We start from the raw sequence: 144,179 nt of genomic DNA on the forward strand, positions 1-144,179 counted from the left end.
ACAATGAGGAGAGGGAACTCTGCTCTAAACAATCAAGCTGGTCAAGGGGCACCCCCGTAGCTTAGAGGTTCAGAGTCAGGTTTAAAACGCTGTATTTCTACTACTTACCTGCAGCAAAGACAGATAGAACACATAGCACATACAGTATAACACATAAATTCATGGCTTAACTCCTGCAATGAAGCAATAGCTATATGAAGTGCTTCTGCCTTGTTCCCTGACAACTTTGCAGTGTTTTTCTTTATGTGACACTGATGTTTTTTGACAGTAGGATTTTGTTCATGTCTAAGCATTGGTCCACCCCAAAATACAGTACATAAGCCAGTCAGTGTTGTCAGTGTATAAATCTGCATTTGTTACCAAATATGTTAGAAAATACTGAGGAAAATAATTATGACTTACAGTAAGGCCTTTGACTGGCTTTATTACTCACTACTATAGATGGATTCATAAACATACTGTATATGAAGGATAATGATATGTGATTTTAGCTGATTATTTCTTTAGATTAGTTCTGCCAGATGCAGTCCATCTGAGTTAAGTGCTTCCAGAAGCATGCTCGCTTTGAGATGTATGTTTAAACGCTCGATCCAGAATTAGGAGAATAGTGCCACATTTTATGCCAAGATCACCCAACTAATGATGTTGTTCACATTTATGTGAGTCTGGGTAGTTTCAAAACACATGTTATGTTGTTTTACATCAAAATGTGATCAGGAAATTAAGCTCTGACAGGGAGAGATGCCATGAAAACATTTAAGAGATTGTGAATTGGGGATTTAAGCAGCAGCTCTGTTTAACAAAAAAGAAAGAAGCAATGTTAGTGATTTACCAGTGCTACCAAAGCATACAGGGATCCCAATTTAGCACATGGACAAAGTACAGTAGCCTAACCAACCTCTCCCAGGTCAAAACCATTTAATTGAAGAAAACTTTTCAGTATTGTCTCAGCAATTTGCTGACGATGGCATGTCCGTTTTCATAAAGCTGTTTTTGCAGAGGGAAACCTGGCCAACTTGGATATGTGTCGCTGCAGGGCAAATACAATCAACACAGTTATGATGCTGGGGGCAAAATTAATCACCAAGTTTTCCATACAGGAAGCCTTTTCATTCATACAAGTCATGAGGTAAATGTTGAAAAGATTCTGGCTGGATATTTTGGGAGAGAACACGCTCTTAACCTTTGAGGACTGACGTAGAAGAAAATGATGAGGGTAGCAACTGCTTGCTTTGCAGAGCTGTTATTTTGAAAAACAGTAACATTAGGGAGAAGTGGCTTGAGCAGAGTGCCATAAGTGGTGTTCAGCAAAATTTGCTTGTGTTTGCTCCTAATGTCAATGACAGTTTTGACTGTTGAACACATGCCCTATTCGTCAGTTTCAGCATGGTTAGTGTTGTTTTTCTGCCTCCAGAGTGAAAGCCATGTAGCAGTGCTGAGTCATGGCTTCGAGGTGGCTGAAACTCTGTAAAAAAAATACAATCACTTATTTACCTGTGGTACCCAGGTCCCAAACCCAGCACTTTTACTCAATCACAACCAGCTGTCCACAAAAGTACTGAAATCACACACTAAGCCACAAAAGTTTGTTAAAATAAAGAATAAATCTGTTTTAAAAGCCCCAGATGTATAGCTGCCTGCTGTTTTTGCTGAGGACTGGAGCCACTCCTGAAACACCTGCGGCTTTCAGGAGAGAGTGCTCCTCTGAGGATTTTTAGTGTGCACTTTGAGCTTACTGACTGTAAAGAAAAACTACGACTAGAAGTATTTCTTCTAACCTTACTATATACGTGTTAAATGTATAAACAAATATGTAAAAACATCAGGGTTGAAATGTAGAGTTGTATCAACCTACTAATTCTAGCTCTTTAAAAAAAAAATTGATTGATTGATTAAATTGGCGAGGTTAAAAGCATAGAACAAGAGGCACTAGCTCCTTTATCAGAGCAACCTGCGTTGCCTAATTAGTCTGTCATAGTTACATTTTCATACTTCTCTTTAGTGGAGCTAATGTGGGGAGTATATTAGACAGTCGATCAATCAACATGAAGAATAAATGTCCAAAATGAGTGTGCCATGACAGTCAGCAGCCAACTGCAACCCTGATACGCAGGGATAGAAAATAGATGGTATAATTACCAAACTAGTTAACAGTCAAAATTATTACCTAGTACTGTAGATGTTTAATAGTATGTAAGTAGGAAACATTCATAGTTAATACAAAGATAGACACTGGCCATGTTTCAGATTAACACCAAAAATGTAATTACAGTGTGTTTAACAAAGCAATCTGATTGATGCAGGGACCATCATCCACATGTTGAAATAGCAGTGACATTCAGATTAAGAACAACAGAGTTCTCTACTTCAAGCAAAGAACAATTAGAGCTTCATTAGTTTGAACCCTGTTAGCTGGAATGTTTCTCTTGACCTTTTTCCCAGATGTTTCTCAGTTCCATTTGAGGACTTTCAATAGCCACGTGCACTACATATTAAGGTATGTACAGTAAACCGGGTCTTTAGTTGAGGTCATAGTCATATGCTAGTCATAAATCAATCCTGAAGATACAGCCTGAACACAGCCACTGACAAGCCACACACATGCTTACGCACAAGAAAAACCCGGTCTCACAGAAATCATGCTGTCAGGCAGTCACTCACTCACACACACAATATTCCACACATTAAACTCACTAGCTAACTCAATAATGTCCTTTAAAAAGTATTCTCATTATCCCTGAAGCAACAGGGGAATCTCTGCAAAAAGGGTTAAATTAGATTCTGCAAAGTCAAATATACATGTATTTTACAGCCTGCTATTGGATCCACATGCCAGGGGTAATTTAGGAGAGAGCACACTTCTACATGTGTATCCCTATAACTTTTTGATTGTTTTAATTACATGTGCATGGCTCTTGTTAAGACTCCTGACCGCTTATGGTTTCCGGCTGAGTACACAGGTTCAAATATTTTTTCTCCTCATTGAAAAGGGAACATTAAAGGCTCTGAGGCCTTGCCGCAGATGGTCCGATGATTTGTACGCCGAGGACCCCACACTGGAATATTTGTACCCTTTGCCTTTTTTCTCCCCTCCCCTCTCTTGTTCCTTCTCTGTATTTTGTCATTTCTCCTGCCAACCAGCAAAGCTTCGCTCCCTGAAAGCCATAAAACGAGTGTTTTAACAAAAAACACTGGCATGCCTTTGCAGTCCTTCAAAGGGGACTTTGCTGGCATTGGAGACAGTATAGAGACTCTGCTCATGTCTCATTGGATATTCTCAGCAACATTCCCAATCGACAAACACAGAGGGGAGGGATATTCGCATGGCAATTCCAAGCATCACCGCAAACTTAAGACACATGGTGCACGGAGACAAAAGGCGAGCCATTACAGGAAAAAATAAAACTCTCCAATCTCCATAACGTTATACCTGAGATGGCCTTGAGAGTGAGTGTTCCCAAAACTCTGATGAGTGCTGTGCTCTGGTGCTGTGGTTCCCAGGAGGTTGTGTGCTCCAATCTCTCTAATGAGAGAACCTTCCAGGCTAGACATTGTGGGCTCTGGCTCCAACCTCCAGCCCATGCTGTTCTCACCACAAAGAAACAAGCCAAGTTATTCAATGATTCCTCTCTGACATCCCTGGCCAAAATGTCTCCAATCCCATCCTCCTACTGCCACCACTTTCTCTCTACCACTTACCCTCCTCTTTCTCTTTCTGTTCTTTTTCTTTAAAACTTCTCTTATTTTCTGCGGTTGAAATTGTTGTTGTTATGGCTCAGACAACGCATACTTTTCTATTAACACGGGCATGAGACACGCAAGTAGAAAATGTAAGAGCACAAATCCTACATGGGCAACATTTGGGCAAACTGGCTCACACATTCAAACTCACACAGGAGCGCTGCTGTGCTTGGCATGTTCAGCAAGTGTCAGTGTTTACACAGCATGTGATAGCTCAGGCTAACGGTAGGGAGGAAATAGCACTGGCAAAAAGTGTGGCCAGTTCTGAAGAAGGAGGTCCATCTGTTCAAACAGCAGCTAGTTATGGGAGTTATTAATTACCCCGGGTCACAGGCTAAACTTTTAGCATGACGCTGCATAGAGAGTGAGGTATTTCAATGGTATTAGGAACTATATTTTCAAATACAGAAATGGCAGCTGCAAAAACTTACCTTTAAGATGGATGAAAAGTGGAATGATTAAACATTACTGGGTTATTTTATGCAGAAAGTAAATTGTTTAACGGGTAATTTGGAGCACTTTGTCTTACTCCACAACAACACACACCCAAGCAAGCTTTTTCACATGCCCTCCTCTCTCCTTCACTTTCTGCTTCTCTTAAATTTGAGAGAGGGGTTCAATCGTTGTTTTTTTACCCTTCTTTTCTACTTTCAAGAATGTCTGCAATGCTTCCCAGGAATCCTGCCTTGTTGACTTTGGTTTGGGATAAAAGGTACAGCCTCCTCTGTTCTCCATGCTGATCCGAAAGGTGATTAGGCTGGCCTCAACATGAGCCCATGCATAGCCCAGCACATTGGACAGATTACCCTACGTTCCTGTGTGCTCCTGTTATTCCGGGGACCCAGGTGAAGAGATGGAAGAGAGGGGAGAAATTAAGGAAAGAATGCTGGCAACTTGGTGGTGGTATTTGTTATGAAGGAGAGTGAAAGTTCAGTTGCTTATTGTAATGAAATGGTTTATCTGGAGAGGATGCAAGTCATTCTGTTGGTTTTTGAAATTCCTGTTGTACTAGAGTTGATTCCTGGTCTGATCATTTGCTCTCAGCTACTTGATTTGAACACTGACTAATGATATAGAAAACACAGTTCAGCTTGAGATTTGTTTGTTCACTGAACACCTCTATGATGGTCAACATCATCCAATGTCTGACTGGAATCAAATGACCTTAAAGGAATAATTCGACATTTTGGGGAATACACATTCGTTTTCTTGCCAAGAGTTAGATGCAAGTATGGAGCTAGAGGTGAGAAGCTATTATGGTGCTTTCAATTTTCCTCGGAAGTCAGAGGTCGGAGCTGGGAATGATGTTACACCCGAGTAGGACGCAATTACAGTTCAACAACAGATTTAGGTCGGAAAACCAATATTGATGCACCTTGCCATTGTAAGCCATACCAGTTGATAACAAAGTATTATGCGGTATTTTGCACATACAAACATGGTAGCAACATGTCTACAGATATAAGTTGGACAGGACTATATCTAATGAGACACAAATAAAACAGAATTGCGATAAACAGTAAATTACTATATCTTTTACTACTGTTGATTCTGTTAGCAGCCATCTTGGATTTTGAAATCAGGGTTGGTGAGGATCTCCCGATTTCCCGAGTCGGAAATCTGACTTAAGGAGCCATACCCATTGAAATTTCTGATTTGGAACTTGGAAAATCTGACTTCACATGTAAAATTGTCTACTGTACTTGCTAGTGGGGTTGGAATCTTTGGTCGCCAGGATGACCAGGCACTGGTTATTCTTTGTCTATGACAATATGTCTACTGTTTGTATATTTTATATTCTGCTATTTATGTTTTTAATCGGTTGTAAATGTACATAACTTCTGCCTTTACCGGTAAAGTGTCTTTGAGTGTCCTGAAAAGCGCTATAGAAATAAAATGTAATATTATTATTATTATTATTATTATGAGGCTATGATGTATAAACTCCTCAGCTATCTAACCTCTAAAATAACTGGAAAGTCAGCGGTTATCAGACTCGTTCCAAAGATTGGTTAGTCTTAGAGATTCCCACGGGCTCATTCTAAGCTATAGGGAAAACAGCCTTTGAATGTAATGCCACGCATTCTTGGAACAAATTAGCCAACAGGAAAAGTTTAAGATAGATGTCTTGGTTTCTACAGAACAATTTAAAGCAATGTGAAATGAACATATCACTGAGGAATGTAATTGTTACCTGTAAATTGTTCGTTTTTCGTTATATTATCTATTTATATTTGTTAAATAATATTTATATCTGTTTGTGTGCTGTACACAGGGTCCAGCTGTAAAAGAGACCCTGGTCTCAGTCTGAATCTCTATACAAATAAAGGTTTTTTAAAAAATGGAAGCTTAGCTTACCATACTTTTTGATATCCAAAGTGAAAACAATTGTGCCTACCAACACCTCTTGAGTTCACTAATTGCACAAATAGAAACTCTATTCATGCATATAGAGGGAGTTAAACAGTCTCCACTTATTGCCTGGCAACCTTGTGAACAAGACTCTGGAAAGTCACTGCTTGCTGATGTTGATGTTTGCCGAGAACTAGTTACAGCACATGCCTCTCTTAAATGTTAATTAAGATTTAGAGGTACTTTTATGCAGAATTTGAACTTTGGAAAGTCAGACTAGCTGTTTTCTCATTGCTTTAAGTCATTATGCTAAACTTAGCTAATCGCTTCTTGGCTCTAGCGCCATACTAAAAACACAGACATGAAAATAATCACAAAGTCACTGTTGATGCTGAGCCTTGAAATGCTGACATTGATGCCAGAGTGAAACAACACAAAGGCTTAGCTTTTTTTCTCTCTGCAGTGCAACAGTTGATTGTGGATATGACTTTTTTTTGTTCCCTTGCTGCTTCTGTATCCCTTTCCTCCCTACATTGTGATTACCCTCTCCCTCCTCCCTACACCTCTCCCAAAACTACAGTCAGGAAACTGTAAGTAAAACTGGTATTTTGAAATAAGGACTATTTCCACATACACTACTCTGATGCATGGGTGAGAGAAAATCGTGATTGGCTTGCACGGGCCAACAATAATATTGTGTTTAATCTAGATATCATTACATGCAAAATGAGCAGGGGAAATTCAAGGGCACCATTGTTTCCCTCGGCCAGTTTTTCAGGGGTCCAATGATGGAGTGTTTCCTTTAGAAACCCGACCAGGAGAGATGTGGAGGTGCCACTTATACTGTTTCAGCAAAATGAAGAGGGAGACCTAGAGTCAGAAAGACAGGAGGGCTGAAAAGGTGAACACTTTGGAAGTAAAACATTATCAATTGACATAGCTCTTTCATGTAAGTGGTGACAGCATGTATGTGTGTGTTCTCTGTGACACTGTCCAGTCCAGTGGAGAATAATAGCATCTCAATTGCATTTGCGCCATCACCAAAAAATCTCACATAAGCTGTTAATTACCTACAGCTAATAAAATCCCCCACACTATGACAGTTGTCATTACAGCCAGGACATTCAAAAGCTGTCAGCTAAAAATCAGCCTGGGACAGATTTTTCTGCATTTCATTATTTCAGCTACCAAAGGTCAGCAGAGGGAACGTGAAGTGGAAAACCCACTTCTTCTACTTGGCACTGGTTGGGCCTCATGAGGCACTGGGACAGAGGCAATACTCTGCCGCCCCGTATCTCATCGCCTCTATCCAAGAGGAAGAATCAGGGCCAAGTGCAGCAGTGGAGGAACAGGAGGAGGAAACGGAGGCAGGGACATCTGTAGGCTCTCCAAACTGAGCCAGAAAGACTGACAGATGTGTCAGAGCTTATTCGGGAGGACACCCAGTTCCAGTGGAAAAGCATGTACAGGAGAGCAGGGCAAGGACCCACCGCCCATTCACCCTTTTGGAATGAAATATTGAAACATTTCAAACGCAACACAAAACATGATAAGCAGATTATTTTTAATTGTCTGTGATTCATTTCTAATAATTCTGTACCTGCATATATCCATATGTTAATGCAACAAATCCTTCCATAATTTCCCCATTGTTTTTACTTCATTGCTATTGTGTGTAAAATCAGAAAATATCTGACCTTGGTGTCTCCTAGTGGTATTAACCAAAAAGACACTCAGGCAGACAGCAATGCACAATGTTAACAACACTCACATCAACACGTAGACTGAGATTGTCTTATTTTTCTACAAACAGGAATTTGAATACTATAATCAATCAACAGTAGCCACACTTGAGTACCACTTCAACCTAACTTGTTTTTACACGATAATATTCTGCTTTTAGGAGAGGTATCTAATAATGTAGATGTCACAGCCCAAACAGTATGTTGCTTTGATTGTAAAAGCCAACAAACCTCAAACCATAAAGAAATTACAGAGTAATAACTTGCACAATAATTGTGAGTGGAACCATAGATTGTGAACAGCGGCAAACATGCTAGCTAAAAATTGTCTCTTTAAAAGTCAAGTAACATTAGCATTCATTTGAAGTCACGTTTCTGGCCATCCAACAAATCAAAAGTCCAATATTCACTATCGTTTTAGCTCTGTTTTGATCTCTACCAACTCCTGATGGAAATATCTGGCGCTTTAGCTGCTAAATGCTCCACTATGCTCACCGGCTAGTTGCTAACTTTGTTTGCCTCTAGTCGATGGACAGGTTGTGTAGAGTGTAAAACAGTTGCCTGTTGTGCCTGGATACAAGGATAATAAAAGTAGTAAACTGAATACCAAAACAATATAAGAAGCAAAAACCCAACATGAAGCTGAGGGGAACAAGCAGAATTAGGTGATAATTACCCGTGGGTTTATCACTCGTGACTGCTCTTATATTAAACTTAGTTAATATAAAAATATTGATTAGTGCAGCTAGTGTTGATTTTCTCAGCCATTTCAATCTTAATCTTAATCCTGTGTCAAATGTCCTTGTTAGTTTTTGTCATATTTAGTCCACTGTATACATTTTTTTAATCAAATTTTGGTTTACTAGAAGTCTGGGTATTTCAGTCTGATGTTAGTCAAAAGAAAATCAAAAGTATTTTAGTCTAGTTTTAGTCATTAACCATCATTTTAGTGTTTTCATACCCATTAGTATAATTTTGATTAGATTTGATTTTCTCCCTAGCGTGTGCATCACCAGAGTTCGTATCCTCCACAGTGCAGTAACGTTTTCCTCCCACACCAGGTGTCGCCCTCGGTCACCCAGCATGCAATGCACAGAAAGAAATAAATACTGCTGAATGAACACTGTTTGAGTGAAAATTTAGAGGGAGAAAATATGGCCAGTAATATTTTGTCTCTTCATTACAGTGAAAAAAAGAAAGAGAGATTTTATCAACATTTTTATTTTATGAATTACATTTTAGTGTCGTCATTTTTCGTCAACAATATTGCATGTTAAGATAGTCACAGTCAGTATTTAAGGACATTGTCGTTTCATCGTCTCCTTTTATTCAAGGAAAAAAAGGTAGTTGGCGAACATATTTTGTCTGACGAAAGTAACACCAAGTGCAGCTTTAAAATTTACTAATCTGTGTGAATTAACTATACCATGTACTCAGATTACTGTGAGTGCTTGGTTTAGCATTACCTGTTACCAACATAAAGAATTTTTTTTTAACAAAGTGGTATTTTACAAAGGGACTGGGGCGATGGTGATTATGGTGTTATTGCCATTATTATGGTGATGGCAGCTGGAGTGCTGTGACTTTTAGAGTGTTGGCTGTAGAGAGAGTTCAACGTGGCTGGAGAAGCATGGAGGCACCCGCCACTGGAGTTCTGAGGCACAAGGGAGAAAACACAAGAGATTAGCTACATCCAGAAAGACACTAGTTGTTCCAAAAGGTAGAAGTTTGGCCGATGTACTGTAAAACAATCTGGGAACGGCTGTCAGGAAACCGGGAGCTTTTCAGCAGTGAGGTAACGAGGAGAGGCAGGTGCCAGGAGGAATGCCACGCCCACAAACACAGACATACACACACACAACACAGAGAAGGGGAGAGAAAACCCCAAACAAAAAAATACAAATAAGCTAACCTTGAGTCACGGCCGAACCGTGGCATTACCCCCTGTGAGGTGCAGAAGCTTCTACATTTTATACATAATATTCCTTGAATTCATAAACCTATTGAGAGTTTTCACTGAGGATGATATTTAAATGCTGCTTGACATTGTGATAATAACAAACACACATTCATGGAGATGAGAGTGATATTTCCAACACCTGACTACTGTTAGGAATATGCTCTTGCTCTTGTTTTAAGGGATGCATTTTCTTTTTATATACTACTTACTGTGCAGAAACAGATTTCTCTCCCGTGTGTAATGCATTGCAGACAGTCGGTCCAACCTTGATTAATCAAACTTTAATCATAGCCTGTTGAACATGGCATTACATCCATGTTGTTGAGAGACACTTTGGGTGTGTGTTATAGCAACTGCAAAACAAAACACTACAACAGCCTCTCTATACACCTAATCCATAATGTTTTATCTATTTATTTATTTATTAATGGAAATATATAAAATACTTCTTTTCGTGGGTTGGAGGCAGAGGATCAGATAAGCAAAAATATTTGCCAACCTCCAGAATCTGATCCGCTCAATTTCCACAAGTGATTTACACCCTTACATATACATACATACATACATACATATACAGAAAAGGAAAAGATAGGATCAGCTAATGCTCTCCGTCTCCGCCCCCTTCTTAATAACTCCTCAGAGAGGACGAGAGGAAGAGGAAGGAGGAAGAGGGAGCTCAGAGAGGGTGAGAGTGCCACGGGATGTGATTAGGCTGGACCTCCCGTTTATGATTTCTGTATTACAGGCGCTTGGTGCCAGACATTCCCTCCATGGAAGGAATGTCTTCCTAACCAGTTCCATGTGAATGGTTTAGGAGGGAACCACAGCCCACTGGTTGGGTTGAGGGCTCAGCCTTTAAAACACACACCAAGAGAGAAATATTTTGAGCATGGAGGGCAAGAGGCTGGAGAGGAGGGAGAACAAGAGAAGAGAGGGACTCAAAAGGTCAAAAAAGCATAGAGGGAGCTAACATGCTGTACATATAAACATATCTATATGTACAGGGTTCAGTCCACTTTGTCCTTTTTTCCAGACTATTATCCACTCCAAATGCTATGGACATAAATTAACATGGGATGTGGAGTTACATGATATTAAGTGGTAGTGGGGATTCAAATAAAGTAACTGATGTGGCTTTAAGTTTCATACAAAACACGAGGTAATATCTTTTCCAGAATAGACTGAGAGAATGACTTCAGCTTTATTAGGCAAAAAGCGAAGGAGAAAGCAAGATTAGCCCCAAGCAAAGAATAGAAAGCATATTTATAATAAAATAATAAAAAGTGTTGGCTTTTTATAGATGAAATCATCAGACATTCTGCAGGATGTATTAAAATCGGATCCAAAGGTCATGCAGTACATACACAGATATTTAGTTTGATTTGTCATTATTATGGCCTTCTATCACATCGACATCTAGACACTAAAAAATACTCAGACATTAAATGACATCGTAAAAGCTCAGCACGCTGTCTGTGTTTAAATGTGAGACTTCATAAATTCCACCGGCTCCATTTGTGACAATTTCACGCAAATTGAACTGTAATTGCAACACTAACACATCGTTAATATGTTTTTTCAAAATGTTCTTGCACTGCAATTCACTTTTTGACTCTCTTCCCACGAGAAATTGGCCTGGAGGGAGCACAAGCCCACCTCCGTCTGTCTGCGAGTTATTTGCACTTTACAGCCCAAGAGTAGCACGATGTTGGACGCAAAGTGTGAACATTTGTTTGTCCTGGAATTTTAACAGGACTGGATTAGTCTCCTGGCAATTTTGGCCACGTGTAGCAAAATGATAACAGTTGTTTTGTTAGGACAGGCTGCAGTCTCTGAGCATGCTGTGCAAGAAAAGGCAGTAGTTAGCAGCAGGAAAAAAGTCTTACTGTGTAAGTGTTGTAAAGAACATTTATTTGGCAACTTAAATTAACAATATGTGCTATAAAAACAAATGCACAACCTCAAAAGCAACTTTAGAGGCACTGTTAATTAAGTATGTAATGTGTCTCTTGTATTTCCTATCGCTTATTTTCTCTTTTGTTATTTCATGCATTTATACAGCCCACCCTCTTTCTGTCTTTCCTGAACACACATACACACACACACGAACAACTGACAGAAGTCACGACCTTGCCTTATACAAGCTACTTAGCTCCGACAATAATGTTTATTTGTCTGTCTCAGGAAAGAAAAGACACGCCTTCCGCTAACAACTAGTCAAAGCAGGAAGTCTAAGAGAGAAAATGTAGATGTCCTGCACAAGCCCACGCTTACATCACTGGCAGATAAACACCCTTAGGTGTGCAAATATATAGACACAAACGTGCAGAGAGACCATCTGTCTCATGGCATGTTGGAGACACCAGACAAAACTGACAATTCTGGAATACCCAGGATTACATTCAAGGATAATGTTTTGTAGCATTCACATCCAATGGTGCTGTGGCTAACGTGGGTATGGAAAAAAAATTATGAATAAGGTATTGGTTTAGGCTTGTCTACTAAAACAGTTGCAGCTAGGCAAAGATTGTGGTTATGGTTAATAAAAGCAAACAATAATTCAAGGTCTCTGGATGCAACTCCGGTTTCCCGCAAGAAGATTGGACACTACACAACACCTCCACTCCACTCCACTCCCTCACTTTATGCCTCACTACACAAAGGGCACAGTTCTTCTTGCATGGTGCCGGACATTGGTATTGGATCAATATTTTGAGGTCCAAGGTGAAGTTAATTCCGAGGGATAATGGGCGGCATTCGAACCACATAGCCACATCTCCACTTACACCCTTTTCTCTCCTCCTCATCTCTTGTGTAACATTTTTTTGTGGCACATCTGTCTCTGACTCTTTATCCTTCCATGCATGTCGTGCTCTTTATCTGGTAGCATGCTGATCCAAGAAGCTAGTTTTGTTCTTGGTTGCTCACTTGCCACCTCCATGGGTGGTCCTTGCTGCAGTCTCTCTGCTGTGGTGTTTGTACAGTTCAGAGGTCTTTGTTTTTCTGGCGTGTCTCTCCATGCTAACCAAAGCCGGAGGCCTGCTGCCTGTTTTCTTTCGCATAGCTAGACATCTGCAAGGCTTTCGAGGAGAAACTGGGAAAAAAGCAGAAAAACAGAAGGAGGGCGGAGAAGCAGGAAGGCAGAGAAACACAAATGCTCTGCCTTCAAGAACCGAGCTGCCACTTTCTCCCTGTATGTGTATGGGTTAACCCCGCTCCACTGACATAAACAGTGGTTTGTGGGCAAAGGCCTGGCACACATGTTGACAGCCTCATTATTTACACTCCAGGTTGACAGCTTGTTTTGTCTAACATACACACATGTATTTCCACCCTTGCGCTGCCCTGTCTTCTGAGTTTCACAGGAATAAGTCAACTTAATGAATTTTGTATGAAAAAAAAAACAGTGTTTCCCGGGTGTGTTATGGATCAAACAGTCACTCAGTCACCAGCACTTTATGTCTCATTCTCCCCACTCTGAACAAGGTCACATTGTTCCCTATTTATACTCCCAGAATGATAAAAGGTGAAAAGTGATCCCGTCCAACAGTTAATATTTCTAAATATCTCACTGAGGGCCAATTTTGTGTTATTCAAACTATTTTCCCAGATGCATTTATCGGGACATATTAACCATTCCGAATTTGAAATTCATGATGTGATATCCACAGATTGTGTGTGAAATGAGCTCTGAGACGGTGTCTACATTACAATTTCTCTGTTTCCTTGCGCTTGGAGGACGGAGGGTGGTGGGACACGTGGAAACAGCTGTTTAGGGAGGAGGTTCCTGTGAGCATCAAGGTCAGGACACATTCACAAAGCTAGACAGGAAGCCAGGTGGGACAGGGCACTGATGTACTGTACACAAACGTGAGCATGTGCGCATGTAGCAGGATGCATGTGTGTACGCGCAAGTGCGTTTTAAAGACAGCACCCGCTGACAGCTTCACAGAGGGAAGCCTCGCTGTGGGGATATTTTCCTTGTAACGCAAAACAAACAATACTAGAAAGTTCACCAGGGTCAGCAAGTGGTTAAGTGAGTAAATGAGTTTGTTATAACAGGAATATACAACAGCAGGTTTGAGAGGACCGGCGTGACCTCCTGAAGCATTTGCATTGGGAGCACAGAAGCTACTTAGTGTGAACACAGAGGGTAAAGGTCAGTGTAAGGACTGCTGTCACTCAAGAGGCAAGAGGGCACAACCCAGGTTGTTGAAGCGCCTGGGAGAGCAAGACCTGCAAACATAATATTGCTGGGAAGCTTGATGTCTCAGTAGGGTGCAACCTGGTAGTTTACTTTATCAAATCTGCTTATAAAATCTGAACCTATCTATATTTAAATTTGAGCATTTCTAAGTTAAGATATAAATAACAAAAAGTTATGAATTTAGTATTCCTCCCAGCAACAGCTAACCTAAATGATCCCTACATAATAGTTCAACCGCTAGATTCTGAGCACTGAAAATGGCGGAACTTGATCAGATTGATCGTTTCACTTTGGGAGAATTGCCACTCTGAAGTGCTGCTGGCCAGTGGTGTTTACTTTTTCTAACAAACAATCTTTAGCTGAATACAGAGACTGGCTTAAACAGAGCGTATATATATCAAACAATAGTCGAGTTTCTTATTTTGCAATTTGGTCAAGTACAACTTTTATATTAACTAGATTGAGCTTATACCATCAAACATTTTGTTTGTTTTAACTGATGATAGCAACAGTCAAAAGTGGGTAACAATGAGAAGACTGCTTTCTTACTATTTGCTTTGAGGAGGAATCAACATGTAATAATACATTCTATAGCTTCAGAGTTCAGCACATCTCTGTTCAAAAGGGAACAGGCTATTGTCACACAACCATAAGTTTGTGGCTTAGCAATACGTTAGGACAGAGATATACAATATTGTAATAGATCGAAGCTCAGTTTACTGTAACATCTTCTCACAGAATTGACCCGGCTTTCGTTTTCAGTCAGCCATTGTTTGGCCTGTTATCTGGAAATAACAGCTTAATTTCCTCATCATCTGGACAGAAAGTGCACGAGCTAACTATCTCATTATCTAGAGATAGCAAGTGTGTATAGTGTGCTGCCAGTTACCCTGACAAAACAGTTTTTCTTGGTATCTGGAGATATCGAAAATTGCTTCTTCGTGATTTATGGCTTGAATATCTATCCATCAGACTGACCATGACTGATGAACAGATTTCAATTCTTAACAGAGATCAGTCAAAATGAGATTGTGTCTTTCTCTTTTTCTACAAACACCCATTTTTTGGTGAAAATAGCCAAACGCAGGTGATTATATTTTGTCACGATGATAAAATACTTAAGTCACAATGAATTATGCAAATCATCGCACAAAAACATCTTGTCAACATTTTTGACATCTCATTAACATTATGATTCAAATGATCTATTAGGAAATGGGCTGACAAATGCAACTATTGGCACCACATCCCTGCTATCTCTCTTATCAAGATAATAAGATCATTAAATCATGATTATGAGAAAAGTGTTTGCTGTGTCAGGAATTAATGAGATCATTAAGATGTGATGTTGAGATAATGGTCCTCAACACATTGCGGACCAACCTTGTTGTCTGGGCTTCATTACTTTTGACTCTGAACAAAAGAACCCCATTGCTGTGCTGAGAAAGTTCAAAAGCTTCAGTCAAATCTTTAAAATAAATCTTGAGGGTTACCATGAATGAACTTTGCCTATCCTTGGACTACAGCGCCTGCACCTCATATCTAACTTGGGTGGAGATTTTGGATGTGCTGCTGAGATCTCCAAACTCCGGCAGTTGACTTTGTTTATTCTAACCTGATTGTTTGGGTTTGGAGAATTCTTTTGCTCCTGCTGTGAAGGAAATTGCTCTCTTGCCTGCTGATTCGGAAACGGAAAATGGTTTTAAAACCTGTAACAAAACAGACCTAAATATGTCTCTGTCCGTCTCTGTGTTTGCGAAAGATGGTCGTCATTGCCACTGCCAGGGCCGGCTAGCTGTCAACGAGCAGGAGAAGAAAAATAGAGTTTTAATCGTTGAATAGCTGCTAGAGTGATGGGCTTATCAGTTGAGTACAGATCTCTGGGTGTGTTGTTTTTACTGTTTGCGTGCAAGCGTGTCCGTCTTAACAGAAGGTTGGCAGGATAATGGTTAAGTTGGTGGCCAGGGAAATCACATTTGCAAAGTGTGTTTGTCTTTGTATGCACCTTGGAGATTGTAAATGAAAAACAAATAGGGACTCACTAAAAACTTGTAAACTGGTAGCTTGGCTTTGACCCAACGCATTGGCGTTCTTTTTTTATTCCCATCAATGGGCGTGTTCTCCTGCACATATCCCATATGCTTGACTTGTGGTGCAGTACGTCGATTTGCGCACACACACACACACACACACACACACCGCAATGAAAGTTCTTCTTTTTGAGATATGGCAGCACTGTTGCACTCTGGAAACAATTACCAGGCAATAATCTTCACATTCTTTCATCCCACCACCAGCTCAGCTGATTAGGATATCCACTGGTACGCAAGGCTAACCTCAAACACGCTCACACAGACCTGCACACACTTAGAGTTTCTTACAGTACAGTAGGTGCTCTCGCTCCCTCTTTGGTAACTGACCAACCCTCTTCTCTTTCTCACACACACACACACCTGACATCTGATTCCCGACGGATGATTAATGACCCTAGGAGTCTTTCAGCAGGGACCACCCAGAGTCAAAATAACCTGCCACAAATACAGAAGCAGTAAAATACCATTCAGTCGCCACTCTTCTATTTACACATGCTGCAGCATCTTGCATGTGTGTGTACTATGTGTGCACATAGTTGTGTGTATATGCCAGAGCAGGAAAGGTGGACTAGTTACTGTGGAAACACTTAAATATGTACACCCCCTCCTCCTGTCTTCAATCATTTGTGGTGTGTTATTACTCTGCTAACACCTTTCAAAATACACAACCATCCTCCTGTCATTCTTCCCCACAATTCTTCTTCATTTTCTCCCTTTCTTCCTTTCTCTTCTCCCCAAATCTTCTCTTGCCTGGTCCAACAGACGGAAGAATTACCCCGGCTGTCCTCTAATCTCTCCGGAGAGCTTTTTCCCAGGGTGGAAACACTGCCATCCTTTTTCTCTCTGCTGTCCCCCTCCTTCCCACTTTTATCAGTGTCAAATGATAACCTTTGGGGAAACTGAGCTCGACAACAATATGAGTCAGGTTAGCCAAAAACATCTCCTCCTCTACCTGATCCATCCATCCTAACTCACCTCCGCTCTCATGTCCTCCCATCTCCCCACCCACACTCTCTAACCCCGTGCCAGCCGAGGCCAGTGGCAGAGCCCCAAGCCCATCTCAGAGGAATTTCCCTATTGAAATTTATATCAATTTCAGAGCCTCAAGTTTTATCCACAGCGTGTGAAAAGTCTGAAACTCCCCTCTCCCTCCAGCATTCACTTTCCTTCCTCTTCTCTGCCTGCTGCCTTCTTTAAATGTTTCTTTCTTTCCCTCTCTCTAACTGTCCTCTCCACATCCTCCCCCCTTTCACACTTTGTTTTCTTCACTTCTGTCCTGCTCCGCAACTATTTATCTCTTTAAATTCAGTTTCAGTTTTCCCCTTCTCTTATCTCTTCTTCCCTCACCCTCTCTTTCACTCTCGGCCCTGTGTGGGCACAGCCTGGTGAATGCCAGGCATTCCTTTGTAAGGTTAGAACAGACAAAGGTGGACCACATCACCTGAGAGAAAACGGCCCTTTTGAATAATCGCCCGAGGGAAAGACAGGCTGATAGTGAAGAAAAGAGGGAGTATAAAAGCAGAGGAGAAAAGCGAGGGATGGAAGAGAGGAACACCTGTCCTCTTCAGTCCTCGCGTGAACCTTCAACTCTGACCTTTGTTACTTGATATCCATGCCTTGTTTGAATAAAAGGGGCTTAACTGAAAGAAAGTGCATTAGGTGTAGGTGCAAACCTTCAATTTCAGTATTGAGAAGGGGCTTTTTGTGCGTCAGCGTAATGAGATTAAACACTGTCAAAAACATTAGCTTATCCTTATGACTCACTTACCACCATACAATGCTTTACTCAGACACTGACCACTGACCCAGAAAACAAGGTCATATCACAACCCAAAAGTTGATTCCAATCAAGCTCACAAACACAAAAAACTCCGCCCTTTAACACACTCTGACCATTCACACAATCCACTCAAAGAACACACATGCTCAATGCACCCCCAAAAACAAGCCCACCCCACCCTAAACACGCCACCTTAGAGTAGAACAGACCCCCATACGTTGACACATAATTGGGTCTATGTTTGGTAACGCTGGGTGTGATGTAGGGTGGAGTGTATCGGTGACGCCAACCTGCCCTTCGCGGCTTATTTTTGGGTTTTTGACGAACATCAAGAGCAAAGCGTGTCTGTGTGATGCAATACAACGGTTTTCCACTCAGTAGACGGCCGCTGTTTGTTTTTGCTCTTACTAATGGAATGGAGCGAAGGGGAAAAGTGAAGTGAAAAAAAGAGAAACTTATGACGACCAGGTGTTTTTTCCCTCTTCTCGGGAATGTTTCACCTTGTAAAAGCAAGCGAGTGGGAGGGGACTTGTGTACCGTGCTGAAGTGAATGGTTTGGGGATTTTTCAAAGGGTGTGTGCTGACCAAAGGGTACGAGTGAGTGAATGGATGTGTGTTGTGTTAGAGTATTAGAGGGTGAGCTGAGATTTTGAGGAGCCCGAGGCAGAGTTCTTCAGTGGAACTGTAGCATAGCCATGACTGGAAGAGGCGGCGGCTTTCTCCTGTTTGTGTGTGAGCCTCCGCTGGCCAATTTTTTGCCTCATTGAGCTAAAGAAAGCTTTTGCTTTTGTAGTAGGGTGTGATCAACAACACACAGCTCATGCAGAAACGCACACCTGGGGGATGAATGAATGGCAGGCCTGACTACCACACAGGGCTCCTATTGATGACATCATTGCTGGGCATCTGGTCACTCCACCCTTTCCATGTTTCAGAGAGCTATTGAGTCTGCTTCAACGGCACTATGGGTCTTTCACAGACATGACGCCTATTGCTTATTTTTCAGTGATTATTCAATTTCCATCCATGAACAAAATACTTTTCTTTTGACTCTGATGGCACAATCAACAATTGGCCAGTTCATGGCCTTCCATCAGTACAGTACAGCCGTCTCCAACTAGAAAGAATTTAAATCAATTCCTCCAATGCATGTTTAATAGCTTTGCTAGCTTGATATTGATGTGAATTGCCAAAAGAGAGCAAATGAATCACATAAAACCCCATCTGCATCGTAAATTTTGCTTTAATGACACTCTTCAAACAGCGGCTCCCATTTAATATAATAAACATTATCCAAATATACCCTTATTGAGACTGCCTGTAGTTCCCATGCAAGAAAAGGCTCAGTTCAGCCTGACTTTGAGTCTAATGGTTGGTAGATTACACAGTCTGGGGACATTTATTAAAACATGAATGAGAGAAGTGCAGCAGGACTGCCAGCTTTTGATAACAAGCTGAAATTTTAACAGCGATTGAAGTAATCAATCAGTGGATGCTGCTGAAATGACAGGCCTTTCAATAAATCAGTCCCAACTGGCAAAACGTGACGATGAAAAAAAACTAAAAAAAAAAAAAAAACTTGGACAAATGTTGGACACAGCTTTTTCTTAATTCTTGGAATCACAGTCTCTATCTGATCTCTAACTCAGCCAATGGCTTAGTCCCAGAAGATCTTTCAGGAAAAGGCTAGGCCAGCTTTTCTCTGGCTCGTCCAATCACAAGCACAGAGCGGCTTTCTCTTCAAGGTCCACTACCATAGCACAGGGCCAGCTAATACTGTGCCAATTAAACAATGAATGCTAAGCCTGTCCTGGTTTAGTAAACCTCTGCTCTGCTGGACGTCACCTGGTGAACGATAAGGAACGTCTGTAGTTCATCCAGGTTGCTAACATCCAAAGTGTGATTTGCAATTACCCATGTTGATTTGAATTTATGCTTTCTCTCAGCTAATACTTGGCACGTTTTAAATGTAAGGTCTATTTGATACATCTTGTAGCAATGAATAGCCCAGCTGTAGTAGCGAAATGTGAACCAATGTCATTTACTGCTGTGCTTTGGTGATTAACCCCAAGAGAGTGCTATCATGTAACAATTATACACAAACGGCAGCAGGTTTTAGGCGACAACACAATGCCCCTTTATGTATTACACTTATCCAGTGTTATGTCATGCATCGAGATTATTAATTGGCCATTGGAGCTACAAGGCAAGTAAAGAGGGAAGTGTTTGTGGGAGACTTTTAAGAGAGAGATTGAAATCTCTGGGGTGTCTAATGCCAACACCCACAAGTTGACTTTGATTTGATGATTTGATTTGTGTGTTTGTGAGCATGTTTGAGCAAAAGGATAAAGGGGTGACTTCTTGGAAGGTAAGTTGGGAAGGAGAGGAGAGTGGGGGGAGGCAGAACATGAACAAGAGACGCCTCCGAATTCCCCTCTTCTCGTCTCTTTTCGTGCCCTTCCCTCCTCTTCATCCTACCCAACCCCTCTCTGCGCGGCTGCTACCCCACCCCATCCTGCTCACTCCCCTCCTTCCTCAATGCAGCCTGCCACAGACACTTGCTTTTTGTATGAAGGGGTTTAACCCAATGAACAATCCTGTCTGTCTTTCCCAAAATAAGCCAGTGGGAGAGGGATTGCCGAGTGAGCCAGGGAGATTGGAGCAGCGAGGTGCACAGCCCCTGGTTATAAGTCGTGGGAGTGGGAGCTCAGCCTGCTTGGACCCACAGCCTTTAGCCCAGTATACACTGCCTTGCTGCCTGCCTGACTGCCTGACTGACTTGACTGACTGACTGAGTCTCACCCCACTCTTACTCACTCCCTCTCTGTCCTGCTCCCTCGCTCCTTCCCTCCTACTTTCCACCCTGGAGAGCGAGAGCGCACAGATTGGGAAGGTGCTCCTCAGACCTGCGTCTGGACAGCTTGAAGACGGCACAGAGAGGATTTTTCACTCTTCTCTCGCTTGCTCTTTCCTCCTCTCTCTCTCTCTCTCTCTCTTACTTTAGCCATTTCTGCCAAAAAGCACATGGATGGACTTTTTTGTTTTTTGCTGGAGGCAGAAAAATAAAAGTTAAACAGACTCTTTGCTCCACCTGCAGTTGAAAATATCAATTTTTTTTAAACTTTGGTTGTGTTTTTTTCCTGAACTGGACCAATTCAGGGTGCCTGCTCTTTGCCCAGGAGGATCCCACTCCTCTTTTTTGGCTGCATGTTCATTGAATATCTGATGCCATCGCATCCCATGGGAGACACGCGTGGCTGAAGCAAGGAGGGAGGTAGAAGAGAGATCCACCTGAAGCTCACACCTACCGCTGCCCTTACCCAGTGCATCCCCCTTCCCCTCAACGCTGTGAGGAGAGAAAGGTAAGCTGTACCTGCCCTCATGCTTCTCTGGCTCTGTTAGCATCCTCGTGCCCTATCATCTCTTGTCTTTTCACTTTTAAGCACATTTGGCTGCAGAGGCTGAGGCCAAAAGAAACACTGAACAGGAAAGGACAAAAAATAAAAAACAGACGGTGCAATATCTTAGTCATGGGACCTGCATAATTCTCTTCAGTCCCAAGCTAGTGCACAAAGTAATGGCTTGCAGATTAAAAAGAACCGGCACAGTTTGTTCACCAAGCTCCAGCCCATGACATACACACAGCATGGACACTTAAAATATTAAAGTTGTAGCTGTAGTGCACCCTCTATTGATCTACTTTGAGGGTCCTGACTTTCTCTGTAGTCACAGTAGGAATTTTCTGTGTATAAGATGATATTGATTATTGATTCAGCCTAGTGTATGTGAATTTTGAGGTGTAGGGCTACGACACTGCTGATGCAACCATACCTGCATACATCTGGGACTTTTGCTGATGATGTTGAAGTGGGCGTGGTCTGTATTCGATGTGTGTATAGGGGTGGGGTAGTGTGGTAGTGAGATATGTACAATGGATTTGGCTGAATAACAGATTCTGATTATTATTATTATTAAGAGAAGTGTCCGCCATATGGATAGATCCTGTGTCACGTTCTGTTGGCATGGACTGCAGCTTGTTTGATAGATTTGTTAATCTGAGAGTTTATTAGTTCATATTGTGAGTGGAATGGACCAAGGTCAACTGCAGATGGACGCATGGTCTTACCATTTTTACTCTTCTGTTCTCTTCTCTCCTTCTCGTCCCCCCGTTGCTTCACTCTGTCCATCCACTGTGACGCCTCTGGCAAACGATGCTGCATTCCATTGTAACGACATCCCTCCATTGCAAAGAGAAAGAGGTGAAATAGCTATGACTCTGAGTCAGGTACCCTGCATGAAGAAAGAGTTGTGTGAAAATGTAAAGGGGAAAAGACCAACACATAAGTGAAGGTTAGGAAAATGTGCAAAAATAAAGACAAGATTCCAAAATGCACTCTTTGCCGAGGCGATACATTTTTCGAGGCGATACATTTTTTGGATCACATGTGTTTCAGTGCAAAGAACGGAGAAAGACAGAGAGAGAGAGAGAGAGAGAGAGAGAGAGAGAGAGAGAGAGGGAGCGGGGGGAGTCTGGAAAAGACAGTGGGCTGAAGTTCTGAAATCCAAAAACATTTGGCAGCATCCCTCTATTTCACTGGCTTATGGCGAGAAAAGCCAACTGGATATGTACCTGTGTGTGTGTGTGTGTGTGTGTTGGTGTACGTGCATCCACACATGCATGCTCCTAGGTGACTGAATCTGTTTGAGTATCAAAGTGTGTTACACAATCTTCAATGGATACACATTGTAAAGTGTGAACTCTCTCCCTGGCAGTGAGGTAGGAGAACAGGAGGTCTCAGGTCTGCAAAACTGCTGGAGCGCAGCAGTGTCTGCTTTACTGTTCAGAATAGTATTTGCTCATAAAGTTCAGGGACTCATATAGATTTAGGGGTTTCCAATCACCTTCCCACCCTCTCTTCGTTTCTATCGACCTAAGTACCTATAGGTCAAGAGATTTATGGCCCGCTCTGCTTTCGCTGGCATCACTGGCCTTGTTCTTGGCATGTCTTTCCATGCTTGGCACATGCACTGTGGCAACATTGTGCTGTCAGCATGGCAACCCCATGCCACTGACTGGGATTCTCTGTTCTCCGGTGGGTGGCAACTGGTCACTTACGTTGTCACTGGTGGTTACAAGCAGCTCAAGTGTGTTTGTGTGTTTGCGGGACATTATTTAACCACAACTGACAGCCTTCAACCAGTTGCCAGTTCAGGCTTTTGATACAAAGTGACGAAGCGTGACCAACGGTACACAAACACCAGTCATGCCCAATGCACAGCGGCACACACGCAGCATACTTTATGCGCTGTGCAATACAAACACCTACACTGATTTAACATTCCTCGCATTTCAAACAGATGAACACACTCTTTCATGATAACTCCTGTTCTGATGTTAAGGTGAAAGAACAAGGTCTTCTCTTTAGATATGTAATCTTATTGGTGAGATTTTATCCTTATTAAAGCGGCCCCTTTTATCGTGCAGGCTCCTTACTGTACTGTCTTTGCATAAAAAGTAAAGGATTTTAAGTTAAGTCATAGGCCCTGTCTCTGCCTTGATGCCGTTTCTGTGTTTCACCCCTCTTTGGCTTGTAGTATAGCCTACAACTTGTGGCCACAAGGGGGCAGTACACCAGGCAGTTCACTGTTGCGCACACAGACATAAACAAACACATGGCATCTTGTAGTGAAGAGAAAACCTGTTGCTGTCTTTCTGAATAATTTTGAGTCATATTTAATCTCACAAATCTAAATCTATATTGCATGTACTTTATATGCATTTGCATGTGGGTGTGTGTTTGTGTATGTGTGCACTGGAGTGAACATGTGCTTCCATTACTTTCTGTTACTATTACAGTCTTATGTTGTGCTAGCTGGAAATGAAGCAGAATGCCACTCATTCTCACCCACTTATTCCTTTACTTTCCTGGAACCCAAACACCTTCAGAACACATACCCACATGCACACATGCACACGCATGCGCGCGTGCGCACACACACACACACACACACACACACACACACACACACACACACACACACACACACACACACACACTTCCCTCATCCATGCCTTTTGCCTCTTAGGTCCCTTAGCATAAGAGTTTGAAAACAGGCTACAAAAAAGATAAACAAAGAGTGTGTTTCCTTAAAGTGCTCTTTTCAGCTGGAAGACCAAGTCTGTAATTGCAGCCATACACACACACATACATACTCTACATGCACACACTCTTCAGCATGTATTATAAGTCATGCTAACTGGGGCCACTGATATACTGAATGAAGAATTGCAGCAAAGGGCGGTGGAAACAGAATACAGGCCCTGGACTTAATCAGAGCCTGGACCCTAATATTCAAGATTAATAGGCTAGATTTGTTTTTCAGCGAAAACCCGGAGAATAAAAAGACAGTAAAAGACAGAAACATATTTTTGCGCACAGATGCATAAAGATTTGCATCTCGTCTCCCTTTACTTCCTTCCGCCTCTTGTGTTTATACTCTCTAAGCTTGTTTGCACATCAACAGTAGCCATCTTGGCCTGGACACGCAGCTGATATATGTGGCAGTCAGTTAGGCATATGGCAGATAGTGAATCTGCACAAACATACGGCCCTCCAGAGTGGACAGAGCAGCACGTTATTAATCAGGCCCTTGTATTGAAGGACATTGTTTTGGCTTCCAGCTCTGTATGACTCCTGAAAAAACAGAGCAGAGTAGGGAAGAAGAGCGAGGAACAGTGGAGTTTTCTATTACTCTAATTCTGTTTTTGTGTATTCGAATTTTGGCAACTTGACTTATTTCTTTTTCTCTCTCTGTCACTCTCTAATTCATTTATCTGTCTCCCTTTATTTGTGTTTATCCGTCTCCCACTTGCTCTTTCGTTCTCTCATAACTGTGTCTGGACTGGAGGAAGTTTTTCCACTGGGCTGGCAGCAACAGGGGGACAGAGAAGGAGAGACAGGGAGAGCAAGCAGTGGGGAGGCTTGGCAGACGCCCCTTGTTATTTTTCCTCCGCCTCCCATTGACTCTGTCAGCACTGACTCAGTCTTAGCAGGGCCTCTGAGCTCAGAGGGGCTTGACAACATGCCCTCTTCAGTTATCGGAGGGAACTTATCACAGGCACGCTTAGGGGACAGAAGCAGGGGGAAGTGGGAGCTTTCATCATTGCTTTGCCACTGTTTCCTCTTTTTTTTGTTGAGTTTGTTCCATTTGCCCCAGCTTCTTCCCTTTCCATGTTTTTTTTTTTTTTTTACTGGTGCTACAAATCCTCTTGAATCAAACCCCAACTCTTTACTTGACTCAAACTAAAGCCCCCTGCGGTAAAGCAACCTTGTTCTTCAAAGTCACACTTTGCTTTTAAGCAGTGAGGCCTGAACAAGGCCCAGCACCCAAGCCACGGACAAAACATGTATTGAGCAATGCTTCCTGGAGTCAAATCTATATTTTTCCAATGTTTGGATGGGAGCTCATGTTTTCAAAGAGAATCCAACAGGAACAAACAGGAATGAGAGCCTCTGTGCTCATCCAGCAACAATGCAGTACCTCGTTAATAGGATGTAACATCTCGTGTTCTGCTGCTGAGGCTGAGTTTTCCCTGGTTCAACACTTGATACAAGGAAGCACGAGTTTCCCTGTGTCTACTGAGGATGTGCGTGAACTCTCCACTCACCAGTCTCATTTTTTGGGGAAAAAAGTCTAAGGTTTCTTTGCCTTTGGTTTTTGACTCTGCTACCCCTCATTCATTGCCCCCCAGTTCATCGTCTGACAAGAATTTGGTTTGGGGCTTCCAAAAGCAGGACACTGGGCCAACTCTTAACAGGGGTCAACTCTTCAGTATAAAACTTACATTATCCCTCTTTTCATCTTGTTACAGACATACTTTCCAAGCCAACTGTTTATTTTTATTATTTCACTTCAGATGCACGATGGACATATCTCTCTGATGGGTCAATGTTGAGTAAGGGATTGGAAACAGCTCTTCTGAGACCATTTGAAAAGCTCCAGACATTGTTATTGTTCAGTCTGAGCTTGATTTAGACGTGTGCGTAGGTGTTCATAAAAAGAGAAAAGAAACTGGGGTATTGTGGCGTTCCCTCAGAGCAGGATAATAAAAAGCATTTTATTTCACAGAGCCAGATTTGGAGTCTGGATATCTGGAGTAGGAAATGCATGCTTACTAAGTGACATATGTATTGTAGTGTACGCTCACACACAGTGGAGTTTTTTCCCCAATATTCAGCAGCAGACAGCAACCAATATCCACCATCTATCAACAAGTTTTGTTCCACCAATTACCTCACAGTAAAACCTGCTGTTAACGGGATAGTTCAACATCTTGAGAAATACGCTTATTCGCTGTCTTGACGCTAGTTAGATCAGAAGATCTATACCTCTATAGCACCTCTAAATCTCATTAATAAATAAGAAGTAGTCCAGCAAGTCCCATAAAACCACAATGTAGTTTGTACTCACTGAAAAAACCTCTAGATATAACGTGTTCATTGGCAAGGTTTAGAGGTGCTTTTTACCTTTGGACAGAGCTCGGCTAGCTGTTTCCTCCTGTCTCCAGTCTTTGCTAAGCTAATCATAATAGGTGGCTTTATATTTAGCAGAATGGTGTCAGTTGTCTCATCTAAGCAGATCAGTGTACTTTCCAAAATGTCAGACTTACCAAAGAAATCCGTCTAAAATTCTTTAAACATGTTTGAGTTTTGATGCTAATTATATTGTTACAGAAATTTAAAATTGCTCAAGGCATGCAGAGCTGCAAATATTTATTTAATTAAACATCAAACATTTACTGCATATTTAAAGCAACATTAATTGATTTTGACCAGGGGGCAGCAGAACAAGCTGTGAATGTAACATTGAAATAATAGGTGCGTTTGAGAAGACGGCCGACATATTGGTCTAACGTGAGCTGCAGGTGACTGCAGGGGCGGGGAATAAAAACGGCGCGGTCAAGTCGGACACATTCTACCTGCAGCATTTTACTGTGAGCTGAGATGAATGACTAATCTCGCGGCATTTGCAAAGAAAAATACCGCGAGACCAAGCAACAGCAACAACAACTAGGTGCAGCCGCCGGACACGCTGCCTGCAGCCGCCTTGCTCCCGCAAAGTTTTAATGTCATGTGACATTGTGACGTTTTGCAGTGCCGGCGAATGTCAGACACAATTTCTAACCAGCATGCCTTGTTTTAAGTCCAGCATGCATCACGTTAAGTCAGCGCCGCATGAAGTCAAATGCACCTATTATCACTTGATAAAGTTCATGTGGTGCCCATGTTAGCAAATGGTTGCATTCTTTTGTGTTTCTGGCCACCTGGTGGACATATGTCCAATATTCACTTTCCCTTTAACTTGCCTAGTGACTTTATCAGAGATTTTTTGCTTCCTGCTGGAGCTGGAAAAGATATTGATGAGATGAGTGTTAAACCAAAGCCGTGAACTGAAAGATGCTAAAAGCTCTGTGGAGCTGAGTGTACAGAGTTGGGTGACAATTCTCTGCGGGTTCAACACTACCATCTGATCTCATTTCATTTATCACTTTGCAGTCTTTTAGTAGCAGGTGACTACAGGTGCCCACCACATGGCCACTAACATCTGTGAGCCCTCGTTCTTCCAGCCTTAAACAAACTTACACCTCCTGTGGTTCATACAAAAAATCTAAAAGACGAATTAGACAAAACACACAAAAATAGCCTGAGCCATTACAGGATCCCATGATTATTCGATGCAGGGTGCTGGTTCTCTCAGACTTTATGTTTAAATGGCCTTGGCTTTGAGACTTAATCCTTTCTGTACAGACTTTGAGCCCATTGAGCAACATGTGTTTCATAATGCAGTGCTCAGAGGCATTAAGCAGCGCACAACACAACCAGGCCTTCAAGGCTTTTGTCCTAATCATTTCCTGTAATCAGCAGTAAAGTAGTCAAACGATAAAATGAAAAAGCGACTTTGTGCTCATTCCAGCTCGTTTGAGGTGAATGCTTTGTAAGCATTGCTCTACTGAGTGCAGTCTACATTGGGTGTGCGTGTGTGTGTATGTGTACGTGGTCTTAACTACAGTTCTCTTGTTTCTGTTTATCCCTACAATATATGTAATGCTTCCTAGAGTTTGACAGGAAAGGCAATGCAGTTTGGCAGCATTCCTAAGTGCTTAAAGAAGCTGTTGAAGAAGAATTATTTTGTTTCATGCTCACAAGACAGGAAGGGTTTATTGCTTTGCCTAACAATTTAGGAGGGATATATGTGGGCTAGAGTTTCATGGAAAACATTTGCGATGCTGTACAGTGAAGACTAACATAAACAAACACAATGCTTATTCAATGACAGCCTCACTGTTTGCCTCTCCATCACATATTTGCTCGGTTTTGTCATTGTAAATTTAAGTATAGGTAACACAAGTAAGCATGCAAGACAGTATGGAAAGATTATCTTTAAAAAAACTGGAATTTCACAAGACCGTAAAACAACCATATTCATGCACAGTGATGCATGAAGTACATTTCTGCATATCAAATACAATATTCAGCTGTTGTCACCCATGTATGAGAACAAGATTAGAGAGATTAGGAAGCTGCTGTTGGCTGCTGCATAAAGCAACAAAGGAGTGACAGTTATTAAACACTGAAGAAGGTCAAATATTGACTGGAGTTAAAATCTGCATGTTCCAAAGATGATAGGTTGCAGAATAAGCTGATATTGAATTAAACATCTTCTACCTGACGTTAACCATGCAAGTCTGCGATTGTTTGGACAGCGAACACTACAGAAGTACAACCACTTCTTGGAGGATGTTCTTTGGCCAACCAACAAAACACTTAATTAGGAAGGGCTTTGAATCAATTACCACTCACTTTCATGTGGTTTGCAGATGGCTGCGTACTCTCTCTCTCCCCCCAGTCTTTCCTCTGCGAGCCGCCAGCAAAAAGGCCTGTTGTGTTGCCTCATTGCTAATTTGAACCAGAGAAGTGGTCATTTCCTAACAGTGGGCCCCGGTCCGCTCCGCAAGCTAAACCGACAAGCAGCCCAATGGAGCCTGCACTGGACTGCTCCCAAAGCTGGGCAGAAACCACACAAACCCAAGTCTTCCTGACATGTGGTGAAGGTGTGATAGGGATATGGGAAACATCAGGAAGGTTTAGGAAAGAGGGATGACTATGGATCTATTTGAAAAAGAAAGAAAGATCGAAGTAGGACGATGATGATGAAAATGGGAATAGAAGAACGTGGAAAGGGAGGTATTTGCGGTAAAGAGGCAAGGAGAGGTGAAAGAGCAGGAAAAGATGTGAAGGTAGAAGAAGCAGAACAGAAAAAATAAGTTTGGTCTGAGGAGCACTCAGTTTGTAGCAACCATGTGGCGTCTTTGATCTGGCCGAGGATTTGAACCAGTGTCAACAGAAACATGCAGGGGCCGTCTGTTTGCTCCCAGACACAGATCATTCCTCCATGAATTACTCTGCTTCAGTTCGCCACAACCTCTTTACTACTCCAATGTTTGTTTACCCTGTCAGGAACACCCGGACCATTCCTCAAGTTGAGCAACAAGCTCAGTAATACCCCAGAACTCCTGCAATCAGCTAAACTTTCTATGCTGTTAATCTCTAGAGGAGAGCAGAAATCTGGGTAGTTTTGAAGATTTAAAAGATACATTTAAAACAGTGCTGCCTTTATATTCTGTAGTTTACTCAGTAACTGAGTAATTTCTTATTCAGTCCTATAACGGGATCCATTCATTCTATTCCAGTCACTGTCTTCCATCATAGTGACGCAGCATGTTCTGTATCCCTCGTAGTCTGGAAGAAAGAGGGCGGGATAACAAGGAGGCGGAGGAGGAAGACGAGGATTCAGAGATGTCCGCCAGATCGTTACAGTGAGAGGATGTGTCCTGAATGTTGCGTCCTTGCCATATGACAGCTAGTTGATTCAAACCTTATGTTGGGAGCAGACAGTGATGAGGCAGTGAAGTTAGAGGCTTGTTCATGGCTAGACTGCAAAAAATATCCATCTACAACAGGGCTTTAGTAGCATCAAAAAATCTTGTTTTTCTTAAATCAGCACTTATCAGTGTTTAAACAAGTGAATGACTATGTGTTATGTGAAAGCTGTCACTCCTAGTAACAAAGCCACAGAGAATTATTTAAATTTTTAGCGTCTTTCAGCTCATTGTGACCAGCAACTGTTTTGAGTTTACTCTCACTGTTTCCATCATCGTCATTTCCAGGTAAAGATTACGGCAAAAAAGCTTAAATAATTCCACAGCTGACAGTGTTTTAAACTTACTTTTTAAACTTAGTGGAGCACTAAGCAGCTGAAGGAGTTGGTGGAGACGCCATCACGGAACCCACTGGCTATCATCAATCACCAATTTAGCCTGTGGGGGCAATGGCCAGAGTTTTGGGGAAAAGGCTAATTTCTAGGGCTTCGAGATTGATAAAAAGCTAAATCATCGTCAGATGATAGCCGAAAGGTTGCGAGACTGCATTTCAGCCAGTGCGTTCTGCCTCTTTTGCTCTCCGTATTGAAACTAAAAGTCAGAATGCCTTGGTCTCTGCTGCATTGATTTCAATTGGTGTTTTGTAGGTCCCCAAATTCAATGGAAGTTTACTCCTGAATCACAGGAGAACCTCTTTAATATTGTATATTTTTACAATATTAGAATGAAATGCTATAGATAAACACAGAGTCGGACTCTCCGAAGTTAGACCTTCTTATGGTGGGCACTATTCTGTGAAACCAGCTAGCAGGAAGGCAAATTCAAATTCAGAAATTCAATTTCAAAGTCTGTCTTTGGTTATACAATGGCTTTCATTTCCATTATAAAAACAGACACCTGTATTGCGTGGATGGTTAAAATAACAGAAACATAAGGAGAACCACGGATCTGTGTGCTTAATCCCTCTCTGGGAGTGGATCAGTCAGGGCATCTTGTCTTGAGGGATACTGTGGAAGGCCGGCTGAGACAAGCCAGGCATAGCAAACAGCCATCCACTCTTAGGTGGAGACAATGACAAATCCAGAACCCATCAACACTTGTGGGGAATGTACAGAGACCCCCTCCAAGTCAGCACAGTACACACAAACAGTGCCCTAATGAATTGAGGGCCTTTCCCTGGTGGGCTGTATATATATGTGATCCGAAAACCAGGTTTGCTGACAGTTCTCTCCTTCTTGTGTCTCTTACTGATCCTTTGCATAATTCTGTTGATCACAAATGTCTTTCTGTTTCCTCTGGAGTTTTGCTTGTCGAAAGGCATCTCCCAGTGAGCAGAAAGTGATGATAGTCAGATAGTCTTAATGCAGAGCTCCTACCACAGACGCATAATGCTCCTGTTGTACAACTTGACGCTCCTGTGGTCCAATTGCTCCTGATAGTCCGGGAGAAAAACCACTGACCTTAGGACATTTGATTTTCACCATTCACTTGTGTTTCTGGCAATTGTTATGTTGGCATCTAAATGTATTTACTTTAGATCCAGACCTCACATTAGATAAGCCACTTTAGACTGACATTTTGCAACAACAAGGGGTTACATTAGGTTTTGTCACCGACTTGGACACTTTGAAGCAGTTTGAAACTCTAAAGCTGCAACTGCTGGAAACATATTTCTTTTCCAGAATGCTTTTCAATATGGACGTGGTTTCATACTGAGATTTGTTTTGTTTGTAGGACACAGCAATCCTGTTGAGAAAAAAAGAGAAAGGCTATTCCTAGGAATTATGTCTATGCTAGACAATTCCACACCTCGCAGTTTACATTCTTTGCTAACATTCAGTGCCAAAACAAGAAGTTCTGTGCCCTTTATGTAGCAAAATGGAGAGTGATGCGTGGAGGTCAAGGTGGTGGACTACCATGTAGACCGGAATTTGCATCATGTCACAGACCTGCAATAAACATTTGCCTTTGTACTGTCCCTAGCCTTAACCAAATGTCTTAATTGCCTAACCCTAACCATATCTTAACCATAATTACAGTCTTCCCATAACTTTAATCACAGGTGTAAGTAAATATTGAAATGTAAATGTGGAAAATGTAGAAAGGAACAATTTAAAAAACAATAACAGAACAACACTGAGGAATGCACCACATGGAGTCTGCATCAATAAATCTGCAAACCTCCTCCACGTGACACTCCTCCTGCCTTCGTCCCTACCCATTACACTGCTCTCAGAGCCATTATTCAGAGAGGAGGGGGATAAGAAAAGCATTAGTTGTAATGCTGCCAGAGTCCAAAATTGCCCAAATACTTCTCAGCCCTGCCAGACACAACAGCATAGTCACAGTCTCGGCCTGTCTTTGGATTCAATTCAGTCTGGGACATTTTGATTCTGTTGTGTCTTTTAGCAATTTTGGCATTTTGCTAAGACGCTGCCTGCATGTCTTTTCAGTCTATTGTCAAGAGATGGCATGACAGCGCAGTTGTCTCTGTCCATCGTCTGCAAAACACACATAAGCCCTGTTCTCTGTGCAGAAGCTTAACCTTTATGTCTCCTCTGTCCTCTCCTCTAAGCTCCATGGCGGACCGAGTGTCATGCCTCATCTGTAACCTCATATGCACTTCATCCTATGTCGTCCCTGCATATTCTCTCTCTCACTGTTTCTCCACTAGCCCTTCATTGACTCTGTAGAGGGCGTCTGGAATGTGTCTGTAATCACTTTCAGTGCATTCTTCTGCAACAAGAGGGGAGCTCAGACAGTAACGCAAAGTGTCTATGGTGGGTGGGTGCATATGCAGAGATACACACAGGCAGACAAAGTAACGGATGGTAACGTTTGTTAGCTGAGAAAATCATCTGATCTACAGATATAGAAATTAGGACTGGCCAGGACTGGAACATTTTCTAAAAAGTGTCTTAGAACAAAAAACATCTTTGTTCTGTTGACTTATGAAGCTTTTGGAAACCCACTGTTAAACCCAGATGGAAGGGTTTTGTCTCCACTATCAGTCTAGACTCTATTTGTTTTCACATCTGCACTTTTGCGATAAGGAAATTGTAGCTATTACCTTATGAGTGTGAGAGGGCAATTGTGTTTTTCCCCACGGTGTGCATAAAGAAGCAGAGGCAGAAGGGGGGTGATGTGCTGAACTTCAAGAAATGGGGGTGTGGGTGGAGGGCTAGGAGGGAGGAGTGGGTGGATGGGTGAAAGAAATTTGGCATTGCTGATGGAAACGGGCCTGGAGCCAGCACACACTCAAGCAGGAACACATACTGTACACACACACACACTCAGAGGACAGACACCAGCACCCATGATTCAAACATAATTTTAAGGGCCATTTAAGTCATTCCAATAAAAACTGCAGCCGTTATAATACGTTGTCCAGGGGAAACAGAGGTAGAGAGAGTCATGGCATGGGTAGGCTAAGGGTAAGGGGTAGTAGAAAGAAAATACAGGAAAGTAAATAAGACAGTGTTTGTTTTAAAGTCTGCGCTTTGAATATTTTTCATGTCACTCTCCTTCCCTTCTTTCTCTGTGAGAGGGAGGCGAGTTCTGCATTCTGGGAAAATGATTTAGAAAATGATTTAGTGATAGCAGGGAGGTGCGAACGGTTCATATTGCTGCCAGTCTTATCAGTAATCAGTTTAGTTCTTCCCTTAGCTAAACTTGTGATATTTCCCACCGGTGAGGTCCTGTAGGCTTGAAGGCAGCGATGCAACTTTGTCCACAGTTCCCAAATAGTGACCGCAAGTTGGCATCCAGTTTCAAGGAAACATTTCACAGGATGTTAGCACTTTGCTACCTTTTTCTAGTGCTCACCCATCACCTATATGCTACTGTTGTTTGACTCAGTTACCCCCCTCCACACACACACACACACACACACACACACACACACACACACACACACACACATCCCACTGAGACCCTGATATTACCCTCGGACAACAACCGCTTCCAAAAACGTGACAGACCAGACCTAACAGGAAGGTGTTTTTTTTTATCTGTCTACCTCACGACCTTAAATCTCCATCCAAGGCCAACAACTGCTTGTGCAGCGTTGCATTCCGACGACTGTTATTTCGGCATTATGTCTATTTGCACTGTTCTCAACTGAGGGGCTGTGAAAAGCCATTTAAACACAGATCTTTCATACCAAGCGATCCTGGCCAGTGTTAGCATAGCCAACTGAACAATTCGGTGAACAAAGCTTTTTAATATTCTAGTGATTCAGTACACTGAAAACAACTGCTTTGCACATAACTAGCTTTTTCCACCTTTTGCAACAGTTTGGCCCACCACCTAGTTTTGTTCTTCTCCTCCATTTTCATTTACCCTCACATAGATTTGCATGATGCATATTCATGAACACACACACAAACACACACAAACACACACACACCTACATTCACGTATGCACACCCATCCTCACAAGCGTTCTGAGCTCAGACTTCAGTAAATTTTATAGACCGTTCAAAAGCAATTACCTCTGATTTACAGAACTTGTATTAGCTTTTCCTGCTTTATAACCACCTACCACAACACGCACTGCCTCCACCTCCAACGCACGTTTTCTTAAACTTACGATTTAAGCATGAGTCGATGTCTCTTGTCCCCATCTCGTTCTGTTTTGCAAAAAAAGTGTTGGGGTATTCAGTCCTACCGCACCAAACCTAAGTAAACACGCTGGCTTCCAAACCACACAGTCGCGCTAAAGAGACGCGTCAGACGGGGCCCGGGGTTGTGCTTTCTCAGCAATGGATGAGTGATTTGAAAGAAAGAGAGGTTTTGTGGGCAATTTACAGACGCGGGACTTTGAGTCATTTCTGGGTTGTTTGTGGGCTGCAGCCATTCCTTTGGCTCTGCACTGACCATCATCATCTCTATTTGATGACCCTCACTCACACATGTTCTTTCAGCAGATTTCTAGCATATTCTCACACTTATCACGCTTCGAGAGGGAAGACGAGAGGAAGATGTTTGCATTTGTAAGGGGAGAGAAGAGGGGAAAAGTGCAAAGGGGAGACAACAGAAAGACTAGACATACAATCCATTTCCATTGCGTACTGCAGGCCATGAGTGTAGAGATTTCAGATTTGGTTGATGATGATGCTATTACCCACCTCCCTCCCCACCGTGTTGCCCACTGGCATGGTGTTGCTCAACTAGAAAACAATGGCAGAAGTCCTCCATCTGGTTGCAGTTTGTATCCCTTGCCAGTTTGAGAGGGAGTGATGCAAAGACCTCCAAGGGGCTTAAAACAACAACAGCTCACATTCGAGAAGACTGGTTACATATTTCCAGCTACTGTAGCAATGAACACACTCACACACAGACACTTGTTTATACACAGAGAACCCCAAATGTGTAACTATTAAAGTGATATAATTCTGAAATCTGGTGACTGATTACATTCAGGGGAATCGCAGAATGGACGGGTATTGAAAAGACATTAAAATTATTAATTTTATGGTGAGACAGAGGGAGAGAAAGTATGACATGTATTGGGCCCAGGGCAAGTGCAGTGATGGAATGTCCCGGGGCGTTTTAATGGAGTTTGTCTCTCCACACCTGTGGAACTAATAGCAAGCCACTGAAGTCAGATGTCCAATGAAAATATTTGGCGGAATGAGAGAGGGGGAGAAGGGGACATGATCAGTTCAAAGGTTCATACCTAAAGACAGGCGTGTAGCTTGGCTAACGCCTAGGATTTCCATTAAACAGCAGGTTTGGGGAACAAGATAATTGCTCTAGCAGAGTCTCCAGCCTGAACCCCATTTCCTTCTCGGCCCCTGTTTCTCATAGACACAGGCTGACCCATGTGTATGCATGCTGTTTTGAAGCTGAACTTTTACTTAATATAGGCATTCTTAAAGTATGTGGTAACCATGTCACAAGTCGTTTAGATGTGAGAATATTGTCACTGTCGGACAAAAAGTTCACTGTTCCAATGAACATTTGCATTTTTTAAATTAAATTGAAGAGTTCAAAGCACTTTTGTGGATTGAGCAACATGTGTCCTCGGGGTGCGTGAAACCTTTTTATAGCCAGTTAAATAGCTTTGAAAATGGCTTCATGGGTTTCAAGCTGCAAACACATTTTTTCTTGTTTTTGTTTTCACCCAGCAACTGTGATATGCTTACAAAGGTTTTGTGAGGTCAGTGAGGATTAGAAGCCAGAATGTGGTATGGAAACGGTCCTGGTAGCATTAGAGGATTGGTTTAGGCTTTCCACTGATACAAACACTCCCCCTGTTGCTCCCTCCTTCGTTCATTGAAGTCAGTGATGGCAACAGTTATCACAAATGATGAAGTGAAAATGATCAGTTTTTCTCAATATCTGCCAGTGGGGGTGACATATTTCTCAAGTTATTTTTTTGAAGAGGATCTATGATCCCATGTCAATTCATTGAAGCCAGTGATGTCAGATCCACCCTTTTTTTTATTGTGAACATGACATAAAAGTGCAAATATACTTGTTTGAGTGATAATCTTTAATTACCTTATTTTTCTGAAGCCAGTGATACAAATAACATTAAAATACAGTCAGTATAATTATTACATCTATTTTGGATTTCCATTTCTTTTGGAAACCCCTGTGAAGTTATGTATGATACAATAAAGAGTCAGAATATTTATTGCAGTTTCTCAATTTGTATGGATTTTCTGGAAGCCCTTCTGCATTGTCCATCCCTGACGTTAAGGAACACCTTTTCTACCATAATGTACAACCATTAGGGCATGTTAGTGCATCTAAGGCCCCGAAAATACAACATAAATGGAAATGGAAATGCTGTCTACATAACTTTTTGGTGACGGATGACATCCAATCATATGACTAAGAATGGCCGTATCACTCACTCACAAAAATACTTCCTTTATTCAAAAAACAAAAACATGATGTTTCAATCTTGCTACCTAAAGAGACTAAATAAAGATGAACGATGGTGATTTATTCGTTGTCACTTCACTTGTATGGGCAGATTAAACAACTTAAACACTGCCTCCTTTATAGTCATACAAAACTACTGACACTACATAATCCTTGAAAGTGACTGGCATGGGATTTGACCCTCTGAACTTTCCAATTGCTTCATAATTGATGACATTTCCTGTGTCACTGGGGGTTGCAGTGCATGCTCATTTGGAAATGAGAAGGTGGTGATGGTCTGGTGGCGTTTTGACTGACATGTGTTTAGCTGGTGGGCAGATGTAAAAGTGGACAGCAGCCTGGAGGGAAACTAGACATACATACATACATACATACATTTACAGTGCTATAGGGTCACATTCCTCCCAGACGCAGGCTTTTAAATCCTCCTTGAGATGTTAGAGCAAGAGGTGTGAATGGATAATGGAGGATTTCGCTCTAGTGATTATGTCTGGAGTGGAAATCAGCTTGGATGAGAGCAAACAAAAGCCCTTATTCATTTCCCAGCCATCTTCGGTCACTAGAACAGAGCTAACAGTGGGCAGACAGAGGGCGAATGACTCGGTACATCAAGCCCCATCTAAGGCTGTGGCAAAGTGCCGAGCTGCCCCATACCACACAATTCTTCCCCTCACCCAGACTTTAATCTTCATCCCACTTTGATATCAAAGGCAGAGTTGCTAATGTGGGAGGAATGGAAGGGGTCGGGGGGTGTAATGGGGGAATAATTGGGGAATATGGTTTCCAAAGCTGTGTTATTTTTTATGAAGCTGAGAGACATATTCAAGTCTAGAGATCAAAAGATGTGGTGCTTTTTATGTTCTCAGACCACAGTGAATGAAGGAGCTGAGGTTTCCCGCAGCGGACTGCTCTGTGTCATACGAGGAACTTGAGCAGCTTTCCCTCTCTCAGTCTACCTCTCTTTCCGGCTTTCTCTCTACTGTCTCTCCCATTCTTGCCATTAATTTGGTGTGTCAGTTGTTGGATGTCAGTCTGGAGTTTGCTTGGTTCAGGCAGTGGAAGCCGTTCAAGTCCCTTAATCAGTCTGCAGATGATATCTTTTGCTCTGACAGGTAAAATGGCACACTATTAAACCTGTCTGCCATGTATAGTGCTGCAGTTCTAACTTTTATTTCAATAAAAAGACTCCCTCAAGAAAGCATCAGATAAATCATTGAAGGACCGACTGAGTCATATTCTGTAGCTGTTAAAGTGTCAGGTGTTTAACAGAACATAAAGTCTGCTGTGTGTACAATTTGGCAGATCATTAACAAGGGTGTATCCCAGAGGAAATCATGCATTTTCTCACAGATGATCTCACTCATACTTGCACGTAGATTGGAGGCATCTCCTTGGGCAGGGCAGGACCACATAGTCAACCTAATCTGAGTCACCATTCCCGACCCGCGTTATTCCGACCACACTTGGCCTTGCGCCCCCTCACTCTACTTTGCACTTATTTGCCAACTGACAATTTGTAAATAAACTTAATGAAAGAGGCTGCTCAACACCCACTTCTCCCTCAAACCCCCTTTTCATCCCTGTCATTCCTTATTTTGGCGGGTCAGTCATTTAGGTTTGTTTGGAGTAATAACACAGCGGAGACTCCCAACCTTGGAGAGCTTTAGCTCACTGGAAGAACTGAATATGACTTCATGAAGCTTTACCTTTCACTATGTTGTCTTTATTAATCTTCCACATCAGACCCTTTATGTGTTTCTTGTGCTAGAATGAACGCACAGTAATCAAGCATTCTGGGACTTCTTAACCTGCAAGAACAGATTTTTTTGGCCACTTGGGGGCAGCGGAAACAAGCTGTGAACACAACACTGACATACACAGCTCAAAAAAATAAAGGGAACACTAAAATAACACATCCTAGATCTGAATGAATGAAATAATCTCATTAAATACTCCTTTCTTTACATAGTTGAATGTGCTGACAACAAAATCACACAAAAATTATCAATGGAAATCAAATTTATCAACCTATGGAGGTCTGGATTTGGAGTCACACTCAAAATCAAAGTGGAAAACCACACTACAGGCCGATCCAACTTTGATGTAATGTCCTTAAAACAAGTCAAAATGAGGCTCAGTAGTGTGTGTGGCCTCCACGTGCCTGTATGACCTCCCTACAATGCCTGGGCATGCTCCTGATGAGGTGGCGGATGGTCTCCTGAGGGATCTCCTCCCAGACATGGACTAAAGCATCCACCAACTCCTGGACAGTCTGTGGTGCAACGTGGCGTTGGTGGATGGTGCGAGACATGATGTCCCAGGTTCTCAATTGGATTCAGGTCTGGGGAACGGGCGGGCCAGTCCATAGCATCAATGCCTTCCTCTTGCAGGAACTGCTGACACACTCCGGCATTAGGAGGAACCCAGGGCCAACCGCACCAGCATATGGTCTCACAAGGGGTCTGAGGATCTCATCTCGGTACCTAATGGCAGTCAGGCTACCTCTGGCGAGCACATGGAGGGCTGTGCGGCCACCCAAAGAAATGCCACCCCACACCATTACTGACCCACCGCCAAACCGGTCATGCTGGAGGATGTTGCAGGCAGCAGAACGTTCTCCACAGCGTCTCCAGACTCTGTCACGTCTGTCACACGTGCTCAGTGTGAACCTGCTTTCACCTGTGAAGAGCACAGGGCGCCAGTGGCGAATTTGCCAATCTTGGTGTTCTCTGGCAAATGCCAAACATCCTGCACGGTGTTGGGCTGTAAGCACAACCCCCACCTGTGGACGTCGGGCCCTCATACCACCCTCATGACACATGCACATTTGTGGCCTGCTGGAGGTCATTTTGCAGGGCTCTGGCAGTGCTCCTTCTGCTCCTCCTTGCACAAAGGCGGAGGTAGCGGGACTGCTGCTGGGTTGTTGCCCTCCTACGGCCTCCTCCACGTCTCCTGATGTACTGGCCTGTCTCCTGGTAGCGCCTCCATGCTTTGGACACTACGCTGACAGACCCAGCAAACCTTCTTGCCACAGCTCACATTGATGTGCCATCCTGGATGAGCTGCACTACATGAGCCACTTGTGTGGGTTGTAGACTCCGTCTCATGCTACCACTAGAGTGAAAGCACCGCCAGCATTCAAAAGTGACCAAAACATCAGCCAGGAAGCATAGGAACTGAGAAGTGGTCTGTGGGCACCACCTGCAGAACCACTCCTTTATTGGGGGTGTCTTGCTAATTGCCTATAATTTCCACCTGTTGTCTATTCCATTTGCACAACAGCATGTGAAATTGATTGTCAATCAGTGTTGCTTCCTAAGTGGACAGTTTGATTTCACAGGAGTGTGATTGACTTGGAGTTACATTGTGTTGTTTAAGTGTTCCCTTTATGTTTTTGAGCAGTGTATTATCACCTTTTAAATATGCCTATACTCTGAGCAAACTGCAGATCCAGCAGATACAGAGCAAAATTAGCATTCATCTGGAGTTGCATCCCTGGCCAGCTGATGAAATTAGATATAGATAGATATTATAGATATTACAATATACTATAAATAAAGTTTATTTCTATTTTTGGTCTCCACCAACTCCTTAGGGAAACATCTGGCTGTTTAGTTGCTGAGTCCTACACTATATTCATCTGCTAGTTGCTAGCTTTGTCTGTCTGCTTTTTGGTGATGGGCAGGTAGCACACAGGTAGCATTATTAGGGAAATTAACTATTAAACTATGTAGAACTGAGGGTACCCAACTCCGGAGTTGGGTAATAATTATTTGTGGGTTCATCACTACAAATGGTCCCTTTCATATACAAGCAGTAATGTGATCTATTATTGATAGTAAAGCTTGTAAAGTACAGACAGAACAACAGCTGCATCACCCAGATGTTTCAAAGGTCAAAACAAATTTTTTGAAGAACACCTGCACCCTGTACTCCCTGTACAGAGAACAGCATCAGTCTATGTGTCTGTTTTGATTTATTTGCTCTGGATAGGCTCTGTTTAAGGAGCCTGGCCTCTGCCGCCTCCCTGCATCGCTCCATCCTCCCCCACCTCCTCCTGTGTCCAAAGATGTGTCTCATTCTCATGTCTGTGGTGTAAGTTTTATTCCTCTCTAACTCTCATATTCCTCCCACCAATCCTCCCGTCCCTTTCAGCTGCCAAGTGGAGACAAAGAAGCTGCTTCAGCCCTCCTTTGGTCTGGTGATTATCTAAGCGAGGGCCCATCAATCTAAACTAACTCCAGACTCTCAAGAATGTCCCCTTCTTCTGGCTGCCAGGTTGGAGATAAACACGTATCTGATCTCGAGAATCAGCCCTTAATGAACCATTAGATGCATGCAGACTGATGTAGCCTCCCTCGGTCTTATCATAGCCTCCCAAACTGTGCTCCTTCATTCTAGATAGACTGATTTGATCTGATTAAAAGCGCTGAGCACAGATTCCCACCATTCAAAACAGAGAAAATACCTCTTCAGCGTTTCTTTATTGCCACTTAATTTCAACCATTTGCTACATAATGCATAATGAGAAGGTTATTATTGCGTCTGGACTCGCGAAGGTTGAATGTGCTGTTTTATTGGCTCTTGGCAGCACTGCAGGAATTCCATGAGGCAGGTGAACACGGAAATGGAGTTCATTCAACACTACACAATTATCTGAATGTTTGTTGTCATTAAAAGCGCCCCCCCCCTTCCCGATGAACAGTGCTCAAACTCGACATTCTAGGGAGCAGACCAGACACTTTTACAGTCCATTAACAATAAACTTTTCCTGATTTTTTTTGTGTTTACAGCAGTAGCAGATGTATAATTTCTTTTCACTACAATATACTTAGGATATACAGTCTCTCTTATATAGGCATGCAGACATTTCCAAGGACTTTAAAAGTCATATCCAAATTATATTAGTTTGCAGTATTGTTATGCAGCCAGCTTTCAGTCACCCTAAACTGTCCCAGACTGACAATGTCAACTCCCGCTGCCTTTGATCTCCGTCGTTATATCTTGTCTCGTAGCAACGGGAACATTCCATTGCGTGTCTCTGATCACCTCCTGATGACTGGGATGTGGAGATAAGAGAGAGAAGGAAAGAGGAGATCTGGTTTTAATATACAAAAGAGCCCTGATGAAATCAATCACACAATCGGGAACTGAACAGGGAGTCACCCCGATCACGATTAGTGTCTAGAGAGTGGAGGGGTGTTGACAGGACATGAGGGAAGGTCAGAGGGAGAAACAGTGTCAGCGAGGGGGAGAGAGAGAGAGAGAGAGAGGGAGCTAAAGAGAAAAGGGACCGTCCTCTTTCACATCTGGGTTGTAGGTTTTTAGGGAGGAAATATTGACTTAACCCCTGTATCTGCCTCTATTTTAAACAGTGAGTTCATTAAATTGGACGATAGTCTTTCTGTTGTGTTGGCCGTGCTGCAGACCTTGCAGCATCTCATTTCACCACTTTTTGTTTCCTCCTCTTTGGTGTACAAAGTGTGATTACTGAAACAAGCCGCAGTGCTTTTGGCAAACTAACATGTCTCTGTCTCCTTTCCTTCCTTGATATTGAACAAACACATCTATAGAGCCGTCTTGGATCACAAGCAAATAAGCAATCAGTACGCCCAATTTGTCTTCCGTCTAAAACCAGGAATAGCGCAGCTAATGACTATAAATAATCCAAATATAATTTCAGATATTTTAATGTTGACTGTGCATAGCATTGTTTTCCCCGTATGGAGTTTATTGTCACGAAATTAATTACTGAATGAGAGCCAGAGGCCTTTTTTAACATTATATTTGTTATTTATTGTATTTATCAAGAAATCCCATGAAAAGACCATCGTCAGCTCATTCCTCTGTGCCACAGAGCTCCATTGTTGCCCAAAAACTATGTGCCACACGGTTGCACTGGGTGACATGTTCCTTTGAGTCATACTACATACTGTTCATTGTTCTGCCATAAGTACTCACTAGTGCACCAAATGTGTATTGATCTGCAAGTGAAAACAAATGGGCAGTTTACTCATGGTTGAGTAATGTTTGGTAAAAACTACAGTACCCAGCTTTTTTGTCCTTTTTAAAAATAAAACAATATTACCATGATTTTAAATAATGTACATCTTCAGCAGGATGAAATGGTCCTGGGACTGTGCCACCATTCACTGAATGCTAGTAGTATGAAAAGTTCCATGAACATGGGCGTGTAATATATGTATTGATAGATGAGACCTTCATGTTTTCCATCATTAAGGGCAATTTCACACACTGTGGAGTATACAATTGCATTTTTAACAATATTGTGTCTCCTTATCTTTAAAGCAGTCTGGGAGTCCAATAATGTAATAATTCCTGAAATCTTTATATTCAAGTTCATCAAAACAGCCTAAAAGCAGTGTTTTTGTTTTATATATAGGTGGAGCACCCCTAAAAGTGAGGTGTGAATTGTGGTTTAATTAATTAAATGCAGTGCCAGTAAGGTGAGCTTCTAATCCTGATTACAGCATTACTGAGTGGCATGTCACCAATATACTGCTTTTAAAAAATCATGGCGTTATTAAAAAATTAAAAGACTGATTCATTTTATTGATTTTTGTTAGAAGATCAATACAGTTGAGGCACTGAATGGCTACACTACTACAATATTGACTGATACCATACTCTTTATATGTATATAATGCAACTGCTGCATGAATACGCATGTGTACTTCTATGTACAGTACAGTATGCGTGTATGACTTGCAGGCACACACTTACTTGAGACTGTATCGCTGTGTGAAATCGCAAACTAAATCAGACATCCACTAATGTGCAGTAGTGTGAAATAGGACTGGGCATGATCCCAGCCCTCCACTTGTCATCCTCCTCGCGTGATCTGACACTTCCAAGAGCTCCTAATACTGTCTGGTGTGACCCGTACTGCTCTCTGGTGGCTCTTATAGCCTTCGTAAGGCTTGGCGTGGGCCCACTGTACACTACTCCAATGGGACGTATCACTTGGTTTTCTCACAGCTTTTACATGGCCCCATGGGTGCACGTCTGCGGCCAAATAACTTCTTTTATGTGTTTCATACTAGAAAAGCAGACTGATTATGACTGCACAGATGTAGCCACAGTAAAAGTCCCACTTATCACATGCTTGCTCCACTGACACGGCACTGTTTCAACAACCCTACTAGAAACTTTTCGGAAAGTCTTGAAAAATGATTACATTATATGCGAGGGAGACTTTGTTTCCTGTCCTGTACACCAAGTCTGTGTTACACTTTTTTTACACCTTTTTTGTTCCTTTGAATCTTACAGCTTCCCCCCATCTTTACATCTATAATGAATTTTGCACACACACACACACACACACACACACACACACACACACACACACACACACACACACACACACATGTGCACTGAAACACACACTCACAGAGCCATGCTTATATAGCCCAGCGGTGGATTTTGGGAGGTGTGAGGCCAGAACTGGCAGGGTCCTCTTACTCAGCCAACACTCTTAGCCAACAGCTAATAAAGACTTGCATTGATCCTGATGGGTGGGGTGGGCTTCAGCAAGGACCAGAGTCAGAGGGGGCTATGCACTGTATGCTGGTGGTCTGGTTAATATGCATGCATGCATGCCTGTGCGGTGTGTGTATGAGGTGGTTTGTGGGCTCTTTTCTGCTGGATAGGTCTGGAGACTGAAAAACTCAGCTGGGGTCAACAGCTTTTTAAGTGAGTGATCAATCAAACAGAGGCCAGTGAACATTTAATGGTCCTCAACTGGGATTCAAGCCATCCAATGAATTTCCATTTAAAACATAGTGTGAGGTAGAAGAGGGGAACAAGTGACTGCCTGCAAACTGATATCCTCAACTATGTTAGGTGTTACATAATGACTAAAGGGCTGCAAACGCACTTCACACACTACACTAACCCCTGCTACCAGAGACCACTGGAAAGACAGCAACATAATTACAACGGTGTCCAAGAGCTCACAGCATATTACTTTATGTCATCCCATGCCACCTCCTCATCCCCTGTTGGCCATCACACACAGGTCTGAGTCCTTGAGCAACAACAGTTTCCTAGCTCATTTCCTGGTGGTCGCCCTCAATGCATTTACTCAACCCCCTTTTATTGTAGACTGTCAAGAGAAGCCTGTGTCATTTCCCTAGTTTTTTACTTCATATTTTATTTGTTCTGGTTTACGTAGGTTTAAAAGTGAGTTTGCTGGTTGAATCTTAGCATGCCACGATAAAAAATGTGGTTTTATCCCAAAAGTCAAAGTAGTAAATGCACACTTAAAACATTACATAGTCTCACTATGTAAGTGAAAATCCACAGGTGGCATCCTTGGTGTCAAGTGGTCACTACAGCTCTGTGCTTGCACTGCAGTTTCCAGCGTTTACTAGTAAAGCCAAAAAGTTTCTTGCTTTCTTTAGTTATGCTGCCTATTGCTACTTATGCTAACTGTGCTAATTGTTTTATATTACCACAAAAACTTTCAAAGATGTCACTTCATGTCAAAAGATTTCCCCTGATCAAATTGTGTTTAGGAAGGTTTACATTAGGGCTAAGTATGTATATGTATGTATACTGTATATGTATGTAAGTATTAATATGTTTTTGGTACTGACCAAAATGTCTCAGGATCAAGTTCTCAAAGTTAGAATGAAATTCTTAGTCAGGTCTTCTTAAAATCTACTTTACACAGATATTTCTTAATTTAAGTCAGCTTTTGGCAAACAGATTGTTTTCTTAAATAAACAAAAAGGGCTTAAAATGTGCTTAAATTGCTCAAAGTGCTCAATACAGTACTCTGTCATTTTGGTATACCGTAAATCCTGAAATGTAGGTATCGTATATTCAGCAGCCTATATATATTGTATATTGAGCCTTAATCACTTAGGCTAACCACAAAATTCATCAATATGGATCCAGCAGAAATCACACATCTGATACTGTGTATTTACAAATTGCTGGTTCAATATTTTATACAGAAATATGGTCTATTGTCTGCTTTTTTGGTTGTCTGCCCTGCTGCCTGTGCCAGAGAAGCCCATTCAGATGGAGCCCAGTCAGTCTGTAGTCCAGTAGCCTCCAGCACGGAGGCATTTCAGCATCTTCAGGGGGATTTGACCAAGATTTCCTGCCCCTTATTAAATTATAATCTCCCTTCTACCTCTGCTTCTTTCTCCCCTTCTCTCCATTTTGGACAGAAAAATAGGCCTCCCTCTCTGTTTTGCTGCCAACTAATGTGTGTGTTTGTGTGTGCGCGACGCGTGCATGTATGTGTGAAGCTCTCTCGGCTGCCAGCGGAAGGAGTGTGTGAGATGATTGGCGGGGCACGCATCTGAAGTGGGTCAACAGGGAGATCAAGAGCTAAAGCTTTTGCTTTCTGCTCCCTTTCATTCTTCTCCTCCATCTCTCTGTTTTTTCTTTTTTGCCTGTCGTAATGACTTCTTGTCTCCTTCATGGTTTCTTGTGTTCTCTTCCCCTTCTGTTGCTTCAATTTCGGTCAAAAGGCACTTTCCTCTTTTTATTCCCCTTCTCTTGGGCTCTTGACACAAGTTTCCATCTCCCTCCATCACCACCAGTGGTAAACTTTGACAATGTGTCCTGTAATAGATTAGTGTTTTCATAGAGTGTCAAACTGTGGAATCCTTTCATAGAAACAGACTACAAGAGGACTTTTCTGGGCTTTTCCCTCCTGGAAGTTAGCCCTAGCTGTGTGCAGCTCGGGACTTTTTCCAGTCCTGGCAAAAGAGAATGGAACAATTGATGGTGTGCGATTGTTCCGGGTTTAGTCGACTTATTTCAGTGCCCCAGAGCATTTCTCACCTTCAGATCGCTTAATCGTATATAGATCCATGCACACACTCTCCACATGGGCTTGATTCCTCGCCACCGCCAGCTTTGCCTTTGGATGAACTGCCACCATGAATATTTTGACACCCAGTCAGGAAATAATGAAGCTGTATTGCGAAAAAGCTCACTGTGAAACTAGTTATAAGGAAAATTATGATTCATTTGCGTGATGGCTTGTTTTGAGCTCTCTTCTTTGTCTCACTTTTGTCAGTTTTCAGTGTGTTCCCTGGCCTGTATGTCTCCTACACATTTCAGAGGCCCCATTCTGGCAGATGCAAAGCCACCCACCCAGTGAAGGTAACAGCTACTTGGAGACTTGGAGACATGGCACAGAAACACAAGACATAACACAGACCGAGCCCAACCCAGTCCATTAGAGCCCTACAAAGTCCTGGATCCAATCCCTGATCCTGCACAACAACATCTTATCCAGCTACTGAACAAATGTCCCTTCTCTAAACTCCTGAACAGTGATTGTCCAACCATAGCTTTGCAACTATATCCAGTCACATCAAGCTTATATTTGGAATATCTCCAAATGCCAAAACTGAATATGGTGTGTTTTTCTTAGCCTTTATAAATCAAAAATACGTTTAATAAATGTGTGACAAAGTGTAGGGAACTGATTCAACTGTGTGTTTATGTGCTGTAACATAGAGTATGCCCAACTAGCCTACCACCTACAGACTAGTTACATATTTTGTGGGGTTACAGATTACAAAGAATCCCAGTTGGGGAGTAGAATATCTCTGCAGGAGACAAAGTTTAAAGCATAACATGTATGGTTTAAAGTATGGGAATTGTCCTGCCTTTGGTTTGGGGAAGGATACACAGACAACCCCAGCTAAACTTGCATTACATTTCGGTTATGTTATGATTCCTCATCATCTATACTTTTTGAAGATACAAACATTAGAACATAAATCTAACCACTGTATTGCCTGTCCAAGTACACTTTTCTGAGGCAAGTATGTGAATCATCAAGGGTTGTGTTTTACCTAGGACATGTTAGCTTTTGTGTTTTAGCCATGAGATATGTAGCCTTTGTGTGCATATAACCCCTATACAGGGTTCTTTTAAAATGTGTCAGCTGGAGATGGTTAGCCATTAGTTCACACTAGCGAACTAGCTGATAAAATCTACCAGCTCTATTGTTACCTACGTATAGGGTGACCAGACGTCCCGAAAAATCCGGGACAGTCCCAAATTACGAGTAGTTGTCCCGACTCCTGTCCGGTTTGTCCCGAAAATTAGACCCAACATGATCATTGTGTAGTTCTCTTGCTCGAGCAGGGGTTGCAGGTTATCTGTACATTGTGTCAACAGCGTTGTTATAGCCACAAAGTTACACTTGAGCCCTTTTTGTTTTCTTGTGGTTAGTGGAAGTTACAGTCGCGAGGACAGGGTAAATGTAGCTTCAGGAAGCCACAGCGGAGAGACATTCTCATCTGGTCACCCTACCTACGTACTATGTAAAAGTGATCCATCAATTTTACTTCCTGTAGCCTTTGCTGTCCCCGCTCACTCCTTCTTTCTCCCATTTTCTCTTTTCTGTTCTTCTCCCCAGACATTTACTGTTATGTTAATTATAATTATATAAAATCAGTCTAATTAAGAATAACAGAGCCTTGAGTGTGTGTCAGTACCAGTGGTCTCAACAGCGGGGCAAGAAACCTGCCTTGCTTGGTCAGGCCTTGGCAGCACACAATCAAAGTATTCACACCAGCAATGAGCGGTGCAGAGAGGGGGAGGCTTACGGAAGAGAGAATACAAGGAAGGAAAAGACAGAGTGATCGTTCTGATTTACAGGAGATTATATTATAACAAACTATTTCCTTTATGGTTATATATTCCAATCTCTATCTTTGTGTTAAGCTATACAAATCCAGTATTGTTAGCTTTTTAGAGTGGTGATGTGTGCTTTCAGTGACCTGTCTTGCTGCATTGAAAAGCAGAACACGTATTGCTGTGGAAAGGTGGAAGCAGATTGCCTTTAATGAGATTATTTTTTTTACTTTTTTTTTCTTTCGATTACCTAATCGGTCGCTCGGATTGAGTTTAGTGCACTGACGGGTCAGCCGGAAAGGTACAGCTGTGTCTGTCTGCCTGCAGACTCTCACGTTCTTTCATTTTCATCTCCCCCCGTACTGTAACTGGCTTTTTTGCAGGTCAGGGGTTTGTCTGTGCGTTTTGCAGACTTTCAATCCATCTCCCTTGGCTACAGGCTGATCTCTAATGCTTCACAAAAAGATGAGGTGATAGAGCATGAATCTGTAAAGCAGCAGGGAGCCAGACTGGCTAATATATTGTAATTAAAACCTTTTAACTGGCCTGAAAATGTTCCTGCTAGGGGTGGAAGAGCAAGTAAGGGTCCCTTTTAAAACTCATATGCAAATGTACATGTGTGAGGTCCTACAGGTTAATAATTCTGTGACTAATTAGCCTCGCTTTGACTGCTTTACGCTTTGTCCTGGTACACACACACACACACACACACACACACACACACACACACACACACACACACACACACACACACACACACACTTTCATCCCCCAATTTTATGATTAGCACGCCTGCTTCTGCACTTAAATAAGTGCCCTGGGTTGTTAAATAGTTCCTCAGAAAGAAGTCATCAAAAAATGAAAAACCCTCTGTCTGACCTCTCCACTCCTTTCTACTCCCCATTTTCTTCGCAACCTGTCTCAGTCCCCACTCTTTACACCACATACACCTTCCATTTCCTTTTACTCTCTCTTAACCATCCATCAGCATAAAGGCACCCCACCTTCGACCAACTCTCAGCCCTTTTCTCACCCGTTTCAACCTTCAGGGACGTTAGGAAAACACAGCTCTGTTCCACAGGTACGATTTCCTGAATTGATGAGGCTCTTCTCTTTTACATCACCTCCTCAGTCTTTTATAAAAAAAAAATTCTCCCCCGAAGCAAAGTGAGGCCCTTTTCAATCTGTTTTTAGTTCACCCTTGGTACATTTTTGGACTGTCTCTTCTATTTTGCTTCATCCCATAAATATTAAGATGGATTCACCTGAAAACCCATCAGCTATGCTGTTGTGAGGGAGTCTTCAGGTTGAAAAAGAGGACAACAAGCAAGACAGATGACAGACATAGGCAGGCGTGACACATTCAGAAACGGGGACGTGATTGTATGTGCATGCATCTGTGCTTGAGCAGGCAAGCGTGTGTAAAGTCAAAGTGTGCCCTTGGTAACCTCTGTGGTGCAGACATATAGTATATCATCATTATAGCCTCCCAGAGAGAGAAAGATGGATGAGGTCTGAGTGTCAGTGGCTTCCTGAGAGCAAGTCAGGCTGGATGAGGAAACTCTCTTTCCATCATTTTCTGTCTGTCCTTTGATACATTTGAACATTTTTTACAAGTTAACTGTCTCACCACATACAAACCTATACCTTACAGTAGTATAAATTACATTAGTCAATCAGCAGAAAATTAATCTGAAACTATTTTGACAATTGTTTAAAGCAGCACGAACTGTAGGTAACAATTGAACATACAATGCACAACCTTCCATGTCTCTCTCTCCTGCTCGTATCACTCCGCTAAACCCCGCCCACCAAACCCACAAGAAGGAGCTGGCTTCCCTTCGAAACATCCCGCATAGGAATTGCTCTCCATGTCCCAACCCCTCCAGTCCCTCTCGCATCGACTTGTCTTCTCAAAGACATCCTTCCAATGCATCACTGTCCTCCCTCAAAAGTTATTCCCCATTGTTTGTCATCATGCCTCTTTGCCACTTGTCGATACGGGTGCCATGGCATCGAACATAATGAGCCTGATCGCATTTTTCGTGAGATTCGCAGCCACCGTAGGTTCTTTGACAGACTTGGAAAGGGAGGATAACGCGAGGGGTATTCAGTTGGTCGAATCTGTATCTAGCTCACCACTAGATGCCACTAAATCCTACACACTGTTCCTTTAATGTCTCATATATGCATTAGCTATGTGGCCATTCTTATACGCACACATGGAAACCGTATGTGAACAGCCATACTGTTTCCCCAGTTCTTATTTGTACAGTGTAGAGTAATGCAGGGTGCATTCAAAGCTGCCAAAAAAGCTGACCGCTACTCAAATATGACGCCGTGAACTGACACCGGAAAGGCGTAATGGCCCAGGTGCCACTAAGGCTGAAGGAGGGATTACCTCATTCAAAAGAAGGTGATTCTCAAAAATAATCCCACACACTCAATTTCCTCTCCCCCTCACACACACACACACACACACACACACCAGACGCAGTAAGAGTTGTGTGGCTCACCAGCATGTTGTGTAACTGCTGTGCTAACTTTCTCCCTCCTCTGTCTTTCCCTCATTCTCTTCTAGAACAAGGCATACACACAGATCAATGGTCAATGGAGCTCTGTGTTGCCTGGAAGCAATGATACCTTAGCAATGTTTGGGCCAGTTTGTGTAAGCTTTAAGAGTTAGCTTAATGTTTGCAGGTGCATGTCTTTTTACTGCAAATCTGTAAAATCCGTTAATACTCATATGTCTAGACTACAGATTGAATAATAAACCACAGATGTATAAATTTAATTTATTTTTAGTGTTCTTCCTCTCTAGTGCTTGAAATTCATTCTTGCTGTAAAGGGGAAGTTTCTAACATTTGCCTGTGGAATGAGAGTTTGGTAAAGGAATATGGCTGTGGGTGAATAACAGCTGACCACCCATGTGGGTTCATGGTAATAGTTGGGAATGGCTATGGTCATGGTGGTGGCTAAGGTTTTTCAGAATTGGATGAATCAGCTAAAATATGTGGTCAGGTTTTAAGTGCAGTTCTCTGCGAGACCTGTGGTTGCAACCAAACTGTCTAACGACCGTGGACCTTGGTTGTTCTTGAACCATTCCGTGTTTCTTTAAAAGCTAGAATTATGCGGTACATGATGTTCAGGTGATGATCTCTCCACTCAAAGAGCGGCTCAAATGTTCACCACAAGAACAACCGCCTCCATTTCCCTCCATGACACAGAATCCCCACACTTGTTGCACCTATAATCTCTCTGTGGCACGTAGTTTAGGAAATGTTTGGCAGTCTGGATCCACACATGTACCGCTCAAGGGAAGTGGAGTCAGAGCACCTCCAACCTCACCTCCCCAGCGCTGTTGATTTCATTAGCGGGTAGATGGAGCAGTTAGGGAAGTGTGTGCTTGGCTTGCGCTCAGCTGCGCTGTCTGTGTCTCTTCTGCCTGTCTGAGCAGGCCACTTCAGATGCTGCTGAGTTTCGGTTTGGAGGCTGTTGAGTCTGCTTTGGCGGCCCAAAGGCTTTTGCAGATTACCATTTTGGCTATGTTAAAATGGCATCCAACACATGTTGCAACAACGCATGCAAGCTTCGGGTTTGGTTTGTGTTCGTGGCTCCGATTACCAGGTGGTTTGGAGACAGATCTGTGAGGTGTGCTGTATGTGGGAAAGTGGGATGTCTGTCTCTTTTCATATGTGTTTGACATATAGGCATGGATACATTTCAGCACAGAGCCTCTGTTTGAAGAGCAATTCTTGTTGGACAGACACAGAGATGTCCTGATTGTCCTTGTTTTGAACTCCGGAGTGTTTTATTATTGAGTATTGGCGAACAAAATACAATCCAGTATTTGTTTTTCAGAGCCCCCCCACCCCCACCCCCACCCCCCTTTATATTAGAGCTGCACAACATTCATACAACATTGTAAATACAGTGACGTTGGCAAAGCAATTTAAACACTGCAAAAAATTTAGCTCTCAAAAACAAGGGAAAAAAGCATTAAAATGGGGGAAATATTACTTAAAATAAGCAAAAATATCTGCCATCAGAACAAGAATATTTCACTTGCTACTTAAGGCAAAAAAAACCAAGTGAAATTCTCCAACATAAAAGCTGCCCGGTAAGAAGAAATATCTTGTCAGACAAAAAACGAGTATATTTTGCCTTCAATTAAGATAATTAATCTTACTAAGATTTTAGTTTTTGCAGTGAATAAATCTGACAGCAAAGCAGCTCCTTTTAAGAAACTTTCATGTCAAGCTGAATTTGATGGTTTCCTATAATATTTTGTATAGTGTGCTGTAGTATTTTGTATAACATCTGTGCTGAGGAGTGTCTTTGTGGATTTGCTGTGGAACTGAAAAAGATGCAAAACAACTACAAAGAGACAAAGAATCTTCTTGAAAGCGATACAAAAAGACTACAATAACAAACACAAAAGAGACACAAGCAAGTCACAAAAAGACATGATGATGCAAAATGATCAACAAAATATGCAAAACAACTACAAAGACTAGCAAAATGATTACAATGAGGTGCAAAACGACTACAGAGAGATTCTCTTTCAGTCTGGGTGCCTTGCTTCTATGAAGAAGAGGTGGGGGTGCCTTGCTTCTATGAAGAAGAGGTGGGGGCCTTTTAAATGCCTGTGCCCTCCATTTTCTCATAATCTGTCCATGGATGTGGTTTTCAGACATAGCACTGGAACAGCAATGAACGACTATGAGAATGTCATGATGGAGTTGGCGGTACCCTTTTACACCCAAGGGGCAGACTCTCCCTCATTTCCTCATTAAATATATATTCTCATTATTTTTCTGTTCTGCTGTTACTCTATTTGTGTATTTTTGGATCTGTGACTGTAACGTGTGCTGTGATTTTTTTCCCCTGCTCAATCTGTTTTATATAAAGTGTCACTCGGCCTGCCAGACAAGGCTCTTTTGCTGTAACTTTGGATGCTGCTCATGTTTAATGACCGAGGGAGGCTTTGATTCACCATTAGCTCTTCTCCTCTCAAACTGGGGTTTTGTTATGGTTTGTTTTAAATGGAGCGATATTTATGTGAAAATGGGGGGAAGTTAACGAGTTTGAGTATTTTCAAGACACCCTGCGTAACCACTGTGTTCTCATGCATACTGAGTGTGTGTTTTGTTTCGTGGGTGTTCTTGTGTTCGAGAGCATGTACGACTCTCGGTCCAGCAGTGGCTCGTGGTGGCCAGCCAGAGAGGATTGCGTGCGATTTTTTAACAACGTCTGCTGAGCTTTTCAACAACAAAAAAATTTGATAAACAGATTGTGGAGGTCTGTGTCTGATCCCTGTTCATGCGCAGCCTCTGTGTTTGTGTGCGACACTCTGGTTCTTCACAGACTTTGACGCCTGCAGAATGGTGGGCATCCAGAGCCGCCTGTTAAATTACATCTGCACCAAAACCACAGACCTCCATACCAGACGAGCTTCCCTTCCAGCCAGCCAGCAAGTCGGCCAGCGACCAAACACTACCCTACCGAGACTACTACTCTCTTTCTCCTGTTTATTTCTTTTAACATCTTTGTCTTTGCTGTCTTCATATTTCATAGATTAAGGCCTTGGTGTGAAAATGTGTGACATGACCTTTGATTCTTCTTGGCAAAGACTCCAACTACACATGGCACCATAAACAAGTATAAACAGATACCGCAGACACACACACACACACACACACACACGCACTTATGACTAATCACAATGACTAAAATCTAGCTCAGAAACCAAGAGAAACACTTTGGTTAATTGCTGTAAAACAAAAAATTCTGACTGCCTAGCTATGTGGTTGCTAAACAATCACAGACGATGGTAAAGAGCAAAGCTGTAAAACAGACCTGAACTCTGCACACATGGTGGCAATGAACACACCTTTTTTTTTAAGTACTTGTGTGTAGAAGTCTAATGTGAACTCCCAGATTTCTCACAATCCCCTGCTCCTAGTTAACAGCAGTGTATAATTTTATGTAATTTTCAAATTTGAAAATGTCAACTCGTGATTGTGTAACTGCTGTGCCTCACTGTAAACTTTCAGAGCGAACTCTCCTTAGATGCTAATGATAATTTTATGTCTTCAGACCTGCAAACAGATTGAGGTCTTGACATGGCCTGATGACATGAGGAGCTAGATACCTACTGCAGCATGTCTAAAGACTGTTGAATCAGGGTCCAAGACGCTGGAGAGTGGTACTTTATGCTTTATATTAATAATCAGCAATTAAATTAACTTTGCCATGCCATTAGTCATGAAGTGTATCTCTCTTTTGTCACCTGTCCCTGCTAATGGTGTGACTTTGTTGTCTTTTAAATAAGAACATTCCTGCAATTGTAGTCTGCAGTTTTTCACAGCTATGCACCATTTTGTCTCACCCCAATTTCATTGTGTAATGTAAGAGTCACAGTTTTTGGCAATTAAGCACGAGCAGGCTGAACCTGAGATTACACTTTGCACCCCACATTATCACAAAATAACTCCTGACAAGTCATCGGTGAGCATCTAAGAGAGCTGACAAAAACAGCTCAGAGGAGAGTCGGAGTGGAAATTTGTCAGTTTCACGCATCATTTCACCAGTGAAAGCCTGTGCTGTTGCCCACTCATGATACGCAAACACACTAACTATCTTCTGGTGGTTTCCTGTTTGCACCTGACCACGGTTGTGAAAACACTGGGCAGAGGAGGATGTGGTCATTTCTTCCAACCAGTCTGCCTGTCACAGTTTCTTAGAGCCATCTAGGCCAAACACTAACTGGGCCAGAGCAGAGCACTGACATGCACACTGTACATAAGCCATATACTATACATACAGGTTATTGTACATGTTTACACCTTGTGTTTGGACATATAACATTAGTTGGACCATTCTAGTGTAACTTGTCCTTTACCAGTGCTGGAGATAGTGTCTGACTTTAATAAATAAGTGCATAACTGCACATAAAGTCATATATGCTTGAGTAGATGTCAGCCAACGTTTAGCCCATTTATATCTGGACATTAATGTCTTCTGCTTCTAAGCAAGGAAGATGTTTACTTGGCTTTCTTGGTTTCTTTTTGCTGAAATGTCTGTGTTTGGCTTGGACAGGACATACTGTGCTTGTAGATGATGTAAAAACAAATCTCCTTCGGTAGATTAATTCACCCATTTCCACCAATAAACATTAAATGCCACAAATGTTTTTGTGGTGTTTTGTATAGTAGGACGAGATGCAGTAAATCATTGTGGCAAAAGTTACAAGGGGCAAACCAGTATGGCATCGTCACTGTGGGTGTAGATGCTACCTCTTCTTTATCCTATCATACTCTTGTGCTGGTTGTTGATTTAGCAGACAGCTAAAAATGATTACATTGCTATTTCGTTTTGCCTTGTTGTGAACTCCAATCCAAAAATGAAACTAACTAAAACTAATATTTTAGCATATTAATATTGTCCCCTTCTCCTCTTCTGTTTATATGTCCAGTTCTTTGTGTGTGACGTCTGAATCCTGGGATGCTAGTGACAATGCTGTTGGCTCCTGTCTGCGTGCTACTGATGCTGGGGGCGCGTGCTCTTGCTGGAGGCTATCCCCCAATACCCCACATGAAATACATGCAACCCATGATGAAAGGGCCTATTGGACCCCCATTCAGAGAGGGCAAGGGACATTACGTTGGTGAGTAATCCTTGTGGGTGTAGTATATGCATGTCTCTTTTACTATTGTGTCTCACTCTGCCATGCATAAGGTGTAGGTCTTCTCACTCTTTAGCAACAGTCCAGTGCAGCAGCTACTAAGGCATTTAAGAGAGAACATAATTCAATGGAAGCACTGGTAACAGTAAGTTTGAACTGATTCAGTATCAGTTGCTGACTCAAAATTATTTTCTTTCCCTTTGCAGTATTTTGTTGGCCGTACCCTGATAATTTGTACTTTTCCCAATTATCTGTGAGCTTGATTTGGATCATATGCATCAATATCCAAAACTACACAGTAAAGAAAGAGACATGCACATAAAAATAACTTCCAATGAACATAGCAAGTCTCCAACATTGCATTTTAAGATGTGACTGACATGAAGACCCTCCCAGTAACCAGGTCAGACTAAAGCCACTGGTTCTCCTCGGGCAGTTAAAGGTCTCATTCTAGTGTGCGTCTCCTTTCCCTGTGGGTCCAGCTGCATTTGGCAGGTCCTCGATTGGGGCCCAATGGAGGCCTGATTACCCACTGTTTGCTAAGCTTCACTGAGCCAGTTGTTCCTCCTGACATCTGGATGCTGTTACCCCAGTGTTTATCACATATTCTTCAGCTGTGGGGTGAAGGAGAGAGTGTGAAGGAAATAAAAATAGATTAAATAAAAGGCGCAGGCAAGGGAACTGGGAAAGGGAAGGGGTGATAATCACCCTGAAAAAATGTGCATGCTGTCATCATTATCAAATTTGACTCTAACTACCAATACAAGTTCTGGATCATATGAAATGTGCCTTGCATTATCAGAGGCCCCTTCTTCAAAGCAAATGAGAAGGACATTTTCCTTTCAGTACCATATTATGATATTTGACAAGAAAATACTCCAGGATTCAGACCAAATTAAGTGTTGAAATTGTGCTTTTAAAACCCTCACAGACACATCAAGGTTTTGCTAAAATAAATTATGCTTTCTATAAATGGGATTTCAAAGTGTGGCAGAAATAAGATTTCGATTTGGAGGCTGAGACTAATACCGCCTTTGGCTCACATGAATGCAATGCCTCTACTGCCACTCAGTGGTCATACGTCCACATTGCATCACCATTTGGAAGAATCGATCAAGTATTAATTAATCATTTTCTTGTCAACAGTGATCATAAGATAACACTGTATCAGGTATAGTATTAAAATCTAGAGTCAACTTTCTAGAAATGTAGATGAAAAATGTCCCTGTGGTTATACAAAATAGATAAAGGTATAAATAAATTGTATTGTACTATTACTATCAAACAACATGGCTACAAAATCTCACAATCGCATATTGTGTGTAATAACTTGAGGAGTCTTGTTTGTCTGGAACAATGAAGAGAATGTGGTCATGATAGATGTTCAGGTAAAAAGAAAGATTAAATACTATATAATTATACCTACAAATTTTTTAAATGCTTAACAACATTTAATGTAGAAAAAGGCCACCATTCATGTATTCAGGTTTTCAAGCTGTGCTAGCTTTCACATTCAACGTTTTCCTTCACACAAGCCTTCATGAGCTGTGGCTTACAGTATGTATCAATCTTAGCTGGACAGGAGTCAGTACCTCAGCATTGTGACTGCCCTCCAGTTTGTTTCGGTACCTCCTTTCTTTGGGTTTCTTCCTACAAGAGCAGATTTCAATATATTTCTTGACTTTGTCCAGCATGTATTTCAAAGCTCAGCTCAAGTCTTTGAATCCTGGAGAGCATCACTGCAAGTAATGAAGAAGCCATTATATTATATAAGTGTGAAGCACTTTATTTGTTTTCTCTGGGTGATATATTAAGATGGTCTGCAATAGGGCTGCTAAACAAACAAAACTGGGTCTATAATTACACGCCTGAACACCATGTTTTTTTTGTGGATGTTTGATAATTGAAGAAACAACCTTGCTATTCTAAGAGCCACTAGTGGTGTAATAATTTAGTCTGACCCCAGAGTCGCACCCTCACTGACACAGACAAAGCTCTATTGTACAAAAAAACAGAAAAAGGTTAAATCTAAACCTGAAAATTCATCCAGTAAGCAAAATCATGGAGATTTACTTTGCACAGATTGGTTATTAATTTTGATACATCTTTAAATGTATGGGGAAACTGGGGGTTTGGTTACAACCATGGTCTGACCAGGTGTTCCTCACCCTTTGGGACTTTACTAGTGTTGCTGCATCCTCAAGCTTTAGCTGTAAAGTTGCCGTGTAATAGAAATCTCTATCTCTAATCTCTAGAAATTTCTTTGCATGCATGATAAAATTAAGTTGGGTTTTTCCCCTACCAAATTTATTGCTGTTGAGCTGTTCTTGAATAAGACACCTAAGGCATTTCAGTGATCCCAAATAGTACAATACTGCAGGTGTTTGGGAAGCCATGGATCATATAATGCTTTCTATGGATATTTATAAAATAAAATAAAATAAAATATCCATAGAAAATATTCACACTCCTAAAGAAATAAACAGGCTTGGATTGTCTTTACAACTGAATCTTAGCTTTCAGTAGGGTATAGCTGGTTAACATAGTGGTTGGTTCCTTGATACATACATACATACACAAAACATACATTTTACTTGACAAAGAGATCCAAACAGGCGCTATACATTTTAAAATATGGATACCAGTCATGTATGTTTATTATAAAAAGAATACAAGGGGAGCTGCCCTCTGGCTACCTGACCTACCAAGAAGAGTAATGTACTGTACAGGCAAGGTGTTGCTGAGACAAGCCAGTGTGTTGTTGTTCCAACACACCAGGTAAAATTGGTTCGGGGTGATTGGAGTGTTCTGCAGAAAGAGCTTGTTTTTCTGCTCTTTGTGGCCCGGCTTTGTTCAGCTTCACTCTGCCAGGAAATAATAATGAGACAGTTTATGACATGTGGCACACCTCTTCGACCTTGTGTCCTCTCACAATCACACAATTTGCATTTTACAGACACTCTCAAACCCAATACGCCAGTCAGCTGGAAAACAGAAAACTCAGGAGCATACACAGTGGAGCACTGTTTTATATGGATTGGATATGAACATATGGATGGATTGGAGACCTGTCCAGAATGTACTCGGCCTGCCGCTCAGTCTGTGCTAGGATAGGCTTTAGCCCTGCAAGACACTGAACAAGCAGAAATTGATTAATGACCAAAATAGTGATAATACAATGGGAAATGTCAACAGGTCACGAAAAGATATAAAAGTGAATTCAGAGGACTCTTTCCAACAGACTAGCTGCTTTCTGACATTATGTTTTCAAATTCAAGATGTCTTTAATTTCCAGGTTTTAATTTGACATGATCCCAGGTTGTCATTTCACACATTTCTTCTATGTAGCTACTAAGTTCATTATGTCATCTTTTCCTTCCACTGTTGTTTTTCCTTTACAATGGACTCGGACATCCCCAGGTAGATTTTAGGTATGCTGAGCTCACTACAGGACTGCCTCACTGACAGAAAAAATTATAATTTTCTACAACTTAATTCGCAAAAAAAGCGCTGTGAGATAACTGTTGTTGTGATTTGGCGCTATATAAATAAAATTGAATTGAATTGAATTGAATTAATTCCACCAAAACAGATATCCTGCTTATTGGTCCTCCACATATCTCCAGTCAAATTCTGCCCTCTACTGGCAACCTACTTCAACACGTGAATGCTTGTTCAAGAAATGTTGGCGTTCTGTTCGATAATAATTTGTGTTTTGAACACAACATGTTTCTAAGCTTCACTAGCTTTTACCACTTTAGACGTACAAAAATAAAGCCTATCTTAAATCCTACTCATGCAGAAACTGTTATACATGCTTTTATCTCCTTACACATTGACTATCAGCCTTTTCATTTGGTCATAAAATCCTGAATAGTTAACAGACTGTACAGAACACTGCTGCTAGGCTCTTAACTGGGACAAGGAATATCATTATATCACCCCTGTTTTAGCATGGTTGCGCTGGTTCCCTGTTTGTTTTAGGATTTGTTTTAAGATTATATTCATTGTTTTATTTATTTAACAGGGACAATGCACAATATATGTACTGTACCAGATTTAGCTAAAAGCTAATTCCCATCTACAGTCCCTGGGCAGGTGCCAATAGTGTGCAAAATATTACAATGAAAAAAAAATAAAAACATTCCCAAAACCAAACCTTACATTTCATAAATATATAGATAAGCCAACCAATTCAAATAAGCCAAATCTAACAAACTAAAAACAGTATCAAATATACCATACCTCCCAAAACCATAATAAACACAACATCAACAATCCACATACAAAAATAAACAAACTGTCATTACAAGAATATTACCATAAACAGTAAAAACATACTGACAGCATTCAGTGTCTCATAGCTCAATGACTACATACCTGATTGTCCTTCAACCATATTTTCACAATACCTTTCAAATTTTTGAATGTACTGCATTCTCTGACACTCAGTGGTAAGGAATTCCACATCCCAGCTGCCTTTACTGAAAAGCAGTTTTGTCCAAATGTTGTGGACTGAAACTCAACACAACAGTCCCCTCTAGAGGAAGCTCTTGATAACCTTGAGCCCGGTCTGCTTATTGTTACTGTTTGAGAGGTTGCGGTGCTAAGTCATGAATGATCTTATATACTAACCCAACATTGGACATAAACAGGAAGTTTTCAAAAGTCAACAGGTTATGCTGTTTGACTATATTACAATAATGATGAGAATTAGGTTTTTCATCCATGACTTTCAATGCTTTTTTATACAGACTCTGAAGTGGTTGTGACAGTATCATTGCATGCATGTACAGTTTTGCAGCATCTGTACTCATTTGATTTCTTATAAATCTCAAATTAACAAGATTATACTTTACTGTTTTTATAGCTAATCACGGCCTGGCTCCTGATTACATTTTTGATATTTTAACTCCTTATGAGCCTTCTCGTGATCTAATATCTTCTGGCAGGGGCCTCTTGCCTATTCCTGGATACAGACTAAGAACGAAAGGTGACAGAGCATTTGCGGTTAGGGCCCCGAGGCTCTGGAACAACTTGCTTGAGGAAATCAGGCTGGCGGGCTCTGCCTCTTCTTTTAAAAGCTTATTTTTACTGGAAAATATATCTATCTATATATCTGAGCTGCCAATCATTTTACTATTATTGCCTGTCATTTTATAATTTTATCATGGTTTCCTTGTTTCATCTTTCCTTATGTACTGCGGAACATATTTGCTATAATTCAACTGTGATCCTTGTTCTTTCAGTCCATATTTTACCATACTGTATTTTATTACCCATGTGGTTATTATTTGTGTTTTATGAGTGCTGTGAAGCAATTTCTACTAATTTCTTCTATATAGGTACTAAGATGTCACCTTTTTTTTCTCACATTCCTTCCTTCTTCCTTCCACTGTTGTTTTTCCTTTACAATGGACTCAGACATCCCCAGGTGGATTTTGGGTATGCTGAGCTCACTACAGGACTGCCTCACTGACAGAAAAAAAAAAAAATTTCTACAACTTAATTCCAACAAAACAGAAATCCTGATTATTGATCCTCAACATATCTCCAATCAAATTCTGACCTCTACTGGCAATCTGCTTCAACATGTGAAGGCTGGTTCAAGAAATCATGGCGTTCTGTTCGATAGTAATTTGTGTCTGTCTGTCTTGATAAGTGCTATATGAATAAAGCTATTATTATTTTATTTTTTTTATTATTTTGTTTATATATATTTTTTAACTAAATGTGATTTTTTCTGTATTTTGGCAAATTATCTGCTGTGACAATACACAAAAATAGACATTTTAATAGATTATATTTATCAATAAACAAAATACAAAGTGAGTGAACAGAAGAGAAACCTAAATCAAATCAATATTTGGTGTGACCACCCTTTGCCTTCAAAGCAGCATAAGTTCTTCTTGGGGCACATAGTTTGGTTGGCCCAAACATTTTGGAGAACTACCCACAGCTCTTCTGTTGATTTAAGGAGCAGCAATAGCTTCTCCCACTTCATGTAATCCCAGACAGATTCAGTGATTTTGAGATCATGGCTCCGTGGGGGCCATACCATCATTTTCAGAACTCTTTGTTTTTCTTTCCACTGAAGATAGTTCTTAATGACTTTCGCTGTATGTTTGGGGTTGTTGTCATGCTGCAGAATAAATTTGGGGCCAATCAGATGCCACCGTGAAGGTATTCATAATGAATCAGTATCTGTCTGTAGCCTACTTCTCAGGAGCAGAAGATCATTTATTATGACCAAATCCCCAACTTTCTTTGCAGAAAGTCAGCCCCAAACTTTCAAGCAACCAACACCATACTTCACTGTTGTCTGCAGACACTCATTCTTGTACCACTCTCCAACCCTTCTGTGAGCAAACTGCCTTCTGCTACGGCCAAATATTCCAATTTTGAAATGCGCAGCTATTTATCTGCACCCCAGTTCATGTGTTTCTATGCATAGTTGAGTTGTGTGGCCTTGTTACCATGTCAGAGGCTTTTTGACTACAAGTCTTCCGTGAAGACTGTCTGATTAGACTTCTCCGGACAGTAGATGGGTGTACCAGGATCCCACTGTTTTCTGCCAGTTATGAGCACTGCTTGACATCTTCATGATTGTGAAGGGAACTAAGCATGATGTGTCTTTCATATGCTACAAGTTTTTTTGGCTGACCACTGCGTCTACTGTCCTCAACTTTTCCAATGTCTTTGTGCTTCTTCAAAAGAGCTTGGACAGCACATCTGGAAATCCTTGTCTGCCTAGACGTCTATGAAGATTCTCAGTCATCCAGGTCATAGTTATCCAACGAAGGTTAAAATCAAGGGCAACTGGACTTGGTTGAAGATACTGGAAGACGTTTCGTCCCTCATCCAAAGGACTTCTTCAGTTGCCTAGACATTTCTGCCTGGGATTGACCTTGCTGATGCAGTATAACTACCTTGTGTCTTGTTGCTGTGATCAGTCTTGCCATGGTGTATGACATTTGACAGTATACCATCGTTAGCAACCTCACCTTGTTAGCTGGGTTTGGCTGTTCCTCACCCAGTTGTATTCCTCCTACACAGTTGTTTCTGTTTCAGTTAATTATTGTGTTACAACCTACATATTGAATTTGTGATCATTAACACCTGTTTGGTATAATTGTTTAATCATGCTCCTGACAATATGCCTACAAAATCCCTGACTTTGTGCAAGTGTACCAAGAAGAATGGAATCTGATCTTTTCCAGTTTGGAATTGGGCCACTTCCATATGTGGTCCAAATCCGATACAGATCGGATCTTTTTAAATGCGACCTCAGTCTGGACACTCAGGTCGCATTTGATGCAAATGTAGAGCAGCTGTTCTGCTGCAGACGGAGCCGCACTTGCTCCACAAAAAGCCATAATTATACACGTGGCTCTCTTCCTTTTCTACCTCGCTATCTTCTGCTCACAAATTCCTTTTCTTATACCTAAAATTCACCGGACCGGGGCTCTCTTCATAGTTACGTGCATGCTATTTGTCCGAGCGGACACAGTGGGGAGAGAGAGGGAGAGAGGGAGTGAGTTGTGGGGCAGATGCTTACAGCGCCTGAAACCGTAAAGAAAAGAACAGAAAGTTGTGAACACGTGTCATAATTCGGGAGAAATGTGAACCGTGAGAGGACAATGAAAAACGGGAGTCTCCCACGAGCTAACTGGAGATAACCTCTGTTGCTCATTGTTTGCTTCTGTAGCCTGCAACAGCGTGCTGCGTGACATCGTGTTATTCTTCTGCGCATGCGGGTCACTTACAGGCCGCGGACAGTTCACACTGGAGTCTGATATAGGCCACATTTAAACTATAATGTGAACTGTAAAACAAAAAAAAAATCGGAATTGAGCATTAAGGCCTGCAGTCTGAACGTAGCCTTTGTGACATATTACGTTACTGTGACATGGGCAAAATATATAATTATATGTAGTATAGTTATATAGCCTACCATTGTGGCTATGGGACTTTTTTTTACTTTCTTCATGGCCACGGCACTCAAGGGACTAACTGGCAAGGTGATCATTTTCAAATAATGACTGTTTTTTTTTTTTAATCAAAATCCATATCCATATCAGCAGAGCAATAGGCTAACGCACAGCAGAGTAGGCAGGTAGATTTTAAAATAATATTATGACTTCATTTTTATTAAATTAAGACATTGTTCTCATAATAGTATGTTGATGTTTTTTTCCCGCAAAATATTACAACTTAATTCACAAATTGTCAGAGAACACAGATATGTGGGATAGATTGTGAATATGTGCAGAAAGTTTCAAACAAACACAGGCGTGATTAAAGTCCATTAATTTAATAAGGATGTGAATAGGCACCCTATGCACATTTCAAGAGGTTACTTTCCCTAACAATACACAAACAAGGAGGACTTAGACTAAATCATGGTTACACGTGGGTTGACTCACTGGGGATGATAGTCAGTGAGAAAGGTTGATCTACATTTGAATACGTAATTGAAAGCAACACCTGAGAGCCATACTGCATATTCCATTATATTTTTTTACATTTTTAATTGTCGCCTGCCAACTGAATTTTGTGTTTAACACTTAAAATTATCTTGGGTACCCAGACCTTCCACATAGTATGTGTCCCCTCCAATGTTGAAACAAAACCCTTAGAATTTTATCAATTATTTTTTTTAAATGCATCTGAAATGAATTGCTTACCCCAGCTTTAATAATACTATTATTGTTATTATTATTTAACTGGGAAGAGGCATGCCCACCTAGCAGAAAGAAAGTGTATACCATTTCATTCCATTGGTGCATCGTCATCTTTGTTATAGGGCATTTTGGTTACAGTCTTTTGATCTGTTTTCTACTTCTTTATTTGTTCTTAAATTCATTATTATACTAATGACATTATCATCTTCTGTTTTTTTAGATATGCCACCCATGATGGAAGTGAAGGGGGAACCAGGCCCCCAAGGGAAACCTGGACCAAGAGGCCCCCCTGGTCCAGCAGGACCTCCAGGAAAACCTGGGCTGGGCAAGCCAGGTCTCAATGGCCAGCCAGGCCCTCAGGGGCCTTCTGGTTTTCCAGGAATTGGTAAACCTGGACTTCCAGGTCTCCCAGGAAAGATTGGGCCAAAGGGGATGCAGGGGCTTAATGGCGAGGTTGGCCCACGTGGTGAACCAGGTCCCAGAGGTCTTCCAGGGCAGCCAGGCCTCCCTGGCCCAGCTGGCCTGTCTCTGAATGGGAAACCTGGGCTTCCAGGTATCAGAGGTCCCCCTGGGGCTCGGGGAGAACCAGGACTAAAGGGTGTAACTGGCCAACCAGGTGAGCGTGGGCTTAAGGGTGAGAATGGAAATGGGAATCCAGGGCCTCCAGGTCTAAGGGGTTCTCCTGGGTTGAAAGGCAATGCAGGACCACCTGGTCTTCCAGGTATAGGCAAGCCAGGACTAAAAGGTTTGCCAGGGCTGCCAGGTCTTAAAGGTGATCAAGGACTCCCAGGGGATCGAGGAGAACCAGGAGAGGCTGGGGCACCAGGTCTACAAGGTCTGCCAGGGCCAGTTGGATTAGGGAAGCCTGGGCTAGATGGACTGCCGGGAGCACCAGGTCCGCTAGGTCCAAAAGGTGAGGCAGGGCCCAGGGGTTCTCCTGGATTTCCTGGGACTCCTGGCTATGGAAAACCTGGTCTAAGTGGGCCAAAAGGAGAAAAGGGTCATGGTGGGTTGCCTGGGCTCCCAGGGGACAAAGGAGAACAAGGAATGGTGGGCCTAATTGGGGAACCAGGCCTTGATGGACAACCAGGACCACCAGGACTTCAAGGCCCAATGGGACTCCCAGGAAAACACGGAATGCCTGGACAGAAGGGAGAGCTGGGACCCCAGGGCCCTCCAGGACTGCCTGGCCTCAGAGGTGACCAAGGCCCTAGTGGACCCTTTGGAAAACCTGGCATCCCTGGGGAAAAAGGCATCCCTGGGCCTAATGGTCCGATTGGAAAACCTGGACCCAAAGGTGAGGCAGGGCATATTGGTCTTCCGGGGAATCCAGGGCTGACAGGTGTTCAAGGGCCTAAAGGTGAGACAGGGTTCATAGGGACTCCTGGCCCAAGGGGCCAGTCAGGCATTCCTGGTCTTCAGGGGCCTATGGGTCCCATGGGGCCACAAGGTGCCCCTGGCCCAAAGGGTGAACCCGGACTTCCAGGGCCTCAAGGACTGGGTAAGGTGGGAGAGAAGGGAGCCATTGGTCCCCAAGGTCCTCCAGGGAAACCGGGTCCTGCTGGGCTTAATGGTAACTCTGGCCCTCCAGGGCCTCCAGGGCCCCCTGGTCCTCCGGGAAATGGCCAAACAGTTGTTGCAGGGCCAACAGATTCACAGTTGGAAGGAGATGAAGTACCAGGGGACAGGAAGGGGCCTGCATACAGTCAAGTTGCAATCTCTGCCTCTGTGGCACCAGCCTTCACGGCCATCCTCACCACACCTTTCCCTCCCTCTGCCATGCCAATCAAATTTGACAGGACCCTGTACAACGGGCAAAATGCCTACAGCTCTGCTACTGGCATGTTCACTGCTCCTTTATCTGGTGTCTACTACTTTGCATACCACATGCATGTAAAGGGAACTAGCCTCTGGGTGGCACTGTACAAGAACAATGTACCAGCCACTTACACCTATGATGAATACAAGAAAGGCTACATGGACCAGGCGTCCGGTAGTGCTGTCCTAGAGCTAAAGGAGGGTGACCAGGTATGGGTCCAGATGCCCTCGGATCAGGCAAATGGCCTATATTCTACCGAGTACATCCACTCCTCCTTCTCAGGATTCCTGCTTTGTCCCACATAACCTGTCCTGTCCTTTCATTCAAACATGTTTCTGTATTGGCACCTCAGAACAGCCCTAAATCTAAAATACCTGCAGCCATAATAGAAACACAAAACCCATAGGATTCTCAGTAGTATTGCCGTCATCTTTATCTGTCTCACCCTCAACAACATCAGTGAAAGAAAAAAACAAACTTTGTGAATGAAATTTGAAAGTTTTAAAAAGGCAGAGGAAGGAATTTCATACTGTGTTTTTTGTTTCAATGTCTGGGTTGTATTTTATATTGGTGTTTTTAAGCTTATATTATTTTAATTATTATATTGTCATAATTTTATTGTTATTATTTGGTCCTTGTCATCATTGTTTATTGTTTATTGGATTCAGTCTATTAAGTGCCTTACTTTGAAATGTGCTAGTAACAGACCTTCCCGTGTGACTGCACATCCTGCCCTCATGCTCTGACATCACAAGGACAACATCACCAGACCCTGGGGGGTGATTGGTACCTCTGGCTGGAGTCACGTCCCCCTTCTTATTTAAACCGTGAATGGCAATACTGACATACAAGAGCAACAACACAAAATAGATAATGTAGACAAACTATAGCAAGACAAGGCATTTGGTGCTGTAATACCATAACTTTTCACATTTGTTTTGTTTTACCTTTTGGGTACTCTAAACAATTGCTATGTTTGAATTATTAATGGGATTTTTTTGTTTGTTTTTAGAGTGAGATATATCTTTTGAAAGTTAGTTGGCATAGGCATCTATTTGGTGCGTATTTCTCTGCTTCTTTCTGAATTTAGTAGCTGACCATTTAAAATGATGGATCTTTGTTTTTCTTATAATTTATTGAAATGTCCAGAAATGTAATCCAAGGATAAATAGGACCTCGCAGTATTAGAATTAAAAAAATTGAACTGCCCTTTTAAAGAGGATCAACACCATCATGCATGAACAATGCCTTTTTAACTTTCAGGACTATATTAATTGAGAACGATATGTATGCATACAGTCAATGTTTACATTCCGTAGAATAGATACTGAGAGCAACTGCGAAATGGACATTAAGGAAACTATAGCTGGATTGATGGCCCATTTTCTTGTATTGATCTGACTTTTCCCATTTGCACTGCACATCTCATGCCTATATCACAGGCATCCTCTTCAGATGCTGTGACCATGACATCACTGCTTTCAAATGGTATACGATCTATTAATAAATCAGGATCACATTAATATTCCAAGTGAGCAATCTGTACTGCCAGTCTATGAAAGCCCAATTCTGACCACATGTTGCAAAATCTGTGAAGGTGCTGTAAACTTGTTCCTGTTTAAGAAAATAGGGAGGCAATTGGATGACAAATAAGAAATGCTTCTATGTGACTTGTCGCTGAGCAATTTTGAATCCTTTGTAGGTCTGATTGAAAAGACGTTCTATTAATTCCCAAACCAGTGTGTCAAAAATAGCTGAATTATTGTTTTGCTTTGGGGAAAATCCGTGGCTACAAGGACAAGATGTTTTGGAACTGAATCATGTCAAAGCATACAGCTGGCATTGAGAATTGATCTGCATTTAGTCCACGAATAAGTGAAGGGACCAACTGAAATGCAGGTTATGTAATATTTAACAAACTCCTACTAGATTTCTTAGATAGTGGATAGTGATAGTGGGCCAGTGGTCAGAGCTGTGTATGTACTAATTTGTGTTGGATGAGGCATAATAATCAGATACATTATGTGTGTATGCATGAGCTTGTATGTTCTAAACTATATTGCCAAATGTTTTGGGTCGCCTGCCTTTACATGCACATGAAGGGTTATGACATCCCATTCTTAATCAGTAGGGTTTAATATGGAGTTGGCCCACCCTTTGCAGCTATAGCAGCTTCAACTCTTCTGGGAAGGCTGTCCACAAGGTTTAGGAGTGTGTTCATGGGAATTTTTGATTGATTCTTCTAGAAGCGCGTTTGTGAGGTCAATCACAGATGTTGGACAAGAAGGCCTGGTTCGCAGTCTCCACTCTAATTCATGTGAGGAAATTTCACGAATGGACTGCACAGGTGGGTACCTATCACGGTACCACGCTTGAATTCATTGAGCCCCTGAGAGCGACCCATTCTTTCACAAATGTTTGTTAAAACAGTCTGCATGCCTAGGTGCTTGATTTTATACACCCGTGACCATGGAAATGATTGGAACACCTGAATTCAATGCTTCGGAGGGGTGTCCTAAAACGTTTGGCAATATAGTTAGTAGACATAAGGATGCACTCCTTATGTCATTGTGTCAACATGTGTGTGTGTGTGTGTGTGCGTGTGTGTGTGTGCATGTGTTCAGGTCTTAAACACCTCAGCCAAGATAATAACAAACTTGCTGAAGTTACAAAACCTTAGGAAAAGCTTACAGTCCTGTCAATGTTCCACAAAAAGAAAATACTTCAAAATGTTTAGGCCTCCCCTGGGTTTAAAAAAAAAAGAGTAAGGGAACAAGTTATAAAATGGGTAAACGATGAATGTAATGAATAAATTATGGGAGACAGAAGCCTGAAATTTAATCGACATAATGAGAACTAGACATACATTTAACACTGAACAAAATGAATACTCATTTTGATATGAGCATTTTGCATATCGGTCCAATAAGTGGCACAATGGTGCGCAAACATGTTTGTGTTGTACCAAGTCATGAACAAAAAAAAGACATTCTGGTGAAGTGTACAAGGTCTTTTATCAATGGTTGCAGTGACAGAAGAGAGGACATAAATAGGTTTAAATTTAAGAAAAGTTTGTGCTTACCGACTCTGTGCCTTAAAACGCCTCAACTCAGTCAGGATTCCAATCTAACTTATGCCGCCCAAATGCTATCATTACACTGAATTTAGGACTACCTTACACCTTGATTAAGGAATGTCAAGGTGCAGGAGGATTGTGCCAAATATTGAGCTTTGCCATCAGAATGAATGTATACTGTTTGACTGATTTTCAATAGTTTGTATAAATCATTGACCATGCTGTGCCACTACATTATACATAAATGGTAACTCTTCAAGTTGCTGTGGAAAAGCAGTGCTAGGGTAAGGTCTAATCAGTATTTTACACCTATGTAATGCAAACAGTGCACTTGTGCTCTTGCCCTTTCTGTCTCATAACATGAACACGCCTGCAACTACTATGTATCATTATTGTTACGCGAGTCTGCAAGACCGACCAAGGCTCGTTATGTACTGTATGTTGCCTTTTCTTTTGTCGCCTTCTGTTTTTTGGACATATGAAACGGTGATGTGAGTTAGATGTGGCTGTTACTCTCCGTCCTTATGTTTTCATAGACAATGTCACTTGTTTGATGAGTTTGCCCTGTGTGAAAAATCAAAACAAGTGTCAGTGAGATCCATGTACCATCTCAATCACAAATTGTGTTTTCTGTTTTTCTTTAAAAAACAAACAAACAACAAAAAAAGATATTTTTAAAAAGCCTTGCTTCGGTTCTTAAGGGATATTTGTTTGTTTTGGTGTCAATAAATACAAACGGCCATTCCCATTTGCACATGAAATTAATGAAGATGTATTTATACATTTATGATAATTTAATAGGAATGCCAAAACCGACCACCGAAGCCTAGAACGTATAAATGGTATTTAACGGCATTGATGAGTTACGAGCATTTACACCATGTAGTTAGCATTCTAGCGTGTGAAGGATTATTTTTGGACTTTTATTTTCTATTTGTGTAATGTTCAATGTATCAACCTATAGGATTTTTTTGTCATACAGGGCTATTGCGTGCACTCTATGCAATAGATTTTGGGTATAAAATGCACTCCTTTTGATCGAAAATGTTTGTCTGCTTATACAAAATCTACAGTACTTGATTGTATTGATACCACATCAATAAAAACTTTCTTGTATGTTGGTGTCAGGATTCCATTTCTGTCTACTGTATCTGCACAAGGACATTATAAAGAAAAGGTAAAAATCACTGGAGCCCATAGGCGTCACTGTCACATCTCCAAAATCTGTGTGATTAGCTGCCCCTGAGTAGTAAGTGATTTTCATTTTTGTGGTTAAAGATAATCTGCAAGGTACATTTGTTCTCAAAATTTGTTGCAGGTGAAGGAATGAACACTAGAGGGAGATACACAATTATAATAAAAACAGTATTCAGGGCTCTACATTTGAAAGATCCTTGTCTGATCTGCCAGTAGCTCAGAGCTGGATTGATAGGGTTTTGCTGGTTAATTCAGATCACTTAGATGACGAATGGTGTTAGTCAGTTAGTTGGAATGACCATTCAGTGCAAATAACACAAAAAGAGTCAACTTAAAACGAAAACATAGGTTATAAACAATATCAGTCTTTGTCTTAGTTTGCCCTGTGATATCTAACCTAGATATCTAACTTCATCGTACTGGATAGGGATTAATGCTCTCTCATTATTATAATAAATATATGAACGTTTGATTTAGGCCCTACGGACTTTTCCATGGCCTATAATATGCATAACTCAAGTGGCTATTCGAGCTACTTGAAATGTGATTGGACAGAGACATGAGATAAAATGTATGTTGCAAAACATCCCGTGAGGGCAGGGATAAAATTGTGCGGTTATTTTCTGGAACTGTCGTCACCATGGCGAGCTGTCATCGTGCACTCGGATTCTTCTTACGTCGCACTGACGCCAGACCCTCCATGCCGCGTTCAGGGGGATCCCGGTAAACTCGCACATCTAATGTCAGTCCTTGAGAATACGAATGGCGTGCTCTTGCAGAGGGAAATAACCGCTGCTGGTTTGATGTACCTATTGTTAGTGGTGGTGGAAGTGTTCAGATCCCCAACTTAAGTAAAATCACTTATCACGCCGTGAAAATGCTCGAATAGAAGTCATACATTGCAATTTTGACTTAAGTAAAGGTATGAGAGTATTATCAGGACAATGTAGCCTACTTAATGCATTAAAACAAAAAGTAGCCCACTAAATGCAGAGAATTGGCCCCTGTGACTGTTACTATTATATATAATATCATAAGATTATTATTACACATGAAATAACATAAAAGCAGGATTCTGCTGTTGTAGCTGGTTGAGGTGGCGCTAATTTGAAACTTTTTTGTAGGCCTATAGGATTGCGGCAACCAACGATTATTTTCATGATAATTTTTCTTGATAAACCAATTCATTGTTTGGTTCGTCCTGAAATTCTGAAAGTAGTGATAAAAGGCAGAGATTTGTTAAGTTTGAACCATGCTTTGCGTGAGTCTATGGTAAGTAAAAATATGACTTTGTAAAATAGCTCGTAACTAAGGCTGCCAAATAATAAAGAGAAACGCGCATCAGCGTAGTTGAAAACGCTGAGAGAATGTATTCATTTGTTTCTTTTAAAAGATATGGATTGCGTGTGCTCACTAATCTACTTCTAACTTTGTGTGCGTTCTCAAAGTTACAAAGCACTCGCGTGCCATAGAAAATTACAGCTTTCTCTGTTGTTAGTCATTATGTTGACTTGTCATTAATTTGGGTTGCGTTGCAGTCCATATTCCCGACAGTCCCTGAAGGTATCGACAAACGGAGGAGGCTCCTCCCCAGCAGTTCCCGACCTCCGATGAGAATTCAAGCTGCCACATTGAAGAGGAACAAAAAGGAGACCTAGCAGCGGTTTTTACACTCCCTCCACTTTCTCCGGGGTAGTCACGGGATTTCAATGTTCAGCCTGCTCTTTGTAAGTAGCTAATAATCTAATTCACTAAAACTGGCCTCTTGGAACTTGTCTCTAATTTGATCGCACACAATTGCAACACCACAGATCCGCAAGAGCCTGGTTTAAAGTTGGGTTAACTTACACATTGTTAGCTGATTAGCACAACACAAGGGAGCTAAAAGTAAGTTACGGTGTGGTTGTCTGAGTAGACGAACTAGTGTATAGCCACGTTAACGTTAGCTCGCAGAACAAACGCTTAGAAGGCTACGTACACTGTTGAAAACTGTGTTAACGTGTATTGATATCAACCCTTATTGTTTTGCCAATCGGCGCTATCCACCCTGAAGTTAGTTAACGTTGACTCTAACATAGGGGCTCTTATCGTATATCTGGACTGGTTGCTAAACGTCACGGGCTGAGCTAGCCTGCTAGCTAATGTAGCTACATTAGCTTGCTGTTACGGCTAAGGGTTTTTCCTCGAATAATAATAATAAGAAAATCTCTCACTAACATTATGACAGCCAGTATCAGTTTGCGGCCAGTGGCCTTTATTTTTATTTTGAAGCACAGCACATTATGTGTCGTATAACGCCATGTTATTGCCCAAACTGAATGTTGTCCGCAATTTTATGAAAGAAGAGCTAACGTAACATTACCCATAGCTGTAAGGAGGTCTTGGTGTAACAGTAAAAGCAAGTTAGCATTTCCCCTGGACAACATCTAGCGTAACGTTGACGGTTGTCTTGGATGGCATTCACGAGAGCGCCACTCTTTAGGTGTTGAAAATATAACCAGTGGTTGTGATTTCCAGCATTTGAAGCTGTGTGGTTAACTGTGGTCTCGGCAGGCGTTGGTAGTCGCGAGAAGCTTTGCTAGAGGTTGATGGCGTCTGAGCTAGCTCCCTTCCGCCCTTTGTGAATCTTGACCCAGAGCATGGTTGACCCATTTATTTATTAAGCCATATGCCAAGCGGACACTTTAATAACAGAATATAGTTGTCGACAACACAATTATTACTTACTGTTATGGTGTCTTGCGTGCCCGTGTTTATTGTGAAACTAACGTTACTGTCATTATTGGTAACTAGCCGGTTTGACTCAGTCAATTCAGGGTCTATAATTTAGCTTGGTTTGGTTTCCTAAAACAGAATGCACCCAACCATTTAGCCATGTGGGTTGAAGTGAAATGAGGAAATGCACTTGGGGAGGAAGTTGACTAGAGCAGCTGTGACACTAAAGGCCGCAGCACATTCCCATGCCTCTCAGTTTTCAATTTATGACCTTCCAGTGGTTTCAGTCTCCCCTCTGGTAATACATTCAAGCAGGCAGCTAATACAAAATGAATAGCTACTAACACTCCTACCAACTTGGGTGGATGAGTCAATGAGTAACTGGTGTAACAGGTAAGCTAATTATACATTCCTGCTTATGAGTCACTGCAAGGTGACCTAACATGCTGGCAGAGAGAACAGAAGATGTGCTGCTTTAATGCAATCAGTTATCATAACAAACAGAGGGCATGGGGATGTATAGTGGAAGTAACAGAAGGGATTCTTGTTACAATTCTTGCAGTTTTTATGCAGATCACATCATTCTGCCACTTTGGGTAATGCCGGCAACAATAACACATGTTTCATAAAAAGACTAGGGTTTCTCTTACAGAGTAGCACTGTGAGTTTATGCTCTATTCACATTTTATAGTGGAAGTAGGTCACTCATACTGGTGACCTGCTTTATATTATAGCTAATTGACACATGATGCACAGCCTAATCTAGAAATAGCATAGTTTCTCTCCACTTAGAGCACTGCCTGCAGCTAAAAGCAGGCCTATTCAGTGGGAAGCCCTTGTTCAAGTCAACTCAGACTTTCAGTACCTGTGGATCCAGTCGCTGAGTTGTTGTTGTTGTTGTTGTTGTTGTTGTTCTTCTTCTTCTTCTTCTTCTTCTTCTACTACTACTAGTGGTGATGGAGCAGTGGAAAAGACACATACCACCAGTGTGTCCCTGAGCAAGACACTTAACCCCTAGTTGCTCCAGAGGTGTGCGACCTCTGACATATATAGCAATTGTAAGTTGCTTTGGATAAAAGCGACAGCTAAATGAATAAATGTAAGTGTAAAATTGCCTTAATTTTGCTGAATCTTTTGTCTTTGAAGGAACTTAGAACTGAAAGTTGATCCACACTGTTAAGTAACATCATTGTATTTTAGACGTCTGTGTTTTCTGTTTGCGCATTAATTTGGTGTATGTTAATGTTGACGTTTGTGGTGGTAGGCCTAAATCTACACGGATGCCTACGTGATATTTTTACACCAACAAAGGGTGGTTCATTAGTCTACAGGCAGCATTTAAAAAAAGTTGATGTGACAAGGAGGGAAGTTCTCAGCCTTGGTTACCGTAACTGTGAAAGGCGAGTCCAGTGTACAGTAACGCGACGCCAACTTACAAAGGATGTTACTGGGGGAGAAGAACACCTATGCTGTAGCCTGCTGGCATTCAGCCCATCCAGCAACAGGGTGGCTGTGAGTGTTGAAAGGTAGGGTTGAAGAGGTCTGTTCCACAGTGACTGGCTTAACAGATTTGGCCAATTTAAAATCTAGTTGTGCCACTGGGTGTCTGACTGTGGAGAGGATAGAACACAAGCTTTGGTTTTACTGTGCGTTAGCTTGCTAGGATCCCTGGCTCCAGAACAGTTTTGTTGTGTTGAAATCAGCCGAAAGTAGAAAGCTAGGATTGGGTGCTCACACTTTTTTCTTCTCATTTCAAGCCATTACTTGAAAGGCTATATATATTTATGCATTAGTAGCCATGGGCACCTTGTATGTTTCTTGTGCCTCGTGTTGGTTAATGAATGGAGCCATGGTCGGCACGGTGTTCGTTTACTGTTGTTGCCACAGCGCCGGGATAAAGCAAAGGCACAGGCTCCACAGCGCTGCCAGTGTCTGACAGATTGACACCTCTTGTAGATGCTGCTGCACGGCTGCCTACTGAAACTATAGCAACAGGTAGGAATAGGATCTTCCTTTTGTTATTTGTGTTTACAACTGCCTTGTCCTGCTACAGCGGCCAGAGCTGCAGTTAGCTGGGGAAACACTGTCCTTTGCCAAAACATGCTATAGTAACGGGTGTTATTGTTATTAGAGCTGTTGTTTGTAGGCGCATGTAGCTGCTCACCATTACTGATCCAGAAAGTGTTCTAGTTTTGAAACAACCTAGAAAATACTAGGTGGTTGCATGTAAACAAGCGCGCTGTGTTTTGCTTTTGCCTAGGCACTGTTTTGTTTCTCACTGGAGCTCAGCTTATTCTTTCTTTTTCTTTAATTATCCTATTAAACACATGAAATGTGTGACTACCTCTCACAACAATGTGTTAGCTAATGTGTTCAAAGTGGCCATAATCTAAAGGATGGATGTGCTACCATACCTTGTTATCTGATAGCTGATATAAGATCATAGGGTATATATTATGCCTCTGGTAATAAAGTTGGGATTCATTGGTTAAAAAGTTGCTGGCTCTGTGTATATGAGTAGCGTCTACTTTGAACTCTGATTCTCTTCAAATCCTACACCACCTATTGCTTCTTCTGCTTTGCTCTGTGAATGTTTAGAGAGAGCACCGTTGCTCTTCTCTGATCTCTTCACAAGGGACACAAATATTCCCTACGGGAGCACTTGTTGCTACTGCTGAGATAATTGTTGGTATGGCGACAGGCATCCCCTGATGCTGCTGTCAGAAGGCCAACTTAGTTTCCAAATGTCAGGAGAATTGATGTCGCAGTGGGGCTCTGCACCTCTCGACAAAAATGTTAGCAGACATTTCCCTGTCTGAGTCCGATTGAGTGTCGGCCTCCTGTACCGAAACTTTTTTTAGACTGCGTTGGATTTTATACCAGGCTGATTTCAGTCATAGTAAACGTGTCCTAAATTAGCTCTATTACACATATCTAACATCTGAATAATACATGAACCCACAATCCAGACACAGTTGCACACAATAATGTTTTGTCTATAAAAGTAGTTTACCCCCTCAGAAAGCGGCTGTCAGTTTGTTTGTTTTTTGCCAGAATGAAAGTAATTGTGAATTGGGATGTTGAATCCACACCATGTATTCTGATTGACTAATCTGTGCAGATAGTTTTGTTGGCGGCAAATTCCTTGTTGAAAGGCAGTTTTAGTACTTCATGCTTAATTAATACAAACACGTGTGGCTCACTGCCATGCCGTGTGTGTGTGTGTGTCCGTCTTGGCTGGGAGATGCCATCATGGAGCTGATTTGAGGATTGTGACATGAGAGGTGAATTTTGGGTTTGGCGGGGAAAAATAAATTGGAGTCCCTGGTCAGGTGGAATTGCAGCATCTAATCCTGACCCCAAGGTAGGCCCCCGTTTAATGTCAGCTTCTGCCAGGTGTAATTATCAGAACACCAGCTAACAAATATATAGACAGTTACTAGCACATTAAAACACACTGGTAAAAGTGCAGATGGTAATTTCACGGTCAACACTTGTAGGCTGGTGAAAACTTTACAAGCGGTATCTTCCTCCCGTCAGATGCTGTACCTTAAACTGTGACTTCATTGCGACATCATAACCTCGGCAATTCTGAATGGATGAGTTCTAGCAGTCATTCAGTGATCCATTGAAGTGTTATAAAATTCTCCTAATGACTGCGGAGGAGCAGGTTAATGTTTAATTTGGGCCTTGACTAGGGCTGTCCCAATGAAGTTTCTTAAAAAAAATAAATAAATAATTAATCGCAAATGTACACAAAAGTTCATGCTATATCAGTTCTATATATAGCATGGAATAAGTAGCTTCCTCCATATCGCAGTGCATTCCTGTCTCAATCAGTTGTTGGCTTAGTGTCAGTAGCGTCTACAATTTCTAGGCTGCTATTAATACTCCTGACAAGTAATGGTATGTTCTACTATTGCGAGGCGAACGTACAGCAACTGGTCAAGTTTTCCGGAAGCTCAGCATTAGATTTAACAAATGTCCTTGACCTGATTATAATATATGGTGAGATAATTGCAGAAAAAAGTGTGTGTGTGTGGAAAAAAAAAAAGTGTATATAGTTAATATTTGATTTTGTCTGGCTTTAATTGAAGCGTGTTTTTGGCAGGAACACTTGTTTGTGTTTTTGTTGAGCCCGTCTCACCTCCCTTGTCAGCAGAGAATCAGTTCTCCTTTGTGTTCTCACTCTTAATCCTTATTCAAATCATAGTCAAATGTCAGCGTTATGTTTGACTTTGTTTCTCTTTCAAATGTAATTGTTCAGGCGCTGGTGTTTAATTTGGTGTAAATGTAATTAAAAGTGCAACTAGGCCACAGCGAGGACAGAACAGGCCTTTGTTTGGGTATGTTTTCCTCTTTTCGTTCCAATTTCTAAGGTACTGAGCCCTGGTCTCTTTCAGTCCTTTCCAGAGACGGATCAGTCCTTGCCTTCCCCCTCCACCTCCCAAGCGCTATCAGAGGCCTTTGATCGTCACACTATTTATCTGTGCTCACTCAGAGGCTGCAAAGCGGTGTGATAAGTGGGCTTTGCCATGTGCGAGCGCGTGCGTAGGGGGACGCAAGAAGCCAGAACAACAAGTACTCTGCAGGAAGATTAGCTCCTGTCCTCCGGGAGCAGAGAGAGGTAACCTGTTGTGCTGACTAGGGAACATAATGAGGATGTCCATTTACTAAAATGTCAACAACATTTAGATGGGCAGTAAAACAGCTGCCTTCCTAATCTCTTTCATCCTTCTAAACTCCTGACATTTTCAGTGAAATAAGTTGTTTTTTTCCTGAATTTATTAAGAAACGATGGACTACAAATTGTTAGACACAATAAATATGAGCTTTGTACAGCACTAAAAGCCAATAACAGCACATATAACACACTGTTAAAGTAGTGCTCACCCATGTACAACAACAGAACATACTGAGCTACTGTCGACAAAGAACACAGTAAATGAGAAGTGTATCTAATTCAAGAAGAAGACACGCACAACACAGCAGCGTTTCACAGCCTCTATCATGTAGGTTTTGCTGTCACAGTTCTGACAAACCACAGAACAAAACTGCATACCATGCAGATGGCATGTTTTAAGATATAGAAGATATGTGGCAAAAATGTGAGCCTTCGAATACCAACAGTGTGAAATTGATTAGGAGGAACTGAAAATTGACTGGTTTAACACATGTTGATCTTAATCAGGCAGCAGGATATCCCCAAAAATGTGATGAATAGATGCAGGTTTGTTGTTTCTAACTGGCAGGTGTCATTTTCTCTGTTTGAAATTGAATAAGCTGTAACAAATTGAAAGTAAATTCCGTAAATTGGGCAGATACTTTCTTGGCCGAAGTCTGCTAACTGTGCTTTCTGCTAAGCAGCGTCTGCACTACAGTATCTATGTTTAACCAAATGGTTTCTAGAGAAGGGAACAACACTGCAGTGTTCACCCTTGGATAGAGTTGTAGCAGCATAGGTGAAGCAGGTTTATTTTTTGTGTGCTAACAAAGCACACCCTGCTTTATATCAGCATATAAAACACCAGTACAACATATGTCACATGTTGCAAACGAATTTGGGTGTCTGAAATTGTACAATATACCAAGAAATGTTTTTTAAAATTGCAGTGTTTCCCCTAGATTTCTTTGAACATGCACATTGGAATAGCTCAAAATCCCAGTGTTTTCCATAGGTTTGTGTATTTAGTAGGGGGTTTTGAATATAGGGGAAACACTGCAATGTCTGTCATTTTGATATTTCAGATGGAAGCAAGCGTACTGTCATTTTATTCATGCAGACCAACAGAGTCATGAGTCGCTTTTAGGGAAACCACTTTTAAACTGCCAGTAAACCTAAACGCATATTAATATTTTAAGCTGGTCAGCTTAAAAGCTCTGCGTCGTTACCTCAGAGTCAAAGCTATTCTCGTTAGGGTGTTTTTATTTATAGCCGTTCATATACTTTTAACCTTAATTTTAACAAGTTGACTTTATCCTTTGTTGTCTTAAGCTTTCTTTGGAGTTTTGTCCAAAACAAAATACTTTCAAAACGAAAAAACGTAGAAAATACGCCTTCAGTTTAGCCCTACAGCAGCGTTCTTATTTAAAGACCCATCCACACCCCACTATAGCATTCCGGTTGACAGTGGCTGCACTCATGCTAAGCCAGTACAGTTACTGTTTGGTGTTTCTCTCCTTTTTATTGCACGCCGGTACAGACTTTCACTATTGTTTTGAGCAGATCAAAAGTGTGTGAGCAAGGCTAGGTGAGATGATGTGGTGAATCTACAGACCCTTCAAAGAGGTCTTCTGTGGCTGGAGGACTCGCAAGTTGTAGGCAGCCCTGAGGATGTTTGTGCATCTGTTGGGTTGGAGTGTTGCATTTGCGGAGGGTCATTATCTGCCCCCAACCTATTTCCAGGCTTGATCAAACAATCCACCCACATACAGGCTATAACAGGAGGGATTTTTTTCCCTTTACAAGCAAGTGCAAAAGGGAAGTCTTTATAATGAGATGCGTTTATGTATGGATGTGTCTATGTATTCTTTTTTTTTTCTTTCACTGTTGCCTTTGTGGTTTTCAACAATTCAAGATATTTGTGTTATGAGTTGTCGTAATCTGACAAATCTTTTTTTAAAGGTATTTCCCAAGCACACTGTTAAATGTTTGTGGCTATATTACCACATTTGAATTTTGGACTGAGAGCACTGGCCTGTCCTACACTAAGGAGTCGTCCTGCACTGTGGTTTTCTTCTGAATCCCTTTCAAAGTCCTACCCGAGCTTGTATATGCTATGGGTCTGTCGTAATAGCCTGGTGAAAAACACAGGTTTATTATATTTCAAATCGAGACGGCCACAAGCCTGAGTCAGACTGTCTGCAAATGGTTCCACCGTGACACAGGTCAACACAGACCTGACCAGTTGACTCATGTCCCAATTATAAAGCTCTGATTAGGTGATCGGTTCAAAATGGCAGGTATCTTATTACTTTTGCTGGTATTCACAGATTGTTATTATTATTATTATTATTTTTGCTATGCTGTTTTTGCTTGCTGGGTTCCAGAAGAGGAGTTTTTTGTTGAGATACAGACTCTTGTGGAGATTTGAACTGAAATAAGAACTTATTGATTGGGGTTAGGGGTTGGTTTTGTATTGACCACTGACTGCACAATATACTGTGGTGAACTTCAAGTTCTTGTGTGCTTTGTGTTTCTTGTCTGCAGCACCTTTTGAAATAGCTGGTTGTGAGTGAGTGATTGTTAAGTAAGGTGTAGTGATTGTCATGTACTGATAGTCCTTTGTGCACACATGTAATGGTTTCTGTGTTAAGATATTGAATGACAACAATTATTCACATTAATGCCAAAATAACCCGAATGTTATTCAGTCAGTTAGCGTGTTCATTTCACAAGTGGTAGCTAAAAGTTCTGAGGGTGGGGGGGGGAACGTGGCAGGCAGTAAAAAAAGTTAATTTCAGACCCTGACGCCAACCCCGGGATAACCTCATGGCATGTGCTGTTCTCAGAAAAGTGTTCAGTTGAAGTATACCAGGCCTTACCTGATCCACGACCACATTCTGAGAAACCCATAGGCAGGGATGTTATAAGAACTCCGTCAACAAAGCACAGGGCCACACATAATCTACTGACTTGAAGTATCATTTTCAGGCGGAGGCTCCTGTTTGCAAACTCCAGGAGTGTGCAGCTCATGGGAGGCTCAGCAACAGTTTAGGATCTGTCGGAGTTCAGCTTTGCATATAAGCCTCCATCTCTCAATGCTGTCTTGTCCCGGCATGCCTGGGGATTTTAGTGCCTTGCTTGTTACATTAGATAAACTGGTGAGGCTCAAAAGAAGGATTAGAAGCTTAACTGTTGTCGCTTATTGTAGTTTTGTGTGTTTGTGTTTGGTTTCTTGCTTGCCTGTCTGTTTTTCTTTGTGTGTTTTCGTCTTTAGTGAGCATGACGTTAATTATCTTATCTTGTGACCTGCTAAGGGCATCGAATGTTACATTAAGTGCACATTCAGACTTCTCAGACCCAAATACTTGAGCTGACCTGAACCTGAAAACGTTTCATTTAAATATTGTTGCTTAGGTCCAGCTGGCATGCAAAAAGAGATGTAAACCAGTCACGCCTGTGTGGCCTTCCATAATGCAGCTGCACCTTCGCGCTAGACTAATTTCTTGGTGTTCTGAACCTTGCAGGTTTTCACCCAACATATGTTTTGTCCTGTGGTCTTACCGCATGGTGTCAGACTGTCAAAGTAATCTCACTGTTGTGATCAAAGGGGTTTCCTAATACCACCACAGTATTAACACAGCACAGTTTAATGCTGTGTCCGTACTGTGAGACACATGACTGCGGTGTGACACTTTAAATTAATCATAGTTAGCTTTCAGTGTGTGCAGCGGTTTTCCTTCACGTTTGAAAATGGACTCCAGCGAAGCTCGCTGTGGGTGACCCCCATACCAGTGTTTTGAGATGGACCAGAAACTGCTTGACTGGCCCACACCCAAGTTTGACACCAAGTTTCACACCAAATGTTGGTGGCAGTGTGGAGAGAAAAAAAAAAACGCCCTAAAAGTGGCCATATGTGTGTCAGTAGGACCGTCTTGTATAGAGTTGGCCTCCACTCAAGTTTTCACTGTCACTGAGATCTCCCAACCAGCTGTTGCTTTTTCTGCTCGTGTCCCAGCACTGAGTTAACATGAATGAATAGCGGCCGATGCGAGCACACAGTTAGGTTGAGGACGGCTCCGATTTGAGGTGAGATCCTCCCACCCGGCCTATCAACAGCATTGACGTCACTGCAAGGAACCAGCTGGGCCATTGGGCAGGTGTGATCCTCTTGTTTTATCTCAGCCATAGTCGCTGCAAAGTCTTGGCTTGACTTTTTGGCTGTCTGTCTCACTTGTTTAATTTTGCATATCCATTGTTATGTCCTCTTGATGATTTTTCTTCACATCTTACCGGCTTTCTTCGTGTTACTATTCCTTTCTCTCTGTCCTCCTTGACATTTCCAGGCATATCACTTATCTGGTATTTGGCCACAGGAACGAAGACATGCCTCTGTGACACTTGGCCACATTTCCCACTGAGTCATCGTTTCTGTATGTTTGTTTGCGACTGTCAGTGGGTTTCCCCCGATTCTCCTGTGACATTTGGGGGTCAATGCTAGCAATATCAGATAGTTGAAAGGCGTATATAATACTTCCCTGTCACCTTGTGTTTATGCATGCATGTATTTGTTTTTACGAATGTGTGTAGTCTGAATAAGACACAGAAAGGAGAAGCAAGCAGGTGGCGATGTGGGGCAAGGGTGTCGGAGTTTCTTGTTGCATCCATGCTGCTCTCACTCCCCCTCCCCCCACTGTACATCCTGCCATGGATGACAGGCGCTCCCCCTGCTCCTTGGCTCGCCTCCCGCACAGCAAAGGAGTCTTCCAGCTGCTTCAAGGCAGTACAGTCTTGCCCAGTCTGGCTCCAGACAAAACATCAGCGAGACTCGGGCACAGCCTCAGCTCACCAGACAGGGTTGCGTGTAATACTAACATCTTTCACAGGGGGGGAAGGAAAATGGATTCAGACATTCCACATTTTGCATCAAAGTTTGATGTTTTGCCACCATGCCCTACCAATCGGTATCGTCCATGTCCAGACATTAGGTGTCATGTGTTTGTCTTCCTAATTTTAGAAAATCCCCCTCGCCTTTGTGGCAAATGTATTGCCCCAGCCAGCTTGTAACTATCTACACTATGCACACAGTGTATGTATATGGTAGTGGTGTTGCGAGAGTGATGAAGATTGGCTCTCTGACGGCTATCAGGTGTAAACAAGAGCTGCCCATGGCCATAGCTGTGCCATTATGGAGTCCCAAAGCACTAACATCCTTAACAATGGGAAAGGCTTTCAATTAGCACTCCCACTGTAGCAGTTTACTGTCTCCGTGCACTTCAGCTGTGGTAACTTAACACCTTCCGCTGGCGGTGTTCCAGTCTGTTGTTGATGTTGTGAACTTATTAAACCATATAGTCTGCCACTGTATAAACATGATAATTAATAGCTGCCTCATCACTTAGACAGACTGATGAATCCTAAAAAGACAAGTTAGCCTTTGCGGGATACCCATGTCCCAATTCCCATTCTTCTGCGACTTAATTACCTGTTTAGGTTTGCGTGTCCTTTTCCGTTCTGAGATATCGTGGTCCTTATCAGCTAGTACTGCTATCTCCCCGCTGTCTCACACTTCCCATCTTACTGACTCTCTCCTTCTGGTCTTCCTCATGTAGGACATATCTGGGAATGGCCAGCTGATTTGGGAAGTTGTCCCTGTCAACTCTCAGTCTCTCTCCTTCCCCTGCTCTTGCAGCGCTACTTTAACAGTACAACACGTGATGTGGAACAGGGCACCAAGGGAACTTTCTTTGGGCCGCTGTGTGGGCCGCTGCCTTTACTCCGTGACCTTTCTCCCAGTTCAGTATACATACGTGTACATAGAGACACATGCACAAAAGGCCAGATGTAACACAAATATACTTGAACAGGAGTACATCAATGTTTCTTTGACATGTGTTTAGTTTAGATGTAGCTGCCACAGCTGGGTAATTGATCCCACATAGGCATGCACCGATCTGACTTTTTCAGTCCTGATACAATACCTGGGCTTTGGGTATCAGCCGATAAGATACCAGTGTAAAATGAATAAGCTGTATTCCTCACTGAGAGGAAGAGACTTGGAATCCTTATTTTATGTCTTGGGCAACATCAGTCTTGAGGTCCGCGTAAGAGTAACGCTGATTGTTTAGAGGTCTGTTGATAGCAGGCTGTCATTTCACGAGCTACAGATATGTATTAGATAGAAGCAGAACAGCAGAAGAAGGATGAATGCACAAGAAGTTCTGGCAGTGACATGAGTGAGGGAGAATCAGATGGGGGAGAGATAATGACCGGCATGAGTGTGTAAGTCACTGTCTGTGTGTGCGTGAGAGGGAGCACTCTTGTTTCTTTACTCTAACAGCGTATGCTAACTAAAAGCAAATTATTATTACCAAAACTTTGTTTTTAACTTTGTTACTGCCAGGCTAGTAGACCCAAGTGCAGGACTGAGAGAGGGAGGGGACTGGAGTTAAAATGCAGAATGTTGTGACATTCTGTGTTGTGCAGCTGTTCCAAAATAATCAATACGGTGACTGTAGAGCTGAAATACTTAGTTGAATAATAACAGTCTTGATAATTGTTTAAGCAAATCAAAAAAGCCAAACATTTTGGGGATTCAGCTTCTCAAATGTGAATGTTTGGTGGGTTTCTGAGTCTTCTGTAATATTAAATGGACTCTCTTAAATGGGTTATGGACTGAAAAATGTCAACTTTAGGACCAACTGATTAATCTATAAAATAGGCAGATTATTCTGCAATGAAAGTAATCATTAGTTGCAGCCGTAAATGATGTAAGGATGATCTGGCATACATTGTTTAAGTTAAAACAAAAAAGTAGGGCCATATGTCCCATTCATTTTTGACCGAGCTGAAGGCTCCTGACTTGTTCTCGGTCTACAGTTTTCAAGGCTTTTGTATTCACTGCTTCTTGCTTCCTGTGTGGTTAAACATGCTTTTGCTTCTACAAACAAATTTGGTGTGTGTGTATGTATATGTATTTGTTTTATTCTTCCTGCATCTGCGCAGTGTGTTAACTGCAGAGCCGGTTTGCAAATTTCAGGGTGATTTGCATGCGTTCTCAAGTCGCCTGCCTGATGTTACCACAGTTTACTCACTTCTCTATTGAAAAGCTCACTCAACAGTTAATGTGAGAATGGCAACCAATATACCGGTAGTTAGCTTTGTAGTTTGTCTCGTACACACCGCAATGCAGCGCAATAGTAATATTTATCAAATACTGCTCATGCTTCCCGTCTAGCCTAGACACAGTATGTGTGTACCAGAATTAACTTTGAAATGGTGTTTTGGTCTGCCGTTTTTTGCCTCTTGGTAAACCTACTATTGGCAGCATTTAAAACGCAGACTGTATGAAGTCACTTTGTGCATCTGGGCTACCATCCACAATCAAGTTCCTTTTCATCTTTTTAGCATAAGCTGTCATTGTGGTGTCCTTGGCGTGTCTGCTGGTTCCTTTTGTTCTTCAGTGCGTCCTCACTGTTTCACTCTCCCATAACAGTCTGCCCTCCTTTCCACCGTCAGGTTCCACAGGTGAAGCCAGCCCTCTCGCCCCCTTGTCCACTCTTTTCATTTCTGAAGGATTAGAAGCAAACAGGCCTTTAAAGTCTGGTTAACCGTTTCTGAGCTTCAGCTGTCTGCATACAGCATGGCACATTGTGTTCAGTCCTGATCAGAGGTGATAATTAAAGGCGTCACAGAGGATCTCAGCCCTCACACTAGAAAGAAAAAATAATAATAATCAAGGCTCTTTTGAGTGCCCTTGTGGCTGCTGCCATGTATAAAAGATTGAGGGGAGGAAATAAATTAATAGAGAGGGTCGGGCTGATGCATCCCTTTTTTTGTCAGTGGCTCTGTGGTTGGCAGTTAACTAAGAGGATAAGTGACAGTGGGGTAGTGGGTGGAAGCAAGAGAATAAGAGATGGTGTGGCCTTGGCTTGCAAAAGATTATGTCTCTTTTTTTTAGCTGTACAAGAAATCAAGCAGGTCGGGTTGAGAGACAATATAAAAATGTTATATACCATCTTAAGAATTAAATTAACAATCCTTAGTAAATTGTGACTAAATGAAATGGGAATGGAGAAAAAGTGTACAGAGTCTGTCTCAAGAAGGTGAAATGAGGGAGCGTGGGACTGAAACGTTGGATCTGTTTGAAGCTTTGCCCACCCGGCAATCCTCACCTTGTGACTATTGCCTCTGACACGGTGCTGAAGTTCAAGCCCTTTCTCTCCCTTTCCCTCCCACTATTTTGTGTACGCAGTCGGCGTAGTGATAGCCAGCTCTCGTCATCCACTTTCCCTCTACTCTCGCCCCCCCCCCCCACCTCGCTCCTGGGTTGCTCTGAGACTGTTCCAGCCAGTTTGTGGCGGCTGGGCTCAGAGTGTCAAGGACTTGGCATGCTCAGACTGACTGTTCCCTGGCTAGTTACAGACCAGACATTACCTGTTCCGCCCTCCATACTGTGCATATTATTAGTTTCCATTTTGGTGACAGATGGTGATGTAATCCAAAGGTGTAGTCGGTTCACAGCAGACTCGTAACTAACGCTGGAAGGTAGATACGGCCATGAAGGGTACCCTCTTTGAGTTTCTAGACACTTTAATGTTGCACATGCAGAAAGATTAAATTTCCCAAGTACAGAGGTCTAATAACATTTAACTGTCTTCTCGCATTATGACTACAGCACTGAGCATGCTGCGGATTATGTTTCAGTTAATCAAGAAGACAGGTTGCCAAAAGGATTGCGTTAAATCTTTGACTGATTGCAATGTAACTTTTAGCCATTATTGTCTATACTTTAAACTCTTGGCTTGTATTAGTTTGTAATAGGTTTATTTGTGTAGCACTTGTCAATACATGTAACAAAGTGCTTTAGATTAGATTAAACTTTGTCATTAGTCAGAGTATGGGTACAGAACTAATGAAATGCTGTGTATGTGTGTATGTATGTATGTATGTATGTATATATATATATAGATAGAGATATAGAGATATAGAGATATAGAGATATAGAGATAGATAGATAGATAGAGATATAGATAGATAGAGATAGATAGAGATATAGATATATAAATAAAAATAAATAATGACAGACATGTTGGTGGTTTAAATTGTCGGGCCATCCACCGCTTAGGCAGACAAGAAAGACTCGTGTAGTAAGGTAAGTGTGTTGTGGCGATCAGCGCCTGTGTCACACACACACACAGCCACCTGTCAGCTCTGTAACTATCTATGTAACGGCGTTTCAAACCAAATTCACAAGTCCGAAAGAGGCCCGGTCTGTCCTGAGTTACAGCCTACTGCTTACCAGCATTAGAGGCTGTGGGGGAGGGGGGGGGGGTCTCCGGTGTTGTCAGAGAATTACTAAGCTTGTCTATTAAACACGAGAGGCGTCACTTGGTTTTATTTTTGTTGGCCAACTTTTCAATTGAACCTCAAACTATAGTATTTTTTAAAGGTTTTTGATTAGAGATGGACTCCTAGGAGATTTGAACTGAGATAAGGACCTTAACTGGTGGTTGAACTGTGGGTTTCATATTGAGGGCTTACTGTTTTGTATTGAGCGTTTACTGTATAATACAGTTCACACTGGTAAACTTAGTTTTTATTGTGGTCTTATGGTAGTCCTACCTGATGATGTTATATCATATTATTTAATGCCCTGACTTGACTCTCAAATTATCTTTCTCATATTATAGTAACTTGATAATTCTTCTTCACCATTGCTCATAATAATAATTCATGCAATTAAAGCATCACCTAATTTGATCATAACACAGGCCTGTCCTACAAGAAAGAACAGTGTATGTTTAATCTATCTGTTGGTCATACTAACAAATCATACACTGATTTATTGCTTGTCTGTTTTGAATAATACAGAAGGTAAAGAGCTTAAAAATTTATTTTTATTAAATCGCAATGTTGGTTAAAAAAAATATTATAAGATTATTTTCCCAAATCGTTCAGCCCTAAACTAAACATTATATTTGCAGACAATGTCACCAAGAGAGGGATGGAGAATGAAATGGGACCCAGAGATGAACCCTGGGGAACACCATAGAGTGTGTTCATGGGGGATGAAACTGAGCTGGCCCTGGTCACAGAGAAATATCTCTAAACAGGATGTAATTGTGCTTAGCATTGTTGCAAATGTGCCTTGTTTTTACATTAATAGAATCATATGAAATAATCCAGTTGCCCATTGTCCTGCGCCTCTACAAAACCCGATCGCAGGTGTATTAACACTGGAAGAAAGAGGGCATATTAACCAGGCAACAACCAAGATTTCTTTCCTTTATTTGCCAACGCACAGAATTAATGTAAATGAACTACTGCTGATTACATTTATCAGCGACAGCTGTCATATAAAGCCAGTAAGCTTGTTAAGACACAGGTTATTATTTAATTAAAATAACTGCGCTTACAATTTGGAAATTGCACTCTTTATAATTGCAATTTCAATATAAAAACATCGTCATTCAGGCGTAGGTCTGTTTGTGTGTGGGTGTGTGTGAGAGACAGCATCAAAATCATTATCACGTAACCTCACTCTCGTCTTTCTCCTCTCTTGGCAGGGTTTCTGTGTTGACTTGAGCCGTACCTATATGGCGTGTGTGAGCGGAGAATTTTGCCAGGCACAGCACCTCACCTCTGTGGAGAAGTGAATCGGCCGCCCCCCGAGGGACTACGCTACCCAGAAACCCCCCTGACTGCCAGCACAGTAGGAACTGCTGACTCTTCCAAAGGCCCTCTGGGATATTGCGTAGTCCTTGGCCCGACTGCCCTGCCCTGTCCCAACCAATACGAAAACCTTTGCTTTCCACTTTCTCCTTGAACAGCCATTCACAAACAGCTCTCCTGAATGGGGTAAACTGATTGGATGACTCCTGGATAGTCTCTCCATCTTTTCTTTTTCTTTTTATTCTTCTACATTTTTTAATTTTTTTTGGTTTTGTATTAATTCATTTTTTTACATCCCGGAGTACTGTGGACTAGTTTATCCTTTTTGTTACCCTTCTCTGTGTACATCATCCCATAGTTGCACACCTGTTGTCCTCCTGACCCATCCTTCTCCACGTGTTGTCATTTTTATTTATTCTACCCTTTCCTGAACACATAAATCTCCTAGCAGTCTTTTGCTGACTTCTGAGCCAAAAGTCGCTTTTGTTTTGTAAGAGTATTGTATTGTAATTGTTTTTTAAGCCGTCTCGCCAACATGAACCGCCCCGCTGCAGTCGAGATTGCCTACGAGTGCATGAGGTTCCTCATCACCCACAACCCCACCAATGCCACGCTCAACAAGTTCACAGAGGTATGCCTGAATGGGTCAGTGTTGATCTCTGTTTGCGACTGCTTGCAAGTCTTGTGTCTAAAATCGTCTCTTTTGATGTCTGCCAGGAGCTGAAAAAGTTTGATGTGAACACACTGGTGAGAGTTTGTGATGCCACCTATGATAAGGCTCCCGTAGAGAAGGAGGGAATACAGGTCTTGGTAAGAGTTGACACACACAGCCTTTCTTATTGTATGTTTATCCTTTCCAACTCCCACACATACTCTGTTATTCTTTTGTCTCCTCTAGGACTGGCCCTTCGATGATGGCGCCCCGCCTCCCACCCAGATTGTGGACGACTGGCTCAAGCTGCTCAACAACAAGTTTCGAGAGGAGCCTGGCTGCTGCGTCGCTGTGCACTGTGTTGCAGGGCTTGGTCGGTGAGTGGCTAGCTGGATTGCTTTTGTCTAAAGATGTGCCAAAAACTCAAGAGGCAGCTCTGGATTGTTCTGTGGTGAACTTTTTGAACGGCCTCTGGTCTAAAACCCTCACTGCTACGTGTTAAGTTGATTTCTTTTTTTTTCTCTTTTTTTTTCTTTTTTTTTTTTTTTTAAATCAGACTAATTAAATATGCTATGTACAATGTAGCCATATTTCATTTATGTTATACTTTGAGTTTAGAAACACCCATTTGAATGCAGCAACATAAATTATCAGCTTCTTAGCATTAGCCAGTCGCCAGTGTTTCCTGGTGTAATACCCTCTTTTGACTTAATCTCCATTTTCTGTTTCCCCTTCCTGTTTGTATTATCTGTTTAGTGTGATGTTGCTGCCTGTGTGCTTAGACCAGGGTCCATTTAATCTCCCCTGCATCAAAGTGACTCCATAGAGATGAAGCATTGGTTAATTAAATGTTGCAAGTGTCTAAATAAGTTTTGTTTTTCTAGCCTTCCTCTCAAACACCCCCCACCTCATCCCCACAGCCTAGCTTGTCTGGGTGTGAAACTGAATGTGGTGCTCTGTCCCTGTTCTTCTATGTCGCCTTAATCTGGCGATTAATTCAGCACCTTAAATGGCTGTCCACCTGTCATTAGTGACAGCAGTCTGTTGCTGTAGCCTCCGCAGAGTTGAACAGGAAAGGCAATTAAATTTGCATGTGAAATGTGTTGGTCATGAGGCTGCACAGGCGATGCGCAGATATGCACGGTCATATTTCACAGACCAATGTGACAGTAAATTACAGACAAGTTCAGCTGAATAACAACACGAGTGTGAAAACAAAGAAGCAGAAGCACATGACGTGGGCGAGCTAGTGTGAAAATGTCTTTCCTGACCACAAACGCACAATAAGCCAATTGGTTCTCAATGGCTTCAAGCATTCTGCATTGCTGTGGCATTCCAGAGGTTGTACTGGCTTGACTGTACTTGATTGGCATTTTCTGAATCTCTTCATCTTCCCTTTGCTGTGTTTACTGCAGTCATCTGGATTTTCCGTAGCTTTACGGTCTGATCTGCTTTTTGCCAGCTAACATTCAACACAAGGTCCCATATTATGCTCATTTTCAGATTCATGGTTTAGTTTTGGGTGTCTTTATAACACATTCTTTTTCTCATATTGCTGCAGCTCCTCTATTGACTCTCTGTCTGAACACAGGGTTTCCGTCGGGTCTTTAAAAGTCTAAAATTTCAAAATCAAAATTTAGTTTTTTTCCTCCCGTGGTGTTGTAGTGGTCTTTCGCTTGTCCAAATCTATCCAAATATAATTCGCTGTATTATGACTACAAAGATCAACATGCAGCTTTCGTGTTATTGCTGCGAATCTCTTTTGGATTGTACCACAGATATAAAACCGAAAAAAAAAAAAAAGTGCAACCTTACCAACTCTTGCCTGAAAGAAACAGAATGTAGGGCTTGGTTAAGAGCAGTTTCTAGCAATGTACAGTGAGGAAAATAAGTATTTGAACACCCTGCTATTTTGCAAGTTCTCCCACTTAGAAATCATGGAGGGGTCTGAAATTGTCATCGTAGGTGCATGTCCACTGTGAGAGACATAATCTAAAAAACAAAATCCAGAAATCACAATGTATGATTTTTTTTAACTATTTATTTGTATGATACAGCTGCAAATAAGTATTTGAACACCTGTCTATCAGCTAGTATTCTGACTCTCAAAGACCTGTTAGTCTGCCTTCAAAATGTCCACCTCCACTCCATTTATTATCCTGAATTAGATGCACCTGTTTGAGGTCGTTAGCTGCATAAAGACACCTGTCCACCCCATACAATCAGTAAGAATCCAACTACTAACATGGCCAAGACCAAAGAGCTGTCCAAAGACACTAGAGACAAAATTGTACACCTCCACAAGGCTAGAAAGGTGGAAAGGCCAGAAAGTGATGGTGAGAGTTAGCTGAGGATAAGATCAGCATTAAGTTGTCAGGTTACAGTATACATACTGTACATCTTGATAGTAAAATTACATTAAAAAAGAACGGTGGTGACTAAAGCAAATTAGAGATGCAAACTAACGTTAGTCATTTTTAAGTTAATGAGGAGAGGATTCTTTTGGATTTTAATGTACAAATGAAATGCTTGTAATTATACAGAAGAGAGGAGGTTCTCATGTTGCCCAGTATTTAGCCTATGTTAATTTCTACAAATGTATAAAGCAGGAATTATGACACAAAAGGCAAACATGAACAGTCATATCTGTAATATTTCTGAGGTCATATTAACAGTGTTTTCCTGCCATTATAAGGTGGTGAGGCTCAAAACGGCTTGGTGCTGCGCCATGAATGTGAAAATCATTGTGGAGAGCATCAAAATTAACCAAATGACTTTTCCCCGATCTAATAATTATACTTCAAACCCAGTAGACTTCTTTAGCAAGTTTAGCTTTTGGGGTGGAGTTTATTCAAAGTCTGCTCTAGATTTTCCAACAAAATTCTGTGGAATTGCATATTTCTTTATTGAAAAACATAAACATTTTATTGGGAGATGACCACCAGACCCCCAACACAAAAATACCATCTTAATTTTTTACATTATACTTCCCTGTGAAAGCGTATTTTAATCCCCAGAACATTATTTTTATTATCTGTAAATGTACCTGCTTTGCACCTGCCTCGACTTCTCTTCTCCCTGCCCTCACACACACACCTTTACCTCTGGTCCCTCACTGCAAACACACCGGCTTTCCCTGTCTCTCTCTCCTGCCTGCTCTCCTGAGTTTCTCCATCAGCAGTAGGTTATGTTTCATAAAATCGCTGAAAAGACACATAACTTCTTCTTTTTTTCTCTTCTGGATTTTTCCACCGGTGATCCATTTTCCCCTCAGCAGGTGCACCACATGCCAGCTTGTTAGTTACATAGCCTATCAATGTCATCGTCCATCCCAGTGTTTCATTCAAGACATAATGTTATGATTTTGTAGACATCCCCCAACCCTAATTTGAATTCTCTGCAAATAATTTTGTGACAGCATTTCCTCTGTTTCTTTTTTTTTTTTTAAGTGATATATGTCTTTAATTTCATTCATAATGGTCTTTAAAAGGTCTTAGTCTTAAATTTGACTAGATGGAACCTGCAGAAACCCTGGAACACTCGTTTTAGCTCAAATCTCTTTCAGCTGATTTTGGTAAAACTGGAAAATATTTTCTGGTTATTTTAGATGCAAACTGTTGCTAACTGTAGCTGCCATTAGCTATTTAGCTCAGTTAACTGTGCAGCTTGCTGTCCTATTAGCTGACTCCCTCCGGATTGGGAGCTCGGAGCGGTCTCGGGAGAGCCAGTCTGAGCTCCCAGTCCAGGCAGAGACGGCTAATAATGGTAGCTGCAATTAGCAGTAGTTGGCTTTACTTGTTGCTAAAGTAACCCATATCTGTCTATTTGGAAACTCCATAAATCACAGAGTTGAGGCAAACCAGACAGAGGACATTGTTTAAAGGCACAGTTATCCAGGCTGTGTGCATTTCTGAGTGGATTAAGCATTTTGATTCTCTCATAGTATTTCTATAGCACCTAGACATACTTTGTAATCCACAAAGACATTTAAATCTCTTTCTACAATATAGGACCATAATACGCCTTATTGTTGTTTGTGCTTTCTTTAACAATATTCTCAGCCCTCCTTCCACACTATCACACTGTTTTTCTTCTTCTCATTTTCTCCTTTCTTTCTCACATACTATCCCTTGTGAATTTTGTGTGAGTGAGAAGCCACTCAAGGAAATGCTCTGTCAGCACTGGGATTTTGACCCGTCAAGTGGTCTAGAAAGTTTTTATATTTATTTATTTTTCTCATCTGGTGAGAAAGGAGATGGTTGTCTTTCTGTAACTTATCACAGTCTTGTGTGTGTATTTGAGGTTCAGGGTGTGAGCACAGTGCCCCAGCAGGGCAACAGTGAACTTGTGCCCCCCTGTCGATTTCCCAGGCCTGTTTCCCAGGTTTAAATCCCCTCCCTTACACTCCACCATATTACTATGGAACCATGTGAACCATGGCATTTAATCTTCTGTTCTCCTTCTCTCCTTCTTTTATTCTCTCACTCTCTCCTCGACCTGGTCCACTGGATTTCTTTACCTCACAGAGCTCCAGTCTTGGTGGCCTTAGCCCTCATTGAGAGTGGAATGAAGTATGAGGATGCTGTGCAGTTCATAAGGCAGTAAGTACCCTCCCTAATTTTGTGCTTTACTGTTTTCTTACAGATTGAGTCTTCATCACTGAATGGTGTTTTTTATTTAAACAGAAACAGATGGTAAATTAGTCATGCCTTCTTGTTTCTTTGGTTTGTTGATGATAACTTGTGAATTTTGACATATGTCTTGTCTATAATCTTCGAAACATTGGGAATTGGTCTTAATCTGGTACTGCCACTAGAAACAAAGCTGTACCCTGCAAGATGTCCAGTGTTTAGGAATAGTTCAACATTTTGGAAAATACATACTTATTTGCCTCCTGGCTGGCTGAGAGACAGGGAAGTTACTGCTCCCCATGCTTTTTGTACAGATTAATCAAACAATATATAACATGTTAACTGTTGCACTTCAGAGGTGCTGGCAGGTGTATTGTGTTGCCTTTGGACAGAGCCAGGCTAGCTATTTCCCTCTGTTGCCAGTTTTTGTTTTAAGCTAAGCTAACCGACTGATAACTGTTGCCCCATATTTAAAAGACTGATTCAAGGGTGGTATTGGTCTTCTCACCTAACTGCCAGAAAGCAAATGAGTGTATTTCCTAAAATGTTGAACTTTTAGTTTGATCATTACTTTGATGACCATAGTGTTCACTATAGTGTGCTCTTTGCTCTCCTTCATGAATATAATTTTCTTCTTCCCTGTTTTTCCCACTCTGCTTTTCGTAGGAAGAGACGTGGAGCCTTCAACTCCAAACAGCTTCTTTACCTCGAGAAATACAGACCCAAAATGCGTCTGCGGTTCAAGGATACCAACGGCCACAACTGCTGTGTGCAGTAGGCTGCCTGTTAGTGCATCTTTCTTATGCGCATCTTGTGGGGAATCTTCCAACGGGAGATATAAAAAAACAACAAAAAAAGAGTGCTATCAGTAATTATTGTGATGATTTGTTAACACTGAGTCATGGTTAATTGATCAGCAAGCAAGCGAGTGATCGAATGAATGAATGAATGAATGAATCCAGATCTGGGATCCACCAGCCGAACCAATGAATGGAAGGTCAAAGCACACAGATAGGCCCGCCTCCCGGTTATACTGTTCAGCCACGGGCCAGAATTCTTTCAACTTGAGTCCATCCTGTTTCCTTTCTTTTTTCTTTTTTTTTTTTTCTTTTCAGTTGTAATCATGGGATAGCATTTTTCATTTTGTGAATTTTTTATTTTTACACAAACAATGGTGATGAGAAGATGTAATGTTAAATGATATTCAGATTTTTATTTCCACTAATTGTTGATATTATGATTAGGCCAGAATAATGTACCTTTTTAAAAAAAAAAAAAAACTTTTTAAACTATGAACACACATTGTGACTGTCCATTTCGGTATTGGGGTGTTTTTATTTAATTTTTTTTTTCTTTTTTGCACAAAAGAACTCAAACTCACCTGAAAATGCAGTAATGTTTTACCCTTCACTTGCTTAAAGTTACTTTCAGTTTAGGGGTTCACTGAGTTTGAATATGTCTGCAATATTTATTCACAAGTTATGATATGTGTGGCAGTTATGAGTTTGGCAGGGTCAAGGACACTTTGTTATCCAATAGTTTGTTGTTTTTTTTTTTTTTTTTATCCTTTGAGAGCCATGTCTTTTTTTTTTTTTTTTTTTTTATCATGTTGGAGTGCAATATCAGTCCACCTCAGATAAGCCCACCAAACCCTGCTGAGCATCCTACACACACACACACACACACACACGCACACATGCATTTCAGACACTCAGATAAACAGGAAAAAAAAACGTAACTCCTAAAACAGGTACTTCTCCTGCTTTGATTCATTCTCCTAAATGGGGCTACTATAGGACTTCCCCAAATATGCATATTTAAACTTGTATACACAGAGCCTAAGATCGATTCTGAAAGACAATGTGGAGAAGAATGAAAATGGTCAGTTTTTTATCATTGTACCCATTTTGAAAACATCCCCAATTCGTATTGGTTCTTTAAAGATAAATAAATTGAAATAAAAATAATGCATGTCTCTTTATTGCCTCCTCACTTGCTTTGAAAGTTTGTATCTTGGATAAGTTAGTTTTATGGATTGCATTTCTAAAGTGGCTGGTGGAATTGGCGTTGACACTTAAGGCAAAAACATCGCTGGTTATATATTCCTGGATATAAAGGTTGTTATAAATGTTTTTGTTGGGTCATCCTGTTTTTTAAATCAAGATTCCTAATTCAGTAAAGTCAGTTAAGAGCAGAAGTTTGTATTACCAGACTTTACAACAAAATGCCATCAGACAGTGTGTGTGCTCATTAGGCATGTCAGTCAAAGACTGTCCTACACCTCCTTTCCCCAGTAGGGAGTGACTCAGCACCACGTGGAAGGCACAGGACACCCTGGTACTGAGAAATGACTCACAACCAGAACTGGTAATCACGACTCCAGCCAATACCTGAAATAAATTGAAAGTGCCCCCTCTGCTGGCCAAATCCTGTCATGGCTGATGTATTGAAGAAAGTCAGGAAATGTTGACAGTGCATACTGAAATGTGTCAATAAGGTACCATAAGCAGCATAAAGTAGAAACTAATATCAAGGACATTGGAGATTCAGTTCATTTATTAAGTCACTAATCCACCCATTTAGAGTAAAACAGCATTGGGATTGTTATATTAGTTATTGTCAGTGCCTACAACAATACAGCGGGACCACAAACAAATAAGCTTGTGTTTCCAATTCATGGCCTGCTTTGAATAATATGAATTTAATCCACACTGATTTAAATCTAACTCCATTGTTCCAGTTGGGAAGCTGTATTCATTGTCGTGCGATAGACTGAATAATAACATAAGGTGGTGCCTGTGCAAGAAACAGACTGGTTAATTGCAAATATCCTTAAATTTGCCATCTTACAGACAATAAATGCAGTTCATAGTAGGCCTATACTGCAGACTGTCACTGTGTGCCGTGCTCCCCACCAATAGATGTTTCTAAGAGCTAACAGGATCTTAGTGGTGGTGTAATTGATGTAGCCCAGTGGATAAATGACTCAGTATGTTGTCATTGCTGGGTAAGGAAATGATCAAAGCCACAAACCTGTGCAACGTTCTGAAAGCACAAGACAAGACAGTTGCCTGCTCTACCTCATACTGGTTAAGAAGCCTTGTATTTTCACCTCAGAATATCAAAAGTTAAACTACTGGGCTGGGAATAACCTTGTCCTGGCTTAGAATCATCCCTATCTCAGTTATTGGAGAAAATACTTGCAGTTTGGTTCATTTCATACATAAGTATCCAGATGGGCCACATGCACCACACTCACATTCATTGACACATTATGGATACCATTGAGCACCATAACCAACAAATCTTAACTGTGTAAAATAATATTCAAATTACTTTGATTTTAAAGGTTATTTCATGTCACTGGTGGTCGGGACAATAAAAATATCTCCTAGTGAGAGATTTTTTAGAATTAAAGAGGTCATATTATGCTCATTTTCAGGTTCAGAATCTTATTTAGGGGTTGTACCAGAACAGGTTTACATGGTTTCATTTTCAAAAAACACCAGATTTTTGTCATACTACACATGTCATACAGCTTCTCTTTTTGCCCTTTGTGTTGAAAGCTTTGTTTTAGCTATGGAGTGATACATCTTGCCTCTACATGATTTTTGTTGGGAGTTGCACATGCATAGTTCCTGGTTAAGGACTACTAGCCAATCAGAAGCAGAGAAGGGCAGGTCACTGAGAAGCCGGCAAACACAGCTTCGGTTTAGCTGTACATGTTCACCTTACCAGCTTAGCAACATGGACTGGAGCAAGTAGGGTTTCCACCCGTCCCTTAAAATATGGTATCGTCCCGCATCGATTCAAAATGGGATGTGATTTGTACCGTATTTTCGAGTTGTCTTTAATGCAGCATCCCATGCAAATCATCCCACCCGCATTCTGTAAATACTTCTCCTTTTATACCTGAAATTGGGCAATATTCGCTGCCATTGTTGCTTTCATTAATACAGTCAGGTTCAGAGCAAATAGGAGTCAGATAAGGGCGGGTCTCTTAGCAGGGAGTCTAGTTGAAAAAACAACAGGGGCAGCTTGAGAAACCCCCCGCTTCCCCTCTGAAACGAAAGCGGATGCAAAAAGTACCGACGATGACAAAAGTGGGAGAAATCAAATAGCCTACTTGATGAGTAGATTATCAAACCAAACTGCACAATTTTTCTGCCAGTGTTCTGTGTGGTGCACAGGTGGCCTGTCAGATGTGTGACAACCTGCCGAGGCAGTGTAATGACTTAATAAAACGTAGGCTACGAATTCTTTGATTGATCACGCTGGATTTCATATGCTGCATATTTGTTAAGAAATATTGTTACAAAGGCCCAAATGAAGCACATATGGTTTGATTTGTTTTTTAAGGTTGAGATATACAGTCAGACACATAAGCATTAATTTTAATAAGATCATTTAATAAGAGATAAGAGAGAGATATAGGCTATTTAATGCACATTTAATTATCAAAATATAGTGCCTATGAAGAATGTGACTATGTGTTATGATTAACCAAACTATAAAATTGCATGATTCAATACTATAGAATTAACAATAGGCTGAATAAAAAATAAATACATAAATATATTTACCAATCATAAAAATGGTGTTGAAATAAATTGAGAAATGTTTCATTGTTTGGATAGTATTAATATCCAATAATAATGACAAATATTTTAGCCAAAATCTGTATTCACACCACCCTTTACAAGTACTCAAGTTCATTAGCAATTTCTTAGCTCTATGGAACTCATTAGGAGTGAGCTTTTTCTGTTTATAGTTTTACTGTAACAATGTGAAAGACAAACAGCTACTCAGTGCTGCACGAGTAGTGTACTTCTGACAAGAAAACATTTATAAAAGGAAGTAGGCCTGACATGCTCCAATACTGCACACAAGGCCTACTACTTCTATGTTCATGATGTTCATGGAAAATCCTTTGCAAAAGTCTTTTCAATCAAATCAAAGCATATGTTTTAGCCTATTAGTTAATAAGTTATGGACATGTTAAGTTAAGAAAGTTCACAGTTCACATCCAATTTTCTTGTGGTCTCACTGTCACACATTGTTGGCCTATGTTTATTATTGTCATAGCTCTGTATTCAGTTTTGACAATAAGACCACTAGTCGGTTGTGTTGTGATAGACTGAGTGCATCTGTACACTGATTTCAATAGGAGATAGCTTATTATAATGTCCATTGGTATCGATCTTAATACTTTCCTGAAAACATGTTTTAAGTTATGATATACCACCACTGGCACACCTTTGGGCCTGTCGTTGCCGGGCCCCAGAGGGGTGTGGCCCCCGCTCTGGCAGGTGTCCCTTATTTTTCTGTATTGAAGGTGGCAACCCTAGGAGTTTCAGAGTTGTGAGTTATTAATTTGTGTAGCAAGACAAGGGTGTGATTCTGTATTTAAATAAGTTGCCAACAACGCCACCTGGGGAATTTCAACCCAGGAAATAATATTAAGAGATAGATCACACAGGTTCACCTGAAATAAGGTAAGTAAGTTTAACTGAATAAGCAAATACTAACTAAGTATACCAATTAAAAAGGCATTCCTTTACTGAATAAAATAGAAGTATGGGTCTAGTAATTTAAAATACGATATACTATTTAAAATACACAGTGGCAAAAAGGATAAATCAAAACACACTAAAAATGAATCAAAACATGCAAATCAAATAATTCAAACCAACCAAAATGAAAACAGAAGATTGAAAATTACACACACACACAAAACAAAATGCCAACCGTATAAACTACATATACACTATAACTAGACCCAAACAAGAAGGAAGTATTTAAACCGGCATGCCCGCTTTAAGCCAAGACAGAGCCGGAACTGGGCCGACCAGGCAGAGGGCAATCCCACGGGGGGACCCAAAGCCGAGACATGAGGCAGACGGACCAATATTTCGAACCATTAATATTTCGCATGGTAAATAATCAATTAAATGGGCTACAGTATGAGAGACATGCATACATACCCCCACGGTTCCACAGCGCACACACATAATTAGTCCACATGCAAGAACAAAACAGCCAGCAAGCAAAACGGTTCGCTCTAAAACAATCAAGGGAGCAGTGTGTTTAACTGCGATGCACTAAGCGTTACCACCAGCTAAACTGTTCAGCTACAGGCCATGACAGCCGTAACAGCGCTCGCAAACAGAACACCACAACGCCGGACCACCATCGCCAACAGTCGAGACGCCCAACCCAGGTGAGAGAGAGACCGACACATCTCAGTAACAACGTTATGTCCATTGACCGCCTGGAGGGTAGCTAGTGTTTAGAAGGGAGAGGAGGTGTGTGCAGCAGCTCAGTATTTTTTCCACTGGTATTTTTGATGGCGTATCGGACTAGCTGCTTGGCAAGCGTTATATATATATATATTTGTATATATGTAAGATTTAGTGGCATCTAGTGGTGAGGGTTGTGAATTGCCACCATCTGTCCAGTCTACCACTGCCCCCTAACCTTTCAAAGAGCGTAGGACAGCTACGGTGGCTGAAACAGCACAAAAGGTGTCTCTTCTGAGACTGCAGAGAGTAGCCAGTCAAGAAATGAAGTTTCTTTAGGCAGATATATTCAGAAATTATATTTACTTAATTATTCAGTAAAACCATGTCTTATTGCGACTTGGCCACTGACAGATAACATGGAAAAAGTAAGCCAAGAGTGTGAAACACTGTCACTGTTTCTGCACCACAGTCCATTAAAAAACCACACGTTAGATAAAGTTTATACAAACAATGACAAGAGAAACACACTCATTCTCTCTGTGATTATGGACCACCGCCAAAACTGCCTGCCAACAATAATATCTGGCCCACAGCCAGATTAAGGTGCTTTGATAGTGCCAAAAAAATAAATAAAAAATTTAATCGCCAGATTAAGTTGCATTAAGCTGTAGATATTTATATCATCCCTGCTAAATTATATGCCCTTGAATTTGACAACCACCATTTTTGGCTGATTAGCAGAGAAAAAGGAGGAGATTTTTGTCTTAAGATGACATAAAACATTTGGACGTCTTAAGACAATTTAAAACACCTGTTTTAACACCACGGCCAATTTTGTTGTCTTAAGATGATAGAACATAGGCCACCACTTCATCAAATTCTGATTGAATTGGGCTTAAGAAAAAATATTGATGAATTAATATTATAATAATTAATTATTATATAATTATAATATATAAATATTATATTAATTCATATATAGATAATAGCCTATTTGTTACATTGGGGTATATTGTAAAATAAACACAACAATTTGCAGCAATGTTTTGTTTTAATTGAAAAATAACAAGTGAGTTGTGCTCCTCTACAGGAGAAAGAGTAATAGATACCAGCATCTGCCTAAACCCGCTTCTGTATGGCTACTTTATACTAGGACTGCAGAACTATTATATAGACTTAGCCAAATTCTTGATATTATAATTGTGATTGTAATTTTGATTCTTTGACTTGTTGTGGACATTAATAATCACCTACGGGGCTGTCAAGTCTATTGAAACAATTTGATCAAGGGCAGGTATTCCATGTCACTGTTTGTGGGAGATTTTTAGAAATAAAGTCTCTTGGGGCTGTCAAAGGTATAGGCAGCGGACCAAACCACTGTGAGGCATATGAGGTGAGATGATATAGTCTTTCAAAACTTGAAAAAACACACTGGACTCATAGTAGAGAACAATTTTATATGCATTTGTGTACCAAATGAATAGACGCTGAGGTAAACAGTGGTTTTTACCTTTCCATTTTCACCCAGTCCACTCTAAAGGCAATTGAAAAAGATAGAACTTGGAATAGTTTTCAAGTGGCCTTTCTGCTTTTAACCACATGGACCCTGGCACCTATTTTCAGGAAAAACGCCTAAAATAACATACCCAAAATAAATCAGTAATAACTCCTCAACCATTAGGCCTAGATGCATGCTTTTAAAAGGTCAGAAGCTAAGGAATATAAATCCATTGTACATTAACATATTTATTTTACCATTACAGACATGGAGATGAAATACAGAAAAAAAGTGATATTTTCATCCTCGTCTGGGAAATAAAGGTATATTTTAATGCAATAAACCATCAAAACCATCATAAGGTAGATTATAATGCACCTGAATATCTTCTAATACACCTGGAATACAACTGTAACTGTAAAGTTGATGAAAAGAAACTAATATACAACAGTTATTACACAATCTTTCAAAAATATACCAGGCGAAGTTCCATGTTTTGGCCATATTTACTGTTTATATGTTCACTTTTATTGGGAGTTATCTTCAAAACATTATTTCTCTCCATACAACCACATTCCAAATAACATAAAGCTTCCAAAACATTTAAGTATTCATAAAAACAGTCAATATATATGACCAAAAACACTCCCATGCTTTCCAGGCCACACCTTGAGAACCTCTTTCTCTTTGTCTTGACGAGACGAATTCATACATATCCTGGATGTCTGTGTAGCTCCTAGGGGTCGCTAGCAGAGCCGATAAAGACCGCCTCCGCCAAAGAAAACTCTTCTTCTCTACTTCAATCTGACAACAGGAATGAAACTTAGAGCTAAGGCGACCTCACCAAGATGGCGGACAGAAAACAGCTAGAACAGCGAAAATCGATTACATCCCCCCTATCCGGCAAGTCCGTTTCCAAAAACCGATTAGGGGAGACCAGGGATTGTTGTAACACAGGTCATTCGTAACACTTTCTTCAGTTTCTCCAATCAGGAACAAGTTGCGAATCACATGATTCACTCTGCACATGCTGAGTTTAGTCCTTATTCCACATGGGGAAAAGTAGCACTTTGTGGCAGCCAATTTTAGAAGGAAAAAAAATATCTTTGAGTTAAGACAATTTTATTATAGATATATTTTTAATATATTTTTACATATTTTTTACATGATTTATTTTTGTTATAGATTTGCCTGCTTTGTAGTTAAACTTAAACTTAAATCATGTTTATTGCGTGCCTATGTAGAATACTTCCATGCAACTTCTTGGTGCTAATGTTTTAGCGGTAAGCTGTAAGGTAAGCTAGTTCATGGCTACAGACTTTGGGTTAGTTGTAACAACAATGCAAATATTATACTCTATAGATAAATGTTAAGTTGTATTTATATGTATCGTTTTAATTACAGTATGTGTAAGACCTGTAGGCTTCTCTGCGGGCCCATGAGGCCTGCACTCCAGGAGGGACATATATCTGTCACCACTGTGACGGTGTAAGAAAAACAAGCAAACAACAAAACAAACACATACTAATATTCAGTTAGTGCACATTTTGTTGGATTTAATTATTATGTTCACTACTACATCACTATTATGACTGACAGTAACTTAGATACTTGGATCACCCCTACACATACACACAGAGAAACACACCAATTATGTTAAAAAATTTTTATTTAAATGTTAAATAAAGAGCTTTTTCTCATATTCCTTATTACACAATATTACATTTCACCACATGGTATGTCACAACTAACCCAGAATATGGGGTGAATTGTAACATTTTACTCCTTATGTTTGAGACTTAACCACACATTTCCTTCTGTGTTGCAGAAATAACAGTTAGACCTTTTAACAGGTATCAAGTAACAAGTAACTAATCACATTTTGAAAGCACTGGCTTAAACAAGCTACAGGCAGAAATGTCGAAAATGTTACAACCATCCCTGGTGTCCCCTACAGATGGCAGCCAGTATGTAACAAATGTCTCTATAAAGCTATGTGAAAGGAAAATAAGATAAATATAGATAAATCTTCACCCTAATACGCATGCTTTACATTTTGGCGATGCAAAGCAGCTGCACTGCCCTCTTAGGAGGACAGCTATAGCAACCATGGAAATAAAGTCATCTGAAAGAAAAAATATACAGACTTGATTTTGTAAAGAGGAAACTGAAGTTGTGATGATGGGAAGAAGACACACAACTCTGTCAGACCTGTCGTCCAACATGAGGAGCGAAGGACAAACAACTCTCGACTTAACTTTTAGTCTCATAAAGGCCAAGAGTGGAGGACGCTAAGAGACACGTGCTTACTTACCTTCAAAGATTAACTCATGGACTTGGTTTTTGAGTGAAGATAACGTTAATTGCAAAATTAGTTTTGTGTGATGGCTACCAGTTTTTTGAATGTTTGTCCTTTTAGCTTGGTTTGGGTGTCTGTCAGTCATTTTTTACTGTAAATTTAGTCTGTTGAGCTTTCATACTGTTTTAATGAGTTTGTGGCTAACCAATACCGTGATCCTAAAGGTGTTTCATATGGATGATGATGACTGACAATGTTTTAAATACCTACGCTTTGTCAGGCTTACTTAAAGTGCTAGTATTTAAACCCCTGAGATGAGAACGTCTCGGGTTACGTATGTAACCCTGGTTCCCCGAGAAGGGGAACGAGAGACTGCGTCGGTTACGACACTATGGGAACGCCTCTAGGCGAAGCAGGTCTGAACGTGAATGAAATCACTCCAATCCTATTGGCCTGTTGCTAGAACGGTAAGGTGTGACGGAATAACCGGAGGAGTATAAAGCACACCTGTACACACTCATCATTAGCTTAAACTATGAAGCAGGCGCTTCAGGCGGGGAGAGAGGTGCGGCGGGCCGACGCAGTCTCTCGTTCCCCTTCTCGGGGAACCAGGGTTACATACGTAACCCGAGACGTTCCCCTTCGAGGGAACTCGAACTGCGTCGGTTACGACACTATGGGAACGAGATACCCACTAAACCGTGCCGAAAACCCCGCCTGCCCCTGTGTGCAATAAAGTGGCACTACTAAGAGGAGAGCGCACGAGTGCCAGGTGCCGAAGGAAGGTCAAGACTGTAAAACCGAATGAATGTGTGCGGAGTGGCATAGCCAGCCGCTAAACAACATCCTGCAAGAGGCCCCGGAAAGGAGGGCTCGAGAGGCCGCCTTGCCTCTGGTAGAATGAGCCCTCACAGCCACAGGTGAAGGCAAACCGCGCACCTGATAGGCCAGGGAAATAGTCTGAACAATCCAGTTGCTAATAGTATGTTTGGATGCAGGGAGCCCGGCCCTGGGAGACCCAAAACACACTAGCAGCTGGTCAGCCTTCCTCCAACGGGAGGACCTCAGAGTGTAAATACTCAGTGCTCTGACAGGGCAGAGCAGATGAAGTCTCCCGTCCTCCGCCGTCACATGAGGTGGAGGATGAAATGCCTGCAGCACTGTGGACCCTGCCGCACAAGAAGGCACTTTAGGGATGTATCCTGAATGAGGGTGCAGGATAGCCCTAATATTCCCCGGGGCAAACTCCAGGCTTTGCGGGGAAACCGAAAGCGCTTGGAGCTCCCCCACCCTCCTTAGAGAGGTGATAGCAAGGAGAAAGGCCATCTTGAGGGTCAAGTGCTTAGCCTCAGCTGACTCCAGGGGTTTGAAGGGGGCCTCAGCCAACGCCCCAAGAACCACTGCCAGATCCCAAGTGGGAACCTTGGACCGAGTCGCAGGTCTCATCCTCCGGGCACCACGGAGGAAAAGTACAACCAAGGGAAGTTTCCCCAAGAACCCCTCCCTCAGAGGGGTGTGGAAAGATGAAATAGCTGCCACGTACACCTTGAGGGTGGAAGGGGAAAGACCAGCAGAGAACCGGTCCTGGAGGAACTCAAGTACCTGAACCACCGGGCAGGTAACAGGGTCCACCGACCGCTCCCTACACCAAGTGGAGAAAACACTCCACTTCAGGCCGTACATCCTCCGTGTGGACGGGGCCCTGGAGCTCAGGAGGGTCTCGACTGCTCCGGCTGTTAGACCCGCCTCTAGGTACTGTGCCCCCTCAGGGGCCAGACCCACAGTCGCCAGGGCAAGGGTGAAGAACCCGGCCCTGCGCCTGGGACAGCAGGTCTCTCCTCAGAGGGACCCGCCACGGCGGGCCGTCCAGGAGCGACATGATGTCCGAGAACCACACCCGGGTTGGCCAGAACGGGGCTACGAGCAGTAGGCCGACATAGTCCTGGCGGACCCGCTCCAGAACCCCGGGAGCAGAGCGACTGGGGGAAAAGCGTACAGACGTAGCCTCGGCCACGAATGTACCATGGCGTCCAGACCCAACGGGGCTGGAGGAACGAGAGAAACCATAGCGGGCAGTGCGTAGTCTCTTGAGACGCAAACAGATCCACGTCTATGGGGCCGAACTCTTCGCACAAGAGCTCCACCACTTCGGGGTGAAGTCTCCATTCCCCGGGCCTCAGCCCCTGCCTCAACAGCAGGTCTGCTCCCTGATTCTGTGTCCCCAGGAAATACATCGCCCTGAGCGATAGTAACCTCTGCTGGGACCACAGGAGGATCTGACGCGCCAGTCTGTCCAGAGGGCGCGAGCGCAGACCGCCCTGGTGATTCAGATAGGCCACCACCGCTGTGTTGTTCTACTCAGAACGAACCAGGACGTGGTGGCCTTGGAGATCGGGCAGGAAACTCCTTAGAGCCTGGAACACCGCCAACATCTCGAGACAGTTGATATGCCACTCGGATCGATGCACCTGCCAGGATCCCCTTGCAAAGCGGCCATCCATGACCGCGCCCCAGCCCGTGAGGGAGGCGTCTGTCGAAATAACCAGCCGGCGACAAGACCCTCCCAGCACGGGCCCCTGGGACAGGAACCAAGTTTCCTTCCAAACTGATAGGGAACGAAGACACTTGCGCGTAACCCAAATCAGACGGAGAGGATTCCCCTCGGGGAAAAACCCTTGTTCCTTAGCCACCACTGCAGGGGTCTTATGTGCAGCAGTCCAGATGGTATTACGCTGGACGCAGCCGCCAGGAGACCCAACACTCGTTGAAAGTGTTTCATAGTGATGGCGTGGCCTAACTTCACCCCTTTCACGGCAGCCAATATGGTGTCGACACGTGCCGGAGACAATTGTGCCCGCATCGTTGTCGAATCCCATGCAACCCCTAGGAACGTAGCCCGTTGGGTGGGCGCCAGCACGCTCTTCTTTGCGTTGAGCCTGAGCCCTAAACGCCGCAGACGAGCCAGAACGACATCTCGATGCCGAACCGCCAACTCTCGAGACTGGGCTAGGATGAGCCAGTCGTCGATGAAGTTGAAATCCGGATGCCCCGGAGCCTCAGCGGGGCCAGTGCTGCATCCATACACTTGGTGAATGTGCTAGGGGAAGTGCCAGGCCGAATGGAAGAACCCGATACTGGTAAGCCACACCCCCGAAGGCAAACCTCAGGAACTTCCTGTGAGAAGGACGGATGGAGACCTAGAAATAGGCGTCCTTTAGATCTATCGTGACGAACCAATCCTCAGATTGGATGTGCGTCACGGTGGCGGGGATGATGAGCATCTTTAACCTGAATCTCCTCAGAGACCGGTTAGAACCCGCAGATCCAAAATAGGGCACGCAGCCCTCTGTCCTTCTTGGGGACTATGAAGTCTCTGTCTGGGGGGGAGACACGTTCCACGGCCCCTTTCCTCAGCAGAGTACAAACTTCCTGTCCCAACACCGGACCTTGCTCCGGGCGGACCACAGTCCAAACCACCCCCTCTCTTCTGTTGAATTTGGAGGGCGGGCTTTGAACTGTAGTCGATACCCATCTATGGCAGTGCGCAGGACCCGCGGAGAAATGTTCGTCAGGCTCCGCCAAGCGTCTGCAAAGTCTGCCAACGGAACCAGCCCCTCGGGGCTGGTGGTCGGTGTCTCGTGTGATCTTCTGGTGGACCCCTGAAGCCCCAGAACGGCAGGGGGGAGCCGCCGAAGATCCACGGTGAGTGAGTCGGGATGCCGTCCGTCTGCAGACCCTCGGGGCAGGCAGTACGGTGCGGACTCGATGGTGGCAGGTGCGTCCTGAACGTGTAAACGGCGGGATAACATCACCTGTTGCCACGGCGGAGGGGACCTCGGTCGGCCTCCGGGGGAGGTGGGGGGGGTGCGGGAGGGGAGAAAGACTCCCCTACCCCGGTCTTCCCTGAGCTCCGTCGGGACTGGATGACGGTCCTCAGATCGCGTCTCTCAGACGGCTGAGGGTGAGAGCGCCGTCTCGCTGCCCCAGCTCCTCGGGGGGCCCCCGAGAAGCGACACTCTGCTTCCCTCCTCTCCGTAGGAGCTCGTAGAGGGAAGGGACCTACGCCTGGCAGCCTCAGCTGCCTTGGGTCCAGACCGGCGAGGGAGGTACTGGCGGAACGCTTCGCACTGCGTCTAACGCTTCGTGGTTCTGCGAAGCTCCGCCAGATCTTCCTCGGAGGGACCCCCCCTCTGAACCATCTCCTGTAGCAGGTTGGCTTGGTAGGCTTGAAGCACCGTGGTGTGCAAGCTCGCACCTGCCTGGCCCGCTGGCATGTACGCCTTCCCCACAAGCGTGGATGTGGTGCGACATGGTTTGGATGGTAACGCCGGCTTCTCCAGGGAGGACGCAAGTCGAGGGGAGAGATAGCTCGCAAGCTCATCCTCCACCCGAGGCATCCTCCCATAACCACGGTCCCTAACCCCCATCACATTACTGTAGTTCAGTGATCGGGGTGTGGAAAGCCATGTAGAGAAGGGTCTGCCCCATGATTTACTCAGTTCATCATGTAAATCAGGAAAGAATGGCAAAGACCGGCGTGGAGGTGGCGTGTGGTGCTTAAGAAACCTTTCATCAAGCTACCACTAGCCTGTGGTGTCTGCTCCTCCCGTGGCCAGTTGATGTTGAGCTTAGCCACGGCTCTAGTCACCACCTCCAGCAGCACATCATAGTCGGGCGCGGCCAGATGACGCCGCCTCGACACCCGGAAGTCATCGTCACTGCGCTGAGCACGTCCGCCTCCTCGGAGTCGGATTGCTGCAGCGCCTCCGGATCCAAAACCGCGAGCGGGAGAAGCCGAGAACGGGCTCCCGAACGAGGAAAGGAAGCGTCGGAGCCAGCGGATGAAGGTCGGGAAAAAGCCTCAGCCGTCCCGAAATCCTCCGACAGATCACGCTGTGAACCCATGAGTGAAGCCGCCGGGCCGCCTCAGCGGCCGCAGGGCCCGCGCCACGGGGAAAACACATCCGGCCATCCTCGGAAAAGAGAGCCATGCGGGACCTCAGTACCCGCACGGAAAGGGCTTCGCAACGGGCGCAGGCAGCCCCCTCGAGAGCTGCCCGTGCGTGCTCCATTCCCAAACATGAGAGACACATCTCATGAGAATCTCCATCCGTGATGTACCGAGGGCAAGAAAAAACACACCTTCTGTACATCTGGTTGCCGGACATGCTGGTAGACTTCTTCTTCAGGTAAGACACACTGCTTGTAGGACTGGAGCTTTCTTCAAACAACATACAGAGCGCCTGCTGAATAAAAAAAAGCTAATGATGAGTGTGTACAGGTGTGCTTTATACTCCTCCGGTTATTCCGTCACACCTTACCGTTCTAGCAACAGGCCAATAGGATTGGAGTGATTTCATTCACGTTCAGACCTGCTTCGCCTAGAGGCGTTCCCATAGTGTCGTAACCGACGCAGTTCGAGTTCCCTCGAAGGGGAACATGTTGGTTTGAGGTCGAATCAGTATTGCCAAGGATTCCTTGCTGTTCCAAAATGATATATTATTCTTTGTGTGGTTCATCAATGGTGATAAATGATTTGAACGTCACGCAAAGTTCACGCACAACTCTGCACATCCCTGGCGCTGCTGGTGCTCGGTCTCTCTCTCTTAATATGTTTATTTGCAGTTATATATTGATATGTTGATATTTATCTATATTATATACTATATTTATATGCCTATATAAACTTACTGGGAGAAAACCGGTATAAAATCAGACGTTGAGCACCCCCATATAGCCAAAATGGTATGTTCCTCATTTTATAACCTCTGCGATTCACTGTGAGATTGGGAGTCCAAACAGGCTCCTCCTATCAAATAATGGAATATGTGACTCTTTGGGGTCACCCCTAGTTTGAGGTATATGTTAGGCCTGTCGCATTTTCTATCAGTTTCACTCTTCAGTTGGTATTAATTAGTTGCCTGTACTTGCTGTGTGTTCTTTTATCCAAAAGTTAAGGAAAAGTCTCGGATATCTATGGAGTTCTGTCAGTGTTATAAAAAACTAGTATTTTATGAATCTGCAGGAGCTCCAAATCGTAAAACCCCAAATTAAAACGTTAAAACGTTTCAACATTACTCAGAATGTAAACACAGATGAGCGGCATGAAAACCTTCCAGCTGTGTTTTCCTCTGCCGTTGTTGCTGCAGTGGTCTGTGTGAAGGTGGGAGCAGAGGTCTCTGTGAGCGGGCGGCTGGCCGGCCTCCTCCTGTGGGTTGACGCAGTCTTCCCCCGCTGCCACTTGCGGAGCTCCTCAACTCCGAAAACTTTCAAGCACATTTTTGTTCTGCCAACACTTTTCGTAAAACTGTCAATATTCGAAATCTACACAGCTGATTTCTCACCTCAAAACTTCTCAGAAGTGGATTTAGTTCTGAAATTACATACGAAAACTGCAAAATATAAAACTTTCTGTTGCTGGCCTCTGTCTGGCACGGCAATGATGATGCCCCGAATAGTGGCTATTCTCTCTAACCAATCAGTAGTCTGACGTGTTTTCACGTCACATTTCAGTATCGTCTTAGTTCGCTTGGAACCGTGACAGAGGTGATACAAAAAAAAGTACCTGGAAGCAGGTACAGGTACAACTTTTCCACAATGGAAAACCAAACAAAGGCGAGTCGAGGCGAGTCCAGCTGATACTATGCAGTGGAAAAGGGGCTTAATACAACCAAGTGGGAAGCTTCCAGTCTGAGACTTCCCTTAAACCTGCATTCTATTGAACGGCCAGCAGGGTGCGACTCTTCTGGTTGCAAAAAGAAGTCTGGTTCCATTACAAACAATGGTAAAATGACACTACTTCTCAGCTGATTTATTAGCTCAGTAAACACTTTCCTGATCAGTTTATGGTCTCAATCCCTAGTTTCATGTCTTCTTTAATACAACATGATGTTCATTTAGTAAATTATGGTCCCATTTAGAGTAAATATCTACTATTGACAAGTCGTTACCATTGCGAACTGTCAATCAGGCTAGAGTGACTCGTATCCACGGCACTGTGTAAATTTAACCAGCGGCGTTGAAAAAGCGTATTAGGAGTTGGCTGTTCACTTTCTCTGTTGAGTACATTTAGTTTTAATACTGTTGTTCGCTAGACAAAGTTGTCAGCCCTGTTAAAATGACAGTTAAAGTGAGCTCCATCGTCTCGTCCAAATATGGTCACGTCCGGTGCTGCTGGTTGCAATAACATGGCGGCGCCCTGTCGGCCAAACTTGAGGCTTCAAAACGGCAATCCACAAACCAACGGGTGACGCCACAATGACTACATCCACTTCTTACATACAGTCTATGAATACAACAGACCGGCTTTCACTTCTAGGTTATGATGTTCACTTCATAATCATCTTCATTATCCTTCAGCTTGGCATTTATTTTTTCTATTAATCTATTAATTGTTTGATCTTCAAAATTTCAGATATTTTATAATTGTCTCTATTATGTTGTAATATTGAGAACAATTGCATTTGCAATTCACCAGAGCACAAGTTGATGTATTTGAATGTCTTGTTGTATGCTACTAAAAGTCCACAGCCCAAAAATATTCAGTTCACTATCACAGGAGACTAAGAAAACATTCTTATTTTTGAAGATGGAACCAGTGACTATTGGGCATTTTTTTAGGCTATAGGCTGTGGTGCTGTTGAATTGTATTGAGTTATAGTAGGTGTTTCAACAGGTGTTTCAACATGCTGTCAGCCAATATTGATGTAAATTTGGTTACACAAAATATTATTAACACTTTTCAACAATGTATGGGGGTGGTGATGGGGCAGTGGATAATACACATTCCTTTGTTGTGAGAGACTCAGGTTCAACTCCCCACTGTGACATAAGACACTTAACCCCTAGTTGCTCCAGAGGCTTACGACCTCTGACATGTATTGCAATTGTAAGTCGCTTTGGATAAAAGCGTCAGCTAAATGTAAATGTATTAGATTTTGCTACAGCTGGGCTTAAACTGTCAACTAAGAATAGATCCACAGTCTGACAGCATCTTTTAGATCATTACAACACTTGCACTAATGCCTCCTCCTGATGCAAACGTGAGCAAACAAGCATAAGAAATACAGACTATCTGCCTGGAGATCATTCACTAAAGGCAACATTTATTTTAATTGTGGTTGTGCTGGGGATATAGTCTAAACTTACCACGCAAATGCATTGGGCCAAAGCCTCTCTTAACTCTGTTAAAGCTATGGGAATCGTTTTTATCTGAACATCAACAGCCCAAGGACTACTTTTATGGTTGCTATAAAGATTGTAGTGGAAAAGGCCAAGAGGTTTAGATTCTTCTACGAAAAGACCTTGTAGAAGACCTCTCAGGCGACACTCAGCCCTCTGCATAGCTGATCTAGGGCACACTACTAAGCAGCCAAATCTGTGATACCCCATTGTGAATCATGGCCCTTTAAAAATGCATGTTCGCTCTTGGCTCTGTATCTTTAATGAGGTGTGTCTGAAATATTTGATAGCCTTGTGCTCATTTGAAAAACAAATACGTTTATTTTCATTAATATTTGATACGGAAATGAATATATGTAAAACACATACATTAATTAGTCTGTTTTGATCAATTGTCTCTGTCTAATGCATACCGAGTATTTCCGCACAGTAACTCCCCACAGGCAAACACGGGTGCATATCATTCTCTGGTGCTTCAGAGCAAAACCATTTCATTTTCACAGTGGGATTTTGCATCTTTTAAGACTATGCACACTCAAAGAAATTATCAATTTCCACTCAGCATTAAGGCACATTTGTATAATGCATGTTTGTCACATTAGAATGTGTTGCTTGAAGGATGAATGAATAGGGATGTAAAAATCTCAAATGTGACAACAGAACAAGTGAGGAGTGATTTTTGCCCACAACCAAGGATGTGGTGTCAATTGAGGTCACTGAAGTCCGGGAATTTGGGGTCTTTAGCAACCAGGAGTGACTTTATATTCAGCAATTAAAAAGACTAACACATGCTGGCTATTTTGTAGGCTTACTGCTGACTATATAAATTATAAACATTTTTTGGCCAGCAAATACTAATATCATTGACAATAATGAAGGATTCCCCACCATTATTTGGTTCCTGGCAGTTATTTGCTTTCCCATTCATCAAATAACTAAAATAAGAAAAATCCACATTGTGAAGTTTCTTTTGCTTTTATTTTTAAGATCCCGCTGGAGGCTATAACCCTGCACCAAACGTTCGTAGCTGTTTAAAAAAAAAAAATTAAGGATCTCACATACTGGAACATGTGAAATAATTAGTCTGCTCCGTAGCCAAACCTTTACACTCTTTGAACTACAACAAAAAACTTCTGTTCTTTAAACCCCCACAAATACCACTATTTGTACACGGCGGTCAACACCTTCCTCTTTCAGTATTCATAACCTACACTTCAACTACTTTCAGTGCTTGAGCTTCAACTTCACTCGGTGCTTAAACCTGAACTGAAACTTTAATGATTGGCAGCATTTAGTACAAGTAGGCTATTTATATGTTGAGTGCCACTTCAACTACAACTTAAAATGTTTCAGTAGTTTGATTATTTCACGTTTCAACAAAAAATTTTCAGCACGCATTTTTTTCTCATAAGAATCATAATTTGTGTCTGAACTGATTCACAAATGCCAAAAAATGCTATGTTGTTAATTAAGTAATGTTGACCTAATGAAAAAGGAGGAAGCATGCACAATCTAGAGTTGTCTTGTAGATCATCTTCAAAAAAGGCATGCGTTTTGGTGCATTTTAGATTTAATACCGTGAGGTATTTTGTGGATACGCTGCACCGACGTTAGAGGAGTGGGAGACCAGCTGACCCACTCACACCTTTAACAAAACAGAGCTGACTCTGATCCGGTGAAGAAAATAACACAGTCTGTTTGAAAGAGCTGCGCCTGTACAGCATGCAAATATGGCTTCCCCTGGTACAAATGTTTAAGCAGAGAGGCTGTTCTCCACCACTGATACTACATACTCGCATGCTTTTCTTTGTATTTTTGTGTGTGGTGAAAAAGTGGCCTTTCTCAGGATTAGTTTGCTCAACTCCCAGACATGTTTTATACTACATTTCAGTGGAGTAACAGCCTGAAATGGTCTACCACTTTCTATTTCTTCAGTTGATGATCAGGTCTTGAATCATCAAATGCCTATTTTCTAATTTCATGTAAATAATGTCCATTGTTCCATTGGAATCCAGTGATTAATGGCCCATATTACAAGGCATTCCAAGTATTTAACATCATCTGATACAACAAAACTGTCACTTCTTGGATTTTTTTCATCGCAGAAGAAGCTATTAGAAGAATTTAGGAACACATCACCCCCCTGTTTCCACAGTCAAGGACAGAAAAAAGTGTAATGTCTCCCCAACCCACTAGATGGTGACAGAGACCTATATGAACAATGCAGTAATACATGTAATGACCACTGGAGAGCAGTACTAATACACTGTTCCCTGGAAGCTGCTGGTGGGCTGCAGTGTGGAGTTGTGATGTATTCTCTCTGGCAGCACCTTGGACAGCGCCAATCTGGTGAGTCATACTGCCACTGTATTCAGGATGTTTGCATTCAGCAGCAGAGGCCGTGTGTTAATTAATAGCCACATATTTACTGTTTGTGGAACAAGGAAATAGGGTGGAAAATGGAGGTTGGTTAACTTCACTGTAACTCAGCCTCACTAAACTCAGTGAGGGGAGACTGCAACAAGGAAAGGGTGGTTCTGATTGGACCAATAGAAGCTGATTTCAAGTTGAAAAACAGTTTGCGGCCTATTCCTTTCAAACGCTTTCCCTAAGATGACGGCAAACACAATGTTGTTTGTTTATATCAGAAATGGTCGACACAGCTCTCAGATGTCTTGCCAGAACAACATGGATGTTTATTGAAAAAAGAGCTGAGGATGGGGGAAATCACACGTTTTTAAAAGCCCCTTTTATGACGGCGCAGTCCTTTGGCATACAACAGCTTTATGTGGGTGAATCTCATTGTGCAGAGCTGCTTTCTGCCCTTGGCTTCGTCGAGGGGGAGCCCAGCCAGTGTTGATGAGTGTGAGTGGATGGTGAATGACAGGCCGAGACACTGCCAGTCAATCAGCAGGGTTGTCTGGCCCCTTGCCTTCACTCTCTGGGGGATAAGATATGTGTCATCCTCCCATGAGGCATCTCACCACGACGCTGCCTCCATTCTCCCTCTACTGTGCCAAGTCCCCCACCGCCCGACTCTGCTTCTCTGTGCTAATTTGTCTACACTATTCATCCCCTCTGGCTTATCTCTAGTATGGACGTATCCTCTCTTTCCTTCTCTTCTCTTCTCTTCTCCCCATCTTTATTCACCTGTTTGCTTATCAGCCCAGCTCTCATCTTCGACTTCAGCTGATTCTTTCCATCTATCCCTTTTCCTGTGGATTTGCTGCTCTGCAGTACCTCACAGCTTCGCCCTCTACACCCATCCACGTCTCACTGTTCCATTTCCCCACCATCTCCACTCCCCTCTTCTTTGTTCTTTCCCTTTCTCTCGAAGCTGATAAAAGACTGAAACTGAAGCATAAAGGAAACAGCAGATGAGCGGACTGACTTTCATTTTTTTGCTCACTGAAAGTGACATAGTTATTCAGAGCAGAATAACACAGCAGAGAAGGGTGTTCTGTCAGGCCTAAGGCATTTTTCCTCTCTTAATGCACTTGTCAGCAGCCATATCAATAGCCCAAAGTAGCCATGAAAGGCCAATGTATCCTGACACAGCATGCGCTAAGTGGCCGGTTTAACAAGCACCTCTACTAATTGGCTGTGTATGAGATCTCTATTCATTAGCAGTTAGGGTCATGCCATTACTATAGACAGGTGTGTGCATTCCTTTTGTTTCTAATCTCTTGTCGTATCGCTTTCTTCCTGTCTAACTTTAGCTCTGTCGCGCCCTGACATTAGCAGGAGGTGTGCCGCCTGAGCAAATTTCCTCCACTCCAGCACGTATCTGATCAGCTTTGGAAACCGGCAGTGTGCAAAAAAAGTTCCATTTGGCCACACAAACACACACACCACATGAGCTATTAAATTAGCGACCTCTTGAAAGAAGTGTGCACTCACATCCATGCATACAGTATATAAAATATGTATTAGTTGAAACCGGAGTTGTTCAATTGGTAAACTAAAGTAAATTGTATCGCCAGGAAGATTGTTTGACAGGGATGTACAGCCCCTTTTTTTGCACTGGTTGGGCTTTATGATGTAAATTCATAACAGACTGTACATTGTGGTATTATGAATCATACATAAGAAATGTAAATGAATGCTGATGTAGCATGCTGATGAGAATGTATTTTAAAAAGTTTGTCTATTGCCACAAACTCTTTGAAGCACCTCCAGGCTTGAATGTCAATGAGCAGTAAACATTCAAGGCTGGGCTCCGGGCCTAACTCCTGAATGCATCTAAATGCAATCCTCGCACTTCAACCTATGTTAAACATAAAACATGTATAAACTGTGCTCCTCTGTGGCGCACTGGTGTTTCCATGAGAGACCGCTTTTTCGGGGTCAGCTGTCAAAACACTCTCCGGGGACGGCGTCAGTATCCCAGGTGTAATCTTCTCTGGCAGACAGTTGATCCCTGCTGAGTGAAACGGCTGCCAAGGAATCCGGTCTGAATGCCAGCGCTACCCTCCAGTCTCCCACTGACAATGAGCGAGCCAAGTCCATCTCTGGGGTCAAACCGCTAATCAAAACAAAGGCATTAGCTATTCTTTTGCAGGGTACAACAAACGCTCCACCCGCCGACTTACAACCTTGGTTCACAAGAGCGTGTCGCTGGGATAGTCCTTGTTTAGACTTATTGAACCACATAATTCAAGTAATACTAATCTCACACTAATGGTTAAATCATTGACTCAATAATGCTTTCTTTTCAGTGCTGCCCTTTTCCACCATTGACTCTTGGTACAAAGCTTTCCTCATTGACTATTGCCAGAGTGATATTCCAGGGAGTGGATGAGAGGGGGTTGGAGAGGTGATCTCACCATTATTCCTAAGCTACTCTTCTATTGTGGGCAGATCAAAGTGGTATTTATACTGGGCCTTGGCATATGTGCATGCCACACTGCTGTGGAGAAGTATACTCGAATATAGTACGAAAGCCTTTCCATTAATGGATGGATGAGAGGTTGTTGGCCCATATCATCAGACGGACATTCAAAAGGGCCCAAAGCAATACAGTGGAATGCTATTATTGCAGAGCATCAGTGGCATGTATTAAGCTGTTATTGTTTTAAAGGAAAAGATTTGGGACATTTTCAGAGAGGAGCTTAATTCCTCTCTTGACGAGAGTTAGATGAGAAAATTGCTACCACTCTCGTGTCGGTAAATGTGGCGCTGCTGCCAGCGTATAATGACATAACATCACCATGTTAATTAGCAACGCTTTAAGGTGCAGGTAGGTGGATTTCATTATCTTTGACAGCGCCAGGTTAACTATTTCTCCCACTTTCCAGTCTTTATGCTAAGTTAATGTAACTGGCTGCTAGCAGTTGAGTTTTATTTACTACACAGACATGAGAGTGATAACAGTCCTCCCTTCTTCTTCTTCTCCTCCTCCTTCTTCTTCTCCTTCTTCTCCTTGTTCTTCTCCTCCTCCTCCTCCTTGGCAGAAAGAAATTGTACTTATTTTCCAAAATGTCCTACTTTGCCTAAATTTTATCTATCAACAGCATTTTCTTTTGCAGCATTTCTAAAACATAGAGGATCCACCATCCAAGGTATTAAGCTGTCAATCAAGGAATTAAGTCACTGCTTTTTTCATCTTGTGTACTTGTGTTCTTTAAGTGATTCATTCTTTGCGTGTGTCTCTCTTAGAAAGCAAGGTACACCAATCTACTCAACTGTGCAACTTAAAAGCAAAGTTATTTAAATGCAGGCTCAACTGTAGCTGCCACAGGTGTAGGTGTGTTGTACTCACCCGTGTGTGAGATTGAGGCATTTGTAGGTGCTCCGCGGCTTCTCCCTGTTGCAGTGATCTGTAGTGACGTCTGCCTGTTCAGAAGATAAAAGTGCAGGCGCCGATGTTTTTATTAAATGACAGACAACATGCACCTGTAAAAAAAGAAAGTCTTTAATCTCCACAAGTCACCAGGATCTCTCACTTGGTTGAATGATGATTCCAACCTTGACAGCAACCTTGTGAATCCGCCGAGAAACGCACCTCTGGCTTTCTGTAAGGTTAGTTAAGAAAATGTCCCCAAAGCTGCTGGATTTCAGTAATTAAGCTATTTTTTTTTACTTAGAAAGTGTGTACGCCAGGTTTGGCAGAATCAGACATTCATGAATGCAGACCACCTGTAACTGTATGAGTATATGTGTTTCATAAAGGCCTTAAGTTTAAATGTGATTATCCTAAGGTGCAGATTCAAGGCTGTGTATTGAGATAATGAGGTAACTGGAGGTTTTCATCATTTCAAGCACCTGAGATGCACAATGACAGGTTGTGTGTGTGTGTGTGTAATTGCATGCCTCCATGTCTGCGTTCGTCGACATTCATTGTTTTCTATTTTTCCCCCCATCAGTGTTCGGTTTTCTGTCCGTTTGAATGTGTTAGTTTTTTTTTTTATCGTCTCTGTAGGAAAAAGGCAAGAGACGGTGGCATTTACTGATTGCTGGTAGCGAATGCGCCGCATGCAGCAGGGCTTGCATACTTAATGCCGGAAGGCTGGAACTTCGATTGCAATCAGGGGGACCGAGAGAACGAGGTGCTGGGAGTGAACAAATAATACAACCAAATTCAACAAGTGCAGCTGACAGAGACAGGGAGAGGAGTGGGTGAATAGGAGGCCGGCGTAATTGACAGCTGAATCTACATAGCGGACCTCCAACCTTTGCTGCTTTGTTGTCTGCGACAGAGCCCATATAGAAACACTGTATCAACCTATTGAGTATTCTGAGCATTTACTGTCTGGCACACAGGCAAACACCCACCACTGTCAAGATGTATAAGTTTCCTGTTGGTGGAGGTAATAGGAGTGGCAGGGGAGGAAATCAGAGGGTGATGAGAGGTTGAGGAACTGATGAACTTCCTTCCTTCAAATGGACTAGAGCACTGTTCTGTTTGTGTTTCCTCAAATGTGTTTATCTGAGCACCTTGACGGTAATAGGCCGTCTAAGACTCGGAGGCAATCTTCAAATGGCAGGATGTAGAAATCAACTGAAGAGGGAGGGCAAATCAGGAAATGCATGCCTGTGGGGCTGTATGCATACATGTATATGGAAAAACATGATGTGATGTCCTTGCTAAGTAAAGCTCTGTAGTCACACAGTGTTTACTGCTAGATGACTATTTTACATTCAGGGCCAGACACCTACGGCTTTCACTACAGCTGTTTCTAGCAGCGAGGGGAGGAAGACAGGATAAGGTCTTGGGAAAGGTCTGCCGAGGGCTTGGCCTCTTGTAGCTAATCAGACTCTCTCTAGGCTGCTTGTCCATTTGAGGCCTTTGCCTCAATCTGAATACAGACAAAGACTTGTTAGGACATAAACTCTTGGTGACAAACTGTGTTGTTACCCAAAGGGCTGTGCATGTGTTCACATGCAGAACACTCAGTCATGCAGAAAAACTGTACAACCAGTGTACTTTGTCTTTATTCTCACGCAACCTTTTCTTCTTCCCTACCTTTTAAAGCATTCCTAACTCTCCCTGCAAAGACCAAAATTCTCCATTTTCTTTACCTGCCTCTCTCCCTGAGGCATGCAGTCTATCCTCCTGCCCCTGCACCAGTGACGCTAGAGTGGCACGGATTAATCTTAAGTGACAGGATTCAGAGGCCTTACGTCCTCAAATGCCCGTTTGCCAAAACCTTCACAAAGGGTTGGCATGGTGTGTATGTTGACTTGATTGAGTGTGGCTCTGACAACCAAAATTATTTGCTGAGCAGGTGTAAAGGTGGCTTTTAGGGATGGACTTTCGAGGAGAATGTACAATTCAAGCTTGCAATATGATTAGTCTACATGTTTTGCGAGGAAATTCAACACTGCTGAGAGTATCTTGTTGCAGGGCATCACATGAGGGTTGTTCTAGATTCATCAAGCTGTGTGAAAGACGTCCAAGCCAATACAAGTTTGGAATTGCAGAAACACAAAAGTTTCCTTTTGCTGCTTGCAGCGTTACTACTGCTCCCACAATCGCTGCAGTCAATAAATATCTGAGACAATCTCCCCCTTCCACCCTTATATCAGGCAGACTCTAAATCCAGTCTGGGATACATTCACTGCTATCTGATCCCTGCTGTCAACCCCCCCACCCCCACCCACACACACATACATTTCATTGGCAACACAGTACCTACCCCAGCTTGCATGGTTGCCTCTATATTTCATAATGCGTCATGTAACAGTGTGAGATATGTTCCCTGATTTCATTTATGTGGAGCAATGGTGGCTCTCTTATCTGCGCTAAAGTGAAATAGCTGTGGATCAATGTCGTTAATATGTCAAACTGATGGTGTGTTTACATTCTTTACAGAGCTACAGTAGAGCACTTGGACGTGCTGGCGACACGGTAAAGTTCAGATGAAGGCAGGCATTTCTGTGCTGATGTTCACTATGAATTTGATTCTGACTCTAGGACTTCTGGGTTTGATTTCCTGGTGTCAAAGCCAAGATTATATGAGAGGAGTCCTTGCCCAGTCGTCTTTGTAGAGTCTTCATTGATGAGTGGAATGAACGTGTTTCCAAATGTGTGATAAAAGTGATGGTCAGAGGTAAAAGCTAGATGCCTGAAGTACACTACATGTAGTTTTAACCTCAATATTGGTGTTATCCTGTGTGAAAGGTTACCACTGTGTCTTTCTCTTAAAATTTGGTGTGTTTAATAATATCACTTTTTGTTTTATTTCTAGATGGATTCACAATGAAAACTATTGTCAATTATCAGTTTAATAACATGGCTGGTGACAACTTTTCAACCCAATTTGTTATTTTCATGATTAAAGCTATGCCCAATTCTAAAAAGTTCACAGGAACAAAATTATATTTGGCTTTAGCCGTGAGTAAAAGCCTGTCTTTATTCTTTCAGGTCTTAAGACTTCTGCAAATCACACAAAGATGAAATAGAATTGAAGGGTAGATGGATAGAAAGCAATCAGTTGATATTTTTAATCAAAATACCACATGAGCCAATTCCACTATCTTAGAGCTCAGCTTTCTTTTTTTATGAAATCATATTATTTATTTCCATCTGTTATTGAATGCTGTGGGTTTTGTGCTGCTGTAGGCTTTGTGCTCAGTAATTGAATCTGATGGTCTGGTCCAGATGGAAACTTTGTATTTTGAGGAACAACAAGCTGAGCCGTTGGCTTACGGAGATAGCGAAAAGAAAGCATAGACATCTAGCCAGCCATCACAACCCCACAAGTATGACTAACTGCCTTTCATCAAAGCAGCAGGAATATGTAGGGATTTTTAAGTTGACTGTACTTGAAGTGTAACTCTGCAAGATTCGCAAGCATCAATGTGAATGCCCAAATATAGGCTGTTGCTGCGTATGTACCCGCACTAAATCAATCGGCTACAATTTCAGTTCCAGCCTGAGCTGGTGCGTCATGCTCTGAATTCAAAAATCTTGGCATATTCTATCTGTCAGGATCGACAGTAAGCTCACAACTGGATGAAAGTCTGTACAGTGTGTGAAATGTGACAAAATGTCAATGTGTTTGTTCAGAAATCACTTCTGTGTCACACAGCCACTGTACACTCAAAACACTCCATCATTGCTCAACTTAAAGGACCTCTCTCAGCCGCTTCTTGGTTTCTTGGCATTATAAACTCCCCTACCATTCACTGGTTGTCATTCTTGTCCTACATAAGCAGTCTGCTCTTTCCCTAAGGTTCAAGCAAACTGTATAATAATGACTCTGAATACCAGATATGGAGTTTTAACATTTGAAATTATTCCATAATTTCTGACTAATGCGTGACTAATAGCCTTCTTGCTCTTTCCGTCTTCTAGCCTATCTCATCCCCTCCTTCCTCCCTCACTTGGCTCTTAGTTTCTAATAGCCTGCTTTCACTGCTTCTTTCCTGCAGTTTGTTAAGAGATGTGGCGAAAAAAACATTGGCAAAGCGAGGGATAAAAAGCTGCTACTTTGCCAAAGGAAGTTTTAATTGGGGCCCAGGGGACAAGAGCTCCTCCCCGTTTTTTGCAAATTCTCTCTATTCTATGGAAGAGATGAGCAGCAGTCCGATGCCCAATGGGGAAATGGGATGCGGTTACATTGACAAAAATTCAAAAAAAGAATGCCGCTGTGCACGTTCTTAAGATGCCTGCTTGTGTTTGTATTTATAAAACAGCAGGGCTTTCTTTCTCCCCCTAAAAGATGCAGCGCTTTTGAAATCAGCCATGGTGTTCCACTGTCACTCAGTCTGCGATGTCTCGGAGGACTTGGACGGGGCTAAGTGTGGAATAATATGTTATGCATGTAAATAGAAATTAAAAAGACATTGCCATGAATAAACCATGGCTGGATTTCACTCCAGCACCACAACAAAGTCTATTCCTAAAGTCTTTGGGAGTCATTTTTTATTTGAATCTGTCTCTCCCCCGTGTCACTTCTAAAGCTGTTGTCTCACTCTCTTGCCCTCCATTGCATTCTTTCCCCTTCCCTCCATCTCATTCTCCATGTTCATTCATACAAGTACTGGCCCATATCGAGTTTCTGTCCAGGCGCAGCCACAAAATGCCAGCAACGCTCGGCCTAAACTCTAAAGAAATGTCTATCAAAAGTCCGGCGAGCGGGAGGAGCAGCTCCCAACAACAATGGTAGCGGGAGTGACCTCTTGACAGAGTGACATCACCAAGAGTAATTGCCTGTCATGTGCCATAGTCTTTCACATTTCACATAAAAGTCCCCTCTGTTATTCATTTAAAGTTAAGCCAGGGTGGCCAAGGTCGCCGCACTCGTCCTGTAAAGAGAGGGATAATTGAACACCACACCTTCTCCGGACTGCCACAGGATAGAGTGACAGTGGTGTCAAGAATGACTGGAGGATAAGAAGAGCGGCATTTGAATTTGAATACAGCTTGTGAGATGCAGTGTTTACACAGTTGTGTGTGCTTGGACTGACTCTTTATCCTGTGTGTCATTTTCTCTAGCTGTCTCTCTCTCAGTACCTCATCGTCCATCCAGCCCTGCTAACAGAGAGAAAACCAAAAGAAGAGGGGGATTTTGAACCCTCTCCTCTTATTTTTACAGAGAATTTACCAATGCACATGGAAGAAAATCCACCACATCCTCTTCTCTTCAGGTCAATGCCACTTTTCATTTGCCTTAAGCCCCAACCAGAGGGGCCAATCTCAAACCAAATCATCATATTCCGATTTTTTAAAAGATAATTTCGAACGTATCAAATGCTTATGACACACAGCTGCATCACATATTTATGGGATGCACATCAAGTGTTAAACTGGTTGTATTGTGTATCCCCAGCTTTACTTATTTTTCATTCATCTCCTCCACATAAACATGGAAAGCATGAAAACGTGGTGTGAAATACTTGTGAAATACTACGTGTGTTTATTGTTTATTAAAATGTAACTTGACATGCAGCGTTAAGTTCAGGAAAAAAGAAATAGCAATTCTATCTTCCATTTGACCTCATTTACACCTGGCATTAACATGTGATCTGTATCTGAATATCCTGTTTGTATGGAAAAACTTGCATGGTACTGCAAGGTGTAAATACACGCAAAATGGATCGGATCAGCCAGAACGGAAGTTGAAAAGTCACCTAACTCCTCCTCTTCCTGCTAACAACAGCTACTCGGCAAAACTAAAACCGAATTAGCACATTAAGATCCTGTCAATATGTGGGCACAATAGAGGCAAGGTGAACACTTAATGGCAGCTTACCTAGCTCTACATGCAGACGCAGGGAATTTGTACATGTGTCAGAAAAATACAGACAGAGACAGATGGAAAGACATAGATTTTCTGATGAGAATTTGTTTATGTTTGCAGCTAGCTATATGGTTCAATTAGCTCGTAATGTGCGTCAGGACTTGTTACAGCCGCGGCGCAGTCACCGGAGGTCATCGACGTGGCTCTGAATTATCATGCACTTTGGACACCTATGTTAAACATTACTTCCTGTGTCCCCTGTGTGACGCTGGAGTACACCCGCTAATTATTTGTTATTTACCAGTCCATCAAGTGTGGACCACACTGTAAGAATTTAATTTAAATCAAATGATGATTTTCACACAGAGCTTACTTCCTGTTGCCAGTAGGTGGTGCTATGAGAGTAAGTAAGTAAGTAAGTAAGTATGTATGAGAGTGAATATTGGCATATCCATATGCCAATATTCACTCACTCACTGTGGGCTGGAATCTTATCAAACATGTAAAATTGGATACAGATGTGAGCACGTACATTGAAGTTATAACAACTTCCTGCTTCATGGCGAATCACTGATTTTCAACGCCACGCTACGGACACACCCTTTGAGAAAAACTGACAGATAGCACAACTTTTCATCATCAATGCCTTTAGATTGCACAGTAAAAATGGATCTGATTAATTCTGTAGGTAGAGTTTGTTAAAGTATGAAACCTGTGAATTGGCAACAATGAACGTTAAATTTAAAATGGCAGACTTCGTGTTGAGTTTAGGGAATCACTCCAAGAGGCTTTTTTTTAGGCCTGGACATTATACATCTGCCACAAAACCTTCGTACAGTTTGGTGAAACATGACCCGGGGGCTGCTTTTTATGGGGTGCTAGCGAGCCGTTTTACCACGCCCATGCGCAAAAAACATATGACACATAAATTTCGCCATGCTTCAATGTTTGAGCATGTTTAGGCCGCCAAAAAAGCTATTAATTTGCAAAAACAAATTCCTCGCATATTTCATGCTCGATGATAAATCAAATGTATCCATGAGCTAAGCCCTTGCATGACCATCCTATACAACACGATGTGTGTGGGAGAGAGTTGAGCCAGTTTTTACTTGAGGTGTCTTTAAAGTGAGGACTTGACAGTAAGGTCTCCAACTAAAATATGTACATATATTTTAGGATGTGGTGCATCCCAGGGAATAATCGATTTAGATCTAAAATAAACTGTTTTCACAATATGGCTTTCCATATTTCCTCTCCATATGAGGGGTAAGTTGAGTCACATGTGGGTCGGGGACATCAATTGCATTTTATCATGCAAACTCAAATGCCAGCTCCCAACATTTAAGTGCATTTAGTAGGGAAACATTGCAGCTATGTCTCACTGTTTTTTCATATCAATGTATTGCTTTAAAGCCATCCTGTTTATCATCATGTCTTGTGCCACCTGATGGATGCACTTCCCATTCTGTACCTCTCCCACTCCTCTGTCCAAACCCACAATAGGAGTTGAATCCTGTCTGTCCATTCCATTTATAGAAACATGACATGATGGTTTCTGGTCTAAAATGCATAATGTCACATGTTTTATGTGTCACTTCCCCCAGGTCTTTTGGCTCAAATTACCCCATCCCTGCCATTTAAAAAAAATTTGCATCATTGCAGCAGTTTAAGAGTAATGTCATGCTAACAGTATAGCCTCATATTCTAACTTCCTAAAGCACTAACATGCATAAGATTTTTTCAAACCTGTCTGTAATTGTTCAGACACAAGAATCAGGACTCCTTCAACATAAAAAAATCACTTTGAACACCAAAAAAATGTTTTTTGATCTTAAATGTGCTTATCACTTATTCCATGGGCCTCTCTCCATCACAGAGTGAGTAAAATTATTAACTCTTCTCAAATGTGTATTCATATAACCAATTTATTTATTTATAAGTTTGCAGAGACAGTGCGCATTAATAAACATTTCTGTAAATGTGCCAGTTTAGCCAATTTTGTCTAGGGTTGCCGAGAAACAAGGGGTGGCTCAACTTCCCCACAGGCTCAAATCAACCCACTCTCCCCTTCTGTGTGTGCTGTGTGAAAATGCCAAAAGTTGCACTGTCACGACTGGTGCAAGCAGGGTAGCAGGAATACAGGGGATAGAACCCAAATTCAACCAACAGAGTAGATGCAGTTTAATGATTTATTAGAAAATAATGTTTAAGGACCAAGAGGCAGGCAAGGGTCAAAGCCAGAGAGGCACTGGCATGAAACAACTAAGCAACGTAGGACAATCTGGCAAAGAGTGAGTGGAAAAGGGCTAGTTAAGTAGTCCAGGGTGAGCGGAAACAGGTGAGCAGAGAAGGTCAAGTATCTGCAGGGCTGATGAGAGAAGTGTGAACAGGTGCGTAAATGGGTAGGGCAGTCAGGTGATGTGGAAAGGAGGGAAAGTTCGAGGAAATCTGGTGGAAGGATGGAAAATGACAGAGGCCTGGGGAACCAGCAAAGTGGCTGAAGAGGAGGGACAGGGAGACAGACTGTGACATGTGCATGGGTGTATACAGATAAGAGCATGTGGCAATACTCCCCACCTTTAGCCCATAAAGCAATGTGTCTGACAGTGCCAATGAATATGTTACCAAGTCTGTGAGATTAAGAGGGACAGGCAGAGCATTCCATATCAAATCAGGTGGAACCCATTTCCACCTCTGCCATACATTTATCATCCCATGTCAGGAGTAACCCAGCCCTCCCCACCTCCCCAAACCCCATTCTCTCCCACCCCCTCAGACTGTCAAAACAACACCTTTGGCATCTATTGGATTTCATATATATTGCTCTTTCTTCACTCTCCAGAGAGAAGCAGAGAATTATAGTAGGGAGAGAAATGAGTGATCTTGTGATGAGTTAGGTGTGATTTATAATAAGGTGTTTCAGTGCAAAGTGCAAAAAAGAAATTTCATTATTCTAACTTTTTTTCACCAGGAATTCTGTAATAATGATGTATTGCCGGCATTACCTCCCCGCTTTGATTTGACGCTGGCACAAGCAACCATATTGAATATAGTTTCCAGGTTCTCTTCCTGGTAGTAGAGATGGGAGAAAATGTGCTTTACTGCCGTTAAATTCTCTACGCCTAGGCCTTATTTTTGGAGCAACAAATGCTTGATGGCATGCAGGAGAAAATGCCATCTGATTTTTTGTTGCTATTTTCCAGGAGGAAGAATACAACTACAGGCTTCTCACACAGCAACAGAGCATGAAGAAAAGTTACATTTGACATGTTTTGATTAGAGGGCGATGGAATACTGCTGACATGATGTAAAAATGTGTATCAAAATGCGCCTGGAGTTCCCCCCCATCTTCACTTTTTTTTTTTTTTTAGGTGGGTGGTGTTGTAAATTCAGAGCGCCAGAAATAGAATTTATGGTAAATCAACACTTTTTGAAGTGTATTGCAGAATGTGTGTGTGTATGCACATAGCAATTGCTTGTATTTGCACATTTGAATTTATTTCTGAGCACACGTGTGCATTCCTGTGGGCGTGTGCATATTGCATCTCTGGCCATGATCAAATATCCATAATGCCAGTGTTGTGCTGTCACTTTTGATTATGTTGAGCGCTCCTAACATTGCCCGAAGCCTTGTGTTTTCACCATCACACTGGTTCTTATGTTGCCTTCTCCCACTCATTGTCTTACTCTTCATTACATTGCAAATGGTAAGCATTTCTCAGTGGATTTGACATTGCTCACGTCTTACTCGCTGGAATGAGAGTGATGGGAAAAAGGTGGAGGGCAGTTGTTGAAAAAAGAACTTGATGTTGTCTCACAGAGGAGAGGAAGGATTTTAATGTTAGGGATGAGGGCTTGCTACATGGGCTGGATATAGTCCTGGTACAGGCTTTTAAAAGAATTGCTTCAGTAGACACTAGACAGTCAAATAAAACAGAGTATGTGAATTGTTAGAGATTCATAAGACAATGTTATTATTCCTTCCAAACTGATAGGGAACGAAGACACTTGCGCGTAACCCAAATCAGACGGAGAGGATTTCCCCTCGGGGAAAAACCCTTGTTCCTTAGCCACCACTGCAGGGGTCTCATGTGCAGCAGTCCAGATGGTATTACGCTGGACGCAACCGCCAGGAGACCCAACACTCGTTGAAAGTGTTTCATAGTGATGGCGTGGCCTAACTTCACCCCTTTCACGGCAGCCAATATGGTGTCGACACGTGCCGGAGACAATTGTGCCCGCATCGTTGTCGAATCCCATGCAACCCCTAGGAACGTAGCCCGTTGGGTGGGCGCCAGCACGCTCTTCTTTGCGTTGAGCCTCAGCCCTAAATGCCGCAGACGAGCCAGAACGACATCTCGATGCCGAACCGCCAACTCTCGAGACTGGGCTAGGATGAGCCAGTCGTCGATGAAGTTGAAATCCGGATGCCCCGGAGCCTCAGCGGGGCCAGTGCTGCATCCATGCACTTGGTGAATGTGCGAGGGGAAAGTGCCAGGCCGAATGGAAGAACCCGATACTGGTAAGCCACACCCCCGAAGGCGAACCTCAGGAACTTCCTGTGAGAAGGACGGATGGAGACCTGGAAATAGGCGTCCTTTAGATCTATCGTGACGAACCAATCCTCAGATTGGATGTGCGTCACGATGGCGGGGATGATGAGCATCGTGAACCTGAATCTCCTCAGAGACCGGTTAGAACCCGCAGATCCAAAAATAGGGCACGCAGCCCTCCGTCCTTCTTGGGGGACTATGAAGTAACGGCTGTAGAACGGGCGTCTCTGTCTGGGGGGAGACACGTTCCACGGCCCCTTTCCTCAGCAGAGTACAAACTTCCTGTCCCAACACCGGACCTTGCTCCGGGCGGACCACAGTCCAAACCACCCCCTCTGTTCTGTTGAATTGGAGGGCGGGTTTGAACTGTAGTCGATACCCATCTATGGCAGTGCGCAGGACCCGCGGAGAAATGTTTGTCAGGCTCCGCCAAGCCTCTGCAAAGTCTGCCAACGGAACCAGCCCCTCAGGGCTGGTGGTCGGTGTCTCGTGTGATCTTCTGGTGGACCCCTGAAGCCCCAGAACGGCAGGGGGGAGCCGCCGAAGATCCACGGTGAGTGAGTCGGGATGCCGTCCGCCTGCAGACCCTCGGGGCAGGCAGTACGGCGCGGACTCGTTGGTGGCAGGTGCGTCCTGAACGTGTAAACGGCGGGATAACATCACCTGTTGCCACGGCGGAGGGGACCTCGGTCGGCCTCCGGGGGGGGGGGGGTGCGGGAGGGGAGAAAAAACTCCCCTACCCCGGTCTTCAGGACCTCTTCCCTGAGCTCCGTCGGGACTGGATGACGGTCCTCAGATCGCGTCTCACAGAAGGCTGAGGTTGAGAGCGCCGCCTCGCTGCCCTAGCCCCTCGGGGGGGGCCCCCGAGAAGCGACACTCTGCTTCCTCTCCCCTACGCCCGGCAGCCTCAGCTGCCTGGGGTGCAGACTGGCGAGGGAGGTACCGGCGGAACGCATCGCCCTGCGTCTAACGCTCCGTGGTTCTGCGAGGCTCCGCCAGATCTTCCCTAGAGGGACCCCCCCTCTGAACCATCTCCTGGAGCAGGTCGGCTTGGTAGGCTTGAAGCACCGCCATGGTGTGCAAGCTCGCACCTGCCTGGCCCGCTGCCATGTACGCCTTCCCCACGAGCGTGGATGTGGTGCGACATGGTTTGGATGGTAACGCCGGCTTCTCCAGGGAGGACGCAAGTCGAGGGGAGAGATAGCTCGCAAGCGCATCCTCCACCCGAGGCATCCTCCCATAACCACGGTCCCTAACCCCCATCACATTACTGTAGTTCAGTGATCGGGGTGTGGAAAGCCGTGTAGAGAAGGGTCTGCCCCATGATTACTCAGTTCATCATGTAAATCAGGAAGAGATCGGCGTGGAGGTGGTGCGTGGTGCTTAAGAAACCTTTCATCAAGCTTACCACTAGCCTGTGGTGTCTGCTCCTCCTGTCTCTTGGTGTTGAGCTTAGCCACGGCTCTAGTTACCACCTCCAGCAGCACGTCATAGTCGGGCGCGGCCAGATGTCGCCGCCCCGACACCCGGAAGTCATCGTCCACTGCGCTGAGCAGGTCCGCCTCCTCGGAGTCGGATTGCTGCCGCGTCTCCGGATCCAAACCGCGAGCGGGAGAAGCCGAGAACGGGCACCCCGAACGAGGAAAGGAAGCGTCGGAGCTAGCGGATGAAGGTCGGGAAAAAGCCTCAGCCGTCCCGAAATCCTCCGACAGATCACGCTGTGAACCCATGAGTGAAGCCGCCGGGCCGCCTCAGCGGCCGCAGGGCCCGCGCCACGGGGAAAACACATCCGGCCATCCTCGGAAAAGAGAGCCATGCGGGACCTCAGTACCCGCACGGAAAGGGCTTCGCAACGGGCGCAGGCAGCCCCCTCGAGAGCTGCCCGGGCGTGCTCCATCCCCAAACATGAGACACACATCTCATGAGAATCTCCATCCGTGATGTACGGAGGGCAAGAAAAAAACACACCTTCTGTACATCTGGTTGCCGGACATGCTGGTAGACTTCTTCTTCAGGTAAGACACACTGCTTGTAGGACTGGAGCTTTCTTCAAACAACATACAGAGCGCCTGCTGAATAGAAAAAAGCTAATGATGAGTGTGTACAGGTGTGCTTTATACTCCTCCGGTTATTCCGTCACACCTTACCGTTCTAGCAACAAGCCAATAGGATTGGAGTGATTTCATTCACGTTCAGACCTGCTTCGCCTAGAGGCGTTCCCATAGTGTCGTAACCGACGCAGTTCGAGTTCCCTCGAAGGGGAACCAGGCTGTTTTCCCGTTTCCACTCTTTGTGCTAAGTTAACCAGCTGCTGTCATATTCTTTATTTACCCTACAGACATGAGAGTGGTATCAAGCTTCTCATCTAACTCTTGGCAAGAAAGCTAATAAGAGCATTTCCTATAATGTCAAACTAGTCCTTGAATGATTTTGGGCAGCAACTAACTAGTTATTTTCATTATGGATAAATCTGTCGTGTATTTTCTTAACTTATTAACTATTTATTAATTATCAATATTGTTGTCATTTCATTGTCAGCTGACTAATCAGTTTGTTATGGGCACAAACTATGCACTGAAATTTGTACATTGTTGCACATATAGGGAAAGGTGGTTATAAGTACTGAATTTAAAAAAGTGTTTGCAGCTTTCCATGGAGGAAGAAGGCAGAAAGAAACTGTAAGTCTTGTCTTGAGACTTGGGAGCACAGTAATACTGCATGTATGTACAATTTAATACGAAACAGCATCCTCTGTAAGCACAGCCTTCAGGGCAATGTAAGAATAAACACACATGTTCACACCAACAAGTGAGGATCAAATACGCATGAAAACACCCTTTCACTTGCTCCACTATTCAGATATAAAAACCCGCTTTAAAGGTAAGTTTGACAGTGAATAGAGACATTAACAACTTCAGTATGTATCCCCGGTAATAAAAATCACAGTTTTACTCTAGATGTGGCTATGGTAATTACTCTTCATGAGACAGAGAAAAACCACTTTCATATTGATTACGCTCATATTTCATTTCCATCTTATGAGACATCTCTAGAGGGAGAGGGTAAAATATGCTGGCAGATGAGCAGTGCATCTTGAGCCGAATGTTTTTTCCCAGCAGGCTTTGAGGTAATAGATTCCTGCTGCAATGATTAGTGGACCCGGCCTTATGGCAATCACAGTAATGCACGCACTCAAACTTAAACAATGACCCACAACTATGGAAGAAGTGGATTCTAAGGATGCTTCAGACAAAAGCAACGATAACAAGAAATGGCAAAATATCTGTGATTGCTTGTTATTGTTGGATCCGCCCTTGTTGATTGATCTGTCTGGGCTGTTCAGGCAAAGCAGTTCCTTCTGTGAACTGTAGAAAAGGAGTAGTTTTAAAAGGTTAAAACTTGCCCTCTTGTAACAGAAAATGTGTATATTTTCCAGTATGGCTGAAATGATAAGTAGGTTCAATGATTAGTGGACAGAAAATAAATCTGCAACATTTTTTTATAATAAAATGATCAATGAAGACAAATTACAAATATTTACTACGTGCAGCTGTTTGCTTAGTCTTCTGTAATGGTAAACTAAATGTGTCTGGGTTTTAGACTGTTGGTCGGAAAAAAAAAACAAGACATTTTTATACAAAATAATCTTAATTCATCTTACAAGCTGTTTCTGGAGCATTCACCCGCATATCACAATCTTTATTAGGGAATTGAAGTCAGTTGAGTTATGTCCCGTGTTGACAACTGAGCCATGTCCATGGCACTGCACCTTGAAGACTGTGAGATGTGGTTGAACGTTCCGGAAGAGCTAGTAAGTGGACCTTGAGTTAAGATTATTTTGTCAAACTACTAGTCCCACAGCAAAGACTGAACTTTCACTCTCAAATGGCAAATAATGTATTCTTCATGATGTTCTTGACATATATTTATAGACGATTTTGTCAGCCAAAGATAGAACCTTATTTTGTATAGAACAGTCCTCCACATAGCATCTGGTCAGCTGGAACTCATCTAAAGCCCTGTCTTTAACATGCTATGTATATTATCGTCCTTGTCATCACCTCCTCCTTCTACAAGTATGGATATTTTATTAATGAATGCAAGTTTTTTCCTCCATTCCTTTTTATATTTTTAATATTATGTTGTGTCATTACATCCTTGCTGTATCTGATCTCTAAAAAGAACAGAGCTCGCAACGGCTCCGATGATCTACCGCTGTGAAGGTTCACTATTAATAGGTATGAAAGAACCTCCTCTAACTCTCTTCTTTCTTTCTTGTTTTTCTTATTGGTATGTTAATATCATGGGCAAAACAATAAAATAAGCTAACATTAGGCATCTAGACATTTTTGAAAAGGCTTATTTTCTGCAAATAGAGTGAGAAATAGAGGCACTTGCTGTAAAATCCATGGGCAGGGATTAGTGGTATGTGTGATCCTCAAACCCAAACCTCAGCAGTATTACCAACACAAGTGACCTTTACCACAAGTGCTTTCTCATTAGTTGTGTTATAACTGGAGTTTAAAACATTTACACAGAATGACATTCTGGAAATGTCATGTCACTCAAGATTTCCAAGAGTTTGCTTTAAGATTTTGCTATGATCATCGTAATATGCTTAATCAGACAGTACTCCTAAAAACATTGTTTCATAGTGCCATACAGATTTAAAAATTGATTTAATGTAGATTGTGATGTATGACACTAACACTAACAACTACAGATCTATATAATCTTCATTCTAATTCTTTTCCCTGAATGTTTTCTTAAATTTATAATATAAATCTGCTCAGTAACTGTAGTTCCTGGCACATTAAATCACAGGATCATGACTTTTATGTGTTTTGATCCTATTGAATTCGAAAAGAGTTTTGATGAATCGTGATTTCCACAAGTATTAGAAGAGAAAATTGCTCAAAATTGCTGAACGAGACAATAGTACTTGAACAGGGAGAAAGATGGGGAATTATCTTGAGGCTGATGGTTTTTTACCTCTTTGCAAAATGAGACTTGCCTGATTTCATACAAAAGTGTCTCATTACACCCATCTCCAGTCAACTTGGTGGAGTGGGTGGATTCAATAGTTTTGAGGCAAATATGAGACAGGAAATCTTCACCTCTCTCAGAAGCAGCCACAGCAAAGGGAAGGTTGAGAACAGACGTAAATGAGGACAGTTGGGCAAAGAGATTGGGTTCTGAACTTGTTGAAAGTTTATTGAGTAATTAATTGAGTTTGTGGTATTGTGGTAACTTTATGTTATGATAAATTTAGATTGAGATAGAATGAGCTATTTAATACTCATGCTGAATGGTCAATCTAGACTCCACATGACAGTGGTACTGAATGCTGAGATTGTGTAACAGCTTTCTGGATTGCTAGCGTTCTCCTGTCCTTCGAGCCTGTGGGTAATAAGCGGCTACAAGTTCTTCTTTAATAATAATCTTCTTTAATCGACACTTGACAGTAACTACACACACGCGCCGTATTACGTTTTTCACACTCCTCAGACTCTCTCCACTTCTCTGTCTCCCCCTCAAAACATGCAGGTGGGAACCAAAATACTCTGCTCTGAGTATTACTTTGTGTACTAATAAATTTAATTCTGCAAGTCCAAATAATATTATATTACTACTAATGTAACCTCCTACCACCTTATACTGCACAGTTGCATAAGCAACATAAATTATTATAAGAAATTAAGTAACCAATAATCTATAATGCATACAGTTACTAAGGTTACAATTGCTACTCAGCTCAGACGACCTGCAGGTTTATACAGAGGTGATATTTACTTTTTATAGGTATTGGGGTAACAAATCCTTAAATTTAAACAGCCCATATAACATGTAACTTTATGTCAAATATACTTTTGTACCTTGTACCTTGTACCTTGTATTTTCATATTCTTTGCTTGATAAATACAAAATACTCGAAACACTTTTGCAAATTCAACAGTACTCCAGTCATCGTTGTTAAAAAATTACGAATACCATCGATGTCAACAAATGGGTAAACCTTTGTAAAAGCCCTGTAATGCTCCAAAACGGACATGTGGTTCTGTACATACTACGAAGGGTGTGATGTGTTCCACACACACTTTTTGTCTGCAAATGTTTTTGCAGACACTAACATTGTAAACTGTAAATTCCCTTCTAGACCACACCGATCATAAACCAAGGTATTAGGGAAATAAATGTTTTGACTTGATGATAGCACTAGATGACAAGTTGGGGGATGACCAATGTTATTCCAGTTTTGAGGGAAACATTGCTGTCTGTACAAAATTTCATGGCAATCCACTCAACAGTTGTCACTTCACTCAAAACTATCATCCTGATGGTTGCGCTAGAGGAAAACTCAAGGGATCATCAAAGTCTGTAACTGTAAATACTGTAAATGTCTGTACAACATTTTGTGCCAATCCATCCGGTGGATGTTGAGTTATTTCACGAGGTAAGTGGCATGATAGTGGCACTGGATAAAAAGTAAGACGATCACAAACGTCATCAGAATGAATCCTCTGGGCACCTTGGACATCTGTGCCAAATGGCAAGCCATCTAATTCAGATATTTCACTAAAAAACAAAAATGTCAGCCTCCTGGTGGCACTAGAGGTAAAGTTAGGGGATTACCATGGTCAGAATTTATCCTGGTCTGGAGACCACAAATGTCTGTACAAAATTTCATAGCAACCCATATCCCAACAGTTGTTGAGATATGTCAGTCTAGATGAAAATGGTGGAGTGACTGCAGGGATGACAGACTGACATTGCCGTCCCTAGAGCCACGCAGCTAATGTAGCTAAAATCCCAACTCAACAATTATTAATGACAATTTAATTTCCTGAAAAAGAACAAATCACCAGAAAGTATTGGACTGACCGACACAAAGTTAGAGCAGATGAATCATCCAGATGTGAAGTTAGTCCTTATTACAAAGCCCCCAGTTGCCATGCGGTTGTGATTGAAGCATTTGGTTGCACACTTATGAAAACCCATGTTTTTCAATGAGACACTTGTAATCAAATGAGTTCCATGATTATCCCGCCACCAAACAACCGGGGAAGATAAGTCCCTCTCTTTTCCTTGCTATCTCCCGTTCCCTCTCTTTCTCATTTTCCCTCTCTATCTGTGTCATTCTCTGTCCAATCCGTTTTCTCATTTGGCCTCTCAAAATGAGCCGCTCCTAATGTTCTTGGACTAATCTCCGACTAACGTTTCTCTTTACCGTCCATCTTTCTGCCGTCTCTCTGCAGCTGTCTGCCCTCTCTCTTTCCCTCTTCCCATCTCTTCTTCCATTCATCATTAATTCATGTGATGCAGCCCAGCAGAGCCAGAGTGAGTGATACACTTCAACCATAACAAACAAGCCCAAATATCTGCACTCAGCAGGAATGATCTGCATCGACAAGGACAGAAAAGGGGGAGAGTGAGATGGGGATTCAACTGTCAAAAAGCAACGTTTTCCTGTTTCATCAGAACTTGTTTTGATATTTTGATTAGCGCTCAGTTTGATGAGAGGAATTTTCTTCACATTTGATTTTCCCAGAGCTTTACTGAGCATCTCATGTCTGAAAAAAAAGTCCTGCTATTAAAGTAACTTTGCAGTAAAAAAAAAAAAGAAGGAATTACAGATTTTGTTAGTTTTGCATGAAATTCTTCAAACTTGTTTTCACTATCTACTCCAATGTGTATCTTATGTCTAAAACCTACAGCTGTAATGAAAAGTAAATATTTTGCAAATGACAATAAGCTGCTGAAAATAAATGTGCTAAATTAATTTATAAACATGTGCCATGTTTCCCCGGACGTTATAGCAACTAAAGAGGGTAAAGGGGGTATGACGACATTGGCAGGTGACCAATTTAAACTTAATTTACCTTGAATAACATTCTATATATCTCTGGGTTAGAAAATTGTTGGAAAGATTTGGGAAAATGTGAGTAAACAACAAAAAGCTGTATATAACAAAAGTACAGTTGTTTTTAGACATTTTAATACAGAAATGTTACACATGATAACTTTTAATAAACCCTGCAGCTTTTTTTTGTGTCTCTACTGTGTTTTGTCACGGCAACCCAGCATACCCTTTCATTTTCCCAATTAAAGAAAAATAGAAACTAATTGCAAGGTCATAAGGTATTGACAGTACCTCACATACACACACAGACACGCACACAATACATTCAGGTCATCAAAGAGATTAGCAGTTCATGTAAAATTACAGCTCCAATGAAAAGCCCTAATTCGAGTCTATTTTCTGATAACTGACTCATCAGCTTATCACGCCCGCTCCTCGACAGAAAACTCCAATTCTGGGTCACGGATTTGTCCACAACAATGTTAGAAGTTCGGCATGACAGGAGCAGCCCTGATACTCATTGTGCTCAGACGGAGGCTTGCCCTTGAAGTTGTGCAGCCTTCCAGGACATTGAGCAGATTTCATCCCCAGAGGGGAGCACTGCCTCTGAGCACTTTCTGCTGGCTCCTGTCCCCTCTCTGTGGACAGACCAGTTCTGGCAGGCTGTTTGTCAAAATGCCACAATATTGAATGTGCCTATAGGAATGTGTTCACCCAAACTGAGTCATTTCTGTTAAGACTGCACTACTCATGGATGAGTCTGTTGGATTTGTGAGCGTGTCTGCTTTGTCTGTTTTTATATTTTTTGCATTATTCTTAAGTAAAAGTGCTGTATGCCTCTGCGTCATGCTTACACAGAGCCCCGTGCGTCATGTTCAAGGAGTCAGTGAAAGGATTTACTTCTTTTAATGGCCAAACGAAAAAACCTTGGTGTGAAGACTGACAGACTCATGCTGCCCTGACTTACCATCTACAGCCACCTCACATATAAGAAACCCTGCCGCCCACATCCATTAATACTGCATGTCATTTTTATTAACATTACCCCATCGTACCCCAGGCTCATGCTCTGGATTACACAGAAGCCAGCCCTTAGAATAGCCCATACTCGCACAAGCCTTTCAGAGACGGACAATTTAAGACAATGTGACTGTTATTACAAAAGTATTGCATTTGAATGTGGCTGCACCCTTTCTCTGTTTATTTACTTAAAAAAATTTTATATTGACTTGTATAAAATAATTGGCACCAAGTGGGAATCCCTGCTTCACTCCAATGCAATGTGTGTTTTAGACTATTATGTGCTTTCAGGCACTCTCAGTCGGACAGGGGGCGGAGCTAGACTCTCAGCACAGTGGGTGCGGAGCTTCATCTTGGGCCCACCTGCTACAAAGTCATATTAACCAAGTTTACATGACCCCAGACTCACTCTGAAAGTCCACTGAGTCCGTCTGCTTCTCTGCTGTTGGAGCTGATTGCAGCCACTCTACGAAATGTTTGTGCTCACACCAGAAGCGCTGCAGTGCGCCCCAGAAGCGTCCCAGAAGCGTCCCAGCAGCGTCCCAGCAGCGTCCCAGCGTCAAGCAACACAGAGCAGATGAACCAAGCAGGAAGTCAGACACAGAAATGGCACAGCTAATAAGTTTGCCATTTGTTTGAAATACAAATGTTACTTCATGATTTATGTTTATTAAAATGTGTCTCCCTAGAATATAGTGTGTTTGTTGGTAATTGTCATTCTTGTGGTGGTTTACCATTGAAACCATGAGTGAAGAAACTGTATCATGTGGATAAGAGCTGCTGAATTCTCCCTATATAGCACAGCGTCATATACTGTTGGTGTTCATTTTGTCCTCAACAATCAATAGAGCTAAACTACATAGTCCATGTGGTCCCCACATGGACCCCTACCAGCAGAGGCCCTGGGTCGGACTTTTTTAAACTCCAGCTACATCACATGCTATGTCAGTGTCATTCAAAGGAAACAATAACAACACTTGGATATATGTGTATGTTTTCCTGTTGAGTAATGCTAAATTTGACAGCATGGAATGCTTTGACATTTTAGGAAATATGCCTATTCTTCTTTCTTGTTTACTGATCTAATATCTGAATGGTACCAGCAGACTGTTAGCTTATCTTAGTATAAACTGGGCCTGTCTGAAGGGAACAAAATACTACTAATAGCACCAAAGGTCACCAACTAACACATTATAGCTCTTTTGTTTAATATGTACAAAAAGCAAGGAGTAAACATTAGGTTTTCATGGAGGTTTGTGTGCTGGATTATTTCTTGGCTGGGCTCCAGGAAATAACCTTTAAAACTACAACATCATTACAACACTTTTTGTATGGATTACACAAATGAGATAGAGTTGTCAATCAGTGAGCTTTAGAGGTGCTGGTAGGCTAGCTTGTTTCCAGTTTTTATGCAGAGCTAAGCTAACCAGCTGCCAATTGTAGCCTCGTATATATAGTAACGGCACGAAGAGTGGTCATCAATCTCCTCATTTAGCTGTAAAGGAATGCCTGCAAAACATCTTCTTCAGCTACACCCAGAACCGCTGTGTCTCTCTTCCTTTTGTCCATTTTTATGTTCAACAACACCGTCCCCTTTTGTACTCAAGGTTACCCAACTTGAAAAGTAATGGCAGCCTCAATAATGTTATCCTTTGAGCTCTCTACACTCTACACTCTACAATCTGTGCCCTGAGTTTGAGCAGGACAAAAATACAGTCTATGATCAGTCCCCAAGGTAAAACATTGGACGTCTCCATTCCTTTTAAAATATTGCTAAAATCTGAATGATTGACCACACATATTTTCAAGCATTGAGCATGTCTGATTTTTTTATTATCGCAGGGACTATGTCTTGACATCGTTTCTAGGCATAAGGTATATTTTATTTTCCACTGGTATTAATAATATAATAATAATAATCTTTATTTGTAGAGCACTTTTCAAAAACAAGTTACAAAGTGCTTTAACAAGTGTAAAGACAATAATACCCAAAAGACAATAATACAAAAACAATACAAGATAAAAGCAAAACATTGAAAAGACTAAAATACACGTTTAAGATAAATATAAAATTAGTAAAATAGAATAAAATAAAAGGGATAAAATAAAGTCAAATAAGATCGGGAAAGGCTCTCCTATAAAAGTATGTTTTAAGAAGGGACTTAAAAGAGTACACTGACTCAGCTGACCTGATTTCCTCGGGCAGGCTGTTCCAGAGCCCTGACAGCAAACTCTCTGTCCCCTTTAGTTTTCAGTCGAGACTCTGGAACAGACAACAGACCTCTGCCCGAGGATCTTAAGGTACGTGCTGGTGTGTATGGGACTAAAAGTTAAAAGAAATATAACAAGGCGAGAGGCCATGAAGAGCTTTAAAAGTGATCAATAAAATTTTAAAGTCAATTCTAAAACACACTGGGAGCCAGTGTAATGAAGCTAAAATAGGAGTAATGTGGTCATATTTCTTTGTTCTGGTGAGTTCTGGACAGTCTGGAGTCGATCAATAGATTTTTGGGTTAAACAGGTGAAAAGGCTGTTGCAATAATCCAGGCATGATGAGATGAAGGCGTGTAAAATGGTCTCGGTGTCATTAAGAGTTAACATACAGTAGATCAAATTTTTGTTATATTTCTAAGTTGATAAAAACATGATTGAACAAGTTTTGTGGTGTGCTGCTCCAAATTTAAGATCAAACCAGACACCAAGGTTCTTTGCCACAGGCTTAATGTGATTTACTAGGGAACCAGCAGATGGCAGTATTTGATTTGCCATCTGCTGGGACCCGATGACCAGGATTTCTGTTTTGTCTGAGTTCAGCTGGAGGAAATTATTTGACATCCATTTTTTTAACTTCACAAAGGCAGTTGGTAAGTGAACTCAGCATTCCAGGGTCTGTGAATCTGACGGGCAAGTATATTTGTGTGTCATCAGCATAAATATGAAAAGAAATACCATGTTTATGGATAATATGTCCAACGGGAAGCAGATACAAGGAAAACAAAATGGGTCCTAAGACCGACCCCTGAGGCACACCATATTTAACTGGACAGAACGAAGAGACATAATTGTTTACAGACACGTAAAACTTCCTATTTGACAGGTAGGATGAAAACCATTCTAGGGCAGTACCAGAGATCCCCACCCAGTGCCTCAGTCTGTCTAACATGATGTTGTGATCAATGGTGTCAAAAGCAGCGCTAAGGTCCAGGAGTACCAGGACTGAGCACATGCCTTCATCAGCAGACATTAAAAGGTCATTGGTGACTTTAAGCAGGGCAGTCTCAGTGCTGTGGTACTTCCTGAAACCAGATTGAAACTTTTCAAATATTTTGTTATTTTCCAGTACAGTGAGCAGCTGTTTGGACACAATTCTTTCTAGAATCTGTGCAATAAAAAGCAGTTTTGAAATTGGTCTAAAATTGTGATGGAGGGAGGGATCTAAACCAGGTTTCTTTAAAAGTGGGTTCACGCAAGCCATTTTAAAATAATCAGGGACATAACCAGTAGATAGGGAGCTGTTGAAAACAGAGATCAAATGGGGCCCAACAGAATCTATTACTTTCAGTAAAAACTTTGCAGGTATTACATCAAGTGGGCTGGAGGACACTCTCATTTGTGATACTGTTTTTAAAAGCTCAGACAAGTCAATGGGATAAAACTGGTTAAAACTCTTGTTGCTGGTGAGGGACCTCTGAGTAAGAGGCCGTGGGGGTAATAGAGGCTCTGATTGACACCACCTTATTGGTAAAATAAGATAAAAACAATTCACAGTCATCATTACTTCCAGCTGAGGCACAAGGAGGGGTTGGGTTTACCAGCTGATCCACAGTCTTAAACAGAAACCTGGGATTGTGTTTATGTGTAGTAATGATTATTAGTTTGTAGTATCATCAAACATCGCTTAGTAAGAGGTTGCTTTCTTGTCTTGGCAAAAATAAAGATTTTTTGATACATATCGATTCTGCATATTTAAAACAGTTTCAATACTCATTTTCTGATCGATACACTTGCACCTGGTTCCCTTTCTCATTCTCTCTTCTCTCAAATAGCTTGTTGACACACACCGCTGCAGTTCCCTGTCGTTAAATATAATAATTTTAAACAATAGCTCACAACAGGCCCTGGTATATTGAGCTGGCTTTGGTATGGTGCTAGTTCCTTAAAGATGGCAAGTGCAGAGCCTCAGCGATTGGTTTTGGTTGACAAAGAAAATGCCAGAAGTGCTGTAGGAGAAGGAGCTCCCATTTCAACATCAAGATGGTCCAGTATACTGTTGATATGTGTGTTGTCCTTCATTCATTAATGGGTTTTTTTTCAAACAATTGCTAATATTTCCTACAGTTATTCTGATGTTCTCAGCTACTAGCCAAGAAAAGAAAAGTTGTGCCTATTAGATCAAAAATGGTATTGAATATCTTCAGAGGTGTTGGAAGGCATATTTTGTTACCATTGGACAGTGCCAGGCCTCCCCCTGTTATCAGTCTTTTTGCAAATCTAACCGGCAGCTGGCGGGCGCTTCATGTTGGGGGTTTTTAATATTATTTTGTATTATTTTTTTTATTTTTCCTGCATTTCTGCTTGATTTGATAATCACAGTAAAGAGCGATATGAAAGGCAGGGGATGGAGTCAGAGGGGAGGACATGCAGCGCCCAGGAGCTTCATGTGTGTTCTTAACAAAGTCTCCACCAAAAAGCCAATAAGCATGTTTCCCTAAATGTCAAATTATACATTTAGGTGCTGATGGAAATACTATCAATCAAAAATATGCCCTTGGTCTTTGACAAGTCTACCCATATTGTCAGATATATTAGACTGACAGTCATGACTGAGATATATTTGACTGTTAATGCGTTTTAGTTTCTTAATAGATAGAGTGAGACTGCAATTACTATATGTTATAAGCAATGAAACATGCTATGTTTCAAGGAATGTGCTTTAGATATATATTTAGTTGCGCTGAATGTGTTGACCTTTTCTCTGGAGGTGAGAACCTTTTGCAGTGATGCCTGGTCAACGGACATTACCTTGGGATTCACTCAGTAGTCCTTTTGCCAGTGACAGATAAGCTGCTTTTCCTTCTGAAACATCCTCCAAGCCAAACAGAACCTCATCTGAACTTTGTTTTAAATAATACTTACCTCATCATTAACTAAATGTTGGCAAGAAAAATGTGGAAGTCAGAGTTGTGGGCTGACCCGTTGTCTTTAAAACATTTGTCTTCAGGTCCATTTAATACTCTTAGGATCGTTAATGGGAACTTGCCATTGGAAAGTGTCCTTTAACAACTCCATTAGTCTTCCACTTTTTGTTTGTTCCTAAACACACATATTTTTAGTTAGCAATTTGCCTAATCGCCCGTAAACAATCATTGTCCTGTCCCTTAGGAGGGTTGGACCCTGCGCAGTGTGTTAGAACTGTTATTGTTATGGCTTAACTCCAAAAAGAAATGCTCAATTATCCAATCAGCAATTTACCCCTCTTCCCTCCATTTTTATCCTCTCTTTTCATCAGTTTTCAAACAGAATGCCTCCCCCCCTTTCCCGTCCTCTTACTCCCCCTTAGCTACATCACATTCAGTGCTGCATTACACTTGCAAATAATCACATTATTGCCAAAGACACCCTCTGAACAGACCATGTGTGCATGTCAATGAGTTGGTGCATAAACAGTGCGTTATTATTTTAATGAAGATATGTCACTGTTGTCGACATCGCTAAAGTGTGTATGTGTCTTTTTGCAAACTGCTTTTAATTTGCCACAACAGTACCACTGGGGCCAGTGACAGAATAATTGAATGAGATAGAAATAATTAATTAATATAAATGCATTAAAAAGATCCTTCTGTGAAGAAAAAAAAAATAAATTTTTTTACAGCTTGATTAGTCAGGACTAATTTGATTGAATGGAAACTGTGGGTTGAAGGGAAACTGTGGGTTATGGTAATTAATATTAAAAGTCAAACTACTTTTACAGAATTATTTGAAAAGTTTTTTGCCGCTGTATGCAAAGCCAGTGACGCCCCCGATTAATCACCCATCACACAGCCACAATGCTAATGAGCAACAAGCCGGCTAAATATCTTTTTTACTTCAGTCATGTTGTGAAGTTGAGCCAATGACACATGAGAAAGAAAGAACGTGAAATGGTTAGTGAAATGGTGGGCTAAGAGTCATACTAAATGAGTTGTGACAACTAATTAGCCACTAACTATTCTGCATAAATAGCTGAGATTTATCCACAGTTTTGAAATATTTATAGAGTAATACATATAAACTATTGACTTACATTTCTCAGTGTGGTTTCATGCTTTTGTTTTGGGATTAGATACAGCGTTAAAGTATATGTTTCACTTTCTCACTGTGTGCTGTTAGTTTGTCCTTGTGGCTTAATGTTGTAAATATTGTCATCTTGTTTGCTTTTTATGTTTCATGATGCTTTACACCATAACAGCTACATTATGGCTCTAATTTGACAAGAACACTGCAATTTCAATATAATCATTTTTCTTTATCCTGTTTCCAGCTGCCTTCATACAACTTTCTAGCCATAGATACATAAACAAACCTACATTCATGTCTTTGGTTTACAGAAAGTTTATCTGGTCTATCTGCTCCATTTCATGATGAAGATGATGATAAGTCATTTAACTGACGCTTTCATCCAAAGCAACTATATGTCAGAGTTCGCACATCTCT

At 42.1% G+C, this 144,179-nt stretch overlaps 2 protein-coding genes across 2 annotated transcripts; both read left to right on the forward strand.

Annotated features, from left to right (window-relative positions):
• The first annotated feature begins 20,442 nt into the window (after window positions 1-20,442).
• col8a2 (collagen, type VIII, alpha 2) lies at window positions 20,443-70,729 on the forward strand. The gene is made up of 3 exons (XM_038724756.1): window positions 20,443-21,237; window positions 55,825-56,016; window positions 64,939-70,729. The coding sequence occupies exons 2-3, from the start codon at window positions 55,854-55,856 to the stop codon at window positions 66,840-66,842; spliced, it is 2,067 nt and encodes a 688-aa protein (XP_038580684.1). The 5' UTR covers window positions 20,443-21,237; window positions 55,825-55,853; the 3' UTR covers window positions 66,843-70,729.
• Window positions 70,730-72,383: 1,654 nt separating this feature from the next.
• On the forward strand, window positions 72,384-96,112 carry ptp4a2b (protein tyrosine phosphatase 4A2b). Its single transcript, XM_038724757.1, has 7 exons — window positions 72,384-72,537; window positions 88,757-89,048; window positions 89,385-89,493; window positions 89,580-89,672; window positions 89,761-89,891; window positions 94,041-94,115; window positions 94,812-96,112. The coding sequence occupies exons 2-7, from the start codon at window positions 89,044-89,046 to the stop codon at window positions 94,921-94,923; spliced, it is 525 nt and encodes a 174-aa protein (XP_038580685.1). The 5' UTR covers window positions 72,384-72,537; window positions 88,757-89,043; the 3' UTR covers window positions 94,924-96,112.
• The last annotated feature ends 48,067 nt before the right edge of the window (window positions 96,113-144,179 follow it).

This window comes from Micropterus salmoides, unplaced genomic scaffold (genome assembly GCF_014851395.1).
Source record: "Micropterus salmoides isolate LMB-PRFRI ecotype aquatic unplaced genomic scaffold, ASM1485139v1 Ms_hic_scaffold_17, whole genome shotgun sequence".
NCBI classification, from domain to species: Eukaryota; Metazoa; Chordata; class Actinopteri; order Centrarchiformes; family Centrarchidae; genus Micropterus; species Micropterus salmoides.

Excerpts from the sequence above, each read along its gene's own strand:
- ptp4a2b (XM_038724757.1), top strand. Across the intron at positions 89,673-89,760 it reads AGGAGGGAATACAGGTCTTG|GACTGGCCCTTCGATGATGG; the intron begins GTAAGAGTTGAC and ends TGTCTCCTCTAG. Across the intron at positions 89,892-94,040 it reads TGTGTTGCAGGGCTTGGTCG|AGCTCCAGTCTTGGTGGCCT; the intron begins GTGAGTGGCTAG and ends TTTACCTCACAG.
- col8a2 (XM_038724756.1), top strand. The coding sequence starts at position 55,854 with ATGCTAGTGACAATGCTGTTGGCTCCTGTCTGCGTGCTACTGATGCTG. Across the intron at positions 56,017-64,938 it reads GGGCAAGGGACATTACGTTG|ATATGCCACCCATGATGGAA; the intron begins GTGAGTAATCCT and ends CTGTTTTTTTAG.